We start from the raw sequence: 144179 nt of genomic DNA, 5'->3' as shown, positions 1-144179 counted from the left end.
CTAAACTGCCATGCCAACCACCTGACAGATTAGGAATAATTATATGGCCTGGTGGGCGGCGTATCAGTCCTGCTGAGTGGCAGTGGAAAGGCTCATATGTGAGCCTTTAACTGCAAGGCAACAGGACCACTAGTGCAGGTTCCTGCACGTCATGGACTGTTACGTCCATGCTATGCTAGAATGGGGTGCATGCACACCCACTATCCAATGGTTCTTTTTAGCAGCTTGAAAGCATAAAGGTGAGAAAGTTCAACATTATTTCAAAATCAGTTCAACAGACAACTCAATTTATTACAAAGCCATAAATAACTGAACATTAACACACCTCCAGATGAGTGTAAAAAACCATTGGAATCAGCGTAAAACCAAATATGCGCACCCAGCGTAATCTATGCAGCCGAACAAGGGGGATTAGTTCAAGAAATAGATTGGTAATTACTATGATGTGGGTGGAAAACAGAAGTAGAGAGGCACTTGATGTCCTGAAACTGGACTTAGAGGAAGGAGGTCTTGGACTCACAGATATGGAAATATATTATTACACGTCACATATCCAGCATGCTGCTGGTTGGGCTACAGACGAAGATAACTGAGAGTAATACTTGTTAAAATTGATGTTTGGAGAAATATCCCTTTTGAAATTACTTATGAATAGTAGCCATATCTGGAGGGAGTACCATACATAGAGAGTCTTGTTAAATATTGCAGGGATCTGTTAGCATGAGCTGAAAGCCATTTTGTACTTGGCAGCCATTTTAGTTAGCTATGTGCTAGCCATTTGCTTTCTCCCTCTTCCAGAACCTCGCACATGCTCAGAAGGGCCTAGCTAGTAGAATGCACCTGCTCCTAGTATAGAACTGTCAGGCTGTTCTAACTGATGTCAGCAACTCATTACTCCTCCTACTTGTTGACTGTGCGTTTTCTGTATGACCATCTATGTGTGTAACTCTTCTCATGTGTACTTGTACCGCCTTCCTTTGAGCCCCTGTTTGGGTATATAAAGCCCCTGTTCTCTGTACTCCTTAGAATGCCTCCTACAGTGACTTGAGGGTACTGTGTGACGCAATCTCCCTCATGTGAGGTTTAATAAATGCATTGCTTTTATATTACAGCTTCCGTGCCAATCTCTTCTTTGTTGGTTTAAAAGGACCAGGTGTATCAGTGAAACCCCTGAGAAGGTTTTGATTTCTTCAGTCTGACTGGTAACATACGGGAAAGAATCACCAAGTTCCTACTTAAAAAACTGCTTTTTGCAAAGGGTTTGGCTAGCTGTACCCATACTGGTTGGGTGCTTAGAAGGTCAGGGTCCTAAAAAGGTTGCAAACCAACTCCCTGCACCATGACCCTCCCTACAACACTGTAGCAGGTCGGACAGCACAGAAAACACCACTTGTCTCTGGATGGCAGGCGCTGCAAATAAAAACAAAGCTGCTGCACCCCATTCAGTCTACCTGGAGCCAATCTGTGAAGTGCGTGACCGCCCTGCTGGCCCCCAAAGGAGTGATGCCTTTGCAGGAATATTGTAGGCAAGGCGCAGCCCCATGGATCACCCAAGACAAGAGTCGACTGAGGAAGGCCGGGCGGGGCACGGCCGATTAATCTGTAAAGCCCTGGCATCCTAATGTTACAATTATGGTAAATACTCAGTGACATATTGAAAACCTAAAACATATTAGTGTTCAATTAAATAGTATCACTGACAAGTAAATATTGGTACTTATTTATAGGAACATTGGACGAAGACCAATTGTGTTGGCCCTCCCGGGGACATGACATTAGGTTTAATCTTCAGATCTCTCCATAGACTGGTGTGCTCGACCCACTGAGTTAACTTAAAAGTTGAAAAAGCATCACTTAAGCAATCTTTTCTTACAGGTTTTTTTCCATAAAGCGTACACATCTGTACTTAAGTGAATCACACTGGAAAACACATCTCTTCGCACAAATTCACTACTGTTCCGTTCGGACACTAAGCAACTCTGCAGGGATTGTGGGAGCAGTGCCACATGCAAGAGACACAGAGGTCAGCAGTAGCTGCAGTTTGAACCCACCACCGCCTTCTACATCGTGCGCAACGCCTCGTCCCTCCATGCCCAGGCCCCTTCCATTTACTTCAGCATTTTCAGTTTTTCAATCCGAGTTACAACTTATTATGTTATTTAATTCAATCAATTAAATAGAAGAAAGAGGGACAAGGGAGGCAGCTGCCAGAAGTAGAGCAGACTGTCCTTGCCTTCAGTGGGCAAGAGGTGCACTGCCGAACTTGCACACTACTACCACTGGGCATTTGGAAGCCACAAGGGCGCACCAGGCACAGGCTGCGCTACTAAAGAAGCCAACTGGTGCGATGGTGAAAACAGGCCTCTTCAGCAGTGCGGCCTGCACCTGGCGCGGCCTCGTGGGCAAAGTGTATGGGGTGCTGGGAGCCACGAGGGCACAGCAGACCCAGGCCACCCTGCTAAAGAGGCCTCACGAGGGGCGCTGGGAGAAGGACAACCTCATGGCAGGTTCCACACTGTCCCCACTTACTTTCAACCAAACGCATAGAAGGGTGCTGTTGAAAGTACACACTGAAGCCAGGAGTAGTTGGTGAAAACAGGCCTCTTCAGCAGCGCGGTCTCGTGGCCAAAGTGTAATAGAAAGTGAGGTTTTCAATTTTTTGATCCATTTCAAAGGGGAACACATAACTGAAAAGAGGAAAGACAGGGTCGGAACCGTTTATAGCCGTCACGGTTTTAGGTGAGTGAGGAGCAAAAAGACAGGAGAGGCAATAGAAGAAAGAGGGGCGGGGGACACCAACAATACAGTACAATCTCATCACAACTCACCTTGAAACAACAGGAAAACAAAAGTGGTGAACTCGTTTAACAACCCAATGAGCAATACCTGGTACCGATATTAACACTTTCCGCAGGGGTGCGACTGTTGATTAGGAAGATTTCTAGAAGGTTGGCAGGGTATCGTAGCTTTGCAGAGCTGTGATTGGTTGCGCATGATGTCAGTGGTTTGCAGAGCTGTGATTGGTAGCGCTTGATGTCCACATGATGGACGTACTTTTCCACCTATATATGCATGCGCAAAGGGCGGGAAACCCGTAGGGGGTGCACAGCCAGATGGGGTGCGGATAATGCGTCCGCGCACCCAACATCCACCGAAACATGCAGGCGCAAAGCAAGGGAAACGCATAGGGGGTACACAGCTAGATGGGGAGCTGTTATCGCTAGAACACCGTCCCTCCTCCTGTTAATTACATAGGACTCTTTGACAATGTGCTGGTTCCTCAGCGACAAAGGCCAGTAGGGGGCAGCTCTTTAAAAACCGGTCTTTCCCAGCACATATGGCCGTCCAAGGCCTATACTTACATGCTACTGACGGGTCCTCGTAACAGTCCACGTGTCCCGTGTAGACTAGAATGCCATTACTGCTTTTCTCCAGGCATGATTGGACAGTGAGCTTGTCCCCACCCCTTAGCCATTTTCTGCCAGAGTTAGTATAACACTCTAAAGGCTCCAGGAAGTGACTCATTAAAGAGGAGCTCTCTGTTGTGGTGTGTGTCTAGAGGAGGAGGTTTTGGAGTTTGTTGCGGTCTTGTTTTTTGATCAATAAAGACTGCATTTGTAATGCGTTTCCTGCCTTTTATTTACAACCAAATGGAGGGTTTTTTGTCTTTTAAAAAAAGTTGGGGAAGGCTTTTTTTTAATTTCAGTTTCCAGGATCGCGTTCTAAAGATTGACTTTTATAAATGGGTTTTGTACTAGAGTGGTGGAGGCGAAAACAAGCCGTTTTTTTATCGTGCTGTTCTGAGAGACGAGCAGAAAAATAATCTGTTGTTTTAAGAACTTTAGAAAATAAGCAACTCGCGTTTAAAAGTCGGCAAATAATCCTTTCCTGCTTGTATGTTCTGTCCCTTACTTTTGAGACCTTCACCTTAAAGGCCACGTTTGGGGGACGTGCAAACACTCTTTGAAATATCTCGGTACTTATGGGCATATCAACAACAACCGGCGATAATTATCTCTACGCGCACTTAGCGCTAGGATAATTATCGCCGGCTAGCGTGAATTTTTATCACTGAGATAGCGTGCTATTAGCAACGCTTATCTCAATAGCGATAAAAATCCTCACGCTAACAGGCTAACGTGAGATTATCGCTGGAAACCCAGCGATAATCTCACGTTACCTTGTTGATAGGGACAGGCAAATTTAGCCATGATATCCTCCTTCCATAGGATATCATGGCTAAGTCTGAAAAATACCAGACGTAAAAAAGCAGCGTTAACCGCGGTTAGCGCTGATTTTTTTGTATCTAACAGGGTTAGCGACATTCTTGATAATAGGAGAAATGTCGCTTAGCAACATTTCTCCTATTATTTTACTCTGGAACGCCCCCTTTGCATCTCATTATAGATGCAAGGGGAACCGTAGCGTAAAAGGGTGCTAACATGCAAATTTGCAGAGATAAAGCCCTTGTTGATATGTCCCATAGTGCGCACACAACGTGACATTCATTCCTCCCCAAATTTCCGTTACCCTTACCATCCCGCTGTGCCCAAGAACTCTCAGAACCAGGATATGTTGTCCAAGGGTGTAGCCTTTTATTTATTTACATCAATCAAGGTACTTCAGCAAAGCCCATTACGAGAGTAAAAGTATCCTCCTTGGATAGATAAAAAATTATTCACAGCTTCACATTTTATCAACGTCACATGTGAAAGGCAGTAAGAAAATTAGTCATGACATTGCACTTCAACTTGGCCGTACACTTGAACATGGACGTACTCTTGAACTTGGCCGACTCGGCCCACCAAGCACCCACTCTGCTGCGTACATTGTGCCAGCAGGCCTCAACGCTCTACAGCCAACAGTGGCACAACTTGAAATCCAGAGCACTGCATACCGCACCTGCCCACCGGGGTACCTGAGCACAGGCCGTCCCCCCAATATTCTACTCAGTCCATCTGTTGTGGGTTGAGTCCAGGACCACCAGCAGGTCAGTCCCCTCCCCGCCTACCCTCTGTACACATGGAAACTACCCCCTCCTAGGGTCCATCCAGTGGCTGAAACTCCATTGTTGTGCATCCCCCTTTATTGATAACTGTCAGCGCTCCGCCGCTACTCCTCCACGAGGCCTTGCTCTTCTGCCGGGTGGGTGGGTGGTCGACAATGCTCTTGCAACTACGGTAAGGTCCCAGGGGACAAAGAGGCCGAAACCACTGGGACGCATCCTTAAATACCCTGCCAGGATTTCTCTGTGCACCCTGATGACGTTCCCTCAGCCCCTCCTTTTTTTATCTACTTTTCCTTGACCCCCGGAGGAAGCTCAGCCACGCGGCGTGACTATGGGCGTTCCTCCCCTAGGTGCAGGGGGAGCACCTGTTCATAGTGCACGCACAACGTGACATTCATTCCTCCCCAAATTTCCGTCACCCTTCCCATCCCGCTGTGCCCAAGAACTCTCAGAATCAGGATATGTTGTCCAAGGGCGTAGCCTTTTATTTATTCACATCAAGGTACTTCACCAAAGCCCATTATGAGAGTAAAAGTATCCTCCTTGGATATATCAAAAATTATTCACAGCTTCACATTTTATCAACGTCACATGTGAAAGGCAGTAAGAAAATAAGTCATGACATTGAACTTCAACTTGGCCGTACACTTGAACATGGCCGTACTCTTGAACTTGGCCGACTCTGCCCACCAAGAACCCACTCTGCTGCGTACATTGTGCCAGCAGGGCCCAACGCTCTACAGCCAACAGTGGCACAACTTGAAATCCAGGGCACTGCATTCTGCACCTACCCACCGGGGTACCTGAGCACAGGCCGCGCCCCCCCCCCCCCCAATGCTCTACTCAGTAAATCCGTTGTGGGTTAGGGCAGTAGAGTCCAGGACCACCAGCAGGTGAGTCCCCTCCCCCACCTACCCTCTGTACACATGGAAACTACCCCCTCCTGGGGACCATCCAGTGGCTGAAACTCAATTGTTGTGCATCCCTCTTTATTGTTAACTGTCAGCGCTCCGCCACAGGGCGAGAAAACTCCCTGGCACACTCGCCCTCCCTCCGGCGCTGACTATCCTCCCCATAGCCCCAAGTATCACCTGGATAAGCCTGGATAAAGATCTCCTGCCTTTTAGCATAGAGTCAGTAGTGTGGGATGTGACCAAGCCATCTCCCCCCCCATCTGATTTCCGTAGACCTAACCATGCTAAGTGCTGACTTACCAAGACCAAGCCAATAATTTCCCATACACAAGTTTGTTCATTCGTGAACTCTTCTGCCTGATGTCCTTAGGCCTAACATGCTATGTGCTGATTTACCAAAACCAAGCAAATTATGCCCCCATACCAATGCTCGGTCATTTGTGAACTATTTCGTCAGTGGATGCCCACCTTTAAGAGGCCGAGCTGAACATACCCCGACGTCATTGCACACCAGAAATCGCAGGATGGGAGGGCCCCCAACCATCTCTCCCCCTGCCCGATACCCATAGGCATGAACCTGTTAAGCGCTGACTTACCAAGATCAAGCTCCTCATGTTCCATTCCCATGCTTGGTCCTTTGTGACCTACTCCATCATTGGTTGCCCACCATTAAGAGGCTGCGCTGAAAATAACTTGTCTTTGCCGTTGCACACCATACTTCGCAGGACCAGAGTCCCAAGCCACCAGCAGGTCAGCCATCTCTCCCTCATTCCAATATCCATAGGCATACACATGCTAAGTGCTGACTTATCAAGTCCAAGCCAATTATGTTCCCTACCCCTGCTCAGTCACTTGTGGACTATTTGTGGAGAAGTGTGGCTCAATGATTAGAGCGGCAGACCCTGATGCAGAGGTCTAGCCCGGGACCAGGATTCAATTCCCCGCCTCGGTGGGTCTTGGGCTCAAAAATTCCACGGACCTGATAATTCTCGCCTCGGTGCCGTTCCAATCATGGAGTCCCACTCTGCAACTCTGGGCAATAGCTTGCTTAATCTCCACAACGGCCCCCACAACGCTAAGGATGCCTGGCCTCCACCTTGGGGGTGCCCAGGAGTGGACGCCTCACAGGGAAAGCCAGGATGGGTTCCACAGCGGTATTCGTACAAGCGCCTTGAGACCCTTGTGGGTGAGTAGTGCGCTATACAAGTATCAATTTACTATTTTTACTATTTCGTCCTTGGTTGCACACCGTCAGTAAGCTGTGCTGAACAGAGCCTGACCTTGCTGTATGCGCCCCCAGTAGCGTGCAGCACTCCATTGACTTTTTCAAGGAAAAACTTGAACACTCCTCACTCCGTCACCGCTATCAAAACCTAGCGTATTTATACGGCATCACAGTTGTACCCATTTGCGTGCTGAGGGTATGATTATAACAACCACCTTACACTAACGCATTAGTGTGATAGGCAAGAATCCCTTATTTCCACAGCCGACGACACTACGGCGGTCATGTTCCGCCTAGAATAGCTTACCAGATTCCGGTAACTTCCCTTCTCCGGCTGTCAGTAAATAATGTGAACCATATTGTCGCGACCACAAGCCGGTGGGAGACGCAAATGAACGTTGGCGACCGAACTACCAACCCATAATAGTTTCGAGGTCTTGCCGTCGTGCCTCTAGCCTCCACCATCCGGCATACTCCGCTAGTCTTCCCATGCAGGGTATTGCCTTCCCCGTATTACCGAGCCCAGAAAAGGGGGTTCTGGTCAGCCCCTTTTCCACCCCATGCAATTCCTCCGAAAGGAAGACAAATTGTAATATAAAAAAATATGTCCGCCGCAGCCATTATAAAGCGCCCCCGATAGGATATACCGTGCGTGTGCGCGAATTATATAGCGCGGCCCAGGTTTAACTATTCGGCACGCTCCCCCCCTCCCCCCGGTTGTCATGGGGAGCAACAGTGTAGCACCGGAGATAGAGTTGAGCAGAACGAAACCCTTGTAGCAGTCCTGGGGGCATATTATCAAGCCAGGCGATAAAATTATCAGAGAATTCCCATAGAAGCCCATGTTAAATGTGAAGGACGTCTAACATGGGCTTCAATTAGAATTCCATAGAGCATATTATCAAGCCCATTATCGCCGTTTTAGCGGTAGTTTTCTGCCGCTAAAGCGGCGATAATTTTATCGCCAGGCTTGATAATATGCCCCCAAGAACTTCTAAAAGACTCCTTCCTGCTCTACGATACGCTAATGAGACTCCTACATACCCCACCACTGTCTCTTTCTCTCCTTCCCCACAAGGAGAGAGCTACCGTCCCCATGTACATTTATATACAACGCCGACTTTGCGCATTCTACATGAGCATCAGTTACTTTACCCACGATATATTCATGTGGGATACACCGGCTCGGAAGCCGGTGGCTTTCGCCGATCGGTAACGTATGCTCCCTTTTCACTGAGTAGCACAACCATTGGCATGCAAACCATCCTGACAATGATATTGCCTGTATGGCAGCTGCCCCTTCCACAAGTTAGCGCTGCTTGGGAGTCACCGGCTTGAAAGCCGGTAGCCTACACCAATAGGTAGCCTCTGCTCACTTTCCTTGAGCAGTGGAACTACTGGCCTGAAAAACATCTTATGGAATTCTGTTGCCTGTACTGCAGCCGCCCTTTCCACAATACAGCGCTGCTGCCTGAGAGAGCCCTATTTCGGGCTGTACATCCCTTGTTGGACGCGGTGCTTGTATTGCAGCTGGTTAGAGGTCCTCGGAGTATCTAGGGGGCATATCAGCAAGGCGAGGTGATAGAATTATCGCCGCTTTTGGTTGTTCCATCAGTAGCTGCTCCCCCCCCACCTCTAGTGCCATGAGACCCTCGCGGGTGAGTAGCATGCTTTACAAATACTTGATTGATTGATTGATTTATTGATTTCCTGTCCTGTATCTGCCCCCAACCACGCATGGCTGCCTAGCTGGGTCTCTCCCCTAATGTAATTTCGCTTGGTATGCAAGTGCACTCAGATGCGTCTGTGCCAAGGGTTTCGACTTTTTAACCGATGTATAAACCTCTCTGCCTGCTGGATCATCAGGTCCCTTGTCTGGCCACCAGAACCCGTGACCCACTGAAAGCATGCCCAGCACTTACTATTGTTTCGCAAGGGCCCTGTCTACCAGAAAAGAGTAGTCTGGTCTACTAATTTCAAAAGACTTGTGGGAAACTGCATCCCCTTCTGCATGGGGGGGCAGCTGGCAGAACCTTTCCCACTGAAAATGAGCGAGGTCATCCGCCACTTACTTATGACATCCAGACACATGCCTCGCTCTTATCGCTATGTTTGCGTTTAGTTGATAGCCTACCAGGTGCAGCAACAGGTCTAAAAGCTTCAGGAGCCTGCTGTGCCTAACTTTATCAGATGTACTACTGTGTAATTATTGAAGCGCCATGTCACATGTTTGTTATCTAGCCTCTCTTTCCAAATGGAAAAGGCAACTACAATCGGGAACATGGCGGCAAACCTTACCGTGGCCTTTGCCCTGTCCCTTTTTTAGATGCACTCTAGTTACACCCCTAAATACTTTATTGGTCACTTTAAAACCTAATGGCCAATGCCACGCAGGTATTTTCATAGGCGTCTGTCTGCCTTCCTCTTCCTTACACCACCATTAGAGTGCATTAGACGGAGTCCCCTTGAGTGTCCAGGAAGGCTTTCCCGGACCCATGCTTCCTGAGAGCGAAGCATGGACTCTTACCACAACGCGCCAGAGCGTGCAGATCAAAGCAGCAAACGAGGAACAGTTGGCAATCATGGGCTCAGACTTAGTAAACCTTTTTTTATTTGTAATACAGGCCAACAGTCTCCATTCAGGTGGCAGACTTACTCATTTTTTTTTTTTGTAAACAAATTTTATTCGTCAAAGACACATCCAGCAAAGCTCTGTGACCCAGAGACTTCAACCATATCAAAAGACAACATACCAGTTTTGACATTTTTCTCATGAAGTATCGTATACAGACTACAAAAGAGACATGCAGAACCAAAGCAGTCCCCTCCCTTAAAAAAACATAACACCACCCCCCACCCCACTCCCCCACCCATCGCACTGTCCATCCAGTCAAGGCAGCAGATCTATGCACGACTACTATTCTGTGCCGTCCATGACCCATACCCCCCCAGACCCGGCTGTGCCTGGTACTCCAGTGTGCCATGCCTCTTTAAAGCTAGAGGGAGATGGTCCACCACCCACACAACTATTCCTCCAATATGGGCTCTAAGTCCAATCCCCTGTAGTCCGCCCAGCGCTTCCATATTTTATAATGTTTACGGGGGCAGCCCCGTGCCACATAGATGGGGGCCTCCAGTCCCATACAAAAACCGAGACCGGTCTTCCAGACAGATAGTGAAGGTGCGGCTGTCGCCTTCCACGCCCTCGCTATATCTCGCTTGGCTAGAGTAAAACCCAGGAGCATCAGATGGCGCTTATAGACATTGCCCCCTATATCCTCCATCACATGCAAGAGCACCAGTTTGGGGGACCGTGGGAGATCCCAACCCAGCACCTCTGACAGACAGGTCAAGACCCCCCGCCAGAACCTAGTTAACACAGGGCAGTCCCATATCGTGTGTAGCAGCGTCCCCTCTGCATTCAGGCAACGGAGGCAATGCGGAGAGGCCACCAGGCCCGCCTTATACAACCTAACTCTAGTGAAATAGACTCTGTGCAGATACTTAAACTGGATGAGCTGAAGGCTCACAGCGACAGCCGCCCCGCGCGGCGAGGCCAGAGCCTCCGTCCAGTCCTCCTCCTCCAGCCGACCCACATCCCCCTCCCAAACCTCACGGAGATGCTGCAACGACGGGGAGCAGTGAGTTACCAGGGACTGATATATTCTCGAAATCTTGTGGTCTCGTAGGTCCCCCATGAACACCTAGACTTACACATTTTTAATGCCAGAAATTGCTTTGTTTTAGCCGTGTCCCATCTGAAAATGCTTTTTATTCAATAGAAGTCAATTGGGAAAATAGATTCTCCAATTTTTTTTCAAAATCTCCCACTTTCCTGATCTTAAATCTTGTAAGCAGCTGGCAATAGTTCTGCACATGCTGTCAGCGATCTGGGGGCAACAAAGTGTGACATTTGAGAGCTTTCACTCAGATCTGGAGTGTGCTATTTGTCTTTCATTTGACAGTTTATACAAATCAAAAAAGAAAAATTGATCGACGAAATGCTGAACAATGTCAAACACTCACCCCAAGTACAGAGATTAGGGCCTAAATCCATAATTTGTTTGCTCACCACACCACCCCAGTTTGGAGCCAGCCATATGCAAATCAGTCTTGACCCTGTTCCCCATGAGAACAGGCCAGGCAGAACTGCCACCTGTAGACCAGAAACAAGCATACTAGGACTTTTCAGGGTATCACACCTCATCAGCCAAGATAGCCTGAATCCAGTTGCATGGCAAGCTTAGAACCCAAGTCTGTGCTTTCCCATCCCACTTGGGGTGACAAATGCAAAATGAACAATTGATGGGTGGAATGCTGAACAATCTCAAACATTCACCCCAGTACAGAGATCTGGGAGACAATCCACGTTTTTTTTTGCTCACCATGCCATTTCAGTTTGGATCCAACCACATACAAATAAGTCTTGACCCTGCTCCCCATGGGAACAGTCAGTCACTTGTTTTTTTTGCTACTTTGTACAAATTGAATGCAAAATATGCTGTGTACTTAATGAAAAAATGACTCCCTTTTGGTTAAGAATATGGGAACATCTTACTTTAGTATCCACTGTTTGATGACAGTCAGTTTTGGTATGCCTGATAATTTTAGACATGGAGACATTTCTTGAAAGTATATCAAACCTACACATATCAAAGGTTTAGAACAAAAAAAAAAGAAACTCCTCTATCCTGAACCTCTTCCTAGTGTGGTTTTACCTATATCTATTGTCACGGCGTCTAGAGCAGTGTTCCATGAGGCTAGATAGTCAACAGAGAAGCTCTACTTCTGAGTGTTTTACTAAAATCAAGATGTGGAAATTCATGATAAATTCCAACTTGTGGAATAGAAAGTCGGTGAAATTGCTGCGAAAAGGAAGGGGAGCTTGAGTCTGAAATTTCAAGACTCTCACTGAGTACTCAGCTAAAGCAAACAAGTGCGAGGAGTGGGGGTAATGTGGGCATGGGTGGAGGGCATTGAGATCAGAGTGTTGGAGATGCCATTGTCAGAGGGAGTATTTTATTCTGAAAATACATTCATGGTATCCTTAATGTGTAGAACAATTTACCATAAGATACGAAGATCACACTCACTTTGAATATACACAAGTACATGGGGTACTTTAATTATCTATTTGTTCATCAGTGTCAACAACAGCGTCAGTACTTGGCAGTCAAATGACAGCGACATCTCCATTTCCACGTCCAATCAGCATGGAGGAGAAACGTTATCCATACTATGGAACTACCATTGGAACTACTGACGTAGGAGCTATGCAAGGTGGGGTCCTTAGTGCAGCCTAATGCACTCTCTTTTTTATTTGATAAATACATATAATGGTGAGTCATTCTGTGTCTCATTTTCCATGCATTTTAGTGTTTTGAAATGTAGTTGCATTCAGAAATAAGCATTGGCAAAACAAGTAGGTTGCACATTTAAAATGCAGGTTCATCTGTTGTAAAGAAGGTACTATAGACCACACCGGACATGTAAACTTAATCCAGTTTATTTTGTCAGATCAATAAAAATACAACAGACAGTCATTGGGTGGTCAGAAGGAAACTGACTCGCGACAGAATGTCAGATTCCATCTTTGTAGACAGAAACCATGACACTGGCAGAACACCTCACATCTCCTTCCCTTCTACATGTTGTAAAAGGAGAAGAATGAAAGCACGATAAGCTATATAATGAAACACAAACTAACCGATGGAAGGAAAACAAAGGCAAAGGTAAATGCAAAACCCACAGGGAGCAAACAGAACATATAAAACTGTACCCTAAACAGAAAGGGAGGTGAAAAGTTTGGGATGCAAAGTAGAGTAAGCAATTACTGTACAAAATCTTTCAAATACACTGGTGGTCTATGACTCCTAATGCTCCTGTCCCTCTGGGTATCACATGCACTCATGGTCTGGGACACTACAGAACCATCACCACTACCCATACGTGAATCACCAGCAATACCATGTTCTTCATTGTCCACATGTTGTGCCAACAAATACCCACTGCATCCTTCCATTCTCTCCACGGCTACACGTCGACAATTCCACCTCTCACCATTTTTCAACACAACATAATATATGAAAACAAGTTTGACCTTGTACGGACCTTTACATTTGGACAAACCTCTGGCAACTCTTACTGCCTCAACGTTCGCCACATCACCAACCTTAATAGCATTATTGACATCTGGAACATCACTTCCCCGATTTCCACAACTCTCTAGTGGCCCCTGCAGGGGCCGCGGTCAGCCGCAAGGAGCTTAGGGTATCCCGTCTAAAATGTAGCTTTTCCAAAACCCTACATCTTTGGCATCTGGACATTTCTTCCCTTCTCCTCCTCCCCTGGTGGGAGTGGGGGTTCACGATAAATGAAGGAGGTGTGGTATTCTCTTCTTAGATGGGTTGATGGGTAATTATGATGGGCGAGAGGTGTGGTGGAGCGGCCAGAACTGCTGACTCTGGAGTGCGGGCATCACGGTTCGATCCCGGCACCGGCTCAGGAATAGCTCTCCACGGCCCCCAGCGCCCTGAAATCATAAGGGGTGATATGTTCGCGCTTTACAAATGTCTATTTTAGATATGTAGTATCACCTGGGCACCAAGCCCCTCCTTTAGGGGCAGGGACTCGGCAGAGTCCACCCGGCCTGGTCGCGGCACGCTATGGAGCGTCACTTCCTGGGCGCCTGGTCTGGGGGAGGGTATATAGGCCTCCCCCACCATCTTAGCACCCTCTTTTGCGCGCCCGACACACCGTCTTGAAGGGTTATGTGATCATCGTGTCGCGATTAGCTGGTCGGGAGGTCGCGTTTTGTGAGGTGAGTCGTTGAGGCCATGGGCCAGCGTAAGGGGGAGCCCGCCGCAGAGGTTCCCCCTGTGGATGAGCTTGCCCAGTTCGGTGGGGTGCTCGGTGCAGGCAGCAGGCTGGGCTGGTTGGCCTGGTCATCGTTGCGGGACCGATTATCTGGCGGGTTTGAGGTGAATGCTAAATCAGGCATACAGCCTCACGGCTGGCTGTTTCAACCCCCTCTTCACTCTCTAAGGTAGCGGGTGCTACCGCAGAGTCTCTGGTTCCGGTTGGGCCTAGTGGGCGTTGGGGGCCGAGTGGTGTCAGAGGTTGGCCCGACTGCTTGTTCGCACATCTCGCCTCGTTCCCCCGGTAGCTTTCCCGCGGACCATATGTAAGCGGAAGGGTGGTAGTCAATAACCGCCCGTGGGGCAGAGTTTAATCACAAGCTCCGGGTGCTTGCTCTGCCATGGGAAATGGGGGCGGGGGGTGTCTGCGCTCCGCTTCTTCAGTTCACCCATCCCCCACGACTTTGTATGGTAAATAATGTTTCTTCTGGGGCCCTTTGGCTGGGCAAGCAGGTTTTTCTAGTGTTCGGGGGCCGCAGGCTTACATCTCTGCATGCCACCTTATTCGAAAGCGGGCGGCATACATGTGGGGATCACAGAGCTATGTCTGGCTTTGTTGTTGGGGTGTCTCCCATGTGGGGCGCGTGGGGTGTTCGCTGTGGTAATGCGAGGCAGGCCATGTGTTCCAAATCCTGTGCCCCACACACCCTCCCCCCTTCCTTGGATCGTCTCCTGCCTCGTTGCTGGGCGGGTCACTGGCGCCGCTGATGCAGCTGTAGCACAGACCGCATAACTGGGCTAGGGCGGTCGGCTTTTTGGCTGGGGACCCGGGTTCGAGCCTGGCAAGAGGCTCATACAGCCCTTGATGCTGCGATCACTTTATCTACCTGAGCGTAGGGTAACAGGGTTTGGGTGCGCAAAGCCACTGCCCTGCACCCCGTGATGTCCACATGTTCACGGTTTCGGGAAGGATTGGAAGCGTGCTTTGTTCGGTGTGGCTCACCAGCAAGGTCAGGCGTCGAGGTCGTTAGACACGGTGCTGTGGAGCGTTTCTCCGGTTTTCAGCACAGTGGAAGGTGCCGCGCGCTGTAGCGGGGTCGGGTCCGTGTCCCTTTGTTGGCTACATTGGGTAGGATGAGACTGTGTATAAATGTCGTCCGATGTAATTGTTAATCCCTGTCATTATGTTGCGGGATGCAGGCTTTTGCTTTCAGAGGTATGAAGGAGGGATTGTCAGCGCATCCTCCCCAACCGCTCCTGCCTGCACGAAAGAGGTGTGTATGGTTCACATCGGTGGGCCTGGCAGGGGGGGGAGGAAAGGCTCTGATAGTTGGTAGTCCCGGGCCAGACTGCAGGAGGGCTTAAGGTCCCTCCACTGCCAGCGGTGAGTTGCGAGGCCCCTTGCCTTCGAGTTTCGCATCAGGCCTCAGGACACATGGCCCTCAGAATTCCGTGTTTATTTGACAGTTGGTGTGGGGCACGCAGGGACCGGGCGGAGCTCTTCGACTGTCCTTGTGTGTTGTCCCACACACCTGACTGTTGGAGACCTGCAACCTTGATAGGCACTCTGAAAGGATACTCTTTAAGTGCTTTAGGGAAACTTATTGTGAGTTGAGAGGAAGTGGCATAACGGTCAGAAGTGCTGACTTTTGAGCGGGGAATCCCGGTTCGAGACTCGGCGTCAGCTCTACATCCTGTGAGTTTGAGAAACGCAGCTAATCTCCCTGTGCCTAGAAACAGCAACTAAAGATCCCAGGAGTGACTGACTAGGTGAGCTACAGAAATCCACACGTCGTGGTTTTGTTCACCATGCAACACCTATTAACTTAGCAGACAGTGGCTACAGGTCCCTGGCTATGCCAGTATCAGAACTCATTCCTGATGTCATTCCGGATATTTACATGTTCTTTCCTCCTCAGTAATTCAGCGAGTTTTCAGTCGCTACTTAACGGTGTCAGTCAGACTGACTGTGTATATTTGTGATACTGTGCTCCATCTGAGCTACGTCAGTTTCATACCATACCAGGCAGGGGCACCGACTGCCTTGTTAAGCTGTTGTTAACCCTTACGATGTGGCATACCAGCCAGAGCTGCAGTGTTTGGTTCGAGTTTCGGCACCGGCTCACAAACCTGTGATTCTGGGCAAATCCCTTAATCTCCCCGGGTCTACGTTAATTGGCTATCCTTGTGTAATGTTATTGGTCCTCATGTTAAAGCGCTACTATACCTGCTGGTTGGGTTTGCGCTATACATAAAGTCAAAGTCAAAGAATTTATATAGCGCACTACATACCCGGAGGGTCTCAAGGCGCTTAGGGAGGGGAGGAGGATTACTTGTCAAATATCCACGTTTTAAGTTGCTTTCTGAATGCTAGGTGGTTCTGGGTAAGGCGAAGGTAAGTGGGGAGTGAGTTCCATGTTTTAGCAGCCAGGTATGAGAAGGATCTGACTCCCATTGTGGTCTTGTTGATGCGAGGTACAGTGGCGAGGGCTTGGCTGGAAGAACGTAGTTGGCGGGAGGGGGTGTAGAAGGACAGTCGTGAGTTGAGGCATTCTGGTCCGATGTCGTAGAGTGATTTGTGTGCGTGGGTTAGCAGTCGGAAAGTGATCCTCTTATTGACGGGTAGCCAGTGGAGGTCTTTCAGGTGACCAGAGATGTGTTCGTTGCGTGGGATGTCTAATATGATCCTGGCTGAGGCGTTTTGGATTCGTTGGAGTTTCTTCTGGAGTTTAGCGGTAGTACCTGCGTAGAGGGTGTTTCCGTAGTCCAGTCGGCTCGTGACCAGAGCATGGGTGACTGTTTTTCTGGTTTCGGTGGGGATCCAGCGAAATGTTTTTTGAGCATGCGAAGAATGTTGAAGCAGGATGAGGATACGGCGTTGACTTGTCTGTACATTGAGAGTGAAGAATCCAGGATAACGCCTAGGTTCCGTGCGTGGTCTGTCGGGATGGGTGCTTTTCCAAGAGCTTCCGGCCACCAGGAGTCGTCCCAAGCAGAGGGGGAAGTACCTAAGATGAGGACTTCTGTTTTATCTGAGTTCAGTTTCAGACGGCTGTGTTTCATCCATTCGGCAACTTCTTTCATTCCTTCATGTAGGTTAGTTTTGGCGGTGCTGGGGTCATTGGTGAGAGAAAGGATCAGTTGAGTGTCATCCGCGTAGGAGATGATGTTGAGGTTGTGTTGGCGGGCGATGGTCGCGAGGGGACTCATGTATACGTTGAAGAGGGTGGGACTGAGTGAGGATCCTTGTGGTACGCCACAGATGACTTCACTGGCCTCGGACTTGAATGGTGGAAGGCGGACTCTCTGGGTTCTACCGGTGAGGAACGAGGTGATCCATTCAAGTGCTTTTCCTTGTATTCCGATATTTCTGAGGCGTTGTAAAAGGGTGCTGTGGCAGACTGTGTCGAAGGCTGCAGAGAGGTCGAGGAGGATGAGGGCGACTGTGTCTCCATTGTCCAGTAGAGTTCGAATGTCGTCTGTTGCTGCGATGAGGGCGGTCTCAGTGCTGTGTTTTGCTCGGAAGCCGGACTGTGAGGAGTCGAGGGATTTGTTGGCTTCGAGAAAAGCGGCGAGCTGGTTGTTGACAGCTTTCTCGATTACTTTGGCCGGGAATGGAAGGAGCGAAATGGGGCGGTAATTTTTGAGTTCGGTGGGGTCCGCTGTGGGTTTTTTCAGAAGGGCGGTGAGTTCAGCGTGTTTCCATTTTTCCGGGAAGGTGGCGGAGTTGACGGAGCAGTTGATGACGTCTCGGAGGTGTGGTGCTATGACGGAGTCTGCTTTGTTGAAGATGTGGTGAGGACATGGGTCTGTGGGGGATCCTGAGTGGATGGAGTTCATCAGGCGGATGGTGTCCTCAGTGGAGATTGGGTTCCAGTCGTTAAGGGTGTTCAAGGGGGGAGAATGTTCGGCATATGGTTCGGTGGGTTGGTCTCCGGGTTGGTTGTCGAAGCTGTTGTGGATGTCTGCAATTTTGTTGTGGAAGAATGAGGCTAGGGAGTCGCAGAGGGTTTGAGAGGGGGTGATGTCGTTGGAGTTGGCCGAGGGATTGGTAAACTCCTTGACGATGTTGAAAAGTTCCTTGCTGTTGTGGGCGCTGTTGTCAAGTCGATCCTTGAATGCTGTTTTCTTGGCCTTTCGGATTAATTGGTGGTGTGTGCGGGTGGCGTTTTTGAAGGCGTCCTTGGTGCTAGTGGTTGGGTCTTTTTTCCAGGCCTTTTCGAGGGAGCGGCAGAGTTTCTTGGATTTCTTAAGATCATCGTTGAACCATGAGGCCTTCTTGCTGCCAAGTTTGATTTGTCGTTTTTTCAGTGGTGCTAAGGTGTCGGCGGTGTTGGATAACCAAAGGGTGAAGTTGGCGGCGGCTTGGTTTGGGTTAGAAGAGTGGGCTGGGGTGTTTAGAAGGAGCGATGAGGAGATCTGGTCGATGGTGATTTTGTTCCAGTTTCTTTGCAGAGTTGGTTGGAGGTGGTTGGTGGGTTTTGGCTTGTTGTAGGTGAAGTGAACGCAGCTGTGGTCAGTCCAGAGGAGATCCGTAGTGTAGTTGAAAGAGACATGTTTGCTGGAGGTGAAGATGGGGTCGAGTGTGTGGCCTGCGATGTGGGTGGGGGAAGTGACCAGTTGTTTAAGTCCGAGGTTGTCCAAGAGGGTGGTGGTGTTGCGGTCGTTGATCTTTTCAAGGTGAAAGTTGAGGTCTCCCAGAAGGATGTAGTCTTTGGAGGGGAGCGCGTGTGGAGTGATGAAGTCCGTGATTTCTTCACTGAATTTTGCGCGGGGTCCTGGTGGTCTGTAGAGGAGGGTGCCTCTGAGTGTGGTCTTGGGGTCGATGTGGATCTGGAAGTGAAGGTGTTCGGAGTTGGCGAGGTTGGTGTCAGAGCTGGTTGAGATGCGGATTGATTTTTTTATGGACGATAGCGATTCCTCCTCCTGTGTGGCCGGTACGGTCTTTGCGTGTGATCTTATAATCTTCAGGGATGGCAATGGTGATGTCTGGGGCGGAGGAAGCGTTCATCCGTGTTTCTGTTAGGAAGGCGACGTCCGGAGAGATGGTGTCTAGTAGATTCCATAGGTCAATGGCGTGCCTGTGGATCGATCGGGTGTTGAGAAGGATGCATTGTAGGTGATTGGGGTCGGGAATTTGTGGTGTGGTCGTAGCGGAGATGTTGTCGGTGCCGCTGAATTTGCAGGAGTAGCAAGAGAAAGGTCCATGGGTGTGTCCGGGAGCGGCTTGGACGCAGTTGGGGGCGCGACCGGGGTTAAGGGCTAGGAGGGTGGTGGCATCGTAAGTGATGCGGGAGGGGTGGGGGGTGCAAGGGCCAGGGGGTCTGGCGCTGGGCGCGGTCCAGGCGCGGACGGGCGTAGACGGGCTTACCTTTGGCGCACCTTCGGCGCGGATTGGGCACGGTCGCTGCGCGTGAACGCTGCGCGCGGGAACGGATGTCATATAAGGAGGGGAGGGGCGAGGGCGGCTCAGCTGGGAGGTGGGGCGGGCTAAGTAGGAGGACAACAACAACAAAATGGAGGGTGCTTGGGGGAATACACTAAAAGAGCAGGAAAGTCGCGCTGGCAATCTTAATAATGAAATATGCAAAGCGGCATACAAAGCGCACAGCAGGCAATTAATTTCACACAGTTTCCAGCAAGAAGCGTTACACAACGATACCGGAGCCAAAGGGAGCGACCATTCAGCTGGGAAGCGTCGAGTGAGTCACAGCGCTTCCAGGTAACGGAGCGCTGTTGTAGTCTGTGGGAGGGCGGCTCAGCTGGGAGGCGGGGCGGGCTAAGTAGGAGGACAACAACAACAAAATGGAGGGCGCTTGGGGGAATACACTAAAAGAGCAGGAAAGTCGCGCTGGCAATCTTAATAATGAAATATGCAAAGCGGCATACAAAGTGCACAGCAGGCAATTAATTTCACACAGTTTCCAGCAAGAAGCGTTACACAACGATACCGGAGCCAAAGGGAGCGACCACTCAGCTGGGAAGCGTCGAGTGAGTCATACATAACTGCAACAACTCGCCTGGGGTCCTCCACAGGCCATAGGGTGGGTGAATTTCATTATTCCAGGCAGTCGAAATAGGAAAGAAGCAGTTAGTTAGTCTATAAGGCAGTATTTGGCCCAGCAAGCCAGCGCACACAGGTTTGGACTGGGTTGCGTCCAGGAGAGAGTATAGAGCAGGCACATTGGCTGGCGTAACTTGTGGGCAAATGTCACCGCAGCACTCTGCAATGCAGGAAGGTCTAGGAGACAGCCGTGACCTGAAGAGCCTTACATCATTGACCTTGAATACGTCGTATTAGATTGCTTTCATCGCTCGCAAGGCCACAAGGGCCATGTGTTGGGCCAACTCTGTTAGGCATTGGGGGTGCAGTCTGGAGAGATGTGCAGGGAGGGAAGGGCCCTGCAGTTCAGTCAGTCATGCTGCACGTGACTTATTTGTCTCACTGGCGCTTGTGACAGTCTGCCACGGGTTGGCGCTGTCTGTCTATTTTAGAGATGACCCGACAGGCATGGATTAATTCAATTGCAATCAAAATCACTATTGCCTGCTGCCCAAGCCATTCGTATAGTTTGGAGGGGTTGGAATAGGCGGAATTATCATGCTTGCACGAGTTTCAGGGTTAGTAGTTGCGGTGTAACTATGATTGGCAGCACGACAGGAGCAAGGTGCGGTGCAAAATGAGTGGCCGCCTGGCGTGAGTCCTGGAATATAGTGGCACAATTGTCAGGTGTTTTGTAAAACTGCCTTGCTGTATGTAGTGCGGGCGTATGCTGATTCTAGTTTCGCGCAATATTGGGCATCTCTATGTATGTGTCACTGTGAACAGCTCTAGGGCAGAACTTGTGTTTTACTCAGTTGGCATTGCGGTGCGTCTGCCTTGGTGGTAACCGGACAGGTTGCCCTGGGTGGGGTGAAACAGTATATCAGTTTGGGGTTGATTATTGGTGCATTAAACCAATTTGTACTGCCAGGGCGCCATAATGTGGGAAGACCACTTGGGGGCAGTGTCTCTCACTTTGGCTGAATAGGAATTAATAATGTCTTCATTCACTAATACTGATAATGGGAATTGCTCCATCCTTCTCAGCAAGGTAGACCAAAGCGGGTCGACATGTCCTTTGACGTTGATGAGCGATTCATTCAATGCTTCTTTCATAGAACTATTCTCGCCAATTTTAATTCAGTAGTTTGGATGGTGCCTTTATCTCAAATCCATCAATATTTCATTGACGATCTGGTGACTCGCTGTCCACCAGTCGTTGTACAAGACCGTCGCATGGCGCCCGAGTTAAATCGTGGACCACATAGGTTTCAATTGTTTCAATATCAGTTCTGTCTGGGCAATCGATGTCGCGAGTGACCACTCAGTTGGTCATTGTTTCCCTGCCCCCCCCCCTACTAGCATTCGTGCATGTCACGGGCTAAGGTGGGGCGCCCTAGAGCGGTCCACCTTCTCTTTAGTTTTGTTGGTTTCGAAGTAGGCAGGAACTGTACTTCGCCCCTCACAGGGCTTTAAACCGTAGCGAGTTCTTCTTGGATGTGGCACTGCTGTGTCCGGCTGTCCTATGTTTGCATTATATCGATGTGGGGTTGTAACTTAGTATTATGCCCGGGTGGCAACGATGGAATTCGCACATTCTTTCACCTTTACCAGAGTTGCCTGTTTGCCCCCCGGGTGTATGTCTGGATTGCGATATCAGGGGGGTTACTGGTTTGTGGCCGATTTTTGGGGAAGTGGCCCCATTGGCTAGTTCCTGCTTGATGCAGAGGTTTCCTGGCGGTCCTTAATTGGCACTAATGCTTTAGACCTCTATTCCATCCCACGTGTCCTCGTAGTGCCCTCACTAGTGGGATGATATTGATAAGTTGGATACATGGCATCTAGTATTGGGACAATCGCCGAAACTCACATGCACCTTACAAATCCAGGTTCAGCATCACAGGAGTAGTGGAGAAATCCCGACAGATGGTATTTTGTTGACCACAAAGGCAGCCCATAGGGTGCTTGAGGCACATTGGTTAATGGTGCAGGATAATTATTGTTTTACTCTAGGAAACGGGGATCTTATGCCCAGGTTCCGTCTTTCTTTGCCTTCGCTTACCAGCCCAATGATGAGAAAGTACAATTTTACACTTACTCTGGGCAATTACAACGCAAGGAGAGGTGATGCAAAGCCTCGGCCCCTGAGGTACTATGTTTAATTTTAGTTGTGTGGTAGTGGGGTTCGCAAGCTCGTCTCGTCTTGGTATGTCTGGTCGATGCAGCTAAAATGTGCCCTCTGCAAACAAGGGCAGGTTACAGGTCGCTTCAGTTAAGACATATTCACCCGCGCTTTAGCCAGGGCAGGAGGCGGGTTGTGGTAGCTGTCATCTAACAAGTGTGCTGCGGTGCAAAATGTTTGGTAAACACTGCGTTAGAGCAAAATGGTAACAGGGCATTCCCAATATTCAGGAAAGGGCAGGTATTTGCACATAATGTTCCCCTCTGGTTCCCACAGACTTGTCTGCCCCCTGGGTTATCCTTCTATGGGCTAGAACCAGAGACTGGTAGGGGCACCTGCTGCGACCTGTGTCCCAAATATGTTGTAAGTCAGTGCTGGGGTAGATGTACCTTGAAGGGCATGATTACTTCCTGGGTTGACCCAGTGATAATTGTGTATTTAAGGTTTGCATGACCAGTGGGGTTTGTGGTATCTCCTAGAGGACCCACTGAAGTTGTAGTGCAGCTAAGCAGGGAACTGGGAATCTGGGTTTCAGTCACTGTGGCAGATTTAAAGCATCCAGGGTCGTGGATGGACAGTAGGTACTGTGCATCTGTGATCCGATGACAGTTAGGCAAGCAGGTTGCGCTGCGTAAGTTGTAATTGCACGAAAGGGTGAGGTGTCTCCTATAGGGGACACACGACATATAGTTTCAAACCAGCTTTGATACTATTAAGGTGTTCACCAGGGTTTAGCAATCAAAGGGGTTTGTGCAATTGTCTGGTCAATGGGGGCGAAGTAAGGGCACCCCAGTACCAAGGGTAGGTGACATGTTCCTGCAGTTAAGCACAAATGCCCCGCCCGGTTAGCTATATTAGCCCCGCTGGGTGGGGATGCTGTCAGCCATCATGGTGTGCTGCGGTCCCAAGAAATAGGGGAACAAGGTGTCAACCACAAAAGGCTACTATGTAAAGAGAACATTTGGCACGTCCAGTGTTCAACAAAAAATTTAAATTTAATGGAGCAGGTAATTTTCCACGCCGCAGCGCAGGGTGCGAGGTGTGAACCCCCAACCCCCAGCCATCTGGGAGTATTCTATGAGGGGGGTAAAGTAGGACTTAGTCTATCATTAATGTTGACACTGTTGCCCATAAGGAATAAGGGAGACATGGCAAGGGCAGGAGGGCACCCTTGCGCATTGTCACATACTTCAAGTTATGAACACTTCAGTGCGTCATGATTTAGAAAGCAAAGGGACTGTTCAAGGGTTAAGTATAATCCTTCTCGCCATAATAGCCAAAGTAGGCAGGTGGGTTGGGGGAGCGGTCACCTAGCAGGTGGGCTGCTGTCCCATAGATGGGGCACGCAGAGGTTCAGGCAAACACGGTGCTAGAAGGGCGGCAGCTAGGTGAGATCAGCAAATAGATGGGGCAATGTGAGCCATGGTGTCTGCAATCGTCCCGCCCAGAGTTGGCACGGGGCTGAGTCATGTGATGCAGTGGAACTTTCCCGCAAGAGGGTGAATAGTTCTTGGCACAAGTTCACAGAACAAAATGGCCTTTGGTTTCATCAGACACTAGCTGATCCAGGCTAACATCAAGGGCTATTGTGATATAGATGGGGTCCATCTATCACCAGTAGGGATGGTTCACTTTCATCTAGAGTTGCAGGAGGCTCTAGACAGGAGACGTTGCGGGTAAGACTATAGCTGTTGTGGTGGGGGGCTCTGGCGGCGACGGTGGCTGCCTCCAGAGCTGTGGCGGAGTTACAGGGCGATCTGGAAGCAGACTGGTACAGAAGGATACCTCTGCGTGGCACCATAGGGGGTGCCAGAGCCAAATCCTAGGAGCCTCATGGGAGGTTCCTGGAAAACCGTGTTGGCGCCCTGTAAGTCCTTCGGGCGGTTGTGGGCCTGAACAACCGGGGGTGTGCTACGCTCTGCCTTGAAAGGGGCGTGAGTAATAAGGGACCATGTGTCACATGATCCGGGAAGAGGATCACCAGTAAGGGCAGCACAGGTGGGGTTCGCTCCAGTGCTGCCTGGCTCATCAGGCGGGCAGGCGGTCCTGTTGGTTGCCTGCCCTTGGATTGCCCGTAAGATACCCACCTATTACATAACGGTGTATGTAATAAACCTGCAACAACTTTACCCAAACAAGAAATGTGTTGTGTGTTTATTTATTTGCAAAGCAAAAACCAAAGGAAATGATGGACGGAGTGTTGAACATTGCAAGCACTCAACCCCAGTCAACTGATCTGGGTTTAATCCATCACCGTTCTTTAGCCCATTCTGCCACCCCAGTTCAGACATGGCCATATGCAAATCAGTCTGACCCTGTGCCTCATGGGAACAGTCCAGCCCGAACTGCCAAGCCATGTCTTCCCTGGACCGGAAACAAGCTTCCTAGGACCGGTTTCTGGCATTTCAGCCGTCTTCAGCCAGGCTTGCTTGAATCCAGTGGCAAAGTGAGCAAGGGACTCACGTCTGAGCATACCCTGCCAACTTATGGCGAACAAAGCAAAAACCAAAGGAAATGATGGATGGAGCGTTGAACATTGCAAGCACTCACCCCCAGTCAACTGATCTGGGTTTAATCCATCACCGTTCTTTAGCCCACTCTGCCACCCCAGTTCAGACATGGCCATATGCAAATCAGTCTGACCCTGTGCCTCATGGGAACAGTCCAGCCCGAACTGCCAAGCCATGTCTTCCCTGGACCGGAAACAAGCTTCCTAGGACCGGTTTCTGGCATTTCAGCCGTCTTCAGACAGGCTTGCTTGAATCCAGTGGCAAAGTGAGCAAGGGACTCACGTCTGAGCATACCCTGCCAACTTATGGCGAACAAAGCAAAAACCAAAGGAAATGATGGACGGAGTGTTGAACATTGCAAGCACTCACCCCCAGTCAACTGATCTGGGTTTAATCCATCACCGTTCTTTAGCCCACTCTGCCACCCCAGTTCAGACATGGCCATATGCAAATCAGTCTGACCCTGTGCCTCATGGGAACAGTCCAGCCTGAACTGCCAAGCCATGTCTTCCCTGATTTGCATATGGCCATGTCTGAACTGGGGTGGCAGAGTGGGCTACAGAACGGTGATGGATTAAACCCAGATCAGTTGACTGGGGGTGAGTGCTTGCAATGTTCAACACTCCGTCCATCATTTCCTTTGGTTTTTGCTTTATTTATTTGCATGCATGTTATGTTGGAGGGGTGGAAAGGGATGCCAATGGTGAAACTATGTTGTAGTCAGCTAGTATTTCCATTCTTCTCCCTGGTAGTCATGTTATGTATATAGAATGTAATGGAGTAAGTATAGTATGCGTGACGTAGTAGAGTATAAAATGTGCGACGTCACGTAGAATCTCGCGGAGAGACGGTTGGGAGAGGTAGAGGAAGACAGACTACCTTCTTGGTTTTGTACCTGTCTGCTCTTTGTTGGTCCTGAACTACCTTCAACATAACCTTGCATGGAAGATTTGTACTTCAGACGTCAGCATCAGGTCGCCTTCACCACCATGTGCACAGTGACGATGACGTACCTCGAGAGAAGAAGCAGAGATCAGAGAAGGAGTTCAGAAAAGTTCTTCAGGGATCCTTGAGAAAAGGCATAATTCATATGTCGTCTCTGATGCACATTCCATGGCCCAGTCAGGGTTGGATTGGGATCAAAAATCGGCCCAGACACACCCAAAGAAAGGTGCCCCACATTTGCGTATTGCATTTCCGCAAAACACACCTTCAGCTAAGTTTTATAAACAGAAAGTGGGTGGGGGGCATGTTTTATTAACTTCACTTAGATAAATAAAAAATGCACAGATTGGTTCACACTGCTGAGCCACACATGAATGCAAGTGAGACCACTTGTGCTCTGGCCCCCTGCTCAATCAGCATACATTAATGAGCCGGCCCAGGGAGAGAAAGGGAGTGATACCTTTGCCCATCTTCCTCTAGAAAGGCCACTCAGGCACCCATTGGGCCGCTGGCGGCATCCTAACAGCACAGACAGCCTCCAGCCCACAGCTGGAACCTTCGGCCATTTCCTGGGTGCCCGGGTTACCAATCCGACCCTGTGCCCAGTTATCCATCCCCCTATCACGATGTCGGCCTCACGACATGAAGGCGCTTGTGACTCTCGGTGGTCTTGAGCCCTCCATACTTGGGTGCCCTTTCTGCGCCTGTCAAGAGGTGGACAGGATAGAGTTGACCCGGGGCGTGTTTCGAGGCTGATTTGTGTAGTAAACATCAAGGTCTTCCCCACATTTAAGAGCTGCCATTCAACTGCAGCCCAGCAGGTGTAGCTCTGTGAGTTTTCATCATAGGGACTGAGGGGGCAAATCAGGGGCAGCTTTAGAGCGGTGCGGCTGGTGCAGCTGCACCTGGTGCTGCATTTGGTGGGGGTCGAAGTGTTTAAAAACCAATTTATGAGATTAAAAGCACGTGAACTTCCTTGTGCGTCCAGGAGTTTCAGGTAACAATAAAAATGTCAAGATACCTCTGGTGATTAATGTTACTGCTGATGAGACAACGGAATTTTGTCTAGTGGCAGTTTTGACTCATCACAAAGCTGCGCAAAGGGTTAATGTGCCCCCTGTAAAGAACGTGTACCATGCCAATCAAAAAGCTGAGTGTGAATGAACTACGAGTAGCGTGCCTAATGTGAAATAAGAAGGTTAGTCAATAAGCAGACCGGAGAGTGAAGTGAAGCGTCCGCTTTATTCCATATGCCTCAGCCACAGCATTCCAACTACTAATTCCGGAGCACACAGGCGCCTCACTCCACATTCTAGAACTTCGTGACCACAAGGTTCCACTGTTCTAGTCTGTTCTAGAATGTTCTGGTATTTTCTACAGTGACTGTGACATGGGTGGCGGACAGATACCGCATAGCACTATTAAAAAAAATGAAATGCATGTCAGAGAGGGACTATGGAAAGATGAGGGCACTGTTGGAGGGTGGTAGTGAGGGAATCTGTGGAGAAGGAAGTCCTGGAGTAGAGGCACCAAAAAAGACTATTGCACTGTGTGCCACCAGAGCTAATGCTGGCACTGGAGAAAACTGCAAGCCAATAATTTCTATATGTGAAAGAGGCCACCCTTCTCAGGAGTTGGATGTAGTTTGGAGCCATTTAATCTCGGTTTGGTTCCCTCACACAGACAGTGTCATGTCCTTGAAAAGGGTCCTGGGATCTTGAGGGGCATAGTTAATAGTTAATCATATACATCTCGTAAAGACTGCACAACCTGCAGTGTAGAGTCCTAATAAAAAATCAAGTGATTATTTCCAAATCTCAACCTGTGCCATTTGACTGTCCTGTGGGCACTGAGGTGGGCAGTGTAAATATTTGGCATATGCAGATGATGTATTGCTCTATAATCACCCAAGAGTTTCCATGCCTGATTTCTTTCATGTTGTGGTATTTTCCAGACTATCAAATTATAGATTAAGTAGGGATAAGTTAGAAATTATCCCTTTTAATAAGTTTTGTGTGAAAGAAAATATTTGCCTAAAATCATGCATTTTGGTTAAGCAGGGAAGCCGGGATTAATCCTAGGTTTTCTGGTTTCATTTTATACAAATCAGCCACGAAGCAGGTATCTATGTGTCCCTCCTTATAACCTCAAATGTTATTGCTTTGTTTTTAACTGTGTGCCCTTGGGTAAAGAGAGGGCAGCGGGCAGAAGCCACATGAAAGCTTTGCTAATTTTGGGCTCAAAGTTCCAAGAGGACCTTGAGCGGAGCCTGAGCCGGAATCTGGCTCAAGCCTGGCTTGAGCTTTAAGTGGCTCGGCCAGCTCAAATCTGGGGAGAGCTGCGGGTTTCCAGCTGCCAGGTCCTGGTGACAGAGGAGCATTGCTGCACCACACTAATTTAACTTTTCTCCCTTTTCTCCCCTTACACATAGGCATATGTTATGTAGTGAAAAAGAAACGTGAACGTGAGGAAGCGAGTCGTAATGCGCAGCACGCACATCAACAGGCCACCTGCAGCTGTGGCCCCGGGGGTGGCCAAGAGAGTCCCAGGCAGCGTCGCCGCCAGCTTCAACGGGGGCGAGACCAGCCATGCCACTGTGGTCACTGTGACTATTTTGCTCACTCTGAGAATTTAATTGTAATTGCATTTATATAGCGCTTACTACCCCTGATGAGGCGTCAAAGTGCTTTTTTGGTGAATAGCACGCTACTCCGGAACCCAAAAAGGATTAATTGTGAATTAGTATAGTGAAATATGAAATTAATTTGAGCAGTGGACATGTTAGCCTGTTATTTGGATTGAAAAGGATAGTGGTTCAGGCACTGATAAATGGTAAGCAAGCAGCTAGTCCGTTGTGGTAGAGTGGTAAATGGCCGCTGAGTAGCTGTTCCCAGTGGTACAGGCAGAGGTAAGTGATCTCAGTGGTACAGAGAGTGGTCAGGGGTTACTAAGTAGCTGCTCTCAGCGGTACAGATGGTGGTGAATGGTCACTGAGAAACTGCTCTTAGTGGTACAGAGAGTGGTCCGTGGTCGCTAAGTAGCTGCTCTCAGTGGTACAGATGGTGGTGAATGGTAACTGAGTAGCTGCTCTCAGTGGTACAGACGGTGGTGAATGGCCACTGAGTCGCTGCTCTGAGTGGCGCAGAGTGTGAGAATACTTTGAAACTGCGAAAGTCAAGGCCAATCCCTCCATCTCAACCAAAACATGGACTGAACCCTTCGCACTGGAACAAAAGACAGAGTAGTGAGCGGTCACTGAGTACCTGCTCCAGTGAGGTTCACGACTTTGTACTCGGTATACAAGATACAGAACTCGGCGTATTTGCACAGATACTCGGATATGGGGTTTCAATATTGACAACGTTTTGGGATAATTTATTTGACCGATCACCAGAACTTTTGGAATCTGAATTTAAAGTACAACACTATATGATAAGTACAGTGAATCCCTGAACAATATAAAATCACTTAAAACCACAGGACCAGCCCGGTGGGAAGTAGATCCGGCAGAGAGGGGTTGTATACTAGAAGTTTTGAAGCCTGACAGCCCTGAAGAAGTCATGGGGTACACCCCTTTCGACGAAACACATGTTGGCTGGGCATTGCGAATTAAAAGAAAAAAGAAAAATCACATGGATTATTCTTTTCATTGTGTTTTGTATACTGTTTTATTAGAAAAAGTTCATAATTGATCAGAGCGTGTGCAGAGGATCGTATGGGTTTTGTCTGACACTAGGGTCAAATTTGGAGGGCTCAGGGTGTTTTCCCTCAGCTCTGGCATCGACAGAATTGCTCATCACCATAGACTGATGCAAACTCTGTAGGCGCCAATATCTCCTAGCGTAGAACACCCCAACATTGCATCATTGAAATTGGAATGTTGTCACTGGCGATGTTATATGGCCATGGATTAACCATTCTGTGAAAAGTGATTCAGCAACGGTGAAAGGTACTTGGTCTAATTTTTCAATGTGCAACATTGTATACTTTGCATCTCTTTGTGCCATTGTAGTCTACCTTTTTGCTAAATTATAAGCAGAAAATAAAGACGTACTGTTGATATATCGCCTAGGCACATGACTAGAGGGCAATGATTGTAGAGTCCAGCTTAATAACAGAATTGATCGTAACTGTGATTGCCCATGTTGAAGAATGGACAAATCCTATTCCATAATATCTATAGCAGAAGACACAATGTTGCCCAGTGAATAAATCCTAGATGTTAGTGTGGTCATGCCATTGTGAACCACTGCCAAAGCAGTTTGTAGGTTAGCCCTATCAATTTCATGTAATCTCTCCACAGCCTCCTGTTGAGAGATCTTCCATACTTCTTTGTAAATAGCGTATAAGAAGCGTTTTGGACATGGTTTTTGGGGACCTAACAAAAAATCCCTTAGATCCATGTCATCTGAAAGTAAGGACAAGTGTTGTTTCACCTGGGACAGTGTCAAGGTTTTTAGCCAGTCTAGGCATAACTTCTCAACACTGTAGGATGTCACGACCCCCGGATGTTCTTGTTATGCATAGCATTGATCAGGCCAATGGATACTAAACCCTTTGGTGGTACCCCTGAATCTTGACTGACACCTATTTGTGTCTATGGGCCAAACCAACCATCCCTTTCAATTAGGGTCTGGTTAATTGAATGAACCATCATGTACAATGTCATCCAACTTATCCTCACTATGCTGTGTATAATTTTGCCATCCCTCCAAGTGTGAAAGCAAAGCAATCTAGGTGTGTTTAAGTCCTTGATCTTGGCTAGTCCAACACAGGAAGTTTGTTGCACTGTATTGTTCAGGAAGATACTCTAAATAATGCCTCAGTTCCCTGAACTTGCCAATCTTTAGTCCCCCAGACAGATTTCATGTCTATGGTGCCCCTCCAAAAGTTGAACCCTTGTAAAAAAAAAAATGAAATGAAAAAAACATTAGTATAGTGCATGGCTATCCGGGAGCATCCCAGCGCTAGGCCTGACACGAAAGGGGAGGTGGATCTTAGGGGAACAAAAGTGTTTTTAGTTGCTTTCGAAAGACAAGGTGACTGGGTTCCATGCAAAGATACAGAGGCAGGGAGTTCCAGAGTTTGCCAGTATTAAAAGAAAAGAGCCGTTCACTGCTTCTGGCCTTCTTAATCCTGGGGACTTCAGCCAAATACAGCTTGTCCGAGCGAAGTTTCCTATTGGCCTTAGAAGGACGGCTCATGGACGAGTTTATAGGCGGCTTGTTTCCCTGCATGGATTTATGGGCGACGCACAGAGCCTTAAATCTAATTCTTTCCTGCACCGGGAGCCAGTGAAGGGAGCGCAAAGCAGGTTTAGCCGAGTGACGATTGGAAACTCCCATCAAGAGTCTGGCTGCACAGTTTTGTACGGTCTGGAGTTTCAAAACTACTGCACTTGGGGCACCCAAGTACAATGCGTTGCCATAGTCTATTCTGGAAAGTATGAGTTTTTGGAATAATATATTTTTTTGGCTTGGAGAGGGAGCACTTTACGAGCCATTCTGAGCAGTCCATAGCAGATAGCTGCCGTCTTCCTGGCCTGCGCCCTGAAGGTTGGGTCCTGATCTAGCCAAATGCCTAAGCTCTTGATCTCGGTCTTAGGGACCAGTATGGGGCCCATACAGGCTGGCCACATAGTGCTGGATTTGAAGCTCAGGGGTTTGCCCAATATCATGAGCTTCGTTTTTCCTCCATTAAGCTTAAGGTGAGATGTGTCCATTCAGTTGGATATTTCCTCGAGACAATAGTAGAGGCCATTCTCCATCTGATCCGCTTGGTTAAGCGCTACCACCAATTAAGTATCATCGGCATAGATCACCATGCGGATCCCGAAGGGGATACGACAGCCGCCAATGTGGCCATATACACATTAAAAAGAGTCGGGCTAAGCGACGAGCCCTGAGGGACTCCACACCGTAAGGAGATGGGTTTGGAGGCAGTGTCAACCTCAAATACCTGAAAAAATCTTCCCTCCAAGAAGGAACTCAGCCATTGCAGCACCATGCCCGTTACTCCTATGCTCCTGAGACGGTGAACCAAGACAGCTGGGACATAAAGGTCGCAGAACATACCGGTTTTGTGTTAGTAAGCATATTTTTCCTTCCAGGTGTAGGTACAACCTTGTAATAATAGGAAGTCGGGTCTGAAGTGTTAAACCCAGAAAAATAAGCAAACTTGTGTGCAAAACTTGTGAACTACCTTTCGGTGGTGTCGGGCAATGCTCCCATTGATGGTAAGTAACACATAACGTGGGATACTCACTTTTTGTAAACATTGATGACCATAATGTTGATAGCAATACGTGGTGTCAAAGTCAGATGTATCATCATACAGTTCATTTTTTTAAAAAGCAGCACTTTGTTCTAAATCAGAAAGCATGCTATTCATAGTTTCAAAGTCCCAATCATCAGAGAATGTACTGGAGGTAATGATATCATTCAAAGAAATTTCAAATACATGTGGTATTTTCAAAAGTTCTGTTGGACCAAATACATCATATGAAACCATATCCCAAACTATTCCTTCAGGAATCGGAACTGCTGTAAAGGACAGGTCTCTTAGTTTACGACGGGATGATGTATGTGGTTTCAGGACCATGTTCACATGTGGTACTGCAGAGCATTCTGGGAGATAATGTCCATTCAGAAGCAAGAAAGACAGCCTCTACACCTATCCAGAGGACTAGGAACAGTAGTCTTCTGGATAGGTGCAAGTTTCGGCCACATAGTGTAGTTTAATCAGATCAATGGAGACAAATCTCTTTTCTTACTTGCCGACAAGAAGCGGAAAAAGTACTGTTCTTGTGTCTTCGACAGCCAGGACAGGTACAGGCATTCTGTAGGATGGCCCAAATCCTTCCTCTGACCAGGTCCCCGATCTTTGGGAGCCAGGCAGATCTTGCCGGAACAGCTTAAACTTCCCCAGTGGCGGTGCGTTTTACTTGGACGTTGCTTTGTAATGCCCGGAATTCACGGAGTTCCTGTAAAACAGCCAAATGATCATTGATGTCAAATGCTTTTTCATCCGCCACTGTGCTGCCACCATCGAGGTCGGTACTCACATTCTTGTCCCAAACAGGACCTCATAAGGAGTATGGCCTCCCAGGGAGCTTCTTGGCATGTTATTAAGTGCCCTGCGGACCCCATATACGTGATTGACCCAACTGCCACCGAGCCTAAAACCCTTGCTTTAAAGGATTGCTTTATGTCCCGGTTTTTCCTTTCCACAGTCGAATTTCCCTCCGGATGATATGGAGAGGAGTACTGCAATGCTACACCCAAACTACCCATGGCTTCCTTGTAAGCTTGAGAGCTAACAGCAGGGTCAGAATGTAATGTGCCAATTGCATATGTCCCTATAAAGACTCACAAATCATTTATAACAGGTCAGGCATCAGCCGAGCGCTGAGGCCAAACCCACGGGAATCTAGAGCAAGAATCCACTGCCACCAAGATGTACTTGTAAGCTCCGTCAGATTGGAGGGGACCGCAGAGGTCCAAATAGACACATGCAAGAGGTCTGTCTGATTTCAGCAACGGTATTTGTGGTAGAAGAGCTACGGTGGAACCCTTCATCTGCTGACAAATGTCTCAGTTAAGGACAAAGCCCTTGGTCTGTTTGGTAAGATCTGGCCACCAATAACGGTATTTCAGCAATGAAACTGTCACAGTGATACCTGCGTGCGCTGAGCCCAGACCCTTGTGTGCAGCTAGTATTAAACCTAACCAGCGATCCATGTTTGGTATTGCTCTATCCCCCCACTCCTGGAATTTGAACATACAGTATATTTTGTGCATCTAACTTGTAGGAGTACTTGAGTGGAAAACCTTTTGGCAAGCCGTGCTGTTTTTTTGCCAAGTGATCACAGCCATTATCTGTCCGTCTAGTCTCGTGCTAGAACGAGTGATTGCAGCTATGGCAGCAGTTCTCACGGTCGCCTTGGTGGCCTCATCAGCCAATGAATTGCCTTCAACGTGCATGGCAACACGCTGATGACTCAGAGTATGAATCATGTGAGCCGGCGGCAAGCCTTTTTTCAACTCTGCCACTTGTTCACAAAGTAACTTGTGTTTTATTGTGCAAACTTTTGAATCTCTATACCCATTCTGGCCCCAGTAGTGAAGATATTCATTTAATGACTGGACAAAGTAAAACAAATCGCACACAATGAGTGTGGAGAATTCTCGCTCCATATTTTTTAGTGCCAGTACTAGGGCTTTTAGTTCTGCCAGTTGAGCGGTGCAATCATCTAGAGACTGCGTCTGCAGATTGATCGGACGTAACTTACCATCCTGCATACATCCTTTTACAATTGCACAAGCTGAGCTGTATTGCTGTTTACTTCCTACGGCAGGCTGAGCAGAACCATCAGTGTAAATGATGTATTGATACTGATCTAGAGGCTTTACTTCATTTGGGAGTGGATATTCCTGTTCGTACTCCAGGAATGCCTGTGTTTTCAATGTAGAGTCAAACCTGTAGTCTAAAACTGTTGCAGTGAGACAATTAGCCCACTGTATCCATCTTGGAACGCTTGCTTTTGTAACAGCCCCTAAGGTTGGTACTTCAGTTACGATAATTATTCATTTGCCCCTGTGCCAGTGCTCTTTCTCTCACTACGGTACATAAAATGTGTCTCACAGTGGCGAACAGTTGAACAACAATAACAAAGACACATAGACTTAATCTTGAATATTTGATCACAATAAGACATAACCATATGATTTTCTAAAAATGATTGTGATTTTATTTCATCACAAAGTTTAAGAATAGATCAAGTCAAGGAACACAATGCATGTCACGTTAGACGTTTAAAATTGGTGCACAAAAGGTGGGGTGACAAATGCATAAGAAGGAGTTGTGATAGTGGTGTGGGAAGGGAAGGTAGTGTACATAATATACATCAGCAATAAATTATTTCAACCTATCCAGCCAAATACCTGGCGGATATGTGCATCAGCCAGGTGTTTGGCTGGATAGGGGGAAGAGGTGTGGCGTCACGGCCTGGGCGACTGACTCCGGAATCTGGGGATCATGGTTCGATCCCCGGCGGCAGATTAGCCCAGCACCATGTGACTCTGGGCAATAGCTTGCTTAATCTTCTCGACAGCCCCCAGCGCCTAGAGACCCTCACGGGTGATTGTTCGCGCTTTACAAATGTGGATTTATTTATTTATTATTTCTCTCACTACAGCAGTCTGTACTGCTGTTAAAAAAATTTCAGTTGATGCAAAACGCATTTCAGCATTTGTGTACAAATGAGATTAGTACGCAATCGGTACAGTTTCGCCTTAATTGAAGGTGAGGTAAGTGTACCCAGACTGACCCGTGATTACACAAATCACTAAATTCATGGTGTTTACACGTGTGTGTAAGTGTTTGTAAGCTATCATGTCAGCTTGTAAGGAACGTAGTATTTCTGTATGTTCATCTGTCTAGTGTCGAACTGAAAAAACAGGTCCAATTAAGTCGTAGAAAGATTTAACTTTTTCTGAGTAATCCAAAATGTATTTTCTGGCAAAATTTAGGAAACCTAAAATGGATTGTACGTTTTTCAGATTCTTTGGAGGTTGGAGCAGCGCGCACTTTTCTAAAAAGTTAGCTGCAAGGCCTTTTCCTTCACTTGAGAGCGCATATCCCAAAAATAGGACATTGAGGTGGGCAATTTGTGATTTTTTTAAAGTTAAATTTGTAGCCCTCAGATGCGAACCCCAAAATTATGTTCTTCACCCTTGTCAAGTGATCCAATAATTCATCGTCCATCAGATGTATATCATCTACATAGGACTATGCCTCCTCATCAAAATTTTGAAGCAACTTGCTGGGAACAGCGGGGGCTATTCTTATAGCCTTGGGGCAATCTACAGAATTGATGCTGAGAGCCTAGGGTTGAAAATGCTGTCAAATATCTGCTTTCAGGCACTATATTCTGGCAAAAGGATCCATTTAAGATATCTGGTGTTTTGCATTTCTTCTGCACAATGTTATTCATTAGTGCGGCACTGCGTGCATTTTGTACTGCAAATGTTTTTGTGCATGTGTTGAAATGCCTGCAGTCTAAAACTAGACAATATGAATTATCGAGTTTCATACGGGAAACGAAGGATTATTCATGGAAGAGGTGCAATTCTCTATGACACCTTAGTATTCAAGTTGATCTAAGATCTCCCTGACTTGTTTTTTCATGTCATGTTTCATTGGGTACGGTCTCTGTGGGTTGGAGTAGTTTTTACTGGGATTACATGGTGAGGTGACTCAGCATCCCACCCTACAGGATTGTGGTATAAGGCAGGAGCTAGTGCTACCACCCACTCCTGCACGTATGACTGTTTCAGTGATTCTGGAACGAGGTCGGAGAAGGCTGGTAAGTTTACTGTTTCTCTCTTTGGGCAGGCCATAACAAACTCAGGCGGCCAATCTGTTTCTGCTAAAAGGATGTCATATCCAAAGGACAGGTTCTGCCAAAAGAGACCTTTAACTTTCCTGGATATGTCCCCCTCCTTCTGTATAACTGGTGTGGGACACTTATCCTAGTATCAGGTGTTTCCACCATTATATATTAATTCAACACCACTGTCACCAGAAATTCCTGCAGGTTCTGGGAGCCATTGTTACTTCTGCTGCGCTGTCTAGCATCGTCAGAGCTGATTCCCCACTCGGAAGCCGAGTCCTTAGCAGCCTGGGCATTTCTTATTTTAAGGCCTGCTACCTTCATTTTAATTAAGCTTTTGAATTTGGTTTATCTTCTTTTTGGATTTTAAAGTCTGAAGTGCGATGTGTGTCTCTTGACTTTGCTCGCTCTTCTGATCTGTGTTCTGACCGTCCTTCCCTCTCAGAGTTTCTTGGTTCACCCTGAAAGGAATGAGAGGAACGTGCATCAGTATCCTGATGCCTGTCAGGATTTTTAATGTTATCACAGTTTCTAAGGTTATACATCCTGTCAGAGGGCTCCTGTTGAGGAGACCCACCCTGTGATTGTGATGCATTCTGCTTAGTTTTCTGTTGTTTATTGTCACATTTCTTCTTGGAAAGATCTTGTGTTTGCTTAGTGTTATCCTTTTCAGGATTTCCCAATACTTGTGGTTCACAGGTCTAGCTCCCAAATTATCTCTACCTAATTCTGCGTAAGTATCTTTGATAATTTTTGGCAACTCTCGCTCTTGTGCAGGAGTGCATTCCCTCAAGAGTTGGCGTATAGCCACTGCTGCTGCCTCCCCTTTTATGTTAACTAACATAATTGTAGATACCTGGGAAAAGATGCCTATCAATTTCATCCCTAAGTATAGAGCAGGTTCTGCACCATACTCCATTTTTATTAGTCTCAATACATCTGTTATCACTGCTATTGATCGGGTGCCATGTGTCCTGGTATAGATGGCAGTAATGACTGTACCCCAAGTGGTACAATCCTCTATCGGGGGAGCTATCCCCATTGGCAAGCAGATTGTCAGTATTCTATGTTTTTCTTGTGGGCCTGTGTGTGGAACACACTGCCTCTAACTGTGCTAATTTCTGTGCTATCCAGAATGGCATTTACTCACGTTTAGTGGGCATTCTTCCCAAAACTGTGTTCAATGTTTGTGGGGTAATTTTAGTGGTGGTCCCTTGTAGTTGACCTGCTGGGGCAACCCTTGTGGGTTGAAGTGTGAGTGTTCTCATAACGAACTGTCAGATTTCTGTAAAGTTTTATTATTTCATTGTGAAGTGGACGTAAGTCTGCTATTGGCAATGTGTCAACTTCTGGATGCAGCGTGTAAGCTGGTAGAACCCGCCACGTTGCTCCATCTCTACTGAGCGGACCAAGTCGCACTTTTTCTGTGGTGTGTGAGAGGGCACCTTTAAACCAGTTTATATGTTCCTGGTACGTTAACGGGCCTCTATGTCCTCGTATGCATTGTATTCTTCTGGTATTTCATCCGGAGTGTAAGAATTAAATGTATGTGTGCATGCATCTGCAGGTGAACAGAACACCTCCGTTCTGTATGCCTCGTGTGCCTCAACCACGAAGGCAACTGTCCCACCTAAGGCTGGGGCTTCGAAATCTGCTAATTTTAAAGTAAGTGCATTTCTAACATTTTCTTAAATGTTTATAGCACCTTCCTGCTCTCCTTCCTCGGCTGTCATCGCATGTAATGCCGCTGCAACGTTCTCTTCAACAGACATTGCAAAAGTAATAAAAATAGTTTCAAGGAAAGTGATTAGGTTTTATGCACAATGTAATGAACTATAATCCTACAAGCTTGAATAAACCTACAGCCAATACATAGGACATACCTACTCAGCTGTGGCTGATTTTTCCCTTTCCACTCCAGACGTCTCTAGGTAAATGTAAGTAGGGGACTGAACTACTCAGATTTGACCATTAAATGAGAACCAAACCAACGTTGGGGGTACCATCTCGTGTAGTTCCTACAAATCTATATAGGATATGCATGTTTAGATAACATAAACTAAGGGATTGGTGTCCAGACTGATTCCAGGCACCCCAAAGGATATGCAAGTCTGTAGACCAGCTAGCTCACAGTGCCACTCTGAACCCCTCTTATCAAGGAGTGAATAGTTTCTGGCAACTATCGAACATGACAACCCTGACCCTTCGGGATCGTGGAAACAGTATAGTACTTTTCGCTCAGTCACACATGCTTACTTTGTCCCGAAGAGATTCACAGAATAAATGGTGGGGACGTGTTCAATAAATATTTATTGAACCAGCGTCATTCTAGTATAAAATATGTGTGCTGCAACAACCATAAGACAGAAACAGATATATACAATTATGAGCACTAGTAGAGTAAAGAAAAGGTAGAATTCTATCATAATGATAAAACAATGAATATATGAAGGCATATAGATACAAAACTTCTAAGATGAAAACCCTAACTAGATGTACCTAAATGTACCTAGCATGTATGCCGGTGTATAGCCAAGAATCCCCTTAGGATAGAGCCAACCCTATCACATGTTGTGGGAGACCGTAGGACCCCGTCTTGGTCTCGAGATGTACAACCCGCAAGGGATGTCAGACCACTGCGTGCTGGAGTGTCTGCGTGCAGGGACCTCAGCGTCTCGAGTCAGTGTGTCAGTATGGAAGTCTTTCACTTCTGGTTTGCCCAGCGAAGATGTAGTGCTTATATACCTGAAAGGTCCCCTCAGGGGTTCTACCTAGAAGTGCACTATGGGCATGTCGGAAAGGATGACGACAGAGGTGACCCTTATACAGAGTTATTATGCAGAATATTGTAATCCTGATGTGATACTGAGAATCCTCGTATATAATACAGGAGGCTAGTTTTTGAAGAAAACCAAATGACAGTCATGTAGCACCTAACTAGGTAAATGGTCAGTGTCAGACCTGTTATGTAGAACAATGGTAGGACAGATGTAGGTAAAAGGTCATGCAACTACCTAGGTCTTTATTGGGGTACTTTGGCGTTCATAACAGTGTGGCTCTGCAGCTGAACTCAACTCTCCATATATTGCCTCGTGATATTGACATAATATTCAAGATGCTGGACATAATGATGCATATAGAGCCTCCTGGGATGGGTACACTACACTGGATGTGGTACAGAAGGTGTAACCCTACCAAGAACTAAGGACCAATACTGCAGATGTGGCTTCCAGAACTAGACACAATACTGCAGATGTGGCTTCCAGAAGTGAATACAATACTGCAGATTTGAATTCCAGAAGTAAATACAGTACTGCAGATGTGGCTTCCAGAACTAGACACAATAGTGCAGACGTGGCTTCCAGAACTGAATGCAGTACTGCAGATGTGGCTTCCAGAACTGGATACAATACTGCAGATGTGGCTTCCAGAACTAGACACAATACTGCAGAAGTGGCTTCCAGAACTAGACACAATACTGCAGATGTGGCTTCCAGAACTGGATACAATACTGCATATGTGGCTTCCAGAAGTGAATACAATAGTGCAGATTTGAATTCCAGAAGTGAATACAGTACTGCAGATGTAGCATCCAGAACTAGACACAATAGTGCAGACGTGGCTTCCAGAACTGAATACAGTACTGCAGATGTGGCTTCCAGAACTAGATACAATACTGCATATGTGGCTTCCAGAAGTGAATACAATAGTGCAGATTTGAATTCCAGAACTGAATACAGTACTGCAGATGTAGCTTCCAGTACTAGACACATTTCTGCAGACGTCGCTTCCAGAACTGAATACAGTACTGCAGATGTGGCTTTGAGAACTAGATACAAGTACTGCAGATGTGGTCTCAAAAAAGGAACAAAAATCCATAAGTTGCTTCAAGAGCAGAGCACAAAATACTTTTTGGGTTCCAGAGTAGCGTGCTACTCCCCAAAAAGCTATTAGATGCCTTGTATGCGGTAGTAAGGGCTATATAAATACCAATTACAATATATGATCTACAGAAATGTATGTCTTACTGTCCAGATGAATCCACAAAAGACCATGCTCAACAAAAGGTTTACTGTACTGGACACAACACTAGCAGTGTGGACTCTATCACCGATTATAATAATCCACTTGAACCTCAAGAATAGGACCAATACTTGAGTAGGACATGATACTTGAGGTAAGCCCCACTCAGCCGCACTCGATGTAGTGTGGGTTCCAGACCTTAACCTAATGCTCCAGGTGAGGCCTCCAAAACTGGATGGAGTACTCCAGGTCAAGACTACAGGCCAGTCGCAGTACTTTTGCCAAGGCCTACAGAACTGGATGGATTACTCCAGGTAATTTCTCCAGGCCAGGTGCAATACTCTAGGTAAGGTCTCCAGAACTGGATGGATTACTCCAGGTCATTTCTCCAGGCCAATCGCAGTACTCTAGGAGAGGCCTCCAGAACTGGAGTGAATACTCTAGGTTATGCCTTCATGCCGCTCCCAGTACTCTAGGTGAGGTCTCCAGATCGCAGGTCGTGTCTCCAGGGTGGTCACATTATTCTAGGAGAGGCCTCCAGAACTGTATGAATACTCCAGGTTGTGTCTCCAGGCCAGTCGCAGTACTCTATGTGAGGCCTCCAGAACAGCATAAGATACTTCAGGTCGTGTCTCCAGGCCAGTCGCAGTACTCTAGAAGAGGCCTTCAGAACTGCATGGTTCTCCAGATCGCAGGTCGTGTCTCCAGGTCGGGCACATGGCTCCAGACCAGGCCTCACAACTGCATGAAATACTCCAGGTCATGTCTGCAGGCCAGTCACAGTACTCGAGGTAAGGCCTCCAGAAATGAATGGAATAATCCAGTTAAAATCTGCAGGCCAGATACAGTACTCCAGCTGAGGCCTCGACAACTGCATGAGATTCTCCAGGTCAAGGCTGCAGGCCAGATACGGTACTCCAGGTGAGGCCTCCATACCTAGGTGAAAAGTACGTCAAGACTCCAGGCTCTACACAAAATTCAAGGTGAGGTCTTCCAATCTCGACACATTACTCCATACGCCCTGCAGATGTGACACAATGAAATGCTATCAGGCAGGACATAATGTTACAGACCAGGGGTCTAAAAACCCTCCTCTCATTCTGCATCTCTTATTCTTTACTTAAGGGACTTCCAACCCCCATCGCTCTGCTTGTGTTCAAGACCCAGTAATTGTAAAGGGCAGTGCCTTCTGTGGTTTCTAGTTTCCAAGTAACCAACCTCTTACCTGCTGGCAAGTCTGGTAAACCTTGGTCACTTGTTGTGCAGGAAAACAGGAATATGTCCAGGGAAAAGTACTAGGATTTAGAGAAACGTTTGTAGTAATCTGTAAAGAAACACCGAGTTCTACAGTTACTCTCCATTAAGAGGGGCAAAGCCCTTAAGGGTACGGTAATTCTGCACCCAGGCCACTGGAATTATGCAGCAGGGGAGGGCCAATTATGAAGCGGGGTTGAGTAAATTATGCTGCAAGAAAAGACTAATTATGCAGCGTAATGCAGCACAATTTGTGATAATACTTAATTTGTTGTCATTTTTAAACTTAACACTGTCTGAGCATTGGTTGCACCTCATTTGCAATACGAAAAATAAAGGTAACCGGTCAACCTTTGAAAAGGGCCTTCCACTGTGCGGCAACAGGTGTTGCTTCATTTTTAATATCTTTTGAACTGTTTGAGCTAGAAATATTTTTTTTAATTAAAATCTGCAGATTATGCAGCAGATGATAGATTATGTGGCAAAGGCTGCAAATCTATAATGAAACACAATCACATAAATCTAGTGGCCATGACCATACCTCTCTGTACTATTAATTCTCGATGTAGCATTAACACATCAGTTTTTATGAGGGACTCAATAGGAGAGAAGTAATCAGTATATTAGAAGTCCTTGTTCAGTCAGTCAAAAAACCTTTATTTGGTTTATCATGACCATAAAGCACACAATAAATAATTAAGAAGGAGTAGTTTCTTTTCTGTAACTCCAGTTCTGTAGTAGGGGTATCTCTGTTATAGTCATAATCTAGTGAATAGTCCCGCCCATGTGCGCGGACCCCGGAGCAATAAAAAATAATCTCTAAAAGGTGACAAATCATGCAGACCTGCATACACCTTTAAGAGAGAATTTAATTTAAAGACAGATAATGCAGCCTATACCCACAGGCTACACTGTCCAGTACTTCAACTAGAATTCCACCAAAATCCACAAACAGCACTGCCTGTCCAGTTTTTCTCCCCATAGGAGAAAAAGCCTTTAAGAAAACTTTCCAGTTTTCCAGAACTTTCCCCAGTATCCCAGAATGCCCAGCAGGTCCCATTTACTTTCAGTTCTTTTTGAAGGCGTAGCACGCCAGACCTGTAGCATTCTCCATATGAATAAGTATCTCTCCACCGGGGAGGAGGGCGGGCGCTTATGACTATAACAGAGATACCCCTACTACAGAACTGGAGTTACAGAAAAGAAACTACTCCTTCTGTAGTAGGGGATCTCTGTGTATAGTCATAATCTAGTGAATAGAATGGCAAGCCCATCCCCACACAACAAAAGCGGTGGAGAACACATAAGACACAACCACTACTGTGCGAACAAATTTCGCAGCGAAGCCTGCCCAACCTGAGCATCTGCCCTGGCATCCGAGTCCAGACAGTAATGCGCAGCAAAGGTATGGACCGACTTCCAAGTGGCCGCCTTACAGATTTCCGCAATCGGAACATTACGCAGCAAAGCCGTCGTGGCAGCTTTGCCCCTGGTGGAATGAGCCTTAGGTTTACCCCCTAAGGTCTTATTAGCCTTTTGATAACACAACTGTATGCAGGACACAATCCACCGAGAGATGGACTGCTTAGAGGTCGCAAGACCAGTCCTGACTGAGCCATAATTAATAAACAATTGGTCAGACCTACGAATATCCTTGGTCTTATCCAGATAAAATTTCAACACCCTACGGACATCCAGGGAATGGAGAGCCCTTTCCGCTGGTGAAGAGGGGTTCTGAAAGAACGTAGGTAAAGTTATGGTCTGATTGACATGAAAGTCAGAGATAACCTTAGGAAGGAACTTAGGGTGAGTACGCATCACAACCTTAGCAGAATGAAACACAGTATAAGGTTCTTGACAACATAATGCCTGAAGTTCACTCACCCTGCGGGCCGATGTAATGGCCACTAGGAACGCCGCCTTCCAGGATAGGTGCTGCAATGAAGCCTTGTGAATAGGTTCAAAAGGCTCTCTCATCAGTCTGGACAACACCACATTCAAGTCCCAAGAAGGCGAGGGAAGTCTGACAGGAGGGAACACCTTCTTCAAGCCTTCCAAAAAATCCTTGACCACAGGAATCTGAAAGAAGGACGTCTGTGAAGGGCACTTCCTGTAAGCAGTCAAAGCAGCCAGATGAACCTTAATGGAATGGAAATTAAGGCCAGACTGCGCCAGATGCAAAAGGTATGGAAGGATGACATCTTCCTTACATGTTGTCGGATCAAAGTTCTTGGACTTACACCAGATACAGAACCTCTTCCACTTGTAAGCATAGGATGTCCTAGTGGAAGGTCGCTTAGACTCCTTCAGAATGTCCATACAATCGTCTGGTAGATTCAGATGACCGTATTGCACTATTTCAGGAGCCATGCCGCCAAACTCAAAGACGAGAGGTTGGGGTGCACCATCCGCCCCCCGAACTTCGTGAGAAGGTCCGGCCTGCACGGCAACCGCATGTGAGGAAGGAGAGACCGGTGAAGAAGGTCCGTGAACCACCACTGCCTGGGCCACTCCGGGGCGATCAGGATCATCCGCGCCCTGGACTGGGACAGCTTGATGAGCACCGCCGGAATCAGGGGAATGGGTGGAAAAGCGTACAGAAAGCTGTTCGACCAATCGATCCATAGCGCATTCCCCAGCGTCCCCCGCTGGTAGTACCTGGATGCGAAGTCTCGGCATTTGCTGTTTTCGGCGGTGGCGAACAGATCTACGTCTGGAGTCCCCCACCTTGCGAAGACTTCTCCTAGTACTTCGTCGTTTATGACCCATTCGTGGTTTTCCTGAATCAGCCTGCTCAAGGCGTCTGCCTGAGCATTCTGCACCCCTGGCAGATGTGTGGCCGTGATCGTCAATCCTCGGGCCAGCAGCCAGCGCCAGATCGCCTGCGCCTCCTGCGACAGAGTGCGCGATCTCGACCCCCCCTGCTTGTTGAGGTAATACATCGTGGTTGTATTGTCCGTCTGTATCAGCAGCGAGTTGGTCTGGAAGGACGGAAGGAAAGCCTTCAGTGCCAGGAAGACAGCTCTGAGTTCCAGGAAATTGATGTGGTACGTCGATTCCAAAGGAGACCACTTCCCCTGAATCTGCAGGTCCCCGGAATGCGCACCCCAGCCCTGGAGAGAAGCATCCGTCACCACATTCGTCGTGGGAATGTCCTTGTGGAAGGGAACCCCCTTGAGGAGGTTTTCCGCCGAACACCACCACTTCAGAGACTGACGAGCATGTAGAGACAGTCTGATCTTGTCGTCCCAAGAGCCTGTCTTCTGATCCCACTGATCCTCCAAGCACTCCTGCAGTGGTCGCATCTGTAGACGTGCGTGCGGAGTGAGGAAGATACAGGAGGCCATCGATCCCAGCAGAGACGACACCTTCCTCACAGTCGTCGATGGAGCAGTCCTGAGGTCCTGAGCCTTCCGAAGGAGTGATAACCGTCTCTCCTCCGAAGGAGACACGCTTGCTGACCGCGTATCTATGGAGGCCCCCAGGTACTGTATGCACTGTACCGGAGATGGGACCGATTTGGACATGTTGACGTGTAACCCCAGCTTGTTCAAGAGCTCGCACGTCCAACGGAAGTGTTCTTGCGCTTCCTCGAAGGATGACGCCTTGATCAGCCAATCGTCCAGATACGGGTAGACAAACACCTTGTTCCTCCGCAGGTGTGCCGCCACCACCGCCATGCACTTCGAAAAAGTCCTGGGAGCAGACTTTAGCCCGAATGGCAGTACTGTGTATTGATAGTGATTGGCGCCGACTTGGAATCGCAGGAACTTCCTGTGCTTCTGTGCTATGGGCACATGGAAGTACGCATCCTGTAGATCTATGGCACAGAGCCAGTCTCCCCGTTGCAGCTGAGGGTAAATCTGGTGCAACGATAGCATGCGAAACTTTTCTCTGCGAATCCACTTGTTTGCTTGTCGCAAATCCAGAATGGGCCTGAACTCGTTCTTGTCCTTCTTGCGAACGAGGAAGAACCGAGAGTACAGACCTCTTCCCCTTTGAGACAAAGGTACTTCTTCTACCGCCTTTTTTCTCAACAAGATGTCTGCCTCCGCCTGGAGCTCCCTCAGCTGGAAGCGAGAGCTGACCGGCGGAATCGCTGGAGGCGGGCTGATGAACCGAAGACTGTATCCATTGCAAACAATATTCAGCACCCACTTGTCCTGAGTAATTTTTCTCCACTCTGCCGGAAAAAATCGAATGCTTCCCCCCACTGGAGTGGGTAACGGTTGAGGGGGAAGTAACAGCTCAGGGCCGAGACCCGGCCGGGCCCTTGTTTGTGGTAGTAGCCTGCTGGCCACCTCTGCCCCTCTGGCGCTTCTGGAAGGGCTTGCGGAACTGCTGCTGTTGTGGCTGCTGCTGTCCCGAGCCCTGCCCACGCCCTCGGCCTGACGACCCGAACCTCCTCTGGAACGGTCGTTTCTTTTTCTCGGCCTTCTCTAACCCGACGGCCGTCAGGGTTTCCGCTTCAGCCTTCATGCGGGCCATTTCATCGTCCGCATGCTTCCCGAACAGGGTCTCCCCCGAGAAGGGCAAGTTGGCCACTCTCTGCTGCGCCTCCGGCTTGAGGGACGTCAGGCGCAACCAGGAATGCCGCCGCTGGTGGACGCCATGACAGTAGGCGTGGGCGGCCAATAGCGATATATCCGCTGCTGCGCTGATCGTTTGGTTAGAAACCAGCATGCCTTCGCGCACCGTCTCCAAGAAGTCCTCCTTCTTGTCTCGTGGCAGGAGGTCCGCATATTGCTGCAGGGATTCCCACAGGGCCCAGTCGTAACGGCCCAACAACGCCCCTGCACTCGCCGCCTTCATCGTGGTGGCAGCGGTACCACACACCTTCCTGCCCGCAGAGTCCAGCCAGCGGCTTTCCTTGTCCGGTGGCACCGTGGAGGCCGGGGCGGTCGCATGTTGTTTTCTCGCCGCCGTCACGATAACCGAATCCGGTTTCGGGTCCCCTCTCAAGAATGACGGATCCGACTCCGGGGCCCTATATTTCTTCATGAGCCTGGACGGAGCGGCCTTCGCTGTTGCGGGAGTGAGGAACAGTTCCAAAGCTGGTTCCACCAGTCCAGGCACGAGAGGCAGGAGGGGGCGAGACAAGTGTCTTTTATGAAGCGTCTCAAATATCACGGACGTCGTGGGTGTTGGAACCGTCACCGTGATATTCAGCTTCGCAGCCCCTCGCAACAGCACCTCCTGGAACGAGACCAAGTCGTCCACCGGCGACACCCTAGTCCCCGGGGAGTCCGACAGCGTCGGGGAAAGGTCCCTGTCCGAGGAGCGCGACCTGGACCTATACCTTCTGCGGCGTCGTCTAGAGTCTGACGAGGATCGCCCTCGGCTCCGCGATCGTCGCCTCCTGTGAGAGCGGGAGCGCGACCTCTTCGGCTTAGGCCTGTCCGCCGGTCTCGCTGGTCCAGGCGACCGTGGGCGTCGTGGCTTCGGGGTCCCTTGCGGCGGAGTCGGGTACCGTGGAAGGGAAACCGACCTCGGGGGGACCGGCGGCGGCACCGCAGGAGTGCTTGGCAGCAACAGAGGCCGGGGTGGCGGAGACAGAGTCCGCGGCCGCGGAGGAGGCGGTGGAGGAAGTGGAGACGGTGGTGGAGGAGGTGGCGGTGGTGGTGGCGGTGGAGGAGGCGGTGGCAGAGGTGGGAGAGGAGGAGGAGGCGACGGAGACCTCCGAGGCGGGGTATACACCACTGAGTACACCGATCCCGGCGACTCTCTCTTCCTCGACGTCGACGTGTGCCTCGACGTCGACCTGCGCCTCGACGGCGATCTTCTCGGCGTCGATCTCCTCCTCGACGGCGACCTTCGCCTCGACGGCGACCTCCGCCTCGACGGCGACCTCCGCCTCGACGGCGACCTTCGCCTCGACGGCGACCTTCGCCTCGACGGCGACCTGCGCCTCGACGGCGACCTGCGCCTCGACGGCGACCTTCGCCTCGACGGCGACCTTCGCCTCGACGGCGACCTTCGCCTCGACGGCGACCTTCGCTTTCTCGACGTCGATCTCCTTCTCTTCATCGACGGCGAGTTGCGATCCGTCGACGCCGAACGCCGACGCCGGGTCTTCTCTCGACGTCGACCGCTGGACGCAGTCGAAGACGGCGTCGTCGCCGACGACGCCGATGTAGTCGACGGCGGCCTATTCAGGTCCCTCGACGCCGATCGTCGACGCCGTTTCTCCCCAGAGCCCTGGGGAGACGGCGAACAGACGGTGGTCATCCTCCTCGACGTCGACGCCGACGGGGAGCGGGAGCGTTTACTGGTCTTCCTGCCCCTGGGGAGCCCCCCAGAGGCCTCAGCATGGGCCAAATCAGCCCCTCCAGACCCACCTGGTGCCTTCAGTCTTCGCTCCTCCAGAGCTTGAAGCCTGCTCTTCATCCTGTCCCTCAGGGTTCTTGCTGAAAACGAGTGGCAGATGGTACAGCTTTCAGGCACGTGGGACTGGGGAAGGCAAGCTATGCACACCTCGTGTGGGTCAGTTTTAGCCTTCTTTCGACCACATTCCGGGCACTTGTCGAACAAGCCAGGCATGTTGACAGTACCAGCTATTAACCACAAGAAAAAGTGACAAAAATTGCCAAAATCTCAATGAAAACCTTGAAAAAGGTAGAGCTCAATGCTCCAGGGTCCTGCTAGCAGGAGCCGGAAAAAAGAACTGAAAGTAAATGGGACCTGCTGGGCATTCTGGGATACTGGGGAAAGTTCTGGAAAACTGGAAAGTTTTCTTAAAGGCACAGTATCCTGTTCCAAGCCACATAATGGCAGCCTATGGGGCTTGTCTGTCCACTCCTTCTTCTCTATCATTCCAGTGGCTTTTGCTGGTAGAGGCAGGGTTTTTTCCTATGGGGAGAAAAACTGGACAGGCAGTGCTGTTTGTGGATTTTGGTGGAATTCTAGTTGAAGTACTGGACAGTGTAGCCTGTGGGTATAGGCTGCATTATCTGTCTTTAAATTAAATTCTCTCTTAAAGGTGTATGCAGGTCTGCATGATTTGTCACCTTTTAGAGATTATTTTTTATTGCTCCGGGGTCCGCGCACATGGGCGGGACTATTCACTAGATTATGACTATACACAGAGATCCCCTACTACAGAAATATGTGCATTTTTTATTTCAGCAGGAAATAAACAAAAGATACACAGATGATGGACGGAATGCAGAGCTGATCAAACATTCTACCCCAGTCAAAAGATCTTGCTTAAATTCATTTTTCTTTTGCTCACCATGCCACCCCAGTTTAGACCCAGCCTTATGCAAATCAGTCTTGACCCTGTGCCTCATGGGAACAGTCCAGCCCGAACTGCAGCAACATTGGGCATCCCCTTGTATAGGGCTTGGACATGAGTGGTATCAAAGTGCTTGGGCATTGAGGGTGCACAGTGATTTCTCCAAGCTACTGAGCATGTTCTAGAGAAACTTTTGTTTGTGCGCTATCATGTAACAAACAAATTACTGACTGCAAAAGCAGCTCTTCTGCAGGATCAGGTCTGTTGACCTGCTGCCAGTGTTCTGCCTGTCCTTTCACTGCTCCATGTACTTGTACAGACTGACTGCAGAGACCGTCAGTAGCAGCAAGAAACACAAAGTGAGCTAAGAGTGGGGCCTACAACTTGCGCAAATCAAAGTAGATGCCATTCAATGTGTAATGCACCAACTACATGTCAACATTTTGTGAATTTGGATTGGCTGCAGCAGCACTCTATTTGAATTTCTGTTTGTGTGTCCATGGCTCATTCCAAAGTAAACACAAAATAGAACAGGATATTGATTTAGTAACAAAACCTGAAGGAACATCAATCTTTGTAAAAACAATACTGTGATGACAAGTGCTAAAAGTGGATATCTTTAGATATACAATTTCTATTGAATGGATAATTTCTATGTAACCACAATAAAAGACTAAAGGATATTCAAAGTGTTCAGTCATTTGCAACATGTGCTGGAATGATTCATGCTGAATTCGCAGTTGCTCTTAACGGACAACATTTTCTAGCCTGCTTTTGCCACCTTGGCTTTACCTTTGGAGCACAGTTGTTTTTCCACTGCATCTTTCAAGATTAATGAACAGCTAGGACCTTAACTGAACAATGTGTTATATTTCCAACAGTGTCTTTGTTTCTTTAAAAAATATTACCTAATGCACCATTATCCTGTTTTAGCCCCATATCCCGCCTTTCTCACATTCAAATCTGCTTAAGATAATATAATCTTATATTCGTGCGTCTTGTCAAATCTTAATACAAAAGATTTGTAAAGTGTTTGTCACATAATGGAGGAGGTCTGAATGGAGGCATAAGAAGGGGGCATCAGTTCCCCAATTCTGTTAGCTCTCTCAGCAGCTTTTCATCTTCATCACTCAGCCAGTTCAAAGTGTTTGTGGCTCCTCATGTAATCTGTGAAGTCAGCCTCCTTTTCCACTAGATCAATGGAAGTCCTACCAGCCCAAAATAACTCTGCTCTGGACTCCAGTAACGTTTGAGTGTATGCGACTATCTCTGTTAATGCCTTCCTTTTTAGTAAAGCTAAGCTAGGCTTCCAGCAGGGCTTGATGTGGCAGCGTCAGGATCAACCCATTGGCGGCAATGGAATGTCCCAGAAACTGATATTTTCTTCCTTACAGCATAGTATGTTGGATAAGCCAGGCTTGGGTACAGGCTGGGTGTAGTGCAAGGTATTAGCAGTACAAGTGTACTCTGGCGATAGAGCGAAAGACACACAGATGATGGACAGAATGCAGAACAAATCAAACATTCACCACCAGTCAACAGATCTGGGTTAAATCCATTGTTCTTTTGCTCACCATGCCACCCCAGTTCAGACCCAGCCCTATGCAAATCAGTCTTGACCCTGTGCCTCAAGGGAACAGTACAGCCCGAACTGCCAACCCAGGTCCTCCCTGGACTGGAAAAAGGCATCCTAGGGCCGGTTTCAGGGCATCACCCCGGCTAGCTTGAATCCAGTGGCATTGTGAGCCCAGGACCCACGTCTGGGCATTCCTGGCGCACTTAGGGCGAGAAAGCAAAAGACACACAGATGATGGACAGAATGCAAAACAAATCAAACTTTCACCCCCAGTCAAAAATCCATAATTCTTTTGCTCACCATGCCACCCCAGTTCAGACCCAGCCATATGCAAATCAGTCTTGACCCTGTGCCTCATGGTAACAGTCCAGCCCGAACTGCCAAGCCAGGTCCTCCCTGGACCGGAAACAAGCATCCTGGGACCGGTTTCGGGGCATCACCCCTCATCAGCCAGGCTTGCTTGAATCCAGTGGCACAGGTAATTTTCAAAAGGAAAGGAAGAGTGGACAAGATCCTTCTTAATTTCAGAGGAAAAAGACCTTATTGAAGCCCTGGAATTTAAAACGCAAATGGAAGAGGATTTGCGTGCAAACAAAGGAATACCACAGAAGTCGGCCTGTCTCCAAAAAGGAACATCGGGGAGGAAGGGGGTGCCGCCTCCACACCCATTAAACTCTCATTTAATTTGGACCAATGGGAGGAACAAAACAACGAGAGAACTGGCCAACAGTCAGCGGAATTGACTCGATATCGGGGATTTTGATGCAATCCATTGCCACAGTCACATGGAGCAAATCGCTGCTAAGAATACTACAGCAAGCAATTGCTGTCTTAAACTTGCAATCGACTTAATTAACCTAATTGCAGTTCACATAGCAGGAATTAACACAAAACTGGACACAATCACTGCACAAATCACAAAAGGAAATAAAAAAGACGTTCAAGTCAAAAACTAATTGTTAGATCTAAATTGTGGATGTGGCCAGATAATAGACAAACTGGCATCTCTTCCTGAAATACTGACAGAAATTTTACGTGTTGTCCAACCACCAGGAAGTAGAGGCAAAACACCGATACTAGAACAAAAGGGCAAAAAAAACAAGAGTTCTAGGACAAGTAAAGAAGACGGCCGACCCCTCGCACGACGATAGTATAAAAACACTGGAAGTCAAGGAAATAAACGGGGTTGGTAATGCACAAAGTGCAAACAAAATAACTTCCACATACAGCTTATCAGATGTTCAAACAAAAAGACTACGCAAACGAGCTCAGAAAGCCAGGAACAACGCTGGCAAAAAAGCTGCCCAGGAAAAAAAGACAAATCTATTCAATATTCACTCACCAGTCAAATAATAACATTGACGATCAAAGTAAAAACACATCAAAAGCAGACTCAAGTAGCCCAGGATTAAACACACAAGACCGTGGGGCAGCCCCAGTACATCCCTGCAAAGTAAATATATGTCACCAGAAATAGAACACAGGAAAATACAGAGTCACCAGAGTGTGGGAATAAAAACCACAAATTATACAAAGGCAATTACAGATATCACGAAAACGAGGTCCGAACTCAAAATAGTTACTAAAAAACAAGAAGGAGAAATGAAATTATTGGATCCACAAGTCTTATTTCCTAACACAGAAATAAAAAACAGAGAACAAGCAGACAAGTACCAAAACAAGGAAACCAGAAGTTTAGATACCAGATCAGACAACTAAGGTATCTTCTCCAACATTAAAAATGCTGGGATTGCAAACAGAAAGGGAAAAAAGTATTAGTAACCAAATAAAAATTACCCTGGACAAACGGGGCACTGTATGCAAACTACCAATTGAAAAACAAACAAAAAAGAAAAATGCACGGCTAGACATGAGCCAAAAAATAGCAAAAACAAAATATGAAATAATCGGTGAGGGCACCTCAATATCAAATACTTCCTCACTGGAAAGGACCGTTGTAGTCAACGAGTGCCAAAAAAGAAATAATGCCTGGGAACCCTCAATGGAAAAAATTGGAATAAATCAAAATCAGAACCAACAAAGTGATTCAGTGGAGTTTTGCCATAAATTAATCTTTAGGCCAGAATATTCAACCTAAGGCAGATTGGATGCTTTAAACGGGGGAAACCTAATGAGGCTGTTTAAAGAGATTCCAAAATTAAGAAATATTACATCAGCAGACCTCTTGGCAGTAGAATTCCTACAAATGGAAAAAGGAACAGAAACCGAGGCAACCCGTACAACATGGTCTTCAAATGAAATAACAGCACTGATATATTCAACAAGAGTGGCCTTTGAAGCTTGGGGCATTACGCTAACACATCCGACACATATAAAATACCCGTACCCGCTATTAAATAAAGAGGCGCATCAGCCAACCAAAACAAATAAAGGATCAACAACTTCCTTTTTGAGGGGGGCAAGGAGTATGACCCTGAAACAACAATCAAGTCAGGAAATATGCTTAAACAAATATCAGCCCAAGCCCCAGACAGTCCAAACAACAGTCAGAAGAAAATCAAGATTGGTCCTGGGTTCCCCAATTCTTGAACTTACAACGATCCTGATGAAAACAAAAAAGCTCGAAGGGAACAATGTATAAAGGCCCAATCGGTCACACAAAACGAGGAAATTATAAGAATCTGCCCCTGGAACACCCACAGTTTCAGAGAAATGGGACAAGACCAGGAGACCGTCTCCTTCTTGGGAAGATTCAACATAATCCTACTACAAGAAACATGGAATCTAACATCAAGATCTATAGTCTGATACGAAGAATATCATGTCCTGGCAGAAAAAAAGTCAAATTATGGACACCCGGGGGTGGCTGTCAATATACGCTACGGTAAAGCAGGACTGGAAATTAGAAGAACTGGACTCAGGAGAAAATTGGATACAAGCCATGAAACTGGAATGCAAGCGTCCCTCACACACAATCTCAGGGAAGTTACTCATTTTAAATATATATATCCACCCCGAAAAGAAGAAGAAAAGGGAAAGATTGTCATATCTGATAAACCTGATAAAAACAATGCAAGTGACATCAAAATTATGAGATGATTATTTCAGGCGATTTTAACTGCAATTTAACAGGGGGCTACCTGAACAAGAGAGAGCGCCAAACGGGTTATGAAGTAAACAAATGGAAGCGAAAACTGGAATCCCTAGGTTTTACCATATTGAACGGAAATACAAAGGGGGATCAACCAGCTGGCATTCCTTTTTTTAGTGGAAAGAAACAATCCACCATAGATTACACTATAATCAGTAAGGGCCTCTTGCACCTAGTTGACTATTGCCGCATTAATATTCGTCCGGAGAACAAGCCCAAAAAAGTATCCCAAAAAAGTCTCCAGAAACGCACGCTTCAAAAATATCCAATTCAACATTTTACACCGAGCATATTTAACACCACAGCGCTTACAGATAAATTACCCAGACACCCAATTTGCATGCCCCAGATGCCAGGCCCCTGCATCAGACTGTCAGCACATGCTCTGGCCGCGTCCCACACTGCAACACTATTGGCAGTATGTCCACGATACCCTCAGATTAATTGGCACTATCCCAGGGATCGACACATTGGAGTCGTGCATGCTGGGAGTGTTTCGGAGGCGAAAAATAGATAAGGTACAGCCACGCTTCGCGTCCCTGTTATTACTCCTAGCAATGAGAGCCATAGGCATGCATTGGAGAACTCAAAGAGGGCCTCCGGTGGAAGCTTGGGCGGGAGCCATTAAAAAATGGTGCGCGGCAAAAGAAGTTGCGATCCGGGAAGAAGAAACAAAGGGCACCCGTAAGCACCACATATCTATGGAATGGGCGCAAATCCTATACCAGATCACCCAGCACACCACACGTGTAGAACCCTCAGAAACCCCTAATACCCAACCGACGTCTGTCACGCCAACCCCGCCAGCCAGCAGCTCTGCCGCGCAAGTACGCCTGTCCTTGGAAGACACTCCCCCAGGACCCACGCCACCAGATACAGCCCATGAACCCGTGATGTAAACTAGGCTATTCCCCAACCGCCCCCCCCCCCCCCCGCACCACAGCTCAATGGTTGCTAGAACAACAATGCACGCAGCCATGGAGGACCTACTGATGCCTCCTGTCTGCGCTCACTCCCCTCATCATCCTTCCCTACTGATCCCGCATTAATACCCCAGTTTAGCACCCAGATGTTTAGTTCTGGCTACAACTTCATTACCTAACCACCACCAGAGAGGGACTGAGAACACGGCCACACACTAGCTCAGAAAGTTCATAATAATCATGGTGACAGAGAATAGACTAAGCCTCATCACTTCATCTCAGCAGGCTAAGAAAACCCAGCATACCCCAACCTCACATCATCACCCATGCACTATGTAGGAACTACATTGACTTGTTAACACAACTGCGAGAGACTGTAGCTATAAATGTACATCGGACTAGCCTATAATACCTCTGTATACCTAAGTATGTATCTCAAGATTAAAGCCATAGCCGAAGTTTAACTGTATCGTACATGTTAAAAAATCTATTAAAAAAATTAAACAAAAAAAAGATATTCGTCCGGAGAGTGACCATTTCCCTCAAGAAACAGCACTACACATAAACCTGCTTTATAAAAAACACAGCAGCTTTAGCCAAAATGCCAGAAATACACAATTAAAGGAGACTCAATGGAGAGGAACAAACATCAAACAAATAATGGACACAGTGCATAAAGATGTAGAGAATACCGGGTCACAGAGCACCCATTTATTAGAACAAGATTGGAAGAACCTAGGAACGACCTTGTTAAACAAATTCCCAGTAATCCCGGCAAGCCAATTGGCTTATGGAAAAGAACCATGGTACAACATACAGCTGCGAGACCAGAAGAGGAAAATTGAAAATGAGGCAAGAGCCAAGGCCGCAGCAGCCAGAATGGCAATAGCTACAGACAATAGTACAATAATAAAAATGAAAAAGGAATTATAAGGACATGTGCAGGGACGCAAAAAGGTGCATACTGAAAACATTTGGGAGGAATTGCTGTGGGCAAGCAAATTGCCAAACAGCAGCGAATTCTGGGGGCTAATAAATAATCTAACAAAAGGAATAGGAACGCACCAAAATGCGGTAATAAGTGAGTCAGCTTGGATACAACATATTGACAAATTGTATAATAACACACAAACTGGTACTCAAAGCAAAATGCAACTGCAATAGGTCATTCCAAACTGGAAAAAGTGCAATTGGAAGGGGACCAAATGAAACACTTACAACAACAAAACACCTAAAAGTAGTGATAAAAAAATTGAAAACTGTGGGCACCGCAGGGCCAAACGGTCTCCCAAATGCACGTTTTAAGCAAGATCCTGATTTCTGGGCCAACTACCTCACCCCACTTTTTAACCACCTATACTGCGAAAATAAGACGCCATATTCCTGGAGAGGGAATCTATTTCATCCAATCTATAAAAATGGCAGTCGTACTGAGCCTGGAAATTACAGGCTCATTGCCCTGATCGACGTTGAGGCAAAACTTTTCACATCATGTATTTTACAACAATCACAGGGGTGGGTGGAGGAAAAAAAGATTAATACAGAAATACCAAACAGGCTTTAGGTAGGGCAGGAGCACCATCACGAACCTGGCAGCATTGACGATCCTAATTGAAAAAGCTATAAGTAAAAAAGCTGGACTCTTTGCATGTTATATTGACCTAAAACCAGCCTTTGAGTGCTGAGAGATCGTCTTTGGCTGAAACTGAAAGCATGGGGATTTCCTCAAAAATTAATTGACATTATAATATCCCTATATAGCGAAACTTGGGCCAGGGTGAAACTCGGAGACGGCAGCAGAATATCCTCCAAGATAAACATAACCAACGGACTAAAACAAGGCTGTGTCCTCTCACCGTGCCTATTCAACCTATATCTAGCCGACCTAAACAACTACCTATTAAAAGTAAATGGTCATCCTCCTTGTTGGACCTGACATCCTTGTGGTAGCCTGGCTCAGGCAGGAAGGCCTTCCCTCCAGCATTACATGGCGTGCTTGCATCACACCCAACTCGCACTTCAGCGCTACACCACTTCCAAAAATGACGCTAGACCGAAACAGTGTTCAGGTTTAGAAAAGAAGTTTTCTTTCCTTTTTAGGTGCACTCAATTAACATTATCCATTACACTCAGGATTAACATTACAAGGTATTCAGAACAACAGTGTAATTCCTTTCTTTGCCCCAGTATAGCACATTCCTAACCACTATCATATGTCGAACCAGCGCTTTGATTCTAGTATTTCAAATTACATCCCCACATATACCACTTCATGTAATATTTTCTTAACACAATTCTCCAAATGGTCAGCAGGCCCACAGGTGGTCCTTCAGACAGTTGGGTACACTAGACACCTCACTTCTTGAACTCTGGTCTATCATATATGATCATTCTTATACAATAGGCGCTATACTGGTGACTTATCTGGTTGCTAGGAATCACTGTTACATTTGAGCTTACACCTGCAGTTTCTTAGTGACTGGTAGTCACACTAATTCGGTTGAACATCTACGCATAAACCATCCCAGTTACTGGGAACCAGATTAACACATTTGAACCTCACTTCTCCCTCTCCTCTGAGAGTCCCTAATATATAGATCACAGTCTCGCAAGTGTACCTCTCCTGGCACTGGTAATTTCTTATCTCCCTTTAAGTTCACCAACCCCCGTGCATTTCCTCCCCTCTGCTCATGCCCCGCTTACTGTCAACCTCTTGGTCCTCCTCCCATGACGATCGGCGAAGTATGAGCCAAGTTCTCACTTCTTCCGGGGTTGACAGCTCACTGTGCAGACACGGGGGGGACCTTTTCAACTCAGAGGGGGGGGCGGTAATGAGCACACCCACCTATCACCTCCCCCGAGGACTTTCCTGCTCGCGAGTCTCGCTATGGGGGGGGGCCACCTTGTTCTCTCACCCCCAATTCCGCTGGCTTAGGGTATTTCCTGGTAGGCTATTCGGCTCGATCTTGGTTCCCCCTCCGCAGCTACTGGGAGACGCGCCGCCTGAAGCAACACGGTGAAGAGGCGCGGCCTCCTCCGACTTCCAGCGGCAGGGGGCGGCGCTTTGACGTCAGCCCCTGTCACAAGCTACTGGGGAGACTGCTTCAAGGCCTACTGGCGGCGTCTCTCCTCAGCTGTTCCGACGCGTCATCCACACGCCGGCTCTCACCAGGAAGTCCCGACTCTCTCTCTGGACCTCCCGGCTCACCTCAGGCCACTCCCCCGTAGCACCCGGCGATCCCTCAACTCGGGTTAGCGGCGGTGATCTCCAGTCACAGCGTCTCTCAGGGACATCGTACAGGCCCACGGAGTCCCGGCCAGTGGCGGTGAGTCTCGCACGCGTGGTGCTTCCTGAGTACAGGATTCTTTCTGCCTCAGCGCCGAACGACACATTCAGTCCCTGGGCATCAGGTGATAGGGTTACGCCGCGCTCCGCTGGCACAGCGCTGGGGGCAGTTGCAACTCGGGCACTAGAGCGCTCAGCTGGAACAGTGCCTCACCGTTCCTCAGAGGGGGGCTGAAATTAAGGGTGCAAGGGACGCACCGCAACGGTCAGGTAGTCAGCCACTCATTTGCTACGGGGGCTCAGTCACTTGTTTCCAGAGTCTCAGGCAACAACAGGGAGGAGGGTGGTGTAGACCCAGGCGGTGGCTCCTCACCTGATCTTCCTCCCGGGATTCTGACTAACAGGAGCCCCTAAGTCAGAGATGAGTCCCCAAATCTGTGGCTGGAGTCAGGGACAGGTCAAGAGGTCGAGGGTGGTATCAGCTGATGGGGGAAGTCACGCAGATCCTAAGACCTGTCAATTCCCTCTCCAGTGCAGCCACCTCCCCACTCAGGTGCCTTACTCCTGTCTACCTCACAGCCCACCAACCTCCTAAAATGGCCGACCGACTTCACCTCTATTTATAACCTGGGCCCTGACTGGCCAGAGTGGTCCAGAAGGTTCCGGACCCCTCATGACAGTCTATGGCCCAGGTTCCAGGGTGACAGTTCAGTCCACCATTTTGTAAAAACTCACTCTTCCTCCATTTTAGTGCAGCACCTTGCACCTTTTTCTCAGATAGTGAGAACGGGGCGCCCAGAGCCTCTACATCAACACCCAAAAAGAGTTAGTGGACAGGGAAACAAAAAGATGAGAGGGTAAAGGGAAAAAAAAATATATAAATGAGGAGGGAGCAGCCAAAGGGCTGACAGGTCTAACACTCCTAAACTGGTAAACGAGCCAATTAATTTCCTGCAATATGCGGACGATATAGTGGTTGTGAGCCAAACCCCAATTGGGTTGCAAAGATTCATCAACAACCTGACTTATCATTTTGATCATCTAGGCTTGGAATTAAATAAGAAAAAAACTAAGGTTGTGCGACTAGCAGGTCCCAGGCCAGGAAAATACAAATGGCACGCAAAGGGCTCACACATTGAGGAAATCAGCTCATATAAATACCTGGGTATTAAACTGAGCCGAAGTATGTCCTTTACAGATCAAAAAACAGATATAAAAGCAAAAGCCCAATCATTAATTTTTGCCTACAAACAAACAGCTGTATAAGAAACTGCGATGTCCTTCCCACAGTCACATTTTGAAAATAATGGCAGCACAACTACTCCCAACTCTGGCCTATGGCCTAGAAATATGGCATGGTCAAGAAATCGACATTATAAATGAGTTGCAGACAAAAGTATACAAAGCAGTTTTTAACCTTTCTATAGGAGCATCTCCAGCACAGATATGCTTGGAATTTGGCCTTCAGAATCCGAAATATCAAAGAAAAGCAACCTTTGCAAAATTGTACTGGAAATTCCGAGCATCAGAATCTGGATCTCTGAATAACCTATGCTGGACTGAAATAAGGTCCCAGTTTGATCAGAAAACCCCAAACACATGGGGCGAACATCTGAGTACAGCCCTGGACGTTTTAGACATCGATGAAGCTTGGAATAGTAAGATGGAAAGAACAGCATATAACAGAGTGTGCAATGCCACGGCCAAGAAATTATCCTTTATGGAAGACAAAAGTAGATTAACCAAACGTCAACATGCCTGGGCTGCAATAAACTCGTATACAAAGCTAAAACCGCAAGCCTATTTAGCGGCTCATTTTCGACTAACATTAAAAAAGAGGTTTATGCTGTACCGACTAGGAGATCATAACTCGAAGGACTTGGTACCTACCTGGAAAAGTAAACATCAAGTCGAAAATTGCCGTTTATGTGGCTACCGCACAGAATCCATATGCCACCTGATGCGCACTTGCCCTACAGTAAATGACGAAAGAAGGAAGTTTCTAAAAGTAATCTTAAATGAATTAAACATCCCCACCAGCAGGCAGGCCATAACAAGCTGGATGGGAGGCTCATAAAACATTTTAATTTGCCGTGGTGTAAAGTTCTTGACACTGGTTGATAACCTACTAAAAGCGGACTTGGAATAAATAATTGGGGCTGGAACAGAACTGGAAATTTTATAAAAATCGTAAACATTTTAAACAATGCATTACATTTTTGGAAATAGTATGCTTTTACATTTTGACTGTCTTAATTATTATTTCTTTTTGTATATTTTGTTTATTCTCACCAGCCTAACCTGGTGTCTCTGTTCCTAGTGGTACCAATCTAGTCGCTGATGACTTCGAGGACTTTGTGCACTAAGATGTGGAGGCGAAACTCAAAATTGGAGAGATAAAAAGTGGAGCAGAAAAATAGGCTTGTGGCTCAGAGCGCCATGTGCCAACTTTATTTTTGATTGTTTTAAGCAGCTGAAAGTCACTGGCAGGCCAGAGGCTGCTTCCGCTTGGAAGCTCAATCAGGCAGGACTAAAGGCTGGCAGCAGAGGTTCCTCTGCTAAGACAGAGGAGCGTTGCACCACTGCTCTCAGAAGAGTGGAAAAAGGAAAAATAAAATGATGATAGCGTTATTATCATTTTATTTTTCGTAACAGCTATGGGGCTGTGTTAGGGCGGGTGGGTGGGGCTGGGGTCACAGTAAGGAAAAGTGATTTGTGCACCATAAGTGCGCATGACAGTTTGGCCGGCCATCATGGGCCGGCCAAACAGTCATGCACACTTAGCATTTCTCCACCTGACTGTGTTTCACAACCAGGTAGAGAACATTTCCTAGGCTCTCAGGCACTGTCTGAGCAACCAAACAGGCTGTCTCAGACCAATCAAAATGCTGCTGTCATGCTGGTGACAGCAGCATCGTGATTGGCTTAGGGGAGCATGTGTGCTGCCGGGAGCCAAGAAGAGGACGGAGAAGATGTGGCCGTAATCAGGTAAGTAGTTTTTAAAAATGTTTTTTATTCCCCCCCCCGCACCACCATCTCCTTTCCGTAGCAAACGCCACTGGGCTGGTGATGTCTCACATGGAACTGAAGAGGAGGGACAGATAAATTAAAACAAGGAAATCCACACTAGATTCAACAGCATGTAAAAAGGAGAAGTGTGGGTGAAAAGGAGCCTTTGAGAAAGCCCACAAACCGATCATCGTTGCACAGTGGTTTCAGTGACATCAGTACAATATTTAAGGCTGTGAAGCTGGGCAAACTCATACTCAAGGGAGAGGGAGTCAAACATGTGGCAGGACCTCTGAATCGCAGCAAGATCTCCAAGCCAGTTACCATCACATATATCACCCTACCCAGACTGATTGAGCCTCATCTGGGAATTGGGCCACAAACGAATGCAAACAACACGGATGCTTGTATGTTATATAGTTCATATTGTATAGATGATAATGCATCAATAAAATCACAGCACAGAATGTTTAGTGACCGTTACTTCAACAATAATTTATCAAGTGTCAACACATTTGTCACTAATTCTATAAGAGCAGATAAATCCCTAAACATTGCTAAGGTAGGCCAAGATGTAAAGGCATGAGGCCTTTTCACTGGCTCACCATTTCCTATTTTTTTTTTAAAGTATCTTTATTAATGATACCACATTGTTATTAAAACCAAGTTACTCAATGGGCATATTGGGGGCATCAGGGAAATACGCCCTCTAGTGTCCAGAATCACAACCAAAGAATGAGTCCAACTTACATCACAAAGTCCTTGGGCACAAAAGGTCAAGAGTGTACGGGGTACTTATTCCAATACAGTAGTCAATATAATTCGAGCTGGCTTCCAGTACTGTCTTGAAAGACACCGTGAACATTACAGCTTAATTTCCTTCGGGTCGGAGCCCCTGCCCAGAATCCGATCCTGACTCACTAGTCACTGGCCCCTCAAGGGTTCTCCCAAGTCGCCATCACCTCCCTCCATTGACTGGCCGTTGAGTGCCTTCTCATGCCCTTAGATTCCTCTCAGCTGAGTGCCCTGCCTTCCGCTCGATCCCACATGACGACGTCCCTGTTCCAGGTCTCAAATGCAGGTCCCCTCTAGGATTTGCATTTCATCGCAATGCGACGTTTCGCCAGACCTAGCGCGAGATCCACTAGCCTATTACCTACTTTACGTTTTGGCGACCTGGGACTCACTATGTCCTACTTAATGGCCAAGATCAAACAATGCATGCTTTTGGCACCCCTCAGTTTAGATCTGCTACAGTTTGACATTTAAGTTGCACTCATCTGGAATAATATTCCTAGTTCTATTGCCTGGAGGTGCCTGCTGACTGCAAATTTTTTCTGATTCAGTTAGGCCAGACAGTAAGATAAGTATGTTGTTAAAGTCAGATGGGTAATGAGTAAACTGAATGGGGCTTTGAAGTAATTTGCTGCCAATATCTAAAAACAGCATTGTGTAGAATGAAAAAACACAAACAGGATTTCTCGTATATCCGTGCCAGTTCCAGCTCATTTGGCATCCTCAGCTAACTTGTTCAGCTTCTGTGAAAGTGCCATCACTGTGTCCAGAATGCGCTGGCGGTCGGCCTCCTCCAGACAAGCCCCGCAGCGTTGCTGAAACTTATCTGGATGCCAGAGAGCCTGCTGTCGGCGCAGGTAGCTCCGATAGGCTGGCATGTCCGTCATGTCAATGCCATGCGTGATGACGCTCACCATGTCCTCAATGCTGCCCCCACTACCACCTGGCCATGGGATGTCATGGTAATACAAGGGGCGGGAAGAGTCCTTGCTGAAGACACTGGCACAACGCCGCTCATACTGGCGCTTCTTGCTGTGTGCCAGCTCCTCGCGCAGCGCGTGAGCTCTCTGCTGGTAAAGCCGGTGCTCCTCCTCCAGCTTGCGGTGAAACTCTTTTTGTTGCTGCTGACGACGTTCTTTCTCAGCTGCTGCTGCTGCTTTTGCTCTTAGAATGGGATTGGCATGGCGTCGTTTTCTGTCATATTCTCTTGCCATGCGATCTGCCCAATCGAAGTGGCTTTCTGGCTCAGGATCGGTCCTCGAAAAGTCATCTGTGGCACACAAGAAAACCTACATAAGCGTCTGCATCAAAAGAAACATTTTTCAAACATTTGCTTAAGCTCTGATTTTACACTATACCATTCTATTATCCTAATGAATTATCATCTTTTTATGTTATTTTTAATTTAAATGGTTTGCACAGTCTATATCGCACTGTCACTTTACATCACAGCCCTCTTCTTTTAATAAACGCCTTTATGTAAAGAGGGCTGGAACTGAATCTATTTTAACGGTGTTTTAAGTCTCTATCTTTTACAGCTTGCTCCCGTCACTCGTGGGTAATGAGAATTTAATGTATTGATGGTTTTTATACTCTTAATTGATGCTTTTTGATAACTTGTATTGTTTTTATATAATGATGAATGCAAGATTGCGAACGCTTTCAAGATACCCGTTATCGAAATAAAGCTATTTTTTGACTGATTATATTTTGCTATAGTCTTCAATCCTGTATAGAGCTCATTGAAAAAAAATGTACTCAAGGAAAAGAAAGCTACTGAAAAAATACTTAAGGTAAGGACTGAGCAGTTTTCTTTTTTTTTTTAAATTTTCAAAACCTTTATTGAAAGTACTGAGCAGAGTTTACCTAGGCCCCATCTCTACAAATCTCTACAAATGCCTCCAAATCTTACCATCATATCGACCGAATGCCTCCTGGTATTCGTCCATGCACTCGCCAAAAAGCTTGTCCCGGAATCCCTGCTCCTCATTGCGTTTGAAGGTACCCTCATGTCCTACGCTACCAGACGGTTGGGGAGGGGGTACCTGGGATGGAGAAAACAAAACATACATATTACCTTAAAAATACAAAAAAGTGGTCTTTTATCAAGCCTACAGCTTCAAGACATCGAAGCACCAGATTAGCAAGTGAAGAGGACACATTAACATCTGCCCGTCTACTGCGCACCTCTCCTTCATGCCGTTCAGGGAATACTTTTTTTTTTTTTTGTTTTTAAAACAACTGTGGCTTACCAAAAGAGAGGAGCGTTGCTAACGCAGAGGACTTGTATATCAAATACAAGAGTTACAGGAGGAAAATAACTTTTTCATACCCCTTTGTCACAGTCTTTAATCCTAAAGCACTTGAAACAAATTAACAAAAAAAGACAGGTTCAGACGTAGTGAAATTGTGAACTCACAACAGTTATTACATGTGAACTGTAGAGAAGCCATGGAGAGACTTCTGCATGACCGTGTTGCGTAAACTTCAACAATGTAGTGTGGTGGGATTCGGGGGGTGGGGGGGGGGGGCATAGCCTGTTTTTCGCATTCAACACTGATGCATTGAACTGAGTTCACCTGTGTCACCCATGGGTGGCAAAGCAAGCCTTGTAGAACTATGCCAAAGTCACAGTTTATGAAACAGTTGGCACCCCTTGTAGGGCTCGTATCTTACAGTAATGCTTTGAGTAGTTCTTTCACTTTCACACACACGTGAACCATTACTGCGTCATAACGGAGACATCCATAGTAATCATTGTTACCTCCTAAAGGAGCACCTATTTCCATAGGTTTGTCAAGCTTGACTTTTAAAAGGTTATTCCTCATTCTGTGGGTTTTCTAATTCTTTGATTCCAATTTCTATTGAACACGTTCACCATGGCGGCAACTATTATCATATGGGCCAATTAAAGGGAAGCAGTTACTCAGCATCTCAAAGCTCGAGGTGTCCCTGATGAAAGGGGGCAGTTACTTTTGTAATAGCTGCACACGCGGCGTATACCTTTGAGACATTTTACTCATGTGTCGAGTTTGAGTCTATCAATGCTGCTTCAGGGCAGTTTGTGCCCATACAGTGGTAGACCCACTGGCACATTATAGGGCTGTACAAGATTTGGAAATCTCTTTGACTTACCAGGAACACCAGAACTGATCTACTGGTCAAATGCCACAAATGCACAGAAATGTTGGTTTGGGCCTCTACGCAATTAAGGGGCTAAGTGGCCGGTGGTTGGCTACATGCCCGTTCCTCACCCCGACAACCCAACTCTTGCTGAGGTGTTCAGGTTTTAAACTATACAAAAGTCTTATACAGGAAGCTGGTAGAGTTCTTACAAAGTACTGTGAGCTCCAGACCTGCTCTTGCAGCAGGACCAGCTGCTCCTACCCAAGTACAAACCATTAGTCCACAGACTAATAATGTTAACATTTCCCATGAAGTGTGATGAAATGGCCTTCTCGACTGCTCACAAGACCAATCCACTGGAGGCAGTGTACTTGTATACTACACCCCAAGACAAACATAAAATGCTAACTATGTGTCTTCCTTTCGGAATGGTGCCACCCGTAGAGGTGTTTAATACCTGGGAAAGCATCTTTGCATACATGGTATCCCTTCCTTGGCAATTCTCCCTGACCTGAAATATTTAAGTAGGTACAGAATGACCACGAAGCTGCATCAGCTCTGGATTTTGCAATGAAGTTAATGGAGAACTTTTCAACAGTCTCCTCTATCATCCTGAACAACATTAAAGGAGAAGCCTTTGTTCTGACCATACTCTAGAGACTGGAAGCGGTTCCAGTTCAATACTGAGATCGGAAACTAACGAAAACAATCGCAGAAGTTTATACCTCTATAGAGTGTGTTACCTTAGGTACACTGGCCATTAAAACACATTTGAAGCCTAAAAATTGCACTGAGGACTCTGTTAAATAGAAATCTGCAACAGAAGGGAAGAAGAAAATGAGGGAACAAGAGAAAAGAACAGACTGGATTACCCGGTTCCCTGGAATCCAGCAGGGTAATTACAATTTAAGAGACCACAAAAAGAAATTAAAAACCTGAACGTATCAGTATTCTGGTAGCCGTGCTTCACGTTCTTTTCAGGACCCTGAGGGTAAACGAACAGAGAGGGGAGTTGAATTGAGTACCGATGAAAAGAGGCAAGGTGCTTTGCCCAGATAATCACACAAGATTCTGCCAGAGATGGTTTCACCTACTACCAGGGCACTTCGAAGATCCTACAACTTGCATGCTGCTGATAAAGCAGAGTCCCGGAGGAAGGCCGTTACCGCAGCGCATGTTTGTCCTTTGCAGGGAAGACTGTCTTCACGCCTCCATTGATAACGGCAGCTCTTGCTGTCAACAAAGTATGCAGTGCATCTCTCCTCCCTAAGAAACTCTAGACGGCAAGTTGTTCTACCTTCCATGTTCACCCAATGCAATGCGGCGCATAGAAGTAGGTTTTCCGGTATAAGGTTTTAAATGACATCTAAAAGATGTTGGAAGTTTTCATTTTAGTCTTGTTGCTCATAACGTGAATTCTTGTTTTTTCTATTATATCCTGTTATTTTGCTTTAGATATGCTGAGAAACCGGTTCACCCTGTTGTAATCAATGCTTTTAGTCAAAAGTGCCTATTCTTCTTCGTGCAGTGCCTGTGTGGTATTGTGAATAACAAAATAGGTTTGTTTCTGTTACGACAGAGCCCCTGATCCCGTTGAAGGAATTGTTAGCAATAACTCTACTTCAACAATGTACTGGGTAGAGTTCTTCAGAGCTACAATAACCGGTCTTTCACATTCAGTGCTGATGCTTTGAACTGAGTTCACCTATGTCACCCAAGGGTGGTGTGAGAAAGTGCCATCTTTCTTGCATGGTATGCCCCCACTTTTTGCTAAATTGCTGAATGTACTTCGATTGAGTGTACCCTGGGTTCCTGCCAATCAGGTGCCCAGGGCCTATGTTCCTTCCTTAAACCACACAAACCCCAAATTGGCAAACCCTAGCCACATGTCAGCCCCTAGTAAATGGTACCCTAGGTACCCAGGGCCTTGTGACCAGGGAAGGCCTCTAAGGGCTGCAGCACTCATTGTGCCACCCTCAGAGGCCCTGTACCCTTACACACACACACTGCCCTTGCAGGCTGAGTGTCTGGGTGCAGGACAAAACAAAGAGTCGACATGGCACACATCACTGTGTACCATGCCCATCACCTACACTGCCAAGGCATATGTCAGCCACCCCTCTAGCTGGGTGCATTACGCCTATGGTGTGGGCACAGGAGCAGGAGCCCTGTGCCCCTACAGTACCCAGGTCCATTCCTGGGCACTGTAAGTGCAGTGCTGTCATTTAAGAATACATGGTGCTGAGAGCTTGTCAAACACGAGCTCCACAGCACCATATTGGCAACACTGAAGCCTGGGAAGTTTGGTATCAAACTTCTCAGCACATTGAACCCACACTGATGCCATTGTAGGATTTAATGTACTAAGCACCCCAGAGGGCATCTTAGAAGATGCCCCCTTACAGCTAACTTGCAATCCACGTCTGCTCTGAGGCTGCCCAGGCTGCCACACAGCAGACACGTTGCTGGACCCCTGGGTGGGAGAGCCCCTGCTCTCCCGGGCCTGCAACAATGCACATCCTGGGTGAGGTGAGAAATCTCCTCCCCCAGGATGAGCAAAGGGAAGCTTCAAAGGCATGCCGCCAGTTGGAGTTTCCCCAGGCCACTGCAACCCCCCACTCTGGCGGGAAGCTTGGCCGGAAACCCCATACAAGGACAGGGGATGTGCCAGCCTGCCCACCCCACCCCTCAGGTGGGGGAGGCGAGGTGAAGCACATCTCCGGGCTCTCGCCATCTTGAAGATGGGAGGCCCTACCCTATCAGGATCAAGCTACTGCCCCCCTCCCACAGGAGAGAGGCAGGATAGGGGGTGTACCCACCCCAGGACAAGGACCCATTGGTCCCTGGCCTTCACCTACCTGTAACGCCCCTAAATCTAGTATTTAGGGGCCCCCTGAACCTTCCTTCCTCAGATTCCAGATAGAAAAACGACAAGAAGAGCAAGAAGAACAAAGACCTGCCCTGCAGCTGCTAAAAAGAGAAGAAGACACCAACTGCTTTGGCCCCAGCCCTACCGGCCTGTCGACTCTCGAACCTGCACCAGCGCGGCATCCCACGTGGCCAGCAACCTCACCAACCCCGGAGGACCTGGCTACCTTTTAGCTCTAAGCCCCTGGGACTCCCACGAGTAGAGGCTCTACTCAAGAAACCTACTTGCTATCCCTGGCACCAGCCCGGGACCGCGGACCCAACACACTCTGCACCAGCCAAGCCTGGCCAGTGCCGGAGTGGACAAAGACCCAGAGGACGACCCCACGGCGACTGTGACCCAGAGTCCGGCACCCAAGGACCCCCCTCGACATCCCGGAAGAAGCCTGCAGCCTCAGAACCAAGTGCCACCCCAGCCGCGATCAACCAGAGGGTAAGATTCCCGACGTCAAAAGGCACCCCTGCACCCGGCGCCCTGCGACCCCCTGTGCCCAATCCCGGGGTACCCACCTAACCTACAACTACCCAACTTACCTCTCGAAGTGGTGGTGGCACCTGAAACATCCTCGTCCCCGAGCCTGCAGCCTCTTTCCAAACCGGAACATTCCCATTGATTTCCATTGAGCGCCCTAAGGCTCAAAAGCACCCTGCACCCAGCCGCCCGAGTGGCCCTGGCAGTGCCCTCTCTACACTAACCTACTTCCCCACTTGCCCTGAGTAAGTGACCAGGAGCCCAGCTCCCACAGCCGCGTGGCTTGCCAGACAGCAGCCACCAACCAAGGCCCCCCTATCCCTCATAGGATAACATTGGGCCCAACTCTCTCTGCACCCGGCCGTCCTGAAACCGCTGAGGGTGAACCAACTGTACCTACCTGACACTGGGGGACCCCTGAGTCCATGCCCGGAATTTCAACACTACCAGTCGAGTACTTACCCTTAAACCGCTAACTTCATTTTCCTCATAGGGTAACATTGACTGGCTTTTTCTTCAAAAATCTTCTAAGTGTGAACTTTTCAAAACTGCAAAAATTCACCAAAAATCAGCCAAGTGACAAAAACGAATTTACTCACCTGCTCCTAGGTGAGCTCCCAGTGCTGGATCTTGGTGCCCAGCCCTGACTCTGAAAAGTGTTCACAACTATACTTACTTCTAACTCATTTTTCCCCCATAGGAAACCATTGTCTGCTTTTCTGTGAAATTTCTTCTAAGTGTCTACTTTTGCAAATTTGAAATATTCTTTTAAAATCGTACCATTTCTGCAAACGAAATTACTTACCTGCTTTTGATAAGGACCCCAGTCCTGGGTCTAGGCACCCAGTCCTGGATTACTAAAGTAACGATAAAGTACTCTACCTGCAATTTGAATTTCTTGCCATAGAGATCCATTGAATGTTTTCTGTGAAATATTTTCTAAGTGCTAACTTTTGAAATAGCTAAATATTATTTAAAAATCATTACAGTTATTAAGTCGACTTTCATCACTTGATTCTGAATACTGACCCCAGGCTGGTTCTAGGATCCAGACCTGGAATTCCAAAAGTAATCTGAAAAGTAATTTATTACAAATAACCTGAATTTACCATTGAGCTCAATGCATTGTTATGTTTAGGAAATAGGATTGTTTATTGCAACCAACTGTGACTGTTTACACAAATTTATTGCTTGAAACAAAAGTATTTATATTCAACCTCTCATTCTGAGAAAGTATATTTTTACCCCCTTGTGGTTCTAAAAATAAAACAAGCATATATTTTATATATACAAATCATTGGCCTAGAGTTCAGTTATTGAGTGTGTGAAACCATTTGCTGACTGAGTGTGTACAATAAATGCTTTACACTGTCCTCTGGTACTGCCTTACTGCTCGACCAAGCTACCACTTTTGAGAGTAAGGTCATACCTAACTTTGACCTCTATCAGCCTCTGGGGGACTGTGGACTCTGTACACCCTGTACCTATTAGGGAACAGTATATACAGAGCCACTTTCTCACAGGTGGGAAAGCAAACCTTGTTGAAGTTTATGCAACAACAGTGGCTCACTTGTCTGCCCAACATGTGTCCATGATCAAGGTAGGTTTTCAGAAAAGGACTGAAAGGAAGGGACCCAAGCGGGGTTCGCCACCTTGAGTTACAGGTAAACAAATTCTAGATAAGTTTTAAAGAGTTGATAGGCCAAATTTGTATTTAGTATTTTAGTTTACAGGTGGTGGCACTCGGTACCAAGTTATTTATCTAGCGGAGGCTCCAGGTTTAGGACAGTTAGGTATTGAGGAGTCGCTCATGAGTCTTCCCTCTAGATGCACATTTTTTGTGGAAACCCACTGCTTCTAGGTCAGCTGTTGAAACCTTCGTTTAGAAGGTCACCATTTCTAGGGCATAGGTGAATTGCACGCCTGGCTCTTGCAGCTGGATGCCTTTCAACATCTTAACAACAAACTTTGCTTCGCTAAGAACAAAAGCGCACATGGTAGTGCTTTGGATAGAACCCTACTGACAGAACACTTCTTAGTTATAAACTATAAATGTTAAAGGGATAATTGGAGGAATCTGTGTCATGTTAGACGAGTTATTATTGAATGCCTCCAGGAGACTATAATAGAATATCGTGATAGAAGGCATATTCGAAAATGGGTTTCAAAAAAGTAATCTGTAGAGAGCAAAGGACATCCATGGCAATTATAATGCATTTTATAAGCATAACCTGCAGTAAGGTAGACACAAAGGGTTGATGGGAGATAGTTATAGCGCGTATAAGCTTGTCAGTTTATAAAATATGGTCACTATATGGCCTTAATGAGCATATGCCTGATATGTTGAAAGGGATTATTTGTACTTTGATAACCGCCAACCATTTTGATGAAACAAACATTGGAGCGCTCAGACTTATGGAAAGACACCATAGACTTAAAATCGGTCTGGGGTACTAGAGAATGGCAAGTTCAGGGAACAGAAGCTTTATTTAGGGCGTGCCTTATCCCTCAACAGATCATGTTTTTGAAGGAGACAGTGCAACAGACGTCCTCCCTTGGACTAGCCAAGAATAAAGACTTGCACACCTCGGCTGCCAACACCATCACTAACCGAGGGTAATGAAACATCACAAGAAGAGGTTACATTAGATGTCCTCCTACCATCCAATAGATCAGATCCTGATTGAAAGAAATGGTTGATTTGGCCTGCAGATACCAATGGTTGTCAGGAAAGATGCATGGGTAAAACCGAAAGGTTTAGTATCCATAGGCCATATCCACGTTATGTACAGAGACAACATCCAGGGGTAGTGATGACAGAGTGTTGGGAAGTTGTGCCTTAACCCGTTCCGTGCTCATGACGGAACCACTCCGTCATGAGCCACGGGCGCCGTGTGCTCATGACGGAGTGGTTCCGTCATGCTGCGGCCGTTGGCGGCCGCTCCGCCCACGCGGCGCTAATTCCCCGCCTGTGCGGGCGATTAGCGCCGTGGGCGGAGTCATGACGGAACCACTCCGTCATGAGCACAGCTCACCCGTGACTCATGACGGAGTGGTTCCGTCATGAGCACGGCGCCGCCGCTGTGCCCCCAAACCCCCCCCCCCCAGCGCCGCGGCGGAATTCCTGCCGCGGCGAAGGGGTTAATTGGCTAAAACCTCAACACTGACAGAAGTGAAACAACACTTATTCCTACTCACACAGGGACATGGATCTCAGGGATTTTTTACTAGGTCCCAGGAAACCACGCCAAAAACGTTTCATATATGCTGGCATTTATGCTGCCTCCAATGAAATTTGGAAAATATACCAACAAGAGGCCGCAGAAAGAATAAGGGAAATAGAACTATTAACTAAAATCTCTAGCAGTGGTAGACATTGGGTTAACAACTAGACCTCCAGGATATATTCCTTAGGCAACATTGTATCTTTTGTGATAGACATACTAGAACAGGATTTGGCCATATTACAACACGGGGAATCTCAGTTATGTTCTATTATGTTATTGAGCTGGACGCTGCAATCTTTGCGTGCAGGCTATGTGCCTTGGCGTTTCATCAACAGTACGTCTCTGTTTTCTGAATACAATCTAACAGATAGAAATGGCACAAAGGGGAGCAAGATATACAACGCTGCGTTTCGAGAAACTGGATAGATTACCATTTACTTGACTGTCTTCTATCTGCTACGCAATGGACGTCCCAGTCAACAAGTAGATGGAAAAAGCGCTCCTGGAGCGGAAATACCGTGACCGCATGGTACAACATTTAGGCATGCCTCGCCTAAGAGAAATAAGTGCATCTTGGTTCCTGTCATTTCGACCTGTCTGGATGGACTGCATCTTACCTATCCTCTGATGCCTGTTTTATGGAGAAGAATGCATGGTAGACCTTTGTTTGATACTCCCGTCATGTGCGCAACCGGACGTGAATGCTCTACTGGAACAGATAACTGTACCATCCCATTACTTTCGTAGTACTGCTCACCATATATCTATGCTACTGTCTAATGGTTGTTACAGCACATCTATTTTACACAATAACAACTGTTCAATAAATCTTTATTGAAACGCCCAGACTGTTTAGTCTGTGTATCTCTGATACCAACTAAGTGAGCACAAGTGACTGAGCGAAAAGTAGTATATTGTTTCCACAAGTCTGAACGATCAGGGTAGTCATGTTCTGAGGTTGCCTGAAACTATTCTCTCCCCGATAAGAGGAGATTCTAGTGGCACTGTGAGCAAGCTAATGCAAACAGGTTAACATATCTGGTGGGGGTGCTCGGAACCAGTCTGCCACCAAACCCACAGTTTGTTATCCGAACGCGCAGATCCTGTACATGATATATAGGAACTACACGACAATGATCAGAAGGAGACATGCAACAGAAAGAGGTGCTATTCACCAAATGAGGTCTAAGATCTCTGCCAAACGTTTGAATGAGGTTGGGGCAAAATAAGAAACTCTAAATTAAGCGGTAAGATCAGCACAATATTAGCTGATGTAACAAAGTGGGTGACACCTCCTAGCACAAGCATATTGTCTACAATGGAGGAAGAAGCCTAATAAATGCTTCACAGAAAAAAACTGAACATATTTCTGATATATCAAAGTTTATATACCACACTGAATATAAGGGAGAGGCAGGAAAAATAGACCTTCCTGGTCAAGCAGACCCTTTCTAGAGGTAGCTAGTTTAATAGCTCCACCTAGTTTATTTGAACTTTTAAAAAAAACTAGTAATATTCAAACTGATAATGGAGCGGGTTTGGGCTGTGTACCAGGGAATTAAACACAAAATGAATACATGTATTCACATCTCTGTTCTATATTCTGATTGAACACATCATAGATTCTGGGAATATACCAGAATTGGGAGAACTTTCAAAAATAAATATTTTCTTGAAAAAAGGAAAACCAACATATACACCTGCATCATATCGAATAAGTTCCTTATTTGGGGCAGATCTGAAACTTTAGGCTAGTCTCTTCAGTGCAACATGGCTTTGTATCTGGGAGAGGCACAACATTCCAAATGTTGTAGTGTTTATGCTGGACTGGGAGATTTGACAGGTAACAGTGGGCATTCTTGTGGGAAACTTTGCTGAGATCTGGTCTACCTAATGGTTTTGTGACTGTGATTAAACAACTATATAAAAACACAGAAGCATGTATACTGTTTACAAAAAAATATTTCATATTTCTTCATGATCATCCAGCTGAACACTACATTGATGGCTAGTTTTCCCGATGTTATTTTACATTCATGTCTAGTTGCAAAACAAGAACATTCAGAGATAATTGTTCTGAGTTGGGAGAATGTCACTCAAAGGTTTAATCATATGCTGATCGAGGGCAAACATATGTAATAAGCAATAGAAAAGTTAGTGCTTGAATAGGGCATCAAATCGCGCTATCAGCGTAACCTTGAAAAAACCTCAAATGTTACAAAAAGACTAATCAAACCCTCAAGACAGCAAGAAGTCATCTGCATTGGAATATCTGGGTACCATACTAAGTAAGACAAACAAGGATTTATTCAGGAAAAATATGAACCTATACTACTAGAATGTGCAAAGCTTATGAGGAAATGGGAACACAACCCCCTCACACTCGTAGTACGTATAAAGTCTGTGAAAATAACTATACTCTCAATACTATTATATCTTTTTTTAGGATCCTTCCAAGTCTGGTGCCAATCTCTTACTTTAACAAACTGAACTCAAAAGTAGTTCTACTTTCTTTGGTTAAAGACAGAGTTCGGATGTGCCCCAAATTTAATTTTTATTATTGGGCAGCATTTGTGACCTAAGTCATACGATCAAATAGGATTAACTAAACCAACATTTCATTCAAAATGGACACAATGCAAAGATTGAATAATATATTAAAGTAGAACAGGATATAGGGTGTGCAAAAGTTTTTCCCACAGTGCTTGAGTCACAGCTGATACAAGAGTTTCAAGATGGCCAAAAGAACATTTGAGCATTTAATTCAGCCATTCACATTGCTTAAAAAAATGAGAAATGCGATTGACCGAAATTTCAAGTCATGACTCTTAAATTAAAGAGGCAGTGATATACAAAAGTGCCAACCCGTAAAAGCCTAGTCAGCAACGTTTTTCTGAAAAACTACTGAACGTATTTACACCAAACTAAAAAAGCACGCTTTCTGAGTAAAGGTCTACTTTCACGCCATGTTTTAAGCCGTTCAACTTGTAGGCCTGAGTGAAATTTCCCATGGGAATTATTTAACCCCACCCTTTAACTTTCTTACTTGTGCAGGTGATGCACGAATATTGGCATGCCGGTCCTAAGCTGACGAAGTTAGTGGTTTTCCAACGTTGTGTACAAATCTGTGCACCACGGAATAAAAAATTATAGCCAAATCAATAAATGGAAAGTGCGTCTAACCATAAGCAGTGACCACACTGTAATATATGTATATATATATATATATATATTTTTATATATATATATACACACACATCTTTTCAATGAAAAAATACAAAGGTTAAAGTGATGTTATAGTTAGGCAAAAATGTCAGTTAAAATATATTTTATACTAAAAAAAAGAAAGAAAAAAAGGAAAATGAAAAATCACTGAAATTCACCAGTCATACTTAAGTAAAGTAACTGTAACACGTACCATGCACACTATTGTCGTCAATGATGTCATTTCAGATGTCATCAGTGATGTCATAGAACATATCATGACGTTATGTGTGAGGCAATAAGCAGGGCTAAGTGAGAGTTATAGTTACTTCAGTTAACTGTAACTGGTGAATTTCTGTGTTTTTTAGGTTTAAAATGTAAAATTTTAACTGACATTTTCTGCTAAACTGTAATGACACAAACCTTCTTTTAAGTTAATTTCTCTGAGTATTTTTTAAATGTAAAGTGAAATGTTATAACAATACCTTACTGTAAGGAAACAAGGCTATTAGTTGTGCAGTATGTGAGGCCTGTGCTAACCGTAGGTCCACAATTATCCCCTCACTGGAAATCCAGCACCTCATTGTAGCGCTTGACTCCCTCAGGGTAGAAAAGTGGAACAGTTCAAGAGACTAAAGGAAGATGGTGTTGGCTAGTAATCACCAATCACTGGCACACAATAATAACACTCAATACATGACTGCCCAGTCTGTCCTTTTTTTTTTTTAGAAGAGGAAAAGTACATGTATTAGACACACTACTTAATACTACGCAGTAATTTACACATATACATACAGTTGGTGGAAATACCTTTGATGACAACACATTTGACCCCTAAAGGTTCATGACACCCTCCGGTTTCATACATAAGCTGTATGATATGGGAGGGAGGTTAGTAATTTTTGGTTCACATCATTATGTTGGCTACAGTCCGATATCGAAAGGTGTGGTCAAGATTGTGACATTTCCAAACAATTGCTGTAATTACCTTAAAAAAAATCACCCCTACCTCACGTCCATTAAAGCAGGTAGGGCACACAAAAGTGTGTTTCTCTAAAAAATGTGGTTGTTGTGGAAATCGCAGATAATTAGCACGAGCTGAAGCCATTTTGGCTGTGGCATCCATTTTGTTAGCCATGTGATTCTTCCGTCTTCACTGTTGCTTGCCTTTCTATTCTGCTTGAGTCATCAACTGTAGTTAACTCCTTCAGTACTGAGCCAGAGCAATGTATATGCTCAGAAAGGACTGAAGCTGCTAGAATGCACCTGTTCAAGAATGTAACTGTCAGGTTATTTCAACTGATGTAAGCAGTTCTGTCTCCCCTCCCACTTTGCTGACTAAGTGATCTTTGTTTGACCATGTTAGTCGATAGCTATTCCCGTGAATACTTGTGCCTATTTTGACTCTCCATGCTTACTGTGCAACAAACTAAGTATAAAAGACCCATGGTTTCTGTATTCCATGTACTACCTCCTACAGCGCCTGTGGTTGTTGTAATGATGTAGTCCCACTCATGAGTGATTAATAAATTGTTATTTTGAATTCCAGCTCCAGTGCCAATCTCTTCTTTGTTGGTTTAAGGACCCGTGGACAGATAAGGGTGAACCCCTGTACCGGTGAGCCCCTAAAAAGGCTAATTTCCACATGTGGTTCTAAGAGGTTAGCTTTCTGCAAGTTGCTACACATTCTGAGCTACAGTGTGTGTAATCTGATTCACAATAAACTGATAAATTTTTTGCAACAACTTACTAAATGCATTTTGATGAGTTTCATTTAACACTAAAGATTCTGCTTGTATGCCTCATTTCTGCAGCCTTACCGGCTCTTTCATATGAAGGAGCAAGGCATTAAGGATTTAAGCAGTTTATGGAAAGTGTGAATGCATGACCTTCACTTATATGGAATAAAATACTCTCTGCCTTACATGAAAAGGAGACTAAGTCACCACCAAATTCCATGAACTTTTAAAGGAAATCTGCTTTCAGCCTTGTACCACTATGTGGCCATGAAACCCCTCTGTGAATTTCAATATCCTTATAAAGTAAAGCTGGGGGCATCACTCACTGAAAAAGGACATATGACATGAGACACATCAACATGTTCTCCCTTTTTTAAATCACTATGCGCAGCCATTGCACATTTGTGTGCACCTGCTGCACATCACCATAAGGTCTCATAATACATACAGGCACATGCTGGTTACCTCTACATGGCCTGGTGTTTCCTTGCTGCACAAAATCAGTGCCCCCTAGCACAGGTCAACCTGTGCACCCTGGAGGCACATCAGCAGGTGCTCCCTAGAGGTTGCTCATCTCACTGCTTCCCCCACATATGCACACTGGCACTGCCCCAGTGCAATTCAGTAAGTTTCATCCAACACACCTCACCTAGTGACCCTTGCTCCACTGATTCACAATGCCCTGTGTCCCTGAATGCACATAGTTAAGTCAAGTTCAAATAACTTTATTCTATTGTAAACCTTACAATCATAAAAGCACAATTCATAAACATACGATCATAAATGCATTTCATAAACAATTTTAAAAATGGGACAACCAATTCTTTTGTGAGACAAATAATTTGCATAAACATTGTAAAGCAAGGGTAACAGGCAGAATAGGCAAGTTAATAATATAAATAATTATACAAAGTTAAAAAGATTAAAAAGTACAACAATAATAGCAGCATAGTTATCCCTCCATACTTTTCCTGAAGATAATAGCTAATTTCAAAAAACTGCAAACAAATAGGGTGCAGTCACAATTCAGGAGTTGAAGGCAATAAAGTGCTGGTTTGATCTGTGTAAATTTTAGTTTTTTTAGGCAAGGCTTTAAATATAGCCTCTGAGGTACTGTGTAATAAGGACAGATAAATAAAAAGTGCGCCAAATCTTGCGGAGACATTCCGTCGCAGCCGCAAGCAGGCAACACTTGACCTCGATGGGCCCCTCTTGGTACCGCCAGTAAGAGATGGAACAGGTCAAAACGGAACCTTGTCAATAAAAAACGATCGTAGCCAGACATAGGCCATGATAGATACGGTTCCATTTGTAAACATGTTTTAAGTAGGACATGTTTCCTGACACTGACTTTCAGAAGCTCACACTCCTCCCGGACAAAATACCTAGTTGTCATAAATGTTTTTTTCACGAAAATGACATCTGCTTTAGTTATGGTGTTTGGGATTAAGAACAGGTCCGGCCGTCCCAATTCAGCAAGACGGTCGTTAATATACTTCAACCACGGTACCTTGAACCTACCATCCCAGGTTAAGGCTTCTTTTAATATATCATGAGTAAGAGGTATATCATTGTTTAGCCAAGAGTTCATCCAACATAATAGGGGATTTGCTGCTATTCTATCACTAAGAAAGGGTACACCTAACTCCTTGTGTACCGAGAAGTTTCCGGTACCCCTTGGCAGCCTCAATACCTTCTTTAAAAAATCGTTTTCTGCAACCTCCAGGTCTCGCGTCTGACTATAGCCCCAGAGCTCGCTACCGTAGCAAGCAACGGCCACGCTCTTGGCTTGATATAGTTTAAGCATGGTAGCCACCGCGCTATTGCCCATTTTCCGCGCAAAGCCAAGTATGGCTGCATTAACGCGTGTTACCTCGCCCATCTTTTTAAGAACGGCAGGGCCCCAAGATAATTGATCATCAAGAAGGACCCCGAGGTATGAGAAGGTTTTGGAGGTTGGAATTTTTTCCCCGTTTATGATGAAAGAGTTTAGTTTTCGCGACCCTTGGCCGATTTTCATAACATAGGACAGAGTTATTAATACTTAGGCCTCGAGACTCCATAAAATCATAAAATGAATTTAAAAAAGTGTCTGGAGACCAATTGCTGTCCTTGAAATAAGGACAGCATCGTCCGCGTAGAGCAGGACTGGAACACCTTTTCGGCCTACATAAGGGTAACCAACGCCTGTACTTAACAAGTAATCCTCCAGCTCGTTAATATACAAGTTGAAGAGGAATGGGGCCAGGATACAGCCTTGTCGAACACCCCGATTAATTCTAATATCCCCCGTCACTTTCAGATCATTAGTGTAACGGACATTAGCTCTTGTATCGGAGTGCAAATCAGCCAATAGGTGAATTAAATTCTCCTCAACGCCCATCTTTGACATAATGTCCCATAATTTACCTCTGTCCACACAATCAAAGGCGGACGATAGGTCCATAAAAGCCATATGAATGGTTCCCTGCCGGGCCAAGGTATATTTGCCTACAATCAAATATAGGTTCAGACATTGGGTTACTGTTGAATGACCAGGTCTGAAGCCATATTGTATTGGGGATATAACATTATTCTCATGTGCCCATATTATTAACCTGTTCAAAATTACGCCCCCTACCACTTTTGCTACAGAATTAATTAAAGATATCGGCCTGTAGCATGACGGACTACTGCGGTCGCCCTTTTTAAACACGGGAACAATAGTTGATTGCCCCCACGACTTTGGACAACCAGAGGTCGCAGCTGCATTTACTATATTCGTAAGAACAGGGGCCCATAATGAAGTACAAAATTTAAAAAGATCCGGAGGCAAGCCATCCGGGCCTGGTGCCTTATTACCAGTTAACCCTTGAATAGCCTTTTCTACTTCGTTGACTGTAAAACACAAGGAATTCTCCTTAGAAGTTAAAAAGTCATAATCTGTCTGTTGCTCATTGCTTTTAAAAATTACACCAAAATGAGTGACCCAATCCTCCTCTGGGGTATTAGTACCTAGAGCAGTATCACTGGGGTTATCAAACAAGGGTTTATTGATAATTTCCCAAAATTTACTGCTATTACCCAAGACTGAGGGGTCAAGCAGAGACTCCCAAGTACAGGCCTTAATTTCCTTTTTCCGTTTGTCGAGTGATTTTTTATAGATCAGTCGGAGATTTTTAATTAGACCCAAGTCTCTAGGTTTAATTTTTAATGCATTTCTTAAATCTCTGCTTGCCTTAGAGCATGTATGGTCAAACCATTTAGGATTATTTCTGGCTTGTCCCTTCGCTGGAAATGATAACATAGAACCTACTATGGACACCACATCCTCAAAAGTGACTATGATTTGCTCTGGGGACATAGATGTTGATGCGAAAGCCGCAAGTGCCTCACCAGATGACTTATTAATTTCTTTATAAAGATTTTCATGATTTACCAAATGCCATTTCAAACGTCGTTTACCATTAATACATTTTAAAATTCCCCGATCTTCACAGTGCTTTCGTTGTTCAAATACACCCCCACCCAATCTAATGATTAGGCGGTTATGATCACTGTAGATGTTCGATTGGATAGTAAAACTGGAAGCCTGATTGGCAAGGTCGGCAGATAATAATATGTGATCTATAAAAGACCCATAACCTGAGCCTTTAAATGTTGAAACATCGTAGACCTTAGACTCAGGCACCATAGACATAGCTACAGAATGGTTATTTTCATTTAGCAAATCATTTAGGTGAAGTCCACGCCTAGTGTGATCAAAGTGAAAGCCATTCACACTATTACATCCCAGAGATCCCATGGGAGTAACTTGTGGGTTACCACAAGGGTGTACATTGAAATCTCCTACAATCATTAAATTACGTGGCAGTGTACCTGCACCTTCTCTCAACATTTCTTTCAAAAGCAGTATATTACATTCCCCTTGACTGGATATAGCATTATAAAAATTAACTAAGGTCAGAGCATGTTTGCCTCTCTTTAGTTCGAGCACTTGAATATTTCTGTTTGCATAATGTCGATTACTTATATTACAAGAAAAAGCCAAATTAATAAAAATAGCCAGGCCCCCCTTTGCTCTGCCACTGGCTGAGGGGGCTGCTGGCCTAAGGAAGCTTTGATATCCTTCAATGAAGGCATTATTATCTTCCAACCATGTCTCTTGGAGACATATAAGGGCATGTTTTTTAACAAATGCCAACCAAGCCGGGTCACTTATTTTGTCAGCCAAACCTGCTATATTCCAGGAGACTAGACTCGCATAACAAACATCATCAGTCTCAGTACCAGTGGCAACTTCAATAAAGGTTGGTTCTAATAACCGGTTTGGTTGTTCAGCATGTGTAACTCCCGTGGCTTCTATAATATAAGGATTTGATTCTACATGTGCTGGATGAAGCTTCTAATGGATAATGCAATATACTAATGTGCTCGTGTTCGGCTAATACGAGGCTATCTATTAGGAAATCTGCTTCTGGCCCTACATGATTATTGCTATCTGATTCATTATTAATAAGGGGAACGATAGCTGCTTGTGGAGACCTAATTTCGCCATCAACAGGATTGCTTAGCTTATAATCAATATACATAGGTGTGGCTGGTGTACCATGCAGTCAGTCAACCCCCTCTAGGCCATTCTGCTCATAAAAAACATCAAACCTATTAGAGGTAGGTACGTTATAATAGAGGTTGGAATGTTTTGATTGAAGATGGTTATGATTATGATGCAACCCGTATGGGGCCTCCCGTCTCTCATAATAAGTTACTGGATAGTTGACCTGCCTAATCTCCCCTAATGTGTCACTCCTATACTCTTTGATTTCCTATATTATAAGAACCATAATTCCTTGATGTTACACCGTTGTAATATAAATTGCGATTAGCATGGTTTTCCTCCTGTTCTATATTAGAGTGAAAAGACATTTTATTAAAACTGTAATCACTTAAGGGGTAGAAATAACTTAGATCCTTAGTACGGATCAAACTTTTAATCAGACCGTCCTTCCAGCTGGTGATGTGCCTTGCTACACGATGATCCTTAAAGGTAACAACAATGCAATCGCCCTCAGTTGATTTAAATCTGTGACCCACCCAATCGACTCTCCTAACATTAGTTATTTTACCGCTAATGTTGCGAGGGATCGGTCTATGGGCGGTTAACCAGTGACTTACTTTATTTTTCAGGTCCCCATATCTCTGTACCTTGCCCTCTTCTAATTGTGGAACACCTATCATTACTATGGTGTGTAAATGGGATCCAGGAGGGAGATTGATGTGAATGGGTATTTTATTTTGTTGTGGCAGCGAAAGTATTTGCGCTGGTCGTGTATCAGCAACTGTATTTGTTGTTGATATGGGTCTTTCAGGCTCAGCCTGCTCGTCGTATAAAACAGGAGATAAACCTTCCGTGGCCCATTCACTCTCATCACTACCCGCTGTTGGACCATCTAAGGTAGTGGGCATAGTCAGCGCTACTGCTGTCTCATTAGACACACTTAAAGGCGGTTTTGGATCATTATGATCTATTACACCCAAAAAAGAGGTGGAAGCCAGATTCGGATCGACAATTTCTATTTTGTCAATCTGAGTAAATGCGGTGGAACATTTGGACATGCTAATAAAATCCTTGTTTTGAAGCTTCTCAGACTTCACTAGGAGTTGCTCTATACTAACAATTTTTTCGCTTATGGGTTGTAGGAGAGATCTAACTAACTGTTCTAGTTCTATTAAGTATAATTTGTCTAATGTACCCACCCTTTCGGTTTGACTTGTCTGGTCTATGAGAGTTTTAATATTCTCTGGCTGTTTTTCTTTGGACAGTAATACATCTTGCTTTGAGGATGTTGCAATCACATTAGATATTCTAGTAGTTGCTTTAGCCAGTCTGAAAATTAGCCAAATGTCTTTTGCTGAGGGCTTATGGTTACCTAGAGGTCTATAAGTTTTCCTCACAATTGATTTTGTTTTTTTCCCATAGCGCCGTTTCATCTTTTTTGGGGAAGACGATTTATCTACTACTGTTTTATTAACTAGGGGAGAACTTTCTGCAAGTACTTCCCCTGGGGAGTTTAATAACATGTTTCCTGGTTGTAGTAGGCACAAATTATCCCCACGGTTAGGGACAAATAAGGGGCTTCCTTCTATGCTATCTGATGGAATAAGTGAGGCTAATGAAATGTTATTTATGCAACTTTTACCACTAGGTAAACCTGTAAAAGATTGCAGCAGAATTGAATCCTCCGCGTTAGAAAAGGACTCCACAGTGTTATTATTGGCAGTTGTATGCATTGAAAGGTTGGGGAAGCACATATTTGAGGTTAATGAAAGCCGCCTCTCTGTGTTTTGAATAGCATCTGCGACAACACCTATAGTTTTTTGTAACATTAGGTCTATAGCTGTAAGTGAAGGTAGTGGTGTAGATAATACAGTTTTATTTCTAGTCGATGATCTAGTAGCTACAGGAGTCTTTCTTGCTTCAGTCATTCTAAACGGAATAACCGAAAGAATAGCTACAACACTGGGCACTTATTTAGGGCTGCACTTAACAGCTATAAGAAACCACACGAGCAATCAAACAACCTACGGACACAATAATAATGTCACCTCAATGCTTTGGCCCAAAATGATGAGGATTGGAAAGGGGGGTGGCCCGTCCCGTCTCCCTCGGTCCCCTGAGGGCCACAGAGGGCCCGCCCTTTTCCCGGGCTTAGCCCGCGCGCGTGCCCGCGACGCGGGGTGTTGGGCCGATTTTAAAGCGCCTCCGGGCGCGTGAGGGGTGACGTCGCTTCCGGCATCCGGGGAGCCTGGGAAATTGAGTCCGTTCTCGCCCTCACCTCCACACTGCAACCACGGGGGACTCGCGGCGGCGGGAGGGAAAGGACTGCACGAGCTGCAATGGTGGTTGCCCCGCAGAGAGGGCCACGAAGTAAGTACAGGGTCCAGCAGGGACAGTCAGAAGGCCAAGGAAGTCGCACCCACTCCACCGGGTGTTGGGCCGATTTTAAAGCGCCTCCGGGCGCGTGAGGGGTGACGTCGCTTCCGGCATCCGGGGAGCCTGGGAAATTGAGTCCGTTCTCGCCCTCACCTCCACACTGCAACCACGGGGGACTCGCGGCGGCGGGAGGGAAAGGACTGCACGAGCTGCAATGGTGGTTGCCCCGCAGAGAGGGCCACGAAGTAAGTACAGGGTCCAGCAGGGACAGTCAGAAGGCCAAGGAAGTCGCACCCACTCCACCGGGTGTTGGGCCGATTTTAAAGCGCCTCCGGGCGCGTGAGGGGTGACGTCGCTTCCGGCATCCGGGGAGCCTGGGAAATTGAGTCCGTTCTCGCCCTCACCTCCACACTGCAACCACGGGGGACTCGCGGCGGCGGGAGGGAAAGGACTGCACGAGCTGCAATGGTGGTTGCCCCACAGAGAGGGCCACGAAGTAAGTACAGGGTCCAGCAGGGACAGTCAGAAGGCCAAGGATGTCTGTTTCTCTCTGTGCACTGATGCTTATATGTTTGTAGATCTGCATGCTTTGGTGTCGCTGTACTTGTTGGACTTTGTCTAAATTGGTGACAGTAGCTATATTGGGCTGTGTGCATGATATGCGTATAGCCTTTTGCTGTATGCCTCAAAATCCAAACCGGTTTGACATTTCAAGTGCTTAGACGGTTCATGACCAGGGTAGAACACAGGAGCAGGTAGGCCTGTGTGGAAGATCAAATGACCATGCTAGAAGTGGCAGGACAGGAGATATGGTTGCTAGAAGCTTGATTGGGTGGTGGCTAAGTGAACAAAAATGTGTATGCAGCAGAGAGAAACAGAAAGAATATAGGTGTTGTTATATTTCATATCAGTACCCTCATATAGGTCCAGGGAACATCGTACACTTTCCCTACGTTATCTCCCCGTCTTTTCATATGAACAAGCCTTAGAATGACATAACTCCAAATAAGGACAGAATGCCTTATAGGGACTGAACGCCTTATAAGGACTGCAGCCTTTTATGGACTAAACCTTTCACCTAGTTCCATGCCGAGGGTGGGTTTTTCCCAATCAATATTGCTAAGACCTCACCCTTAGCACATATGAATAATTTAGCTGTACACTCTCCAAGGAGTATACCTCACCTCTCCCAAAGACGCTAAATTTAATCCCCAACGTCACCCTCATACTGAACAAAGGCTGACATACGCACAAAGACTATAAATACAGCATCTCTTGCTATCAGTAGGCAGGAGGGAACCGAGACTTCAAGGCCAACACACTGACCAGAGATGCTGCGGCTCCGACATGCAATCGCTCCAGCTGACAGTGGTCTAACCATCCCTCGCGGGGTGTCCAATTCAAGTCCAGGACAAAGTCCCACACTCTCACTATTCAGGTATGGGGTTTGACGAAATCCTAGCGGGATTCTTGGCTCTTAGACTCTAGGCTCTTAGACCAGGGATGTGGAATTCCTATAGCCCGACACCCAGGACATATTGTTTGGGGTCAAGGGCATTTTGTCCTTGGGACAAGTAGGCCCAACCCCCACAGCACAAACCCTTTGGTTGCCAGTTTGCAGTATCCCATTAAGGATCAGGGAAGGGCACTGCCTGCAGTTAAGTTAATATTTGTGTGCATATGTTAATGCTGTTCAAACTTGTATACAAGGTTCATTAATTGAAAACCTTTATTATTAGGGTGGGCGCTCTCAGTAAATGTAAGTTCTGACTGCACTACTGACAGTGGTTCCAGTATAAAAATGTGTACAAACGGTTTCAAAGTTTAGCAATATGAGGCTATGCACAATGCTCCCAGAATGCTCTCTGATTAAATGCAAATATTCGTAGAAGCTTGAAAGCAAGATTAATGATTATTTGCTTTCAATATTAAATGTTACTAAAAAATGAAAGTAGGAAACATTTTTTTTTGCTAAACTACTGTAAAATTTCAGGTACCATTTATTTTTGCAGCATCATTTAGTAAAATGTGTTGATGCATGCTAGTATTTCCCCAAAATATTCATATTAGAAAATCAGTGTAACCAGTTTCAATTAGATTTTGGGAAACATAAAAATAAACAAGCATTGGCAAAGCCAATAGGTCTGAAATGGTGGTCAGCTTTTTAGTTTTGGCAATGGGTGACTTGTTTTGGAATGGTTTTTGTAAAACCTTATTGATGTGAGAGCTGCCGGACCCTCACCATTATAACAAACATTAGCAAAAGCAAAAATTGTTTTTGGTCTCACAAAAGCACACACTGCCACATTAGTTACTGTCACTGAACAAAACTAATTTGTGTGCCGATATACTCCTTGTGAAAGAGCAGAATGCTGCCACTCACCGTGAAGCCAGCCGATACAGAGAGAGAGAGAGAGAGAGAGAGCGAGAGAGAATTTTAATAAAAACAAATGGTCATGGTTAACACCAGACCAAATTAGGGGCCCAATTATTAAAGAAAGTCTCAAAAGTGCACCCTTGGTATATGTCCTTGCATTAAGGGCAGCAATATGGCTTTCGTGAATTCACAAGAATTTACAGCAGTAAAGCAATAATAATAATAATAATAATAATAATAAGGGAGTTTTATAAAGCGCTTGGTTACGCTCAGATGGCGTGTCCCCGCGCTAAAACAGAAGAACTCTCGCAGACTAGAACGTAAAGTCTGCGCAGGTTACCGTGTATATAGGTATGTTTTTAACTTCTTCCTGAAGCTAGGTTCGGATGACTCCAGACGGAGGTCCAAAGGTAGGGCATTCCAGCTCTTTGCCACCAGGTAGCGGAAAGATCTACCTCCCACTCGAGCCCGCCTTATCCTGGGGACCTTTAAAAGGTCTCCATGGGAGGAGCGAAGGGCGCGCGTGGGTACGTACCTGGTGATCAGGTTCTGGAGCGGTGTTGGCGCCTTCCCAGTAAGGATGCGGTGGCAGGTAGAGAGGGCCTTAAACTCGACCCTACTCCTCACTGGCAACCAGTGAAGAGTCCGAAGGGCAGTTTGAGGCCGATCTTTTGGGAAATTTTAGACTGAGGCGGGCTGCCGCATTCTGCAACACCTGAAGGCGATTTATTGCCTTGCTGGTTGCTCCCAGGTACAGCAAGTTGCCATAATCCAGGCGTGATGTCACGAGGGCGTGCACCAGCGTTCTACGGGCTGACATAGGAAGGAGATCTAAGACCTTCAGTAGACTTTTCAGGACGCTGAAGCAGACACCCGCCACACGTCCTATCTGAGGTCCAAAGGACAGGTCAGCATCAAGCCAGACTCCAAGGTTCCGAACTTCTTGACAGGGTGTTGGAACCTCACCTAAGCATGGAGGCCACCACGCCGACGACCAGATAGATGGGTTCCCCCCCACTACGAGCACCTCGGTCTTACTGCCATTTAATTTAAGGCAGTTGGTGGACATCCAGGCTGCAAGGTCTTGCATGCAGACTCTGAAACAGTCTACCGCAAGACCGGGCGCTCGCGAGAGGAAGATAACCAGCTGCGTGTCGTCGGCGTAGGACACTATGTGCAGACCATGGCCCTCAGCAATGGGGGCCACTGGGGAGACATATAGATTAAATAGGGTGGGGCTCAGGGACGATCCCTGGGGTACGCCCTGGCCCAATTCAATATCCCTGGAATAACATTCGCCCTGGCGGACCTGAAAGCTTCTCCCTGTCAGGAAGGACTGGACCCATGCGAGTGCAGCTCCAGATATCCCTCCACTATTCAGACACTGTAGGAAGGTGGTATGAGCTACAGTGTCGAATGCTGCACTCAGGTCCAATAGGATGAGTAAAGCAAGAGATAGTACTCCTAGAAAATATTTGTGAACTGCATTTTAGCATCAGCAAATATGCATGTGTAGATTTGCTAATGCAAAAACCTGAGTGTTTGCAAGTTTATTTTCCCTTCAGCCACTTTTTTCCCAACTCTAGAAGAAGGTTTAATTCTGCCATTGTCGGGAGTAAATTTCCAACATTTCTCAGTATTGGAAAAGATTAGAAAAGAGTTGTTGAAAACCCTTAAAACATGCAAGTTAGTAGGTTTGCACAGACTCATGAGGGCATTCCAACCCTGGAACTATTGTTTACCACTACCTTCAGTCCCAGTATGTAGATCTGCGGAAACGTAGCAACATAAAGGGATTGCTAGTAATCAAACACTACTATGGTATGAGCCCTGGCATAATCAGAGAGGCTATATAATGAGATTGCTGCCATAATTTGTCGCCGCACAACATGGCTCCAAAGGGACAAGTGGATTTTGTTACAGGACAAGTAGATTTATGAAGCAACCTGCCCTAGGGACAAGTAGATATTTGAATAAATTCCACACCCCTGTTAGACTCTATGCTCTTAGACCCTAGGTGCTTAGGCTCTTTCGCACCTACTCACATGCTAGGTACACTTACGTACATCTTGACAGGCATCTTAGGAGTACGGACTTTATTTTATAAATGCATTTTATATTCATGTATTGGTTCATGACTATTGCAAAATGGTAGAACAATACTATTCCTTTTTTATTCACGGTACTGCTGGTTCTATAGCTCTGCTACTGTGTCACAGTTGTAGCAGCGCATTCATTTTACATGAGAAGAACGGTACTATAAATTCTTATTGTAAACACACTCAACTGTTTCTTCTGTGTATCTCTCTGAGAGCAAAACAAGCAAACACGAGTGACTGGGTGAAAAGTAGTATATTGTTTCCACCAGTCTGAGGAATCAGGGTTTGTTGTGTTCGGAGGTTGCCAAAAACTAATCTCTCTGATAATAGGAGATTCCAGTGGCACTGCGAGCTAGCTAATGCAAAAACATAGGCTAACATATTCGGCGGGGTGTACAGAGTCAGTTTGCCACCAGACCCACAGTATATGTTATCTGTAAACAGCGTAGGTCCTGCATGAAGGGTACTATTGGAACTACACTACATGGCGCCCAACGTGGTTACATGGCACCCAACTGTTTGGTTTGGTACTTATTGAACAGTAGAATCGGAGTAGTTCAGTCGGACTTATTCTCAGAGACCCTACTTACAAAACCAAAGACGTCTGGAGTGGGTGGGTAAAAAACTCCGCCACAGCTGAGTAGGCGAGATATCCTATTTATTGGGTATTGGTTAATAAAGCTTGAAAGGACACATTTTTCCCAAAATTGTGCATAAAACCTTTTCATAACTTTCTTGGACAGTAATTTTGTGTGTTAAACACGATGTCTGACGAAGAGAGAGCCTTAAACCAACCTAATCAGACTGGTGAGGAAGATGAAAATGCAATACATGTTGCACCCAAAGTAAGACAAACTCTGACAATTAAACTTGTCAAACATGGGTTATCACCTAGAGGAGGTGTAGTAATATTCGTGATAGAGGCACACGAAGATTTCAAAACAGAGGTATTCTACTCATGGGTTATATTCCCAGGAGCAGATGCTATAACAAAATCTTTTCATTATTTCACACATGAAGCAGTTCCAGCGGCCTACATTTTGTTTGAGGAGATTGAGATTCCGCTTACCTACCAGGAACATATTTTCTGGTTTAATGGTGCCCTCCCCCACATAAGAACAAGAGCAAGGCTTAGTTCTTTAGGAAGACCAGGAGCAACATGGCCGATATTAGCGACCTATGCCCCCCATCCAGACATCGACACAATGCCACAGGATGAACTACTTGTTCAACACAAAGAGTTGATAAAACTCTACAGAAACAGGACACTTCGGTCTTGAGGACATTCGTGGTCCAACCTACAGTAATTACACCTACTGCAGCTCCTACACAGAGCACAGGTACTAAAATTACTCCAAAAACATTACACGCGGTAATGGGCAAAGTGCCCACAAAACATGAACACATTTCTTTCTGGGTAGCTCAGAAAATAACCCAGTTAGAAGCAGTATTTCCAAATACAACACCATTTGAAAAACACAGAATGTTAAAAATATGTTTGCCCATGGGGATTACACCACAGTTAGAGGATTGCACCTCTTGGAGTACAGCCTTTGCTGCCATATATACCAGAACTCATGGTATTCCTTCATTAGTAGTAATACCAGATGTATTAAGACAAATACACAACGAGTACAGAGCAGAACCTGCCCTAAACTTAGGGATGAAGTTATTAAATAACTACGACCAGGTGTCAGTCATAATACTAGCCAACATTAAAGGGGAAGCAGCATCAGTGGCAATTCGCCAATGCCTACGAGAGATCTCTCCATTAGATCAGGAAAATTAGCTACCCAAAATAATTGAAGCTGCGTATGCAGAGTTAGGCAGGGATAGTTTGGGGGCGGGAAGAGCTTTAAAACCTCAACTACAGGGAAGTCCTGAAAAGGACACTTCTAAGCAGATACCTACTTCTAAAAAAAAGTGGGATGATAAAAAAAGAAAACTCTAAAGACAAGAGATCTCAGTCCCGAGGTAGGTCACCTCCACAGGAGCCCTCTGAAAAGAGGTACAACCTTAGGAATAGAGATAATAGTAGAAATCCTGACAGGTATACTGATACACATTCCTCTCGTTCCTTTCAGGGCTCAAAGAAAAGCTCCGAAAGAGAAGGACAGTCAGATAATAGAGAGGAGCGGACACAGTCCAGAGACAAGCAGCGCGTTCAAGACTTTACTTCTAAAAAAGATTAGCAAAATCCAAAACCTCAATTTAAGAAAAAGAAAGTTGCTGGTCTGAAAATCAGACATGCCCAGAATTCTGAGGACACAACTTCTGAACGGGAAATGGGTTCTGACGATGCTAGACAGTGCGGCAGAAGAAACAATAGCTCGTCTGAACCCTAAGGAATTTCTGGTGACAGCGGAGTTGAATGATTACATCACGGTGGAAACACCAGACACCAGGGTGAGCGTCCCACATAAGTTATATGAAATAACACGACGGTTTGAGGGGGACAAGCCCAGGAAAGTAAAAGCTCTTTTTTGGAAGAACTTATCATCTGGTTATGACATCCAGGTAGCAGAACAAGATTGGCCGCCTGCATTCGTAATGGAGTGCCCCAGGGAGAAAGTATAATTTTTCCTGCATTTTCCAACTACGTTCTCGTTCACCTTAACCCCTTCGCTGCTAGGCCTTTTCTCCACCTGTGCTAAGCCTTTTTTTGGCTATTTGGGGTAGTTTGCGCTTAGGCCCCTGTAACTTTTTGACCACATAAGGTATCCACGTCAAATTTACGTCCATTTTTTCCAACATCATGGGGATTCTAAAGGTATCCAGAGTTTGTGAATTCCCCTGGGGTAGACCCAAAATACAGTTAAATTTAGGTTTTTGGGGGAAAAATGGGGAAAAAGGGCTACAGATGAAACTGTCTGTTTTTTTCCCTGCAAATGGTATCAAAAAAGCGGTTGTGGTGCTGAAATCACCAACGTCCCAGCTTTCAGGGACAAGCAGACTTTTGTCAGAAAACCAACATATTGTATACAGTTTTGGCTTTTTTCTGGGACATAGCCTATTTTTGCTATTTTTTGTGCTTTCAACCTCTTTCCAGTTAATGGTAGAAATGGGTATGAAAGCAATAATGGATCCTGGAAAGCTATACATTTTAGAAAAGTAGAAAAAATTCTGAATTCAGTAAGGGGTCATTTGTGTAGATTTTTCAAGGTTTCTTTATAGAAACTAACCGTTGAATATAGGAAACATTTAAAATTAGTTGAAAAAAAACAGCCATGTGTGTCAACGTTTTCACCTGTAACTTCTTCTAATTATGACAGCCGTTTGATAGCAATATACCGTTACATCTGCTGGGCCTTTCTGGTTGTGAGGATATATAGGATTTGTAGGTTCACCAAGAACCTGTCGAGCCCAGAGTCAATAACTGAACAGCAACTTGCAATGGTTTTTTATTATGTACCGGGTATATAGCAATTATTCTGGGAAAATGTATACATGGAAAAATCGGTATGAAAGACACCTATGTATTTCTGAAATGGGAACAAAATAGAGTTTAGAAACAGTAGATATTTGCACATTTCCAAAATTGGGAATACCCATACTAGCATGAGAATTATAGGTCATTTTTCAAAATGACTTATTTTTTACACATGGTCTTTCATGTGGAAGGCAGAAATGTATCGAAAGTCAATAGGTAATAACAATTGCTCTACAATTCTGTGTTACCCTAAGTCACCCGATACAAATGGTACCTCTGACAGTAGCGCAATTCCTACCTATAGAAGCAGAGGCTCCACTTCTATTATTGACTATATATTTGTAACCGCCTCTTTAGAAAGTTATGTGTTAAAGGCAGAGGTGATACAAACTATGCAAAGCGACCATAATCCGATTAGTACTACTCTAAGCTTTTCACGTCGCCCTGCGCATGATTTTGCGCTCGGTGCACGAGATCTGGTGGCATCAAATGACAAACTCAGAGTAGTTTGGCGCAATATTGACAACAACACTTTATTTGAAAAAATGATTAAACACCACTCAAATCTGGTGGACATTTGTTTAACGCCCTGCCTTTATAATATAAAGGTAGTTAACGCCTTTTCAGGGCTATGCTCTGGTATTAAAAATATACTGTCTAAACCAATAAGGGAGCCGAATTATGAGCTTGGTTGGTTTAATGCTGAATGCTCTGCGGCTAATAGAGCATTAAGAAAGGCCCTTGTAAGCAAACCCAGAGTGGCGTCCGCTATATCATCACTCAGGGCAAACTATAAAAAAGTTATAAAACGCAGAAAGGAAGAGCTTACTAATAACAACTGGGCAAATCTTGTGCAGGCTAATGTGTTAAAAAACAGCAAGAATTTTTGGAAGGCAGTTAAGGATATGAAATCTATGGGTAATATCCCCACACCAATTGCATGTAACATTATGAGTGAATCTTGGGAAGATCATTTTAGTAAGATTTATGCTGCCCCAATTTCCAATAATCCCAAAAAAGAATACATATACACTGGTGGGATATTGATTGAACTATATGAGGTCGAAGAAGCAATAACTCAAAGCCTGGGGGGCAAAGCCCCCGGACCAGACGGTCTCCCTATCGACCTTATTAAAAGTAAACCTGATTTTTGGGCGCCACTTCTTACGAATGTTTTTAACAATCTCACCAACTCATCTATCCCAGACACTTGGTCAGTTAGCACTATTGTCCCAATTTTTAAGAAAGGAGACCGATCCAACCCGAGCTGTTATAGGCCAATCTCATTGATTGATAACACCCTAAAAATCCTGGGACGGGTGTTATTTAACAGAATTAATTCATGGGCTGAGGATAACAAGATCCTGCATCGGTCTCAATTGGGTTTTAGGAGTAGGGTCGGCACTGTTGAACAATGCCTGAATCTTCACCTGATTGTCAGTAAATACACCGTAGCTAAGAAAACACCAATGTATCTGGCATTCATGGACCTTACCTCAGCCTTTGATTTTGTAAACAGATCCCAGCTGTGGAAAACCCTTTTAATTCTCGGCCTTGACGACTCATTAGTCTCCTTTTTAGCATATATACACAGAGACCTGAAAGCCAGGGTTCGCATTGGAAGGAACGGTGAGGTCTCTAAGCCAATTGAAATTGGTAGGGGGGTCAGACAGGGCTGTGTCTTGGCCCCCCTCCTATTCATTTTATACATCAATGACCTATCTAAATCTCTACTGCCCCTAACTGAGGACGTCCCTAGCATCGACGGGAATAAAATCCCCGCGCTGCTTTATGCAGATGATGCTGTGCTAATGGGGCGTACCCCTAATGCCCTGAGAGCTTTGGTCAACGGTTTTGTGGAATTTATGGCAACATTAGATCTGTGTACTAATTTTAAGAAATCATTTTTAATGTCATGTGGGACTAAGAAGTATTTTAACCTTTCTATTGTATCTAACTCTACCAGATTGTCTAGCACCAGCACTTTTCCGTATCTGGGCCAGGTCTTTGCATCTAACGGTTTGTGGAATGATCACATTGCCCATTGCAATAGGAAATTTATTAATTCTATTAATACAATTCTCAGGCTACCCAAACCCAAAAACATAGAGGTAGTGCCTGCTATTGTCAAAATTTACAGACAACAATGCATTCCAACCGTTACGTACGGCGCAGAGGTATGGGGGAACACTGCCAGCTCACCTATCCAACGAGAAGAGAACAGGTTTTGTCGCAAAATATTGGGTGCCCCATTTTCCTCATCTACATATGCTTGTCACGGCGAGCTTCACTTATCCTATATAGAGGATTTTATTAAGGCACGCCCGACATTATTCTGGCTTAGGATTTGGAAAAACCCGGCCGCACAACTGACTAGGGAAATTATCCTGGATTGTTTAAAATGTGACAGAGGGCTGGTCATATCATGGTTGGCCGGAGTCCACAAAAGCTTAATTAGCCTGAATTTGGAACATCTTTTTATAAACCCTTTAGCCCACAACCCCCCAAGCATGAAAACTGTGGAAAAACTACTCTATGCATCGTATAAAGAAACTAGGCTAGCAGCTGAACGTAATAAAACCTCAGTTGCTAGATATATGCGAATAGAGCATGTATCCACAGTAATGCCTACATATCTCTTAAAACCTGTTGGCTGTTGGGAACGGGGTCTATTCTTCAGGCTAAGGACCGACACCATGAAATACTTACTGTCTTTTCCAACTGGCTATTCTCTGAACCTTGATCACACCCCCTGTCCATGTACCCACAATCTGAAACAATCAATGTTACATTTCTCATTCTTTTGTTCCTTCTATTTACCGCTCACGAAAAAATTTCTGATTCCGTACTTTAAATCCCGATGCGTAACTGATTATAAAATAGCCTATGAGTTGATGCTTGCAATTGATAATGATGAATTATGTTTCCGAGTTGGATCCTTTTTAAAAATGGCTGTACGTTTTCGTAATTCTATGATTTCGGACTAATTTCTTCTATGTCCAACTGTAAATAATGTTTTTTAACTGCACTTTTATGGATATGTTGTTTTTATCCGAATAAAGTTCATATTGATTGATTGATTGAAAATAGAGTTTAGAAACAGTAGATATTTGCACATTTCCAAAATTGGGAATACCCATACTAGCATGAGAATTATAGGTCATTTTTCAAAATGACTTATTTTTTACACATGGTCTTTCATGTGGAAGGCAGAAATGTATCGAAAGTCAATAGGTAATAACAATTGCTCTACAATTCTGTGTTACCCTAAGTCACCCGATACAAATGGTACCTCACTTGTGTGGGTAGACCTAGTGCCCACGAGAGGAAACGGCTCAAAACGCAATGTGGACACACCACATTTTCACAATGAAAAATGACCCTTTTTTTGCAAAGTGCCTAGCTGTAGTTTTTAAACAATAGCTCTGACGGCACCAAGGGAAACCTATCAAACCTATACATTTTTGAAAACTAGACACCCAGGGGAATCCAGGATGAGGTGACTTGACTGGCTCTCACCAGGTTCTGCTACCCAGAATCCCTTGCGAACATAACAAATTGTCAAAAAAAAAACAACACATTTACCTCACATTTCTGTGGTGGAAAAGTTCTGGAATCTGGGTGGATCCACAAAATTCCACCCACCAAGCATTCCCCAAAGTCTTCAGAGAAAAATGGTACCTCACTTGTGGGGTAGGCCTAGTGCCCGCGACAGGAAACGTCGCAAACGCAACATGGACAGACCACATTTTCACAGTGAAAAATGACCCATTTTTTGCAAAGTGCCTAGCTGTAGTTTTTGAACCCTAGCTCTGCCGGCACCTAGGGAAACCTAGCAAACCTATACATTTTTGAAAATAAGACACCAAGGGGAATCGAGGATGGGGTGACTTGACTGGCTCTCACCAGGTACTGTTACCCAGCATCCCTTGCAACCTTAACTATTGTCCAAAAAAAACACATTTTCCTCACATTTCTGTGGTGGAAAGTTCCGGAATCGGCGTGGATTCACAAAATTCCACCCACCCCGCGTTCTTCAAAGTGTTTCGAGAAAAATGGTACCTTACTTGCGTGGGTGGATTAAGTACCCGCGACAGGCAAGGGCCCAAAACCTATTGAGGCGACATCAAAATTACCTATCGCAAACCAACCTGGTTTTGCAAGGGGCGTCCCATGAGTTTTTGGCCCGGGGCTCGGCGGCCATCTAGGGAAACCTACCAAACCCTCACATTTCTGGAAACTAGACACCCGGGGTAGTCCATCGAGGTATGGCTCACTTTTTTCAGAAATTTCTGTGTGGGAAAGTTCTGGAATCTGCGTGGATCCACAAATTTCCTACCACCCAGCGTTCCCCCAGGTCTCCCGATAAAAATGGTACCTCCCTTGTGTGCGTAGGCATAGTGGCTGCAACAAGAAATGGCCCAAATCGTACTGTTGAGACTTCAAAATTACCTATAACAAAACTACCTGGTTTTGGCAGGGGCACCTGGGGTTTTGGCTCCGGGCTCGCCGCCATCTAGGGAAACCTACCAAACCCAGACATTTCTGAAAACTAGACACCCTGGGGAGTCCAATGAGGTATGGCTTGCGTGGATTCCCCAATGTTTCCCTACCCAGAATCCCCTGCAAACCTCAAATTTAGCTTAAAAACCCCCCACATTTTCCACATATTTTTGTGTGGAATCCCCGTGGCGGTACAAATATCGTACCCCACAGCGTTATCCTTAGTGTCCCGAGTAAAATGATACCTCACTTGTGTGGGATTCCAATGCAGAATTGGCTAAAAACATATTTTTTTTAAAACGTAGCGCTTAGAATTCTCTGTGTTATACCCTTATTCCCTATGTTTTGGGTTCTTCCCAGTCACAGGCCCTTGCCCCACCCACACAAGTGAGGTATCATTTTACTCGGGAGACTGAGGGGAACGCTGTGGGGTAGGACATTTGTGCCAGCTCAGTGATTCCACCCAAAAATATGTGGAAAATGTGTTTTTTTGCAGCTAAATTTGAGGTTTGCAGGGGATTCTGAGTAGGAAAACGTTTGGGACCCATGCAAGCCATACCTCTCTGGACTCCCCTGGATGTCGTACTTTAATATTCGGGACCGCGTAGGGGACAGGGCCCTACCCCTGTCTATCTTGGTATTAGCGAACCGCAAATGGTAAATGCGGCATGTACGAGTGCTTTATATATCGTTCTAGCTATGAATGCACTGTGTACACGTTCTTCTGCTCCACTACGCGGGTTCCATTTTGGAAACAGTGGCCATCTTGTCATTGCCCTCACATAGGCTATAATGGAGTAAATACGGGCCTCACAGTACATGGGCTTCCCCTCTGACTTCTCTGTGACCTGGGCAGCTGGCTCTGCTGCCCTGGGTCAAACCGGTCTCACGAGCTCCCCTTCCTCCGTCCACCTGTGATTAGCATCAGGGTTTGACCCGTCATAAAGCCCTTTCATTCTACACAATCCCCCGGCTAATCTCTTCCACACCTGCTTGTTCCTGCTTTATGACTTGTTTCCCAAAACAGGAGATGCTCATGTTTATTGGGGGGTCTCTTTACATCAAACGTGGGATCTGAACCTTACTGTGTAAATCATTGTGGGCTGGCCGAATTGGAATGTGGGATGGTCATCATGACTCTGCTTTTTCGTTTGTAATGTATACCTTTATATGGCCATATCGTAAACCAAGGAATGTGTGCCTGGAGCATGATATTTTGTACTTAAGGAGAAGTCCGTCCTATGATTTTCAGCAGTCTCCTGAGAACATACACGCTGTTGTACTTCTAGGATACCTGTCATTGGTCTGCAGCCAATAAACGATTCTTTGACTTCACCCAGAAGACTCTGTGTTTCTGTAGGTCCGGAACAGGGTGAAACCCAGAAGTCATAGGGTGTGTGCCCCTGCACCGCTGGGTCTAAAATACCCAGTACTTCAGTTTGGCGCCCAACGTGGGGCGATTTCAGCGGTACCAGTCCAAGCCAGAGGTTCGTGAGGAGCTTCGTGTGGAAATTCCGGAGGAAGGCCGCCACTTCATCGACCCCTGCATGTCGACGTGGTCCGAAAGTCTTTTCTGCGAGGTTCTCCGCGTCCCGACGGCTACGAAGGACTGCTGCCCTGATTAATCGACCTGTTTTGGACCCTTGACGAGTTTGAGAGAGCGAAACAATCGAGAGAGTCTTCTGGTGACGCCATCGATCAGCAATATTCAGTTAAGTATAAGTGGAGCGTCTCCCATTTGTTTTGGTATCCTTCGGGATCATTTGAATTGGTACTTTGGAGTTTGCAAACGCCAAAACCAGAGGACTCGTGTATTCACGAGGCTATCGTAATCGATAATCCTTTGACGTTTGGATCTAGACTAGTGAGCGAAGATGCCTGGTTCTGGACTATTTGGTAGATTATTCTGTTTGGGTTGTGGAAAAGATTTCCAGCTAGAGGAATCATGTCCGGTTCCTCCGGTTGGAACTCCAACTTATGAGCTCTATGTGAAACATGGCGTAGGCCCCATTGCATATAACGAAGTGTGGATCCACTACACCAGGAAAGATGGTGTTTTAAAATGGCCCCAAAATGGTAGTTTCGATACTGATATTTTAGATAATCTGGAAATTAAATTGTTTAAGAAGAAAGCCCGGCCGGCGATGTTTGACTCTTTCCGCTTATGGCGAAAGGAAGCCAAACAGAAGGAAATTAAGTTAGCGAAAAAGAATAAGAGAGAGAAAGGTATGTCAGTAATGCAAGCAGCTGTACAATTTAAAGACAATGAGGAGGAGCAAATGAATGAGCAATTGCACAGGCAGCGTAAGTTAGGGATTGACAAATGTTACCCAGCTTTGCCACATTCTAAGCAGGATGAGTCAGAAGAAAAGGAGAAAGATCCCTTGATGTCACATTTGTTGAGTTCGCCACCCCCGTATGCTCAAACTGCCACGGCGCCTCCCCAGCTTGTAAATATGCCGCCTCCAGTGCATATACTGCAAGCCTTGCCGCAACCGCCAGTTGCTTTGCAGCCAGTTCCTATTCCTGTAGCGCAGCCCTCTCAAGCGCCGCCAGTTGTGCTTCCAACTGCCCCCGCACTTCCTGCGACTTTGCCTAATCCAGTAACTGCCTCCCCTAACACTCTTCCTTCCACCACTCCAGTACCTGTCTCTACATCCTCTTTTCTTCCCTCTGTTTTTCCCCCTGTTCTCGCCTCAGCTTCTCCTTCAGCGCGACAGCGCTTAGCTAATGTGGTTACTACATTAATGTCTCCTCTCTTTGGGTCATCTGGTGCAACTCCTGGTGTACAGCGTAAGCAGTTGCGCAGCCAATTGCCTAACCCCGATGAGAAAAAGGTAATAGATCACATGGCGCGTAGATGGATCGTTTTTCCTTCACTTTATGATGTGGAATCAGTTGTCAACACTTTCCATCAATGGGATGCCCCTAAACAGAGATATGTGTTTGAGAAAATGTGCGAAATTCTCTGTGAAGAATTGGAGGATAGTGGTAAAAATCCGAACCCGCAGGAGTTGTGTAGAGTGAGGTTCGATTTTGGAACTGGTATAATTGTGGACCGCGAAGTAGATAAAGCAGTTGCGGTTGTATTGTCACTTAGGAATGACGATTGCCAACAGTCATTGTTTGAACAAGAGGTCCTTGTGGGGAAAAAGGCAAAAGCGCGACAATACCCTATGAGAGAAGTTCCCCCGGTATGGAAGGAAGCGGTTGCAGCTGTCGGTGGTAACCCCGCTGTGGCAGCGCATTTCCAGCGTGTTTGGGTGCATGTTCCATGGAAGCGCTCTGAAGTGTTAGCGCTTAAGCAGTCCTTACCTGATCCCCGTAAGAACCCAGCAGGTTATTATAAAGAGTTGTCACAGACGGCAGGGTCATGCATTATGAATCTGGCCGATATAGACATGTTGTTTGGCAATGTTGTTCCACAGCCTCTATGGGGATCAATTCGTAATGTAGATCACAATGCAGAACTAGGGGATACATGGGCCAACATTGTTGCTGCTGATGCTAGACAAACTGGTGGTGCGAAACCAGAACCTTTAGTAGCTGAATTGCCTGGTAGAATCATCACGTATATGAAGACAATAATGCCTGCGATGCGCGTAAATTGGGACAAGTTATCTGCATGCAAGCAGAAGAAAGATGAGACAGTGTCAGACTTCTTTACTAGGTTTGAAGAAACGTTTATTGACCACAGTGGGCAGGATATGAGTACTGAGGGTGGCCAACGGTTATTTGTGGATAAGTTTGTGCAGAATCTACTTCCTGACCTGTGTAAAAAGTTAAAAGATTCAGAGAGTTCCTGGGCTGTTTCTTCTTCAGCGCAAATACTGGCTACTGCACAGTATTATGAAAATAGAGATAAGGACGAGAAAGATAGAACAGAAAAGAAAACGAAGGAACTGAAGACAAAGGTCCTTTTACAGCAGGCCTACCCGCCACGTGGAGGTGGTAATAATTATAGGCAACCCCAAGGTGTCTATCACCAACCCCAACAGTTTCAGACAAACCAGCAAATGAATGGGTATTATCAACCACGTGTCCCTGTAGGTCCCAACCAATGTTCATACTGCAAAGAGGAAGGTCATTATAAATATAGTTGCCCTAAATTAATGCAGCGGAACGGTAATGCGTATGGCGCAAGAGGTAGGGGTGGTCAGCAAGCTCCTAGAGGCAGAGGGCGTGGAAATGCTCCCCAGAACGCGCGTCCTCTGCCGCCTCAAAATACCATCAATAGTTTTGATCAGAAAGCTAACGCGACTAGTAATACGGCCCAGTATTATAATAATGATTATTATGCAGAGGACGGTGATGCAGAGAATAATGATTACTAGGACAGCCATAGACAAAGAGAGGGAGTTGTTTCAGTGCCAGTGGATCAGAGTGGACCGTATGTTGAGGTGACTACAGCAAATGTAACGGAGCCTTTTCTGCTAGATACTGGTGCTGCAAAGAGTTCAATCATGCATTCAAAACTTCCTGGCGCACCTTTGTCTGGCGAGATAAATGTTTCAGTAGGTTTTTCTGGCGCCCCAGTAAGGAACCCGATTTCTAGTCCCATGTCACTTTCTATTGGACCTTGTGAGCTGAAAGCACCCCTGATCCTAACAACGGGTTGTGGTGAGAATTTGCTGGGATTAGATTTGTTGAAAAGATTGCACGCTACACTGTATTGTTCTCCTTCAGGAGTACAACTTACATTAGGCAAGAAAGTGATTTCCCCGATGTACTTGTCTAAAAATACAATGCCGCCTGAATTGTCATCCCTTCCGGATGCCCTTTGGGCTACTGGTCCCAATGATGTGGGCCTCTTGGAGATACCGCCATACGTGGTAACTTTAAAGGCTAATGTCAGACTGCCACGTATTCCCCAGTACAAAATCTCTAATGAAGGCCAGAAAGCATTGTTAGACATTGTCAGCGACCTGATTAATAAAGGTGTGATTGAAGAGACAAGAGGCAACGTTTGCAATAGTCCGATTTTACCTGTCTTAAAACGGACGGATCCTTCACAGCCACCTGTTTACAGATTTGTGATTGATCTTAGAGAGGTTAATAAGATTGTTGTGCCACAGTTTCCAGTTGTCCCTGATATAACTGCCTTGTTAACGATGATTCCAGCCTCTGCTGTATGGTTTTCAGTGATCGATTTAAAGAATGCTTTCTTTAGCATCCCAATTGCAGAAAAGAGCAGAGACATTTTTGGTTTTAGTCTGGGAGGCCGAAGCTTCCGCTTCAAACGCGCTCCCCAGGGCTACTGTGAGAGTCCATCCATATACAGTCAAGCTTTGAAAGCGCAGCTTGATGCACTTATTCTACCTAGTGGCGCTATCCTGATTCAGTACGTGGACGATTTACTAATCGCTGCGGATACTGAGAAGATCTGTAAAGAAGCCACATTGTCACTGTTGCGCCATTTATCCGCTTTCCATCACAAAGTGTCTCTCTCTAAGCTGCAATATTGTCGACAAGAAGTGACCTACTTAGGTCATCTCTTATCGAAGGAGGGAAGGAAACTGACCCCAGAAAGAATTCAAGCCATTGCACAGTTGAGTGTGCCAAAGACACAGAGAGAAGTGCGTGCTTTCTTGGGCATCACTTCATACTGTAGGCATTGGATCCCTAGTTTTTCTTTGTTGGCAAAGCCTTTATTAGCCTTAACATGCAAAGACACGCCGAATCCTATCCCATGGTCTGAAGAGTGCCAGAAAAGTTTTGTGGAATTGCGTAATGCGTTATGTTCAGCTCCTGTGTTGGGCACTCCTGACTACAGCAAGCCTTTTACATTGTATGTTCATGAGAAAGATGGATGCGCATTATCAGTGTTAACACAGCCTTTTGGCGACAGACCGCGCCCATGCGCATATTTTTCATCAACCTTGGACCCTGTAGCGAGGGCATTGCCAAGCTGTCTGAGAGCGACAGCTGCTGCAGCGATGTCTATCCGACAATCTGCTGGTTTGGTAATGGACAATACATTGATTGTTATGGTTCCACATGCTGTAGACACATTATTAAATAGGACCAAGACACAACACTTGACTAGTGCGCGATTATCAGGTTATGAACTTACACTGTTAGCGAATCACATACACATAAAAAGATGTAATACGCTGAATCCAGCTACATTGTTGCCAATTCCAGCAGACTCAGATGAGATTGAGCAACATGATTGTCTGTTTAGAACAGAAGAAGAGACGAAAGGGAGAGTAGATCTAAAAGATACTCCCCTGACTGAGTGTGATGGCACTTTATGGGTAGATGGTTCATGCTTCAAGCTCCCTAATGGTGACACGACTGCTGCATATGCTATCACGACTTTGCACACGGTCGTGGAAACTGCACGAGTGCCACATAATTCGGCCCAAGCAGCAGAATTAATCGCCCTCACGAGAGCATGTGTGTTGTCTGAAGGAATGAGAGTGAACATATACACAGATAGCCAGTACGCCTTTGGCGTGGCTCATAATTTTGGGCGTTTGTGGAAAGAGCGTGGGTTCCTGACGTCGCATGGAGCTAAAATTCAGAATGGCAAGTTGGTGAATGATCTCCTTGAGTCACTGACCCTACCGTTGCAAGTTGCGATCATGAAATGCAGTGCGCACAGGAAAGTCACAGATGATGTTGGACGTGGGAATGCGTTTGCTGATGAGACCGCGAAAGAAACGGCACAGAATGTGAAGACTAGAATGTATGTTGCAGGCCCCGCAAGATGGGTTAATGATGTTGGGATGTGTGAGAACACAATAGAGTGTGAAGTCGCTTCAGGCTGAAGCCACAGAGGAAGAGTTAAGCAAGTGGAGAGAAAGTATGGGTAAGTTGGATGAGAATGGTTGTTGGACTGATCTGACAGAACATAGGCGATGGTTGTTGCCTGATGCATATGTGCTTCCAGTGGTTACTATGGCACATGGAATGGCACATATCAGTACGAAAGGTATATGCAAGTTGTTGGCTCCAGTATGGCAGAATGCTGGGATTCCCAAGTGTGCAGAGAATGTGGTCAAGAATTGCATAGTATGCTTGAAGTACAACCCTGGTAGGGGAACCCCAACTCCGGCTGGTCACTTTGCACCCCCATCATGTCCATTCGAAGTTTTGCAGCTGGACTTTATTCACATGGAAAGATGCAACAACCTGAAATATGTACTGGTGGTTGTTTGTGCTTTCTCAAAATGGATAGAGGCTTATCCTCTGAAAGATAACACTGCCCTATCCACAGCCAAAGCCCTTGTAAAGGAATTTTTCCCTAGGTTTGGGATGCCAAGAATGGTATGGTGTGATAATGGAAGTGAGTTTGTGGGTAAAGTGATGAAGAACGTATGTGAAGGGCTAGGGATAAAGCAGAAGTTCCACGCTGCAAATCACCCCCAATCAGCTGGACTAGTAGAACGCTACAATGGAGCCTTAAAGCTCAAGCTGGCCAAAATTCAGGCGAGCACCGGTATTAAATGGCCTGACGCTCTGCCCTTAGCACTCCTGTCCACTAGAATGACCATACACTCACGAGTGGGACTTAGTCCTTACGAGGTCGTTTTTGGCCGTCCCGCCAACGTATGGGGTGTACCGAGGCCTACGAAGTTCAGTGAGATAGAGCATCCAGTACTACTCGATTACCTGTATGATTTGACTGTTAAACTGCGTGTTTTGCACCAACAGGTACATGATACTCTTCCCCAAGCCTCTGAACCTCCTGGACACCCTATCAACCCTGGCTCGTGGGTCCTGGTCCGGAATTTCCAGCGTAAGGGCAACGACGAGCCTCGCTGGATCGGCCCTCATCTTGTTCTTCTGTCGACGAGATCAGCAGTGCGAGTGAAAGGGAAGAAGCACTGGATCCATGGTACCCACTGCAAAATAGTCCCCTTGCCTCTGCCATATGACCAGTGGGTCAAGGAGGGTATCGCCGACTCTGAGACAGACACTGTACCTCACTTTGTACCATTCAGTGACGCACGCTTAAGAGACACAGTTTCAGACCAAGAGAGTGACAATATTCTGCAAGAAACTGTGCCACCATCAAATCGACTGGACACCACTGAGCCTGAACTTTTGTTTCAAGACCAAACAGCACCTGGCCGCCTTCGCTATAATTTGAGACCAAGGCCCATGGACAAATAAAGATTTTCCTCACTATTTCCCTTTTGACATTTTTTGCTCTCCCATCTGAAGGACTTTGATTTTTGTTTTTCGAACCACCATCCGGGTTCTGCCGCAGGGTCGCGGTGCCAAGACTTTGGGGTACAGGCCGAAGACGCTAGGTCAACGGTTCTGGTTAGTCTAGGGCGTTTCCCTGGACTGACAGGCGTACTCCTTAGCAGAAGAAACTCATCCACCGCGAGCGGCCCGAGTAGAGGATGGAGTTTTTTAAGATGGAGAGACCGATTGAGGAAATGAACTCTAATGCAAGAATGTGTAGAATTGTGAAAAGTAAATGTTTTGTCTTTTTGTGCCTTTTTACACTATGTAGTATCATAATGTTTATTGTAGGATTTGTGTTCTTCTCCGCTCAAAAGCCCATTGAACCCACTCAACAGCCTATATCTCTTTCTACTGCCTCCTCTCACTCTTTTCACCCTTTGCCTGAGCACGAACAGACCAGACGATCAGAGTTTGTAAATAACTCGTTTATCCAACTCTTGCACCAGCACCAACTAGTAATGAATACGACCAATTGCTGGGTGTGTGGGTTAATGCCACATACCATTAACAAAGGTATTCCCTACCTGGTGCTACCGTACAGTTACAATGGATCGTCATGGGCATTCCAAACCATGTTTCTCTATGCCCTAGATACATACTCCCCTCGCCAACCGCGTTCCATCAGACCTATAACCAATAATAAGGCTTTGATGAAAGGAGTTGCCGATATGAGTAGAGATATTGATGCATACTCATCCATTCCCAAAGAAGAGCTGAGACCTTATGTAGGATGGAACGCGACGGGGTATAGTATTAGTCTGGGTGAAAGACAGCGAAAAATCTCATCTCCAATCTGGGTCGTACCCCACATGGGTCGGTTCTGCTTACAGGGTAATGGTCAGAATCCTAGAGCTCAACTGGGAAGAAGTGACTGTACTGAAACGTACACCTTCCCGTCACAGTTTTCCCCTGCGTTTCTAGCTGCCAAGGGCACATATTTCATCTGTAATGACCGAGCATATACATGGCTGCCCCCTGATTTCTCGGGCACATGTTATATTGCGAACTTGCTACCGCCGACATTTACTGCCGCCTCTGACTATCACAAGACCAGAGTTGTGAGAGGTGTGATTAGTAAGGAGGATACTGCCGGTCAGGAAGCGGGAGACTTCTTCTTGGGTTTCCTGCCGTTTTGGGGACCTATGGTCAATAGTAGGAACCTGAGACAGCTGACACGTGTGGTTGAATCCACTGTCAATGTAACGGCTGGTGCCCTTAGTAATCTGACAGCTGAGCTCCAAGCGGATCGCCTTATGACTCTGCAGAACCGCATGGTTCTAGACGTTATTCTTGCAGACCGCGGTGGGGTATGCAAGGTCATCCAATCCAGTTGCTGCATTTTCATACCAGATAATGCTCCAACAGTGTATCAAGCCATCTCCAAACTCCATAAAATATCTGAAGCCATACACGTGGATAAGGGAGATTGGTCACTGGTGGGGTGGTTCTGGGAATTGATATCTGCCTGGAGTTGGAAAGTTCTGATGGTCGTTGGAATGATCTTAGCCATTCTTTTCCTGTTCTGTCTGTGCATACAGTGTGCTCCTGCGATATGTGGCCTCTGTACTACCTTATGTGTAAGGAAACCTGTATCAAGGGACGAGCTAAGTAATAGGATGATGCTACAGCAACATCTCCATGACTTCGTGAACATTGACCTAGACTCGGATTAAGAGGAGTATAGTGATTGCCTATGTAAGGGCAAAAGGAGGGTCTGTCGTACTTTAATATTCGGGACCGCGTAGGGGACAGGGCCCTACCCCTGTCTATCTTGGTATTAGCGAACCGCAAATGGTAAAAGCGGCATGTACGAGTGCTTTATATATCGTTCTAGCTATGAATGCACTGTGTACACGTTCTTCTGCTCCACTACGCGGGTTCCATTTTGGAAACAGTGGCCATCTTGTCATTGCCCTCACATAGGCTATAATGGAGTAAATACGGGCCTCACAGTACATGGGCTTCCCCTCTGACTTCTCTGTGACCTGGGCAGCTGGCTCTGCTGCCCTGGGTCAAACCGGTCTCACGAGCTCCCCTTCCTCCGTCCACCTGTGATTAGCATCAGGGTTTGACCCGTCATAAAGCCCTTTCATTCTACACAATCCCCCGGCTAATCTCTTCCACACCTGCTTGTTCCTGCTTTATGACTTGTTTCCCAAAACAGGAGATGCTCATGTTTATTGGGGGGTCTCTTTACATCAAACGTGGGATCTGAACCTTACTGTGTAAATCATTGTGGGCTGGCCGAATTGGAATGTGGGATGGTCATCATGACTCTGCTTTTTCGTTTGTAATGTATACCTTTATATGGCCATATCGTAAACCAAGGAATGTGTGCCTGGAGCATGATATTTTGTACTTAAGGAGAAGTCCGTTCCTATGATTTTCAGCAGTCTCCTGAGAACATACACGCTGTTGTACTTCTAGGATACCTGTCATTGGTCTGCAGCCAATAAACGATTCTTTGACTTCACCCAGAAGACTCTGTGTTTCTGTAGGTCCGGAACAGGGTGAAACCCAGAAGTCATAGGGTGTGTGCCCCTGCACCGCTGGGTCTAAAATACCCAGTACTTCATGGATCTCTAGTTTTCAGAAATGTGTGGCTTTGGTAAGATTCTCTAGATGGCTGCCGAGCCCAGTGCGCGATCGTCATTGCAATAAAATACCAAAATATGCCTGGGGAGGTTGGGGAAGCTCTTCCCCACCTCCCCAGGCAAAAAAAAAAAAAGGGGGAAATCCCTCTGCTGTCTGCAGCAGAGGGATTTCCTGAGCATGTGCTCATGACGGAATGGTTCCATCATAAGCACACTAGAACTTGTGCTCATGACGGAACCATTCCGTCATGAGCACAGAAGGGGTTAAACATACATATGCACAGGAGTGGGAAGTAACCCAAGCTCCAGCATTGTACAAAAATCACGTTGGGTGGTATGAGAACTCAACCTACCATGTGATCCCGTTAAAAGTTTCACCTAATGCTCAGAGGCATTATCCTATAACGCAAGAAGCTAAAAAACAGGTCAGGGAGATCTTAGATCAACTTGAATACCAGGGGGTCATTGAAAAATGTACCTCTCCAATGAACAATCCTTTGTTTCCCATCTCTAAACCAGACCATACATATCGTCTAGTTTTAGATTACAGACATTTAAACTCATGCACAAAGACATTTGCTGTCCAAAATGCACATAGTGCCGCATTAATGAATAACATTGTGCGCAAAAAATACAAAACCACGCTTGATATCTCAAATGGATTTTTCTCCCAAAATATAGCACCTGAAAGCAGGTTATCTGACCACATTCAGTGCGTTAGGCTTCCAGCGACAATTTTGTCGACTAACACAGGGGTATAAAAACAGACCCAGTGTATTTTCAGCAAGAGTAACAGAGTTACTTCAAATATTTGATGAAGAAGCGTTGTCCTAACAGACGACGACTTAAGAGAGGCACTTGACCAGGGTAAGCACCATTATTATGGGATTTGCCACAGAGGGCTACAAATTCAACTTTAAACATTTTTTAATTTTTAAATAGCCTGTCCTATTTTGGGGATATGAGCTGTCAAGTGAAGGCAAAAGTCTGGCAGCTAACTATCTAGAAAAGTGTGCGCTGCTCCAGCCTCCAAAATTATTAAACAATTTACAGTCAATACTAGGATTCCTAAATTTTGGCAGGACAAACATTTTAGGTTACGCACAAAGGGTAAAACCTTTCTACGACTTAATAAAACCTGACTTTCCAGCCAGAGATTGGACACAAGAACATACCAATATTCTTTGTTTACTCCAAAAAGACATAATTTCTTCCCAACAGTAACAAACACGCATAAACGTACGCACAGCAGTACCTAAAAATGTCCACTCAAATACTCCTACAAGTTAGATGCACAAAACATTCCATATGCTCAGATTCCTGGAGTGGGGATAGAGTAATTCCAAATATGGATAGTAGGCAAGGTTTAATACTAGCTGCACACGAGGGTTTGGGCTCTGCGCACACAGGCGTTACTTCGACTATTTCTTCACTGAAACAGCACTATTGATGGCCAGGGTTAACTAAGCAAACTAAAGACTTTGTCTTGAAATGCGACATCTGCCAGCAGATGAAAGGCTCCACCGTTGCACGCCTGGCACAGACGCCATTAGTAAAGTCAGACAAACCTCTTGCATGTGTGTACTTGGACCACTGCTGCCCCTTAAAAATGGACGGGGCTTACAGATATATCATGGTTGCAGTGGATTCATGCTCGAGATTGCTATGGGTATGGCCTGAGCGTTCTGCTGATGCTCGAACTGTTAAAAAATCTGCGAGTCTTTATCGGCACATACGCAGTTAGGTTACAATCTGACCGCGGCCCTGCGTTTAACTCTCTGGCTTAAAAAGAGGCCATGGAAGGAATGGGCGTAGCATTGCGGTGCTCATCTCCGTGCCATCCTGAGGGAAATTCGGTTGTGGAGAGAAAAAAACGGGACTTAGCAATCTTTAACAGCTAGGGTATTAGGCAAGGGCGGTAGTTGGGTCACACACCTTAATGGGGTACAGCGGGCATTAAACAACCAGCCAAGAAACTCGCTAGGGGGTGTCACTCCATATGAGGTCCTCTTTGGGACACAAATATGGGTACCTGATCTTAATTGTGAAGGCGCACTGGCGGATGAAAAACCATTTGATATCCATGATCGTTTGGCTGTTTTACAAGATCTAAGAGAATCTAGGACAAAACAAAGCAATGTCCATCTAAAGCAGACCGCCAGTGAGGAAGTCAAGGTAGTCACGGCAAGACCTGTCTGGATCCCAAAAGTCGAGGGATCTGGTCAGAGAGAAAATTGCGGACAAAAAGGAGTTTGAACCTTCTTAAAGAAAACCTGTACAAGTCGTTGCAGGACACGGAACAAGTACTGTGCTGCTCCCGCCTCTTGCCGGAGAAAAGATTTGTCTCAATTGACTTAATCAAACAACACTATGTGGCCGATACTAAATAGTAGGCCTAGTGGGCTCTGCTGTAGCAGACGCCCTCCTCTAGCTACAATCCAAGAAGTTCATACAGAAAGACTCATCACGTTTGAAGAGCCACCTGTAAGGAATGAAGGACTAAGCAACAATGCTATGGAACTTGTTCCACTTGAACCAGGCATTCAAAATGAAAATCAGAATAATTCACAAGTTGCAATTAGACCTGATACAGACGTCTACATCAACATGCCTCGTCGAGAGGAAAATTACATTTCAACTAATCCCGATGCAATTCCTACAATTGATCGAACTGCTTCTGGCTAGTTCATTAACTTTGATACGTTTTCTCTGGATCCAAGCGAGCTGGAATCGACGCCAGCCAAATTACCATTCAAGCAAGAATTAAAGAACTTTCTTCTCTTTCTTCAAAAGACATACCTGGTATCACCTTGGATTGAACGCTGGGTAATTTCTGGGATGTTGTTTTTTTCTTTTCTGGCTAGGTTTAGTATTGACTTTCAGTATGCTTATCAATGGACACTATCTTAAACAAGGTTCCAAAGCCAAAAGATCAACATCCTACTGAAGCCACATACATCGTCACATCGTGAACAAAGAGACTTGTCATCAGTGAACATTACAGTATTTCCAATACTGGATGGTATAGTATGGGACAAGGTTGATTTCAACATATTCGGGCCGACCGAACTTCTAAAATGTAATCATGTATTTAAAATATCATTAAGTGATTTCATTACCTCCAGTACATTTTCTGATGATTGGGACACTGAAACAGTAAATAACATGTGGTCTGATTTAGAGATAACTGCTTCATTTTCTTAATAATGAAATGTAGAGAGTTCATCAGACTATGACAAATTGAACTGTTACCAGCGTTATGGACATCATTTCCTGCACAAATCCATTTCAGCTAGGAATGTTTTTGAGTACCATCAGTGGGAACAGTTGATGACGTACTAAAATACAATAGATCAGACCCAAGTTGGAAGGAGTGGGTGGTTTGGCCCTTAGACACAAACACATATCATAAACGGTTCCTGCACATCAGCAAGGGACTCAGAATGCATAGGCCAGACCCACTTTATGTACAGAGAGAACATCCAGGGGTAGTGACATCTTATAGTGTTGGGAAGTTGTGCCTAGAATGGCTAGAAACCTCAACACTTGCAGAAGTGAAGCAACACTTATCTGAACTCTCACAAGGCATGGATCTTAGAGACTTTTTAGTAGGACCTAGGAAACAACATCAAAAACGTTTCATATAAGCAGGCATTTATGCTGCCTATAATGAAATTTGGAAAATATCCCAACAAGAAGCCAAAGAGAGAATACGGGAAATAGATCGTATAAACTTAGAAAAAGCTTTTGTTGTGGTGGATAATGGGTTAACAACTTTGACCTCCAGAGTATATTTATTGGGCAACATTTTATCTTCTGCTATTGACATACTGGAACAGGATTTAGCCAAATTACGACACGGCCAATCACAGTTACGTTCTATTATGTTATTGAGCTGGACGCTGCAATCTTTGTGTGCAGGCCTTGTGCCTTGGCGTTATATAAACAGTACGTCTCTGTTTTCAGAATACAATCTAACTGATACCCAGATAGAAATGTCATAAAGGGGAGCAAAATATACAATGCTGCAAATTGAAAAACTGGACCGGCTACCATTTACAGTGGCTGAATTACCATCCACTACCTTACAGTTTCACTATTGCCTTGAGGAAAGGCAGGCAGGCAGATATGAAAAATTGGGTAAAAAATACATTAACAAATCCTGGGATTTACAATATAAATTTCGATGCCGGAGTGGGGATCGAGAAGTGTTTCTTAGTGGTACTAACTGCAAGAGCACTTTCAGCAGTTCTCTCATGTGCCAAGATATTGTTTTGCATGGGCCTGTAATGGTTCAGTTTCAAATCGGTCTTGCCACATGAAAGGAACTCCAGCTGCCGTGATCACGCCAGTGTTTGAATTACTTTTGAATGGGAGTTACTTAATGCTGAGGTTGTTTTGGGATGCTCCCGGGCATTGCCTATCTGGTCACCGTGAACATCAGGGTTACTTGCTGTATGCAAGTATGGTTTCTTCCGACAAGTACAGTCAGGGAGGCGCTGAATGTGTCTTTGATACAGTTTGATGCTTTGAGCAGAATGAAAGCCATGCTTTTACAGCAGACCGTGTCGTTAACCTCCGCTCGAGAAACCTTTGAACTCCAAGTAGCAAAAACCACGACAAAGATATGGGCACTAGTCTGAACCAACTGCCCCCTACCTTTCGTAGAAATGGTGGGACGTATCTTTAATATGTCAGATACGAGCGGCATTATACACCTATTTAAGACCATATGGTCAGGATTCCTTAACACTTTCCAGACAATCCTCTGAGTTATTCCTAACTTTATACACTCTGTTTTTGGAAGTATTTTTGGGGGTCTACCTCTGATCCTGCTCGCTGTAGCTAGAATCCTGATTATCGTCTACCTGCTGCACAATGGATGGACCATACGCCAGCAAGATTGCAAACGCTCTCCTGGGGAGATATTACAGTGAGCGCAAGGTACAGCATCTGGGCGCACCTCGCCTAAGTGCTTCTTGGTTCTTATCCTTCAGACCAGTCTTTGAGGACTGCATCGTACCTGTATTCCGATGCCTGTTCTGCGGAGGAGAATGCGAGTTGGACATCTGTCTGACGCCTGACCCGGAGACGCCAGCAGACTTCGACTCCAGGCTGGAACCCATGTGGTCCCATGCACGACTCGGTCCCCAGCGTATTCCCATCGTGACGAATGCCTTCCTTGAGGAACCGCAGGTGCCTTTCACTACTAAATTGAATTTCAGCTCCAGCATTGGCACCGGGGTATCGAATTCATCACCGGCTGCCTCCACACCAGCTGTTGGCAACGAGGAGTTGCATCTATGCACACTTAACGTGCTATGTAAGGTATTACCCTGCTGTAGCAGGCAGCGATAATGTTATGTCTCCCAGCCAGGACATTTAATCTAAATCTGGCTCACCGTGTGCTGGGAATGAATTCAGACATTTTCTTTCCTTTTCGATTTAAAAAAAACTTTTAAAATTGACACTTTAAGACAACATGGCCTTTTAAGTACGCTTGCAGTAGTTCAACTTGTGTGTGATCGAACTCATTTAGAACTGTGATTTGCAGAACTTTATAACAATGTCAAACCTTAACAAAGAAAATTTTCCCTCGTTTTTTAGGTCTCGCCTTGCTATCGCGTAAGCGATCGCAAGGCGAGACTATTGTAAAAGGGCATTTCAAAGTGCTCCCAAAAAGCGGATTGCATTGCTAGCACGCGCACAATCACGTGCTTGGTGCCGCCATGCACTCCGCTTTTTGGGAGCACATCAAAGGGTTCGCTCCCCAACCTGGAATGCGCTCCCCCGCCCCCAAGCGCGCGCGCGCGCCACGCTCCGCCGGGCTTGTCTTGTTTACTCTGGTAGCCATATGTTGACACGGAGTCTCCTTCGTTAAAAGGTTCCCTTTATACTTGCTTCTGTGGCTTTGTGGTGCAGTTTCAAACCTACCTCTCCCACAAAATACATTTCACTGCACAGCCCAAGCATTACTTATTAGAGGATTTGCTACACCATTGATTGATTCTGGACGTTCGTAATTCCACGTTCAAAATGTAAATTCAAGTAGGTCTTACATAAGCCATGTCTCGGACTTTGTTGTCATACTCTATCATTCTGCTGGCACTACTATGCTTTCACCACGCGGTGTCACCGGCGCGCTTCTGCAGCTACCCTTGTGCATTGGTGTATTGAAGATGGCTGGTGTCCATTTCCCTTTCGAACGACTTCATGGCCACTTGTAATGGTTTAATAACTCTTGTAACAAATGATAGACTTGGTTTACATCTTCAGTCAGTCATTTAGTATTGTGGCATCAGAACTCTCGTAATTTGTGCATAACCAAATAGATATTCTCCTGCCCCGGTCTTCAGGCACCATTTACCATTGCAGTGTTTTTATGATTGTCACAGGCGTCAAATTTAAATTTACACTATTTGCACACCCCACTCACGGTTGCTTAAAACGTCTTTGTAGCAAACTCCAGATATTTTGAGAGGAAAACCTGCTCTCTTTACAAGAACGAATGTTTAAAAGAAGCAAAACATTTTGCTGCACCTGTGTATGTATGTATATATATATATATATATATATATATATATTCAGTGAAAAAACCATAGGTTTCACACATGTTATAGTTAGCTGGACATTTTACTCGTAAAAAAACAATGAAATTCCCCCATTATAGTTAGTTCAGCTAACTATAACTCGCGCGCCCGCAATGCACTGCTGATGACGTCACATATTACATCACTCATGACATGGTCAGTGACATCACTCATGACATCACTGATGACATCTCAAATGACATCACTGATGACATCACTGATGACATCATCCTTGTGATAGAGTGGCAGACCTCCTCTTCCCCTAATATAACCTTTGACACACACATTCAAAAATAGAGACTAAAATTTACAAAACAATGGACATACCAATAACAGTTACAACAACCTCTTCAGTAATTCTAAGATCCACATACACATCCACTCATTCACCAAGAGTCCAATACAGTCACTCATACATGTACTCACTTATCATATGTACTCATACACCTATACATCCTGTTACACAATGCCACTCATCCATAGAGCAACTCACACACATAGTCACTCATGCTAATAAAGAATCAAACATACATTTACTTGCATATACAGTTATACACACACCACCACACTTACTTCTACGGAAACTTACACATACTTAGTCTTTTAAACAATCACTTATAGAAACACATACTTATTCATACAGGAACTCTTTCAATCTCTCACTCCCACATATACTCACATATATACACCAATAGTCACATATACTAGTTTTAAACATATGTAGTTACTCATAAAGACACTATTGAGACAGTCATTCACTCACTAACACACCCATACACACACTCATCCACCCATGCAGTCCTGCACACATGCTCTGTTCAACACATACAAACAGTGAGTCACTCATTCATGCACCTATGCACTACGTAATACCCCCCACCGAACCATGCAGACACTCAGACTGATACTCAAAAAACCAACTAATAACCTATATAGACACCCATGTAGCTACTCACCAACCCATGCAGCCACTTATACACAAAGTGAGAGACTGATACAGATATTTACATATTTAAACATTACTCACTAAGCCATGTATTCACTATGATACACTTAATCAGTCAGTTACACAATCAATTTTTCAAAAACAAATCATCCATTTAGACACTTATATACCCATTTATTCTTCCATCGACCTTGAGATATACATATATAAAACATATTTAACTTTCAGAAAAACCCACATTCACTGGATGATGTCATCAGTGATGTCATTTGAGATGTCATCAGTGATGTCATGAGTGATGTCACTGACCATGTCATGTGTGATGTAATATGTGACGTCATCAGCAGTGCATTGCGGGCGCGCGAGTTATAGTTAGCTGAACTAACTATAATGGGGGAATTTCATTGGTTTTTTACGAGTAAAATGTCCAGCTAACTATAACATGTGTGAAACCTATGGTTTTTTCACTGAATTTCTAAGGTTTTTTAAATGCTAATTCCTAACTATAACGTGTGTGAAACCTATGGTTTTTTCACTGAATTTCTAAGGTTTTTTAAATGCTAATTCCTAACTATAACGTGTGTGAAACCCATGGTTTTTTCAGTGAATTTGCAAGGTTTTTTAAATGCTAAGTTACTTTACGCCTAATCCTCTGCTGATGCTAATACTGTATTTAGACACTTATTTGCCCATGTCTTCTTCCATTAAATTTTAGCTATACATAGATTACAAATATTTTTTTTTCATAAAGACACATATGTCATCAGCAGAGGATTACGGTCGCGTGAGTTATAGTTGCCTACAGTAAATGCTTATGAAGGACACCTTTGCACAACTGTTTTCACTTTTCCCTAAAACTGCCTTTGTGTTTTCCAACATATGCCAAAGGCAAAAATGGAACTGGTCCAATCATTTCTGTCCACAGATTGACAAAGCAAGAAAGCACGTCAACAAATCTGTTTCTGCTTTCCTCCGTGACTATGGTATGGGTGCCATTTACCACAACAACTTGCGTTATGACATGCAAGACATTTATAGAGGAGATGGTGTGCACTTCAATGATGAAGGGAACAGAGTCTTCCTTTTGAACCTTAGACTCTGCATCGGTACTTACTTGTAGGTACCACTAAAAAATCACTTCATAAACACAACGGCTCTTTTTAGAGCTCCCTAATATCTAAACTCTTAAATCTGCTTTTCATTTATTTATTTTTATTTTTTTTACCGTACGCTTACCGTAAGCTTACCGTACGCGTACCCCGTGATTTTTTTAAAAATCAATAAATGTTTTTTTTGTACTTTTCTGTCCTTCTTTGACCCCCTTACAAATGTTAGGGGGTCTGTAACTCTCCTCATTGCCCCCTTTTCTTGTTTTCACCCTTTTTTTTCAGAGTGAAATACACAAAATGGCGGCCGCCGCTTCCTGGTTTCGGCCGATTCGAATGTTTACTAAGATCTAAGAGCCAATCAGAATCGCGCACTCCACCGTACGCTTACGGTAAGCGTACGGTAAGCGTACCGTAAGCGGGCTCAGATATATATATTGATTTAAAGGCTATTTTCTCAGAATCTACTGAACAGATTTACACCAAACCTACAAAAGGCACTTCCTTGACCTAGGGACTACCTCTCTGCCAAATTTCGAGTAATTCTGTTCAGCCGTTCGGGCTGTAGCTCGTTCTAAAGGTCCTATGGAAAAATGCATGGGAAAAACGCGTTTTGGGACCCCCCTTTTATCTCAGCCCCCGCTTGACGGATCCCCCCCGAGACTTTCAGGGTAGGAGCGGAGCGTAGCGCCCCACCTATTTTGAGAAATTCGCGAGGATTCATCGACCGGCGCCAAAGTTATTCAAAATAGAATGTTGCGGATTTCCTATGGAAAAGGGGTCCTAACTATAACTACCTACTGGCGACCGCCAGTAGGTAATATATATATATATATATATATATATATATATATATATATATATATATATATATATATATATATATATATATATATATTACCTACTGGCGGTCGCCAGTAGGTAGTTATAGTTAGGACCACGTTTCCATAGGAAATCCGCAACATTCTATTTTGAATAACTTTGGCGCCGGTCGACGAATCCTCGCGATTTTTTCAGAATAGGTGGGGCGCTACGCTACGCTCCTACCCTGAAAGTCTCGGGGGGATTCATCAAGCGGGGGCTGAGATAAAAGGGGGGTCCCAAAACGCATTTTTCCATAGGACCTTTAGACAGGGCTACAGCCCGAACGGCTGAACAGAATTACTTGAAATTTGGCAGAGAGGTAGTCCTCAGGTCAAGGAAGTGCCTTTTGTAGGTTTGGTGTAAATCTGTTGAGTAGATTCTGAGAAAATAGCCTTTAAATCAATATATATATCTGAGCCAGCTTACGGTGCGCTTACGGTACGCTTACGGTACGCGTACGGTGGCGTGCGCGAGCGCAATTCTGATTGGCTCTTAGATCTAAGTAAACATTTGAATCGGCCGAAACCAGGAAGCGGCGGCCGCCATTTTCTCTCTCGCACGGAGAGTGATGATGAAAATACAAAGCACAAAAACATGTAAAGGGGCTGTTTAGACAGCTCCCACACACATAGCCATGTTGCGGGAGTCCCCAATGATCCACCAAGGGCAAAAACGGAATTTTTTTTTTTTCGCTAATTTCGCCGATTACGCTTACCGTACGCGTACGGTAAAAAATTATATAAAAAAAAAAAATTATCCCCACTCTCCCCACCCCGTGTGCAATTGGTGGCCGAAGAACACCATTTGTGCATGGCTTATAACCGATGAGATAAACTATAATATTTAAAAAAAAAAAAAAAAAAAAAAAAAAATTATCCACACTCTGTCCACCCCGTGTGCAAATGGTGCCCGAAGGGCACCATTTATGCATGGCTTATAAAAATTACGAAAAATTAAAATATTACCTTTCAAAACGAAGTGCATCATATGTCCTCCATGTGCGCACGGTGCGCGAAGCGCATCGTGCGTACATGGCCCATCTAGCGTAACGTGGGCACGGCACTAACTGCGTAAAGCGCACCGCGTGCTTACTGTGCGCGCGCGGTGCGCGAAGCGCACAGTGCGCGCACGGAACGAACTGCGTTAAGTGGGCGCGCACGCCACGAATGGCGTAAAGTAACTTAGCATTTAAAAAAACGTACAAATTCACTGAAAAAACCATAGGTTTCACACACGTTATAGTTAGGAATTAGCATTTAAAAAACCTTGCAAATTCACTGAAAAAACCATAGGTTTCACACATGTTATAGTTAGCGGAAATTTTACTGATAAAAAAACAATGAAATTCCCCCGGTCGCGTGAGTTATAGTTGCCTGCACTAACTATAATGGGGGAATTTCATTGGTTTTTTATCAGTAAAATTTCCGCTAACTATAACATGTGTGAAACCTATGGTTTTTTCAGTGAATATATATATATATATATATATATATATATATATATATATATATATATATATATATAATGGAAATATGCTCTTTTGTACGAGGATATGTATGTATTTATAATGTTTTACCTCTATTGCCCTGCAAGAGATGCAAGCAGTTTCACAATTATGGCTAGCCAAATAAACATCTTTTTTACAATACCATGTAATTAATACCTGCCCTCCCTTTGCTCTCGTCCATTTCATTCTGTGAACAGTTGCAATATATATATCTGCAGCAAATGGCGATAAACCGGGGTGCCAAATGGGAGCCGTGAACACCATGCAAGAACCTTCAGTTAATTATGCACCTATGTAACCTGCCCTGCTACCAGACCCGACTAACCCACTGTGATGTTTTGGTGGTGAGACGCTCAACAAAACAGGTTCTGTTTTTCCCCATCACTCCAAAATCCGGTCCTTGGTACACGCATACAATCTGCACATTGGTTAGGCGTGCCTCTGTTCCGATGCCATCACGCTGCAGTGCCAACATGGACCAACAATGCCTCCGTATAGATGACAGTAGGGATACCGGTGGTAATATTGGGTGTGCTCACATTTGCACTGGGCTTGCACGTCATTGCTTGTTTTCTTTTACACCATCTCATTTGAAGACGAAGGCGACAAAAATGTGACAAGCCGAACACATGACACCGCAGCAGTGCACTTGGCTACAGTCTCATGAACTCACCAAGCAGCTGCGACCGCGCCACCTCGCCCCGGGGGTGGGGTACCAGCGCTTGAAAGGGAGGGGGCTGGGGGAAAGTTTACCGTCTATACTGTGAAAAAGCCTTTTAGATGGGAGAAGGTGGAATGGCTGGGCAAATGGCTCGGATCTCGATCGGAAATGCAGAATCGAAACAACCCAGTAACTTGAGATACACTTCCTGTGGCACGTGCCTCCTTTTCTCTGCATCAGGGACATTAAACACTGGCATTGGGAGACGTTCCCGCCCCACGAGAACAATCCCCTTTAGCAGAAGAATCACCTTCACTGCAATGGCCAATCCCCTTTAGCAGAATAATCACCTGTACTACAATAACCAATCACCTTCAGTAGAATCAGCACCTTCAGTGCAATGGACAATCCCTATAGCAGAATAATCACCTTCACTACAATGACCAATCACCTACAGTAGAATAATCACCTTCACTCCAATAAATCAATCACATTCATTGGAATCATAACATTCACTCCAATAACCCATCATCTTCTGTAGAATAAGCACCTTCACTCCAATGACCAATCCCATTTGGCAGAATAATCACCTTTACTACAATAACCAATCACCTTCAGCTACAATAACCAACCACCTTCAGTAGAATATGTACCTTCACTGCAATGACCAATCCCCTTCACTAGAATGACCGTCTCGCCATGTGTGCCGCCACCAGACAATGGAAGGATGGACCTGCCTCTTTAGACAGCCAAGTTGGAAAAGGCCGTCCCCTGGAGTAAACCTTAACTACCTCCAAACCTAGGGCACGAGTCGGGGGTACATGTGGGTACACAGCGTCCACCCACTATTTTCACAGGGTGGACGCCATCCAACTTGCAAGAAGTGGGCTTCACTGAAATATGCTGAACTTGTCCCGGTGTAATTTTCAGGTACATTCAGCAGCACGCCGGAACCTTGCCTACTTTCTTTCAGAGCAGCACCGTGCAGGCGGTGAGCGGGCTCTCGTATTTCAGACGCCAGCGGGGCCCATAACAAAGGCTGCATTTAAGTGGCCATCAGGCCTCCTTTTGGTCCACTAGATTGGTTGGGAGCAATCTGAGCGTCACACCTAGATGCAAGGGAGGGGAAACAAAGGCAGCTTGTTACCTCTTCAAAAATAATTTAGAGAGCCCTGCTTTTCACTTTGTTTAACCCCTGTATATAAGAGCTATGAATGCACTGTAAGAATGTCAAATGTGCTGGTCTGTTCCAGTATTTACAAAAATAACTTTTAATAACCATTATTTTATAGGCACTAATCATCCCAATGCAGGGAGTCGGACCGCTTTACATCGCACATTATACATTGACAATAAATTGTATACAATTGTAAATCAATGTACATTATGTTACATAAGAAAGTTAGGGTTACAAGGCGTAGGAGTCACGTCCTTTATAGCTCTCTGTGCTATATTAGAAGGATTACAATTTATGAACTGCAAGGAACAAAATGATCTGTATTAAAAAACAGTAATCCATTTACCTAGCTACATAAAATAAAAATCTGAAATCTGCATGTTAGATGATGTGCTTTGCAGGAGACACGTAAACCCACAATGCTACTTTAATTCAAAACTGGGACTAGAGAAAACACAGGTCTCTCCAGGAAACATGTTACCCTCCAAAATTACCTTACCATGATTATTGTTCCTTGGGATTTACTGTGCACACAAAGATCTCTGCAGCAGGTGCCTTAACCCCATAAGGTATTTAAAAAATGCAGACTTTGCAACCAATTAAAGAGAATATATTTACTGCCACTTTCCTTGTTGTCAATTTCTTTGTGACAGAGTTTTTACAAAATAAATGTGTAAGTTGAGGCCCACATTTTGCGTCGGGGGGGGGGGGTGGGGGGGGGGGGAATGTGTCACTTGTTTGGCACAACCCCAACGCAAACTCATTTGTTACAACTCGTAATGTACTCATATGTACTCATGATAGACTTGCGAAACATATTTGTGAGGTGTTCAGATCTGATGTCACTCCTTGTCATGTCACTTCCTGTGAGGTCATGGGTTGTAATGCCACTTCCTGTGATGCAGCGCCGTGTTGTCGCACTATGTCAAGCACCATGATGTCACTTGCATACTGCCTAACTTGGTTAGCCCCCCTCACTTCTTTTTTAGGTCACGCGTGGCTATCGCGTAAGCGATCGCTCAGCGAGACTTATGTAGGGGCTTCAGAAAATGCTCCCAAAGGCTTCCCAGGCGGATCGGGTGGCGGTTACGCGCACAACCACGCGCATTCCATTTGCCACCAGCTACTTCCTGCGCGTGCGCCGCCTCACGCATTCAGAGAGATTTAGTAAGGGGCACAAGACCTTAGGAATGCGGTTTATGGCCAGTGCATGCAAGGCATTCAAGCGCGAAGCTGGCATCTGGCATCGGACTTGAAAGCAGCAGACTGCTTTCGCCAGCGCGCGCTCGGCCTCACTTCCTGCATCCCCTCTTACAACAATTAACTTTCGTTATAACTCCCACCCCATATGCTCGTTCCCTCCCACCCTTCCTTTGATGTCCGCTTTTCTTGTTGTTTACAAACCACGCCACACACTGCCGCACGCTGCCGCACGCCACACACTGCCGCACGCCACACACTGCCGCACGCCACACACTGCCGCACGCCACACACTGCTGCATGCCGCTGCACGCCACACACTGCCGCACGCCACACACTGCCACACGCCACACACTGCCACACGCCGCTGCACGCCACACACTGCCACACTGCCGCACGCCACAAACTGCTGCACACAGCTGCACGCCGCACACTGCTGCATGCCGCTGCACGCCACACACTGCTGCACGCCACACACTGCTGCACGCCGCACACTGCTGCACGCTGCACACTGCTGCACGCTGCACACTGCTGCACGAAACACTGCTGCAAGCCACACACTGCTGCACGCCACACACTGCTGCACGCTGCATAATGCTACACGAAACACTGCTGCACGCCGCACACTGCTGCATTACTAACTTCTGCATGCTGCACGACACTGCTGCACGCCGCACACTGCTGCACGCCGCACACTGCTGCACGAAACACTGCTACACGAAACACTGCTGCACTCCACACACTGCTGCACTCCACACACTGCTGCACTCCACACACTGCTGCACTCCACACACTGCTGCACTCCACACACTGCTGCACTCCACACACTGCTGCACTCCACACACTGCTGCACTCCACACACTGCTGCACTCCACACACTGCTGCACTCCACACACTGCTGCACTCCACACACTGCTGCACTCCACACACTGCTGCACTCCACACACTGCTGCACTCCACACACTGCTGCACTCCACACACTGCTGCACTCCACACACTGCTGCACTCCACACACTGCTGCACTCCACACACTGCTTTTATGCAAGTTTATGCTACTGACATTGTAAATGACAATGCCTTTTATTTGTTTTAAAACCAAAACATAAATAAAAGGCATTGTAATTTTACAATGCCAATAGCTCAAACTCTTATAAATGCGAGACCTATTGCATTGCAAATGCTTGTTTAAACTGTTTTTAAATAAAAAGGTTACGTCTTTAGAAACATTTTAAATGACTGCTTGATAATTTTATGCACTGACACCGTTATAAATGTGCATCTCAAATTGTGTATTATTATTGTTAGGTATAAGGTGGAGTGGGCGTTATATTTCATATCGGTACCCTAATATAGGTCCAGGGAACATCGTACACTTTCCCTATATTATCTCCCCGTCATTTCATATGAACGAGCCTTATAAGAACATAACTCCAAATAAGGAAAGAATGCCTTATAGGAAAGAATGCCTTATAGGGACTGAACGCCTTATAAGGACTGCAGCCTTTTATGGACTAAACCTTTCACCTAGTTCCATGCCGAGGGTGGGTTTTTCCCAATCGATATTGCTAAAACGTCATCCTTAGCACATATGAATAATTTATGAGTACACTCTCCAGGGGGTATACCTCACCTCTCCCAAAGACGCACAAGGTTTAATCCCCAACGTCATTCTCATACTGAACAAAGGCTAACACACGCACAAAGGCTGTATAAATACAGCACCTCTTGCTATCAGTAGACAGGAGGGAACCGAGACTTCAAGGCTGACACACTGACCAGAGACGCTGCGGCTCCGACATGCAATCGTTTCAGCTGACAGTGGTCTAACCATCCCTCGCAGGGTGTCCAGGACAAAGTCACACACTCTCACTATTCAGGTATTGGGGTTTGAATAAATGCTAGCGGGATTCTTGACGCTTAGACTATAGGCTCTTAGACTCTAGGCTCTTAGACCCTAGGCTCTTTCGCACCTACTCACATGCTAGGTACATCTAGACAGGCATCTTAGGAGTACGCACTTTATTTTATAAATGCATTTTATATTCATGTATGGGTTCATGACTATTGCAAAATAGTAGAACAATACTATTCCTTTTTATTCATTGTACTGCTGGTTCTATATCTCTGCTACTGTGTCACAGTTGTAACAGTGCATTTATTTTACCTGAGAAGAACAACGGTACAATAAATTCTTATTGTAAACATGCTCTACTGTTTCTTCTGTGTATCTCTCTGAGAGCAAAACAAGCAAGCACGACTGACTGGGTGAAAAGTAGTATATTGTTTGCACAAGTCTGAGGAATCAGGGTTTATTGTGTTCTGAGGTTGCCAAAAACCAATCTCTCTGATAATAGGAGAGTCCAGTGGCACTGCGAGCTAGCTAATGCAAAAACATAGGCCACCATATTCGGCGGGGGTGTACAGTCAGTTTGCCACCAGACCCACACTATATGTTATCCGTAAACAGCGTAGGTCCTGCATGAAGGGTACTATTGGAACTACACTACAGTGTTGGAATGTTGTGTGGGGGGGGCGGGGGGAAGATATTGCTGGCATGGGAGCAAATCAGAAGGAAGCTCCTCAATTGTGTGCTATTTTGGCAGACTTTTGGGTCTTTTCTAACTGTGTTCTGTGGAGGGCAACTCCAGAAAAGGCCTTCTTACTCCCAACACTACTACTCTTCCCAGGACTCCTCTTCCAGTCAAGATGCTCAGGCTTTCTAAAGACATACCTTCTCACCCTTCTTTTCCCGTAATAGGTCTTCAGGCGTCTTCCCAGAATGATTGGCTATATTCATTGCGCCAGGGCTGTGTCTCTGCAGCAGGACAACCAAATCTTCATATACTAAAAGGAGAAAAAAACCACACATTTGAGTTTCGTCAGAAACTTTTGCTGCTACTCCGGTCTATGCTAGGACCAGCACATTTTACTGTTTCTAGAATTACAAAAAAAGATCAGTCAGCCAAATAATAGTTACAGATTACTGATCACCACCAACAAGAAGTGAAGAACCTTATGTACGAGTTTCACAAGATGATTAAAGGACTTTTAGCTGGAGGGACTGCATGCCAGTGCCTTACCTCTCTTTCCTTTGGCTGCGGCCACCTTGGCAGCCAAATGCAGAGCTGTGTTGCCACGGCGGTCCTGGCGCAAGGGGTCGGCACTGTACTTCAGCAGCAGGCGCACCACGGCATCATCCTCCAGGGTACAGGCCAGGTGGAGGGGGGTGCGTCCCTTACGAACAGCAAAATTGAGGTCCATGCCCCGGTGCTTCCGCAGGTAGGCCTTCAGCTTGAGCACGCTGCCCTCCTCCACATAACGCAAGAGCTTCTGCTGCTTGCGGGACGCCATGTCAACAAATGGAGTGTTGACTATTAAAATAGTTGTTTCATAAGTAACACTAGTGACTCACTGAAGAAAAGAAAAAGAGATGGATTTTTTTTTTTTAATAGTTCCTCAAATTAATACAAATGTATGCCAAGAGAGGAGGACTGCCAGGCGATAAAATGTGAATCCTTTAATTTGCCACTCTTTTGGCTTCCCAGTAGTCTATTATTATTTGGCATCTTGTTATATAGAATATTTGTTACTCCTAACTGATGTTGCCTCATTTGGACTTTACAGACAACTAAACCACAAACTGCGTGTATCACAACTCTCAGACATGGCCCTTTGTTTGTGAATTCACAATCATTCATTAACCACCTTAAAAGTTATTGCATGATCTACTGATCTCAAAACATACCTTTTTCGCTTCTTAGAAAATTACTGCACTACACAAAGGTCTCCTGTTTGACATTTACCAAACTAACCCTCATCAAATGTTTGCCAAGATGGTGGGATACGGAGCAGGAGACCCTGCACAAGGGAAGAGGTCAGATAAGCAGGCCCTAGTTGTGAGAAAGTGCCATCTTTCTTGCATGGTATGCCCCCACTTTTTGCTGAATGTACTTTGACTGAGTGTGCCCTGGACTCCTGCCAATCAGGTGCCCAGGGCCTATGTTTCTTCCCTAAAACAAACAAAACCCAAATTGGCAAACCCTGGCCACATGTCAGCCCCTGGTAAATGGTACCCTAGGTACCCAGGGCCTTGTGACCAGGGAAAGCCTCTAAGGGCTGCAGCACTCATTGTGCCACCCTTAGAGGCCCTGTACCCTTACACACACACACTGCCTTTGCAGGCTGAGTGTGTGGGTGCAAGACAAAAACAAAGTCGACATGACACACATCCCTGTATGCCATGCCCATCACCTACACTGCCATGGCATACATCGGCCACCCCTCTAGCTGGGTGCCTTATGCCAATGGCGTGGGCACAGGAGCAGGAGCCCTCTCCCCCTACAGTAACCAGGTCCATTCCTGAGCACTGTAAGTGCAGTGCTGCCATTTAAGAGTACATGGTGCTGAGAGCTCTTCAAACACGAACTCCACAGCACCATAATGGCAACACTGAAGACTGAGAAGTTTGGTATCAAACTTCTCAGCACATTAACACCACACTGATGCCAGTGTGGGATTTAATGTACCAAGCACACCAGAGGGCATCTTAGAGATGCCCCCTTAAACCTAACCTACAATCCACGTCTGCTCTGAGGCTGCCTAGGCTGCCACACAGCAGACATGTTGCTGGACCCCTGGGTGGGAGAGCCCCTGCTCTCCTGGGCCTGCAACAATGCACATCCTGGGCGAGGTGTTAAATCTCCTTTCCCAGGATGGGCAGGGGGAAGCTTCAAAGGCATGCCGCCTGTGTGAGCTTCTCCAGGCCACTGCAACCCCCCACTCTGGCGGGAAGCTTTGGCCGGAAACCCCAAATAAGGACAGGGGATGTGCCAGCCTGCCAACCCCACCCCTCAGGTGGGGGAGGCGAGGTGAAGCACATCTCCGGGCTCTCGCCATCTTGAAGATAGGAAGCCCTACCCTATCAGGACTAGGCTACTGCCCCCCTCCCACAGGAGAGAGGCAGGATAGGGGGTGTACCCACCCCAGGAAAGGGACCCATTGGTCCCTGCCCTTCACCTACCTGTAACGCCCCTAAATCTAGTATTTAGGGGCACCCTGAACCTTCCTTCCCCAGATTCCAAACTACAAAGAAGAGCAAGAAGAAATAAGACCTGCCCTGCAGCTGCTAAGAAGAGGAAGACACCAACTGCTTTGGCCCCAGCCCTACCGGCCTGTCGACCCTCGAACCTGCTCCTGCTCCTGCTCCAACCCGGCATCTCTTGTGGCCAGCAACCTCACAAACCCCGGAGGACCTGGCTACCTTTTGGCTCTAAGCCCCAGGGACTCCCATGAGCAGAGGCTCTACTCAAAACCTACCTCTAATCCCTGGCAGCAGCCCGGAACCGCGAACCCAGCACACTCTGCACCAGCCAAGCCTGGCCAGTGCCGGAGTGAACAAAGACCACGAGGACGAACCCACGGCGACTGTGACCCCGAGTCCAGCACCCAAGGACCTCCCTCGACACTCCTGAAGAAGCCTGCAGCCTCAGAACAAGGTGCCCCCCCTACCGCGATCAACAGAGGGTAAGATTTCCCGACACCAAAAGGCACCCCTGCACACGGCGCCCCATGGCCCCCTGTGCCCAATCCCGGGGTACCTACCTATCCTCCAACTACCCAACTTACCTCTCGAAGTGGTGGTGGCACCTGAAGAATCCTCGTCCCCGAGCTTGCAGTCTTTTTCTAAACCGGAGATTTCCCATTGAAATCAATTGAGCGCCCGAAGGCTCAAGAGCATCCTGCACCCAGCCGCCCGAGTGGCCCTGGCAGTGCAGCCTCTACACCTACCTACTTCCCCACTTGCCCTGAGTAAGTGACCACGAGCCCAGCTCCCACAGCCGCGTGGCTTGCCAGTCAGCAGCCACCAACCAAGGCCCCCCCTATCCCTCATATGATAACATTGGGCCTAACTATCTCTGCCCCCGGCCGCCCTAGAGTCGCTGAGGGAGAACCAACTGTACCTACCTGACCCTGGGGGGGCCCTGAGTCTATGCCCAGAACCTCAACTCTGCCACGCGAGTACTTACCCTTAAACCGATAGCTCTATTTTCCCCATAGCGTAACATTGACTGGCTTTTTCCTGAAATTTCTTCTAAGTGTGGACTTTTCAAATCTTAAAATATTCACCAAAAATTAGCCGAGTAACGAAAACGAAATTACTCACCTGCTCTTAGGTGAGCTCCCAGTGCTGGATCTTGGTGCCCAGCACTGACTCTGAAAAATACTTACAACTGTACTTACCCGTAACCCACTTTTCTTCCATAGCAAATCATTGACTGTTTCTCTGTGAAATTTCTTCTAAGTGTCAATTTCTGCAATCTTTAAATATTCTTTAAAAGTCGTATAATATCTGAAAACATAATTACTTACCTGTTTTGGATAAAGGTCCCAGTACTGAGTCTAGGCACCCAGTACTGGATTACAAAAGTAACAAGAACATACTGTACCTGCAACTTGAATTTTCTTCCATAGGGAATCATTGACGGTTTTCTTTGAAATATTTTCTAAGTGTCAACTTTTAAAATAGCTAAATATGGTTTAAAAATCATTACAGTAATTAAGTCGACTTTCATCACTTGATTCTAAGTACTGACCCAGGACTGAATCTAGGATCCAGTCCTGGAATTCCAAAAGTAATCCTAAAAGTAATCTGTTGTTAATAACTTGAAATTTCCATTGAGCTCAATGCATTGTTGTGTTTAAAATAGAGTTGCCTATTGCAACCACTTGTAACTGTTTACAAAAGTCAATTGCATATTGCAAAAGTATTTATATAAAACATCTCATTCTGAGAAAGTCTATTTTGAATCCAATTGTTGGTTCTAAAATAAAACAAGCATATATTTTTTATATATAAACCATTGGCCTAGAGTTCAGTTATTGAGTGTGTGAGACCATTTGCTGACTGAGTGTGTACAACAAATGCTTTACACTGTCCTCTGATACTGCCTTACTGCTCGACCAAGCTACCACTTTAGAGAGTAAGGTTATATCTAACTTTAGCCTCTGTCAAACCTCTGGGGACTGGGGACTCTGTAGACCCTGTACCTATTAAGGAACAGTATATACAGACCCACTTTCTCACACTAATGAGAAAAAAACCTTTCTCAGAGAAAAACATTGGCTACTTACTGATATTTTGAGATTCTAGCAGGTCTAGAATCTGGTACTTAATCTGTTCCAAAACATTAATAACCCTGGGTGGGCCTAGACAACTGCCAGGTTACTGAAGCTTCCACACTGCTGCCCTTGAAATGCCAGGGACAGTCCCTTAACAACATGATGACAGCTTATAACTTGAACCTTCCACGAGCCCAAACTCTTAAGGCAATAAGAGCGGCTGACACTCTTCTAGCGCAAAAGTCCTTCAATACTCTGGGCTCTACAGATAACTTAAACCATTAGTGATACAGAGCATGGAGCTCTACCTCTATCTGCATGCACATGCAACAACTCTTGAAAGGAAGCAGGTAGGCATCTGTTACTGCAGTCTTCCTAATCAAAGGTCTCTGAATACACCAGAACTGGGGCTTCAAGAACTGTCAGTTTGTAGACAGGTGCAATAGGCCGCACATCCACCTGCCGGATTCCTCACTCAGTGCAGGGGCACAGCTATCTCTCACCTGTCACAGAGAGCATAATTAATCCTCCATTGCCAAGGTCAAAAAACAGCTATTACACACACATGCTAAAGAAAGATGAGCGACTTCTTACTTTCTGCAAATTAAATCCTGGCTCTACTGCCTGATACCTTATTCAGTGTACAAGGCAAAGCTATCATTCACGTGTTTAAGCAGATCTAACTATCAGAAACAGGAGAGCTAACAATCCTTGGTTGCAGACAACAGAAAACTATGTCTTGCTATGATGAGCTATCCCCAAGTCCGTACTTGCCTATTTATTTATCTACTTCTAATCTGTTATGTCTATATGGAGTACGGGGTGGGGGTCCTGAAAACAGGAGCCCTTGGGGAAATCTACTCTGGTGGGACAGGAAAAACAATGGGAAAAATTGTAACATACCCACTGCCACACAGGGCTCCCTTCTGCCATTTTATTCAATGTATTAATTTTACAAAAACAGCCACCGTGGCACAGCAGAGATTTAAAAAACATACAAAGCATTAAGCTTTGCAACTTGATTATATAAATATATATTACCTACTGGCGGATGCTAGTAGGTAGTTATAGTTTGGACCTAGTTTCCATAGGAAGCGCGTTTTTAGGTCTCGCCTGGCGAACGCAGCGCGAAGCGCTGTCGCCAGCGAGATCTATTGTTGCTGACTTGCCTCGAAGTGGGGCAGGAGATGGGCACGTGCAGGCTTTTGGCGGATTGGAGCCGGTGTACGCGCTTGTGAAGACGTGCTTGCAATGATTTGTACAGCCACGCGGCGTGCACATCTCCTGTTCCCCTTCCGTCCTCAGCAGCCTCATGCACTTTCACTTTCAATTCCCCCCGTCGGCTCCACGGAGACAGCTTGTTTTATCGTTTCTACCTTCATTTCAGTCTATCCTCTCGTCGTCGGAGCTCTAGATTACCCTCAATCATCTCATCCACAGTGCTCTTAATTATACATAGTCACACACCACCCCGACACATTCTGCCAAAACGCATGACCAACAAACCTTTTACTCCTCTTTCACTCGCACTCCGCCACTAAGCTACTTAAAACACCTGCTGCTCCAAAGTGCCTGTCCTCTCATCCACAAACAACTCTGATCCTCCCACACGGCAATCGTAGATTCCTACTGCCCGATAACCCATGACTTCCGTCCCCCTTCACTTACCCACCATATAGTGCATCCCTGTACCGCTGCAATCACAGAGCAGTGTATCTTGGCCTTTACCTTTGGAACAGAAGCTCGTGTCTTCGCCCTTCGGTGCCGTTACCTCTTTGCATCTCACCCCGGCATGGAACAGAAACCAGACCACGCCTACGCCGGTCAGGCGCTGATCCTGGGTGCAGAGGACGCTACTGAACTAGTCGCCATCTTGGCAGAGAAAGGAGCCTCGTATCAGCAGCCAATAGGATTGTACGTCACCTAAGAGTTGCGTGCCCAGACTGCTTCCACAGCTGTGCAGTGTAAGACGTGCTGTGAACTTCTCGCACCGTGATTAGTTGAGAACTTGTTAAGGGATGTTTGTGTGACGTCAGCATGAGTGCGGTGGGAGGTTTCTTGAACCTAATCTTGCTTGCTGCTTAGAATTTCTTGCTCTTTACCGGTGCGATGACTACAGGACTGTTTCTGGCGGGTGACTTCTTATTTGTCCGGCTCATTCTCCTAACTTCCGTGTGTGAATAACCAGTGGTGTCTTGCGCAGCAGCATCTTATTAGGCAGTCTCTCGCTTTTACCTATTAAGCGTTTCACGAGTATCCAGCTGCAATGAAAGGCTTTCCTCTTAACACTCCCAGTTATGATTTTGTTTAATCTTTCACCAGCCAGAGAAAGATCGCTGCTGCCTAACCTAGTGTTTTATTACCGATGTTTTGGAGCCCAGTTCATCGTAAATATTCTTCTGTGGTGTGTGACTTCCTTTTGACTTAATTCTGCATTTACTGGGATGAAGTTAGAATTTTTGCAAATTGCATGTGTGAACCACATGCTAGTCAGTAATCCTTGATGTCCAATATACACACTTCCTTCCCCTGGTGGATCGCACCTGTACATCTTAAAAAGCCAGTGTTTTGAGAAGGGCGTGCTTTACAGGCGCAGCGGTAAAACACCCAACACACACATCAATAGTTGGCAGGTCCTGCTCGTGCACAGGAAAACTATTTTATTCTGCTTGAATCACACCCCAGATGCATGCTCGGTGTGTGCTGGACCGATGTCTCCGTGTCTAGTGCTTGTACACCATGACATCGCAACTCATCCGAGTGAAAGGGTCATCGCTGCAGTTGGCTTTGAAATCCATGCCTGGAGACATTCGGGATAAAACCAGGGATAGGGTCAGTGCTAACGTGGTAATAAAAATAATAAAAAAGTGCTAGTGCACGGAACACTGCCTAGAAGACTGCAGCATAAGCATTTGTACATCTCATACCAACGAAAGTAACTTGAAATAAAACAAACATTTGCCAGAGTTTGAGCTATTGGCATTGTAAATGGCAATGCCTTTTATTTATGTTTTTTAGAACCTGCAAGCGGTGCAGAAAACATGCACTTTGTGCTTACAGTCGTTGCTTCCAAGAAGCAAGGGTGGCAGTAACTGCATCTTTTTTGCAGCCTGCCTTGCTTCTCGTAAGCAAAGACTATAAGTACAATGTGTGTGTTTACACACTGCTTGCAGGCTTTTTAAAAACATAAATAAAAGACATGGTAATTTACAATGCCAATAGCTCAAACTCTCGCAAATGCGAGACCTTTTGCATTGCCAATGCTGGTTTCATTTGCCAATAACTTTGGCGTCCTTTGACGAATCCTCATGAAAATTAAAAAAACTAGTATGACGCTCACTTCAGCTGCTGCCTTGAAAGTTTCATGGTGATCTGTCAATAGGGTGATGAGAAGAGAAAAAAAAAAAAGAGGGGTTGGGTCCCAAAACGCTCTTTCCCCAAGTTAATTGCCATAGAGATTTTAGACAGGACTACAGCCCGAACCGCTGAACGGAATTACACCACATTTAGCAGAAAGTTAGCTGTTGATCCAGAAAGTGGCCTATTTGTAAACTGGCCTAAATCCTTTCAGTAGTTTCTGAAATAATAAGAGAAAAAACAAATTTGTATATATAGGGACGTGTAGGCTTCTCCAACCCTCCCGATCTCGTGCTTATTGGTTGCCAACACTTCAACCAGGAAGGGTTGTCAGCCATCTTGGGACTTGGCTTGAGCAGAGTCCCAGAAAAAAATGTTTAAAACTAAAAAAACAAAGAGAAGAAGAGTGCAGGGTAGAAATATCCAGACCCGCTAGGCGCCTTGGAGGCTGGGGGTCCCACAGGGACCTCGCAGGGCCAGAAAAGCATCTGATTTTGTTGAATTTTCGCCAGGAGTTGCTCTAGATCCACAGCTCCTGCTGAAAGGTTTAATTTAAAAAAACACACAGGCTCCTGCGATTCTCTAATATTTTGCCCCTGGGTGGGCCAGATCCCAGATGCATATGCAAATACATGCAGGAGGGGCACACGGAGCCCCCCTCTAGGGCTTATAAAAGCCCCAGGGACTGCCACCACCCCAGGGCACTGTTTTTAAGAAAAAGATTGTCGAGAGAACACTCTTAAAGGATACGTAAATACTTCAGCATTGATCTTAATTCAGCTGTTTCAGAAACAACAGGATTCTCTATTCTAAGGCAATACAGTCTATATTCATTAAAACTTACATTTGCCATGGTTTTCCTAATTGAAACATTTCATACTGCATCAGAAGATTCTAAAAAGAACTTTTCTGGAGTTAACTGTAGAACATGAGTACTCACAAACATTTTCCCTGGGGCCGAAAAGTATGTTCTGTGATGTGGTCATGGTCCCAGCAGGGTGGGGGAGGGTTTGGAAGGTGGGCATATATGATGCGAAGCATGTGCATGGTGTGTACAGTAAATAGTGGAATTAGTATGAGGGTTTAATCAGGGCTAAATCGGGTATACAGTAGCCCAGGGACTACATGTAAAGGTTGAGTGGGCCATACTTTGAGAATCCCTGCAGTAGAATCTGAGGTGCCTTCCTGTAATTTTCAAGCACTGAAAATGTTGAAGTGTAATTTGCTGATAGCATGGTTTTCATCTCCTGGAGTATGGCATTTTCATCAGCAAGGGTGACTTTAACTATCCAACTAAGAGAGGCATCCAAAGTTTTTAGAGCCGACTGTACCAAGCTCCAGCCCAAGTACATCATCAACATCAATTGTCATTTGTAAAGCACGCAGCTACCTCCATCAGACTTGCGAACAGAGCATGATGATTTTAAAACATTTTCCTCCTTTCTGATTTAAAAAAAGAACCTTAAGAAAGGAACACATTCTATCCATGCAGAAGGGCAGGTTGCTCGTCTCACAGTCTTGGAGCAAATGTTTACTATGGCTCATTCCCACTGGATTATAAAATTGCTTAGTTCTCCATCTTCCGTTACTGCTTTCAATGATACATGTTGTGCTAGGAGCCTCTCAAATGTGTCTAATAACGTTCTATAACTTCATCATTCCAAGACTCCAAAAGAAAAGGGCTCTTTTTTCGATGCCTACTAAATACCATCACATTACTCTTGGAAACATTTACCTTCAGATTATGCCATCTACCAAAATACTACAATGCATTTAACTTGAGAAGGCTCTAACCAACAATCATTCCAATAAGACCAAAAATGAGGCTACATGGAGCACATTCAAAACCCTCAACAATGATGAAATCCATAATATCTTAACATCAGTGAAACCAACCTGCCATTTCTATGACCCAATCCCCTCTGAAATCATAAAGGATCTCAGCCAACTTTTCTATACACTCTGGGTGTATATCATAAAATCATCACGAACCGAAGGCACAATGCCAGATTTCTTGAAGATGGGGCAAGTGACACCTCTCCTGGAAAAAATAACTACCAGTCCGATAGACCTAAACAATTTTCACTCTGTGTTAAACATCCCATTTCTTGAGAAACTATTTGACAAATGTGTACAAAACCAACTTTGTCAGCAAATTGAACAGTTCACGTTGTTCAACAAGTTCCTCTCTGGATTTAGACCAAGACACAGTACAGTAGCAGCCATTCTACAAGTCATGAAAGACGCAATCACAATCCTGGACAGGAACAACTCCTGCCTATTCATCCTCCTCAATCTTTCCTCCGTGTTCGAGACTGTCAGTCACAACAGTCTTTTAGAGTTACTAGAATGCAGAACTGGTCTGACAGGAAACATACTCAAATGGTTCAGCACATTTCTACATAATCAATCTCAACTTATCAAATTGGGTGGGGCACTCTCGAACGCGTCCCCGGTCAGACTTTGAGCACCCCAAGGATCAATCTCCCCCACACTCTCTAACCTTTATATGGAACCTCTGACAGAGATCCTCAAACAAGTGGATCTTGTGTACCACATGTATGCAGATGACACACAGCTATACTTAATGATATCCTCCATGGACACTAATGAAATCACAAACTGGCTGTCATAAAACCACCTCAAACTAAACTCCCTGAAAATTGAATTCTTACTCATCTCCCTACTCTACAGCTCCACCTATACAAGATTAGATAAACCACTGAGGCATTCTCAATTGCAAACCTGTCATCAACGAAATCCCTTGGGATAACCCTGGATAAAAACCTTAAAGTGCAACTACACATCAGCCTATCGACTCGTAGTGTGTATTCCCAACTTAACCTCCCCATTACGGTGAAACCGTACCTCCTACCAGCAGACCTCAAGATCGCAGTGCAATCCCTAGTCATATGCATACTAGATTATGGTAGTGCAACCTTAACGTCGAGGTGAGCGTCTGCGGTCTCGGGTTCGAGCAGGAGAGGCTGCTCTGTGTTTTCGCCGTTCTCCCTCGTCGACTCCGTGTTCTCCGTCTCTTCCGGCTTCTTCTGGCCACGCCCTCGATCCTCATCTTCTTTCCTCTCTCCTCCGTGCTCGTTAGTCTTCTTTTCTTACCCTCCCGGACGTCCTGATTGGTCACTGCTCTGTCTGGTTCCAGCTTCCGCCTGTAGGGGATGAGGAGAGTCCTTCTTTAGTTTTTAGGTCTCGCCTAGCGTTGCTGCGCACATGCGCAGCTCGCTCAGCGAGATTTAATGCAGATGAGTAATTTTAGAAAAGGTCTTTAAGCCCCGCCCCTTATTCCCATTGCTTGGCATCACAGTTTATGCTAAACGGTGGCCAGCCATTGGAAATAAGCTATCTGGGTTGCCTCCCTTTGGCTCTTTGTGCCGGCCCACTTGGACTGCCTCGCCTGCTTTCCGTTCGTCGTAAACGTTGTCTTTTCTTTATGGGGCCATGTGTTTCAAACACATGGCCCCATAAAGACAAGCTCTGGCGCAAACCTCTTTCGTTTTTGACCGCGCTTGTTTAGGACTTGTAGGGCAACAGGGTGGTGCAAGCTGCAGTTGCCTTCTGACGAGGACCCTGGCACTTATCTATTAATAAATGAAGCACTGCATGAAATGGAGTTCAGATGACAGCACTGAGGTTTTCTTCTCGCCCCTTCTCCTAATATATTCGAGTTGGTTTAGAACTCATGATACACCGAGTCAATCGAGGCGATGTTTACATTGTTTCCTCAGACTTATTCACCTTGGAGAAAATATCTTTGCAGACGTACCGCGGTGAACGTACTGCGGCTTACAGTGTAGATGTACGACTCTAGGGACACATCGGATGTGGATATAGTGCCTAGAACGGGCAGTACTCTGACTTGTTCTACGCGCTCCCAGGGTTTGACAGCGAAACCGCGAGCCTGAGAAACAGCCTTAAAAGCGGACCTTGAGCGTATGTTTTTGATGGTCAACGCCGGCATCTAGTGGTCAAGGTGGAACATCATGCCATTGTAAGTATAACTGATATGTATTCGTTTTTTTTGCTATAGAAAGCACATTGTAACCCCACTCTGATGTCAGAGATAGAATTTCCCATATAACTTGTATCATGGAAACACCAACGCCTACTTACTAAACCCACACGCAGGCATACACATATCCTCACACACCAACAGTCCCAGACAAGCGTGCTAACATACACTGAAACACACAGACTCAAACATATCACATAAGCACCCGAAAACGAACATTTACTTAGTAATTTAGCAGGTTTCTGTAGACCGAGTCCGACCCAGGAGCTGTCAAGTGCTTTATATACGGACAGTGACACAGATAAGAGCGTTTGCATTTGTTACATTGGATACTTTGTGAGACTTCGTTTTGCAAATTAACGGTGACAAGTAATTTACAGGAATGGCCCCTTGCGATTCCTACGCGATAAGTCAGATGACTCTGGGGGCACTACAGATTCTAGACATAAATGGCCAGATTAGCAAAACTGTCACAAAATGCAGCGCAGCACCCAAAGTTACTGCGCTTCGTTTTATGAGAGTAAGAGTAGGAAAGCACCATATCTACTAAGATACAGCACTATCCTGCTCTCTCCCTAGCGCTGCACACAATCAGGCTGCCTAGTGCCATGCACGTGCCTTTGTACATTAGTGCAAAGGTATCTGTGTGAGTCTAGCATAGGTTTCACACTGGAAGAGTTCGCTTCAGTGCGTAATAATATCCAGAGATAAACTTTAAACGTTTCCCACATCGGATGTGTGCTGTACAGTGCAGTGCAGGTGCAAAGGAATAATAGGAGAAATGAAAGCATTTCTAATTTTTAATTCCTGCTTCAAACTGGCATTATTTTTTGCTGCAAAACCCTGTCTACTATTGTTTGCGTCAAAAACCCTGGGTGAATGGGAACGCCCACATACCACTCATGTAATTCCCCTTGACACAGAGTACCGCAAATCAGTGGTTTGTGCTACATGTGCTGTGTCAGTGAGAAGAGATAACAAGCATTGAAAATGAAATAGGTCTCGCCTTTTATTAAGTTAAAGCCATTTGCTTTGCTATACAATACCATTAGCGGAGCAAATGGCTTTAACTTAATCAAAGGCGAGACCTATTACATTTTCAATGCTTGTTTAACCCTTGTCCTTTGTTTTTCTTCTGTTTTCCAGGTTTGGCCGGATGACGTCGGAGAATTCACTGATGCATGCGGTACGTAAGGAGGATTCTCCTTGAGGTCTCCCTGTCCTCCCAAACACCCATATGTTGTGTAGTGCGGTAAGGGCAAAACCCTTGAGCAGTAACAAGACTTGACCCCATATGCTAAAGGGGACCACGTGGGAAAAGACTGCCATGCGGTAAGAGCTGAAGTCTTGTGCGTTCGCGTGGTGGCGACCCCGTATGCCAGGAGGGTCTGCTGTGGAGAACTTCACCATGCACAACAGGCCAGAGTCCGTGAACAGTGACCCGGTATGTTGGAGGGGGGTTAATGGAGGAACCAAGAACTACAACTTGTTCCTCCCTCCTGCCGGAGAAGTGAGGCAACCGTGGGAGCACCTGTGCCTCTTCACTCAAGTGAGGGACCCAAGACAGGATTGTAGTAGACACCTCCCCCTACCCTCCCCCACATTCAGGAGGCAAACTAACACTTACTCCGCAGTAGGGGCTGCAGAAGGCCTCTAGTGGCTTCAGGAGCGTGACAGCGAAGTAAGAGACTCTGCACCCACCGAGCGCAGCTGCCTGGGCCACGTGCTGCCGCCTTCCCTGAACTTGGTTACAGCTGCTGCGAGTGCCAGCGGATGATGCGCACTCAGGAACTCCAAAACCTCCCTATCTGCGGGTGCGGGTAAGACTGGAGCAAGGGAACTTGCTGTTAATTGAACTGCTTGGACCATGCTACCCTGAGAGTGCAGAAGGAGTACTTAACCTTGTTGCTCAGAGTCCATAGTAGGTCGGGCATCAGGAGTAAAAGGTCTCAACCTCCATGGTTGGGCCCAGTAGCTCTTGCATGCCACATGGCCCTCTGACAGGCATTCTATCAGGCTACATTAAAAATACACTTTATTCAAAGGAGATCACAGACATGGGGGTCTCCAGACCCTGGCAGGCTACGATCCCTGTGATAGCAAAAAATCAAAGGGCAGTTTGGTATGTGCGAACTCGTGAGAGTAAATGCTGCCCGATGATGTGTGCGGCGTTACTGTGGCTAGTGTAGAAGTGCCACTTCTAGACGCTGGCATAAATGTGCAGTAACTGTCTGGCGTGTGATTGGCTGGTGTGCCTGGCTCCAGGAGTCAGGATGGATCTGCCCCAGTGGTGAGTGGAGAGATCTGCATGTTGATGAGTGGGAGGAGTACACCTGGGACCTGAAGAGGGCTGGGCTTTCCCCACACAATGCTGGCTCCGCCCCCTGTGGTGCGACTGATGACCCTGGCCTGTTCTGTGAATAGGGAGAGGGGATGAGCAAAACAAAGTGCTCAAGAACCAGTTGCATCTGGTTCGCCCCTTCCCTGCACCTTGAAACAAAGGTAACCTGTGTATAAAAAGGGGCTGTGACCCCATGTAAGGTTCTCTGCTGATCCTAACTGGGGGGGGCCTGTTGCTGCTGCTGGGCGCCAGGAGAGACCGCCGCGGGGGACTGCCTCCCTGCCTGGAGGGCCCTGTGAGCTGGTCCCTGGGCCCAGCCCTTGCCCCCCTGCCTCCTGAAAGACTTTCCCTGGACTCTGTCACCCCAGCGCCTGGGAAGCGCTATGGCTTGGTGATCGCCTGCCTTTTTCAGCCTGGAAAGCGCTCTATTCCTGTCCTGAGGAGCGCCTTCGTGGGGAACAGCAGCGCTGAGCTGCGATAATAATCAAGGGAATCCTGACGTAGGGATTCCCCCGATTAGTGCCTTTTGAGCGGGAGCCCACCCCGCACTATTGCCGCCTGAAAAATTACCTATCGTAAAGCGGGTGCCCACCCCGCATTGCGGTGCTCTTGCGGGTGCCTACCCCGCTTATTTCATTATATTGTATGTAAACTAAGGCGGGAGCCCACCCCGTGCTTCGGTGAGAAGAGGATCACCGCCGCAGCCCGGTCCGAAACTGGAAGCCAGGCAACCTGTGTGAGGACGTGGGCGGGACTTCAAGCAGGAAGCGACGGGAGCCTACCCCGCGCTCCTGTACTGGAAGGAGAAAACCGGAAGCCGACGGGAGCCTACCCCGCGCTTCTACGGAAGAGAGAGGACTGCTGAGACGGAGGGGGCCCGAGGCTCATTGTCAGTGCCTGCCCCCGCCGCGAGAAAGCCGTCCTGCCGCCGGAGCCTCCCCACAAGACAGGGCCACATGGACCCCTGTCAGAATCATCCCAAATCACAAAATTAGAAATGTAGAACAAATAATAAATGTAGCGCACAACCAGTAACCACTGGTAAGAGGCAAGTACACCCTACGCAATCCTAAACACCTTAGGCTGGTTAATCTTTTTTTTTTCCTCCCGAAGGCATCAGACAAATGTCAGCAGGGTTTTAACATCATCATGGATACCTTCTAAATGTGGAAGAGTCACATCCATTCAGATTCTTCTATTTATGGGACTCAGGTTCAGCACAGAACTAAATTAAGTTTTCCATGCAGAAAACAAAAAGCCGAGATCTCATCTGGTGAACAGGTTATCTCAGGACAAGTCAACTGCAGGAGACTACGTGAGAATCCTAAGGGACATGGCAACCACAAGCTGAAAGATCAATTCTTGTAGGGTACACCAATCTGCATGTTTTAGCTGTATAGAAACAACCGCTTTGGCAGACTTTGGTTTTTTGCCGCATTGACCTACAAGGCAAACACAACCCAGGTGGCAAAGGGAGGACACGCACCTCAGCGCAAGGCGAGGCCAGCAAACCAGCAAAACACAGCGCGTTAAGTTAAAACAGAAAACAGTACCTAAAACATGTACCGAAGGGCGCTCCGGAGACAGGAAAGAGCCGTGTCTGGAAGGGTTCGGCCGCTCAAGGGGCGCTTCTCTTCCACACCCGCCTGCATTCGGCCCAAAGAGGACCGTGAGGAAACTCGAAAGAAGCAACATTTCTAACCGTAACAAATATACGATTAAAATCCTCTCTTTTGGACACCCATTAAAATGTTGGTAAGGAGGATATTACGATTATTTGTCTTACCGTTTCGAAGTTTATAAAACAAACCGTTTTATCAAATTAGTAAAAAGTTTGAGGAGAAAAATACAACTGTAGTGTTTCATGGGAATTTATGTTGCAGCGCCCCACCGAAAAGAAAACACCTTACCGTCATGGGTAATTCGCGGCTCGTCGGCGCGCGGATAGGGCCGAAGCCGTCGGTTCAAAGCCAAGGCCGTTTGCCGAAGGAATAGGGCGGCCATCTTAAAAGGGGGCAATATGGTGGTCCTTTCATATATTTTCGAAGGAATTCAATGACAATTTAGGAGGAATATAGGCCAGATAATTACAGAAACGACAAACTGTTGTATATGAATTTTCTAGACGTTATGCTTTTGCAGAAAATTAAACATTCGATAATACGAATATCTATATGACCAAAAGTTGCGCAAGAAACACCTCTGTGTAACAAGTACAGATGAATAAACTGGTTTCAGCCGCCGAATAACCAGGGACAATGGCTACAGGTTAGGCTCTTCCTGTTTGTACGTGTCCTGTTCGTTGCGCTCACGCCGGAAGTGATGGATCCGTAGAACGGGTCTTCGTCGTAGTTGCAATCTTCTCTAGCAGCTTCGTGGCGCGCGCTCGATCGCTATGACACGCGCTCGTCACCTCGCGCCGCAATGGGGACCCCTAGCGCTAGCGCTCGCGCCGCGCCCTTGTTTGATTCTGTGTTGTCCCTGAGTTATGGCGACGTTGATACAAGGGTGATAGTATGAATAATCGTTTTTTTTTGCAGAGTTTTTATATAACGCGAACTTGACCCGAATCCAATCCGGTATCAAAATCTTTACGTGGCACCCGTTACCTTACATGAGGACACACATTCATTGGGTCTCGGCCTGAGGCAGTCACGCGAAGCTCTTTGGAATCGCCTTTCTTTTTCATTTGTGTGCGTCGCTGCTTGTCGCCGCCCTGTCTCCTTTGATCCACGCCCAGCAATAGATCTCACCTTTTATTAAGTTAAAGCCATTTGCTATACAATACCATTAGCATTATATTGCATTTTATTCACCCTCTACTACTCACTCTCTATTACATTTTCATTTGTGCGCGTCGCTGCTTGTCGCCGCCCTGTCTCCTTTGATCCACACCCAGTAATAGATCTCACCTTTTATTAAGTTAAAGCCATTTGCTTTGCTATACAATACCATTTTCATTATATTGCATTTTACTCACTCCCTACTACTCACTCTCTATTACGTTTTCATTTGTGCGCGTTGCTGCTTGTCGCCGCCCTGTCTCCTTTGATCCACGCCCAGCAATAGATCTCACCTTTTATTAAGTTAAAGCCATTTGCTTTGCTATACAATACCATTTGCATTATATTGCATTTTACTCACTCCCTACTACTCACTCTCTATTACGTTTTCATTCGTGCGCGTCGCTGCTTGCCGCCGCCCTCTCTCATTTGATCCACGCCCAGCAATAGATCTCACCTTTTATTAAGTTAAAGCCATTTGCTTTGCTATACAATACCATTAGCATTATATTGCATTTTACTCACTCTCTACTACTCACTCTACTACGTTTTCATTCTTGCGCGCCGCTGCTTGTCACCGCCCTGTCTCCTTTGATCCACGCCCAGCGGGATTGGAACTCTTACCGCGTCCTGACACCAAGGTTTACTATTGGCTTGCCGCACTTTTTGTACAAGGATCGCTGAATTGTCGCTTAGTTTCGGGTTGGGAAAATAAACGTTTCCAAGAAAAGTGTATCTTCTCTGCTGTGCTTTTAACTAGAAGGAAAGTCTCCGGTTGAGTAATGTGGGTTGGTTTGACGTTTGGAGCTTTGGACAGCCATGCTACTATTTTTTTGGGGTTTTTTTGTCACGTATACTGCTCACTTTTTTGTGTTCGACTGCTAATACAGTTCTGACTAGGGGTGGAATAGCTTTGACAATGTTTATCTGAAGATGCACATCACCCAGAAAACTCTGGGAACAGCCTACCTCCTAAGAGTCTATTTCCAAGGCTTTCTATTAAACTAGCGCTGCAAAGTAGATATAGCACACATGGCACTCATTAGAGCACCCAAATACATGTAATACGGCGTGCTCCTTGAGAAGGGGGCGTGCGTTCATAACCTGCGAGAGAGGTGAGTGAAAAGGGGTTTCTACCAGTTAATGCAGCAGTGCACAGTTATCATTTCAGTCAGGGATGACTCAGCCCATCATTTTCCTGAGGTCAATAAAAATAAGAGCCATTAAGTGTAGTATTGGTGCCATTTGGTACAAAAACTGAAGTTTTTACAGACTCCTAGCTGGAACATTTAATCGTCCACTGAAACTGTAAACACAGCTCTTAAGGACTACCTTAGCTATGACTTTTGCAGTGCGCACAGTTGTTTTATGGGGTAGGCTGCATCAAGCTGCTACAGAAAGCCTCCATGAATGTTATGCGTATGCCTGCAGGAGACAAGGTGATTGATTTGGGCACTCTTATTTTTTTTATTTTAAGAAGGGCTAAAATTAAACTCTGCAGCGAAAGGCTCCTTAGTTACATACCCACCTGGTTGCTTCATCATGGTATTTGCTGACATGGCCTCATGTTCGTGTTTCTTTTTGGATCAAAACTGACACAGGTTGCAATGACTTTGTTGTATAACCTTCCTACGGATCTCTGCCGATTTTGCCCTGGTGATGGAAAATACAAGCCCAGATCTCCATTTATGTAGTTGGGTTGTAAGAAGCAATCACTCTAGCCTCTCACAACAAGAGAGCAGTTGATTTTTTTTTATTTTTTACTGAATTCGCCATTTTCAACAGTGCGGACTGCAACCAAACCTATGTATATAAAAAATATAATTTTATGTTTAACAAGCGACTGATTCATCTCTGATTAAATGGATCAAAAGCCGTATGTACTCAAGCAAGAACATCATTTGGGTCTTCTGCAGCTTTCAATATTGAGAAAAAGCAAAGCGTTTGTGATTCTCTGAGTGAGAAGTGTGGCTTTTAATGGCTGACATACCCCAATGCCAGAAAGTTAAAGCGCTTTAACAAAGTCATTGATGCTTTGAACTGTATGGCACAAAAAATCCAGAAAGCCCATAAAATCTTCATATCCCTCAGCCTGCTTCGCTCTGTCGTATACACTGATTTGTCTCCAGCCCTGTCTTCTTTGCCCTCGCACTGCAACTTCCCTTTAGTGTGTCCCAGGTATATCACCTGCTCCAAAAAGCGCTTTATGGCTTTATCCCCATGCCCCCCCCACCCCCAGCCTCCTGTGTTCTTTCAGGACCCACTTGTCCTCTGGAATATGCTCATTTTCTTGGTGTCAGTGGTCTTTGCATATCTGTCCTCGTCATCATCTCTCCCAAATTACATCGGTATACGTCAGTATCTCTTCATGTGATTTCTTAGCCTGACCTTGAAGCCTCTTGGTAGCTTGTATTCTGTGCTGTCTCCAATCCACCCTCGTCCTTTTGCAGATGAGTTTACTAGACCTGGACACATCACGATAGGCAAGGCCTCACCAGTGAGTGAGCTCGTTTCACTAGCATACTTTTAAAGTGAAATTTATCCAGTCCTGGGCCTCTAAAGTTTACAAACACAAGCCAATAAAATCGAACCACAAACGCAGTGCCTGGGGGGGCTGAGGGGTTGTTGTGCTCTGCTTTTCATACAGCCGGTCCCAGCGCTTCTCAGCAGGGATCTTTTACATTAATGGGACAGTATTGGTACTTCTCAGCAGGGCCCCATGTTCCCTTGAAAGAGGAGGGGAGGAGGAGAGACAGCATGGAAAGAGGGGGGGGGAGGGGTGGGGGGAGGGTGATGGGGACACAAACCAGAAGACGAGTCAAAGCTGCGTCCAAAGTCCAGTAAGCTGTGATCATAGGGGAAGTGGTATCATTTCCCCATCTCTGTTGCGAGAGGCTCCCTTTACGCAGTGGACTCTCAGAGGGGTCTCTGAGACTCCAAGGCCTACATACTGGATCCATTCCCCAAAAAGGGGAGAGGGAGTGCTTTGGCAAGGGGGGCCATACCATACCTCAGTTGTGAGTGGCTCCCTTGGCGCTGTGCACTCTCTCAGCGGGTTCGCTCAGACTCCAAAGTATAAATATTGGATCTTTCCCCAACAAGGGGAGAAGGAGTGCTTAGTCAAAGGGCACAAAGGACAGGGGGCTAGACGGTGTAGCAGGTAAGGGGAGAGATTCGGGGGGAGAGGGGATAGGAGCGAGCGATTTACATGAGGAACACTAATGTTACAATTTTACAACAGTGACAAGTTACATAAGTATCACGAAAAGCATGTAAAGAACATAGGGGACAAGGTTAATGGAGCAAGGAAGGGTAAGGGGATAGGGTAAAGGGGTAGGAGGAAGAAAGGACGTAGAGACGAGCAGGGCAGGACTGGCACCGCAGGCCGCACCCCTTGCCGCGCACCCAGCATCGTGCAGCGGGGGCTAGTTAGGGCGCAAAAGTTCACAAGTGTCAGTAGGAGTTTCCGCATCCCAAGCAGCCGGCCAGACCTGCTAATTATGTGGCCATACAGGAATCCCCGTGTCGGGAAGGCGCGAGGGACCGAGGCGGCCGGCAGCGCGCAGGCACGGGACGAAGCAATCAAGCTCGCGGGCAGGGAAGATAACCAGTAGTTTGTGCAGCACAGGGCAATGTCGACACCACAATTAGCGCTCAGTGCAGTTGGCGATGTTCAGCACATTGGTGGAGGTGTTATACTGCGGGGGCCCAGCATTACTTGTAGGGGCTCACTCCTGTAGTCCAGCCAACCTCGGTACTCGGTGAGATTTGCCAGCATTGACGAGACACCTGCTCCTTTGAACGAGTAGTAACATCTTCTTTGTGTGTACTGTTGTCGGTGGGGCTATTCGTTGTCAGCTTGGGAATTTGGAGCCCTTGGCGGCCATCTTGTGGTTGGCACCGGAGAGGCACAGCACCTAGAGAGGTCGTTCTTGGCATGCAGGGTTTTAGCGCTGCATCAGACTCAATTTCGGTTATTTTCACGAGTGTGCAAAGGAAGGGGGCACTTCGGCCCCCTTCCTTTGCAGTAGTTGGGATCGAGACTGAGTGTTTTTTTAGGGTGCTAATTTTTAGGCCATGGCGGCCATCATGGAGTCAGGCACAGGTGAGAAGATTGGACCTTAGCCAGATCAAGGTCTTTATTGGTAGGGGGGGGGGGTCGCGCCACACTTGGACCGGGTCATAGGCTGACCCATGGGGGTATTGAACCGCTTGCCGAAGTACTTACTGGGACGATCATCCCCAGAGCGATTCTGGTTGCCGTTTTTCTTGTTGGCGTGGCCATCTTGGAAACAGGCATTTTCAGGCTGCGGGGATCGCTGCTTGGTGACTTCGCATCGCTTCCTTCGTTCAGCAAATTCAGTCCCGCGACTGGGCCCACGAGGGATCCGGAGGGTG

The 144179-nt window shown here is 45.9% G+C and overlaps 1 protein-coding gene across 10 annotated transcripts; it reads right to left on the bottom strand.

Annotated features, from left to right (window-relative positions):
* Positions 1–60899: 60899 nt before the first annotated feature.
* On the bottom strand, positions 60900–139721 carry LOC146869102 (NF-kappa-B inhibitor-like protein 1). Of its 10 annotated transcripts, none has more exons than XM_085606368.1 (7): positions 138909–139187; positions 133570–133797; positions 128942–130073; positions 123235–123565; positions 122886–122998; positions 63202–63334; positions 60900–62559 (listed from the first exon to the last, which is right to left on the bottom strand). In XM_085606368.1, exons 4-7 carry the CDS (start codon positions 123503–123505, stop codon positions 62000–62002), a joined length of 1077 nt encoding a protein of 358 aa, XP_085462494.1. In that variant the 5' UTR covers positions 123506–123565; positions 128942–130073; positions 133570–133797; positions 138909–139187; the 3' UTR covers positions 60900–61999. The 10 variants fall into 10 exon arrangements, with proteins under 10 accessions (XP_085462494.1, XP_085462625.1, XP_085462270.1 ...); XM_085606499.1 differs by having other exon boundaries at positions 129002–130073; XM_085606144.1 differs by lacking the exons at positions 128942–130073; positions 138909–139187 and adding an exon at positions 139608–139721.
* Positions 139722–144179: the final 4458 nt, after the last annotated feature.

Source organism: Triturus cristatus, chromosome 1_1 (genome assembly GCF_964204655.1).
Source record: "Triturus cristatus chromosome 1_1, aTriCri1.1, whole genome shotgun sequence".
NCBI classification, from domain to species: Eukaryota; Metazoa; Chordata; class Amphibia; order Caudata; family Salamandridae; genus Triturus; species Triturus cristatus.
Note: the sequence above shows the minus strand (reverse complement) of the source record. Positions and strands in the feature narration are given on the sequence as shown.

Bases quoted from the DNA above. Each gene is read 5' to 3' on its own strand.
- LOC146869102 (XM_085606144.1), bottom strand. From the start codon at position 123,505: ATGGCGTCCCGCAAGCAGCAGAAGCTCTTGCGTTATGTGGAGGAGGGC. The intron at 63,335-122,885 runs GTATGTCTTTAG...TCTCCATCCCAG, and splicing joins GGGAAAAGAAGGGTGAGAAG to GTACCCCCTCCCCAACCGTC. The intron at 62,560-63,201 runs GTAAGATTTGGA...TGTGTGCCACAG, and splicing joins GGCATTCGGTCGATATGATG to ATGACTTTTCGAGGACCGAT.